The sequence below is a fragment of the Sorex araneus genome, chromosome 10 (genome assembly GCF_027595985.1).
Source record: "Sorex araneus isolate mSorAra2 chromosome 10, mSorAra2.pri, whole genome shotgun sequence".
In the NCBI taxonomy this organism is placed as follows: Eukaryota; Metazoa; Chordata; class Mammalia; order Eulipotyphla; family Soricidae; genus Sorex; species Sorex araneus.
The window spans coordinates 12,231,365-12,375,543 of NC_073311.1; the positions used below are offsets into that span (position 1 = coordinate 12,231,365).

A 144,179-nucleotide genomic window follows, 5' to 3' on the forward strand; every position below is an offset into this window, starting at 1 on the left:
GCTAGGTGTGCTAACCCCAAGAAGTAAATTTAATAACCATTCTATGCCGAGGCTCAGGCTTGCTCTGGGGTTTTGGTGGAAGTGTGAGCAGAGAGCAGCGCCTCGGGCCCTGACTTGCCCTCCAGTTGCTCTCCAGTCCCTGCCCCCCTCCCACAGCACTTCCCTACTCCCAATCTGTCATTGACCATAGTTGGGATTTCTTTCTAGCTTAGTCTTGGTTCTGTGGCTGACAGACCCCAAAGGTAGCCCCCAGTGGTTTCCTACCTCCTAGAGTCCCCCCATCTATGATCCTTTCCCTGTGAATACAGGCAGAAAGTGAGAAGCAGGACTTGATCCTAACCAATAGGATGTGAGGTTCTGTTGAATAGAACTTGGTTTTCAAAGACTACCTCCCTCTCTTTTTTTTCAAATTATATTGAATCACCATGAGATAGAGTTACAAAGCTGATCATGGTTGGGTTTCAGTCATACAGTGTTCCAACACCACCCTCCACCAGTGTGCATTCCCCAGCGCCAATGTCCCCTCCCCCAGCCTCCCTCAATGGCAGACCCCCCACCTCTCTCTCTCTTTATCTCTGTTTCTCTCTCTCTTTTTCTCTCTCACCCCATCTCCTCCTTCCTCCCCCTTCCCCTTTTGGAGCATTATGGTGCCATAATAGCTACTGAGAGGTTATTTTATGCGTTCCTTTATCTCTAGCACACATTTCTTTTTTTTTAATAATTATTTTTTTAAATTTTTAATTAGTGAATCATCGTGAGGGTACAGTTACAGATTTATACATTTTTGTGCTCATGTTTCCCCCATACAAAGTTCGAGAACCCATCCCTTCACCAGTGCCCATTCTCCACCACCAGTAAACCCAACATCCCTCCCACCCTCTCCAGTCCCATCTCCCCCCACCCCACACTGCCACTATGGCAGGGTATTCCCTTTTGTTCTCTCTCTCTGATTAGGTGTTGTGGTTTGCAATAAAGGTGTTGAGTGGTCATTGTGTTCAGTCTCTAGTCTACATTCGGCACGCGTCACCCTTCCCCCGCATGACCTCCGACCACATTTTACTTGGTGTTCCCTTCTCTGAGTTGTCCAGAATGAGAGACCAGCTTCCAAGCCATGGAGTCAACCTCCTGGTACTTATTTCTACTATTCTTGGGTGTTAGACTCCTATACTAATATTCTATACCCATAGATGAGTGCAATCTTTCTATGTCTCTCTCTCTCTTTCTGACTCATTTCACTTAGCATGATACTTTCCATGCTGATCCACTTATATGCAAAGTTCATGACCTCATTTTTTCTAACAGCTGCATAGTATTCCATTGTATAGATGTACCAAAGTTTCTTCAACCAGTCATCTGTTCTAGGGCACTCGGGTTTTGTCCAGATTCTGGCTATTGTAAACAGTGCTGCGATGAACATATAAGTAGCACACATTTCTTATCCAGAGCGATTATTTCCAACTATCTTTGTCGTGGTGGTCCCTTCTCTCTTCCAACCACCCTCTCCCCCAGCATTTGTGGCAGGCTTCCAACTGCGGACCAATCCTTCTGGCCCTTGTTTCTACTGTCCTTGTGTGTTGGTCTCATATCACGTATTTCTTTTTTAATCCCATAAATGAATCCGATCAAGGAATCCCTTTTAATCTGGAAATGCTCCCTATTTGCTCAATCATTCATGTTTTTGTGGTGCCAGGAGTGGAACCCGGAGCCTCCCTCATGTGAGGCACATGCTGTACCATAGAGTCACACCCCCAGCCCCCAGTGTTCCAACTTGTCAAATCCTAACATCAAGCCTCCTGGCAAAGGAGAAGCATATCAGGGTCCAGCTGTAGTGTCACTTCGGGACAGGGCTGTCTGGACAGAGACATACTGCATTCTACCCCGTGACTCCTCTTTTCAACATCTCTTATACACTGAGCTTCCAAAGAGCCAGGAGTTGCTCCCAGTCTCCTCCCGAGAAGCTGCTTCAGTCAGTGGCACAAGGAAGTAACACTCGTGCTTTCTCTTAAACTCAGGCCTGCTGTGTGCAAGGTCCCATATTATATACTGTCTCTCGAACCCAAGAAAAGTAAATTCTTGAGAATATTCTTCCATAATAATTAATGGGCCAGAGAGACAGTACAGCAGGTGGGGCATTTGTCTTGAATGTGGCCAGTCAGCATTTGATTCCTGGCAACCCAGATGGTTCTCTGAGCACTGCACGATGTGATTCTTGAGTGCAGAGCCAGGATTGAGTCCCGTGCACTGCCAGGTGTAGCCCCCAAACAAACAACCCCAAACAACAACAAAAAAGGACTTTTATTATACTATGATTACTACAACAGAAAACTATGGAAAGAAGGAAAAAAGAATTAAAGGGCTGGAGCGATAGTACAGTGGGTAGGGCATTTGCCTCGCACGTGGCCAATCTGGGTTCGATCCCCAGCAACCCATATGGTCCCCTGAGCACCTCCAGGAGTAATTTCTGAGTGCAGAGCCAGGAGTAATTCCTGTGCATTGCCAGGTGTGACCCAAAAAGAAGGGGAAAAAAAAAAGATTAATCTAAATGCTACTCTAATGTTCACAAGTTATGAGTGATTTTGACATGGGTAGTTTCCTAATTTTTCTGAACCAGGTATTTGGGTTTACCTTTCAACAGTATGCTTCCCTGTCCCTGCTGGGGAACTTCTGTATATCTTGGCTCAGAAGGGAACAGGGGACCAGAAAAGAGAGAAGAAGCAAATCTCCTTTGCCCTTTGTGATTAAGTCACCTATGGCTCTGAAAAATCGCCACACTAATAAAGTAGGAAAGTGAACAAAAAAATGGTATTTCCCAGGGCCAGGCTAAAGATTACATGGGAACGGTGCGGGGAGATTTCTTTTTGGCTTTTGAGTTACAAGGGCCTGAGGTGCGTGAGGGGGGCATTCTGGGACTATCCCCAGGTCCCCGCTCAGGAGTTCCTCTGGCGGGGCTGGAGCAGCCGTGCGATGCTAGGGGTTTGGCCTCCAGCCTGCAGAGCACCAGGTGGCCCATTAGCCCATCCCTCCACACCTGGGGTGAGATTTCCCCCCAAGTTTGGTTCATAATAAGTGTTCGCTGCTCTGACCACTGATGCAAGCAAGCGCCTGCGGTACCCTTAGTGTCCTGATTGCTAGTGTCAAAAGGAGCAGCAGAGGGCGCTCGCGGCCCTGTGTGGCCACCTTTCCCAGTCGCCTGGATTCCAACACTCCGGGTCCCTGGAGGAGAGATGTGAGGGGCCGTGCAGAAGGCGCTGCCTGGCTGGCTGCTCTGTCACACTCTCGCCTTGGGCCGAGTAAGAAACCAGCTTTAGAGTTAAAAGCCACTGACCTTTTTCTGCAGCAGCCAGGGACATTGACCGTGTGGCTTCCAGGGAAGCGCAGGTGAGTGGAACCTTTCCTCTGCAGGGCAAGGCCCTGTGGAGTGGGCAGAGCGGGGGAAGGCGCCAGAAGGTGAATCCCTGCAGCTGGGGTGGGGCTGAGCAGCAACCACTGTTCTCTGTCCTACTGGCGTGGTGGAGCCCCGAGTGAGAGGGCTTCCGAGGGAAGGACCACTCGGTTCCCTAGATTGTGACTCTGATGTCCCTCCCAGCCTGGCTTCTCCTCCAGGTGACAGGCTTGCTGCACACCCAGTTGCCTATTTGATGGGTCTGCATGCATAGAGCTGAAAAATGGTTTCCTTCTCACTATTAGAGTGTGTTCTGCTCTACGCAAGAGTAAAGCAGGAAACAACGCTTGAACCTACGCTTGCAAGAAATATGTGTCATTTGCCTATTGAACAAATACTCTGAGCAAAGCCAGACCATGGGCAGTCTCTTGGGGAACACTGTGATCAGATACAAGGAGCAGGATCTGTCATCACGGGCTCTGGGATAGAAGCTGATTATCTGTACGAGGAAGCACATCAAGCTGCTCGGTGAGAAGGTACAAACCAGGGCCGGGCAGAGAATGTATCAGGCAAAGTGTTTGTCTTGCACGAGGCTGGTCTGGGTTCAATCCCAGGCACATCCTAGCCCCTTGAACTCCCTCTCCCGGTGGAGTCTGGAAGTCTGACCTGGGATTTTCAGATCAGCACCTGGAGACAAGCTGGGTTGTTCGAGATGCCCCGGCCCCCATTATTGTTCTAGAGGTCTCTCCCAGTCATGCTCAGGAGTGGGGTGGGTGTCCAGGAGATGCCAGACATCACACTCCAGGCCTGGCACACGCGAGGTATGTGCTCAACACTCGAGCCGCATCCCCAGCCCCTTCCTTCCTCCTCCTCATTCCTCCTTCCCTTCCCTTGTGTTGTTGCGGTGATGGGGTCACACCCACACTTTGGGGTTTTTTTGTTTTTTTTTTTTGCTTTTTGGGTCACACCTGGCGATGCACAGGGGTTACTCCTAGCTCTGTACTCAGGAATTACTCCTGGCGGTGCTCAGGGGACCATATGGGATGCTGGGATTCGAACCTGGGTCGGCGGCGTGCAAGGCAAACGCCTTACCCGCTGTGCTATTGCTCCAGCCCCACACCCACACTTTGTTGAGGTGCGCAGAGATGTGGGTCTGGTCTCATGCCTCTTTAGCTGTGCTGCTTGTTGGCAGGTTATGGTTCTCTGGCACCCGGTTGTGACGTCCCAAGATCACCCAGTCTGCTGTGGCCCCCGGGGCCTCCTGCAGGGCAGCCGGGCAGCCAGCACACATGTGAGCAGCCCTGGAGACTGGTCTCAGGGCGTCACGCCTGCAAGCTGGGGCCTTTAGTTACTGACCCAGCCCCTGGGACTGAATAGTCCGCTCTTGCCTCTCATAGGCTTTTGCTCTGCAAGCAGCCTTGCTATAATGTCATTTTACCAAGTTGGTAAAAATCACGAAATTCAAGAAATCCTATACTTCGATCTCTGACGCAGCAGAGGAGCCCTTTTCTGTCTCTGAGGAGGGATGAAACATGAACTCTTCTAGAATCTTCTGCTTTAAAGCCAGGCCTATTTCATTAACTGCTAAGGATAATTGACCATTATTTTGCTGTAATTACATCAAGATCATGTTAGTTGCTTTCCATCCACTTTTCCATTTAACTTTGTTCTGCTATTGTGTGTGTGGGGGGGCAGGCTACACTCTGTGGTACCCAGGACTCTTCCTGGTGAGTTGGTTTTTTTTCTTTTTTGGGGGGGGTCATACCCGGTGATGCACAGGGGTCACTCCTGGCTCTGCACTCAGGAATTACCCACTGTGGTGCTCAGGAGACCACATGGGATGCTGGGAATCGAACCCAGATTGGCCGCATTCAAGGCAAACGCCCTACCTGGTGTGCTATCACTCTAGCCCCTCTTCCTGGTGAGTTTTATGGTCACTCCTGGCAGTGCTGGGTTTGGGGGTGGGAGGACCAGGAGGTGGCAAAGATTGAACAGGGGCCTTTGCTGTTGTGTTCAGCAAAGCTTGGTACCATCTCCCTGGTCTCACTTTCAAAGCCATTCAAAGGGGCAGGTGCCCTTTGAATGAATGAAGTAATGCCCTCTGTGCAGAATCTTGTGTTGATTCTTACTCATCAGACGATTTATAATGATTAGGGTCGTAAACGTGACGTGCTTACACATGACGGGGAATGTGCTCTGGGTCTTTTTTATGAACTCACTTATTGAGAAATAGGCATTACAAAGACTCCCATTTTACCTGGGAGAATAGCAAGCCTCAGATAGGTAAGCAGCTTCTCAAAAGTTGAGGTGCCTTCAGGATTCAAAGCTGGTCCAAGAGTTCTCTCACTATTTATATTCAGGGGTGTTTCTCCCTCCCATACCCTGTCTTTTTGTGGTGGTGAGGGTGCGCCTGGTGGGGCGTGCCCAGTACTCATGAGGTACTCCCCTTCGTGCTCAGAGCCAGTGCATGGTGGGGATGGGGCCAGGCCTCCCGCATACAGAGAGCTTGAGCTCCGGCTCGTAGAGTGTCCCTTGCCCCAGGGGTGGGCTGGGGTTCTTGATAGAGACTGATTATTAGATTTGGGAAGTCTAATGATTTTAAGCTTGGTTTCAGGAGTGGACTGTCATTTTATTTTGTTTTTTTGGGGGAGGGACACCCTCAAAAGTGCTCAGGGCTTACACTTGGCTCTGTGCCCTCCTGGCTGTACTATCTCTCCAGCCCCAGGAGTGGACTGTAAAGTGAAACAACTCGCTCTGCCTTCTGGCCGCGGTATCCTGGGATGGCAGTAGACCGTGGATTGGCTGACAGAGCATTCACTGTAGACTGAAGCACATGTGAACTCAGCAAGACATGGCATGTGCCTGACACTCAGCAGACTCTGGATGCTGCCTCAGCTCCCTGTGATCCTGTGTGCCTTTAATTTTTTTCCTTCCTTTTCCTTTTAGCTCACACCAGGCAGTGCTTAGAGCTTACTCCTGAAACTGAGTTCAGGGACACTCCTGGTCATCTTGGGGGACCACAGGGGGTGCTGGGGATTGAATCTGGGTCAGTCGAGTGTAAGGCAAGCGCCCTACCCACTGTCCTATCACTCTGTCCCCGCCACTATCTACTTTTTACTTTCCAAGGGATGGGATTGCAGGTACCGGGTGTTTGCAAGGTCTAGATGTTCCCAATTCTGGGTCTAAGGAATTGGTTGTCTTCTTTTTTTCTTTCTCATTTTTTGGGGGGTTATGACATATGGCAGCACTTGGGGACCCATATGGTGCTGGGGAAGGAACCGGGAGCTCCTGCAGGCAAAGCTTATGCTCTGGCCCCAGGAACTGTGTCTACTGTCTGGATTGTTCTTCATGCTTGTGGGGCAGTCACTTGGGATGTGTGTGTGTGTGTGTGTGTGTGTGTGTGTTGGGGGGGGACACACAAATCCCACTCACGGTGGCAGTGACGCCATGGTTCCTGATGCTGAGACCAGTGGCCGTGGAGGGAGACAGTCCTTTCTCACCTGACAGCCCTCGGGCCTCCGCCCCCAGGCTGTCTCTGCACCCGACCGTGTCTGGAGGAAGCGGACTCTGGACTTGGGTAAACACGGGCCAGTGGCAGCCAGGGTGCAAACCCACTGGACACAGAGGTCTGCATTTTGGCGAACAAATGTAACTTTTAAAATCCCCTGTCTGCCCCCTCGCTGATACCGCTGCTGCTGTGCCGGCGGGAGTGTCAGTCCCCTGGCTGGGGTGTTTGTTCTGCGTCATTGTTTTGCAGCTGTGGGGTCACATAGCACCTTGTGGTGTTTGCACCATCGCCCTCGGTGCTCACTGAGGCTTTCGCTCCTTTAGTTGTGGGGCTCACACATGTATCATCCCCACCCCACCCCACCTCCTTATTTTTCACAGCGCTCACACATACACATGGCTCTATGTGGTGCTTGCGGTGCTGGGAATTGAAGACGGATGAGCTGCCAGGATGGTGATTGGAGCATGTGGGACCCGAGGAGTTGAACTCATGACCATACGCTTACAGGCGGGTGCTCTAAGCCCTGCGCTCTTCCTCTGCACCCTACAGGAGTAGACTTGCCTCTGATAATTAATGTTTCTCCTGTTTCTTCTCCCTGCCCCAAAATCGCTCTTCAAGATTTTGTTTCCTAAGCAGCAAGCATGTTTGATCTTCCACTTTGATCTTGCTCCCTCCACCCTCCACCCCCCCAGGGCTCACTGCCTCTGTGTTAGGCAGTTTCTTCCTCCTCCACTTACTGACTGGTCCCTGGCTTGGGGCAGTGAAGCTGGCTTGTACAATTGACAGGTCTTCTACCCCGCCCCCATCCCAGGAGAGCTGACTCTCATTCAGCGCCTCCTGGGATTGGCTCTGGAAGGAGCTCAGAGTGACGGAGGGGGCTGAGGCTGCCGGCTAGAAATAGCAGGAGTGCTCTGGACCGACCCTGCCTGGCAGAAGCACAGGGCCGCCAGGGGCAGGGGTGGCTGCGCAAATCCTAGGTGAGGGGTTCTGGTTTCTGAGGCAACAACAATACAGCCATGACTTGCTGTGCCCTAGCTGTCTGTGAGCTGACGGCCCTGCCAGGCCTGTGCCAACAGGACCTGGTCAGGTAAGGTTGGTTAGTGCTGGGAGTGCCAGTGTCTCAGATGCCATGTCCTCAAGCCAGGGACAATACTGAAACTGTATAGTTCGCCGGAGGGTCAGGAAAAGGTCCTTCCTTCCTCCCTCCCTCCTTCCCTCCCTCCTTCCCTCCCTCCCTCCCTCCGCCCCTCCCTCCCTCCCTCCCTCCCTCCCTCCCTCCCTCCCTCCCTCCCTCCCTCCCTCCCTTCCTCCCTCTCTCCCTTCCTTCCTTCCTTCCTTCCTTCCTTCCTTCCTTCCTTCCTTCCTTCCTTCCTTCCTTCCTTCCTTCCTTCCTTCCTTCCTTCCTTCCTTCCTTCCTTCCTTCCTTCCTTTCTCCCTCCTTTTTTTTTCTTTCCTTTCTTCCTTTCTGCCATACCAGTTGGTACTTGGGGCCTACTCCTTGCTCAGTACTCCTTGTTCTGAGGTTGCTCCCAGAAGTTCTTGGGGTACCATGCAGTGGTGCCAGGGGTCAATGCCAAGGCCTCCCACATGCAAAGCATGTGCTTAGCCCTCTGAGCCATCTTTCTGGCCCTTAAATCTTCCTTATTCTTGGCACCATTTGGAAACTCTTAGCAGTTCTGGTCTTCACGGAGCAGGTGATGCTTTAGGAACAGAACTGGAACTCGGCCTAGATGCAGCTCCATGGTAGAGCCTTGCAGATGTGAGGCCACAAGCTCCATCATTAGTGTTACCCTGCACCCTGTGAGCTCAGAACTGCAGACATCTCAGCAACTGGGGGAATGGGGCGGGAAAAAGTACTACAACTAAAGGTACTGCCCAGGGTCAAGTAGGCAACTACACAGTGAAAGTGACCTAGTATAGGAGTAGAGAGTGCGGAGATGGGTCGGTTAGTCCAACTGAGGCAGCAGAGCCATTAGAAAAATTAGATTTAGGGGCCAGAGAGTATAGCAGGTAAGGTGCTTGCCTTACATACTTCTGATCTGGGTTCTATCCCTGGACCCCCATATGGACCCCCAAGTTAACCAGGGAGTGATCTCTGAGTGCAGAGCCAGGTGTAAGCTCTGAGCACAGCCAGCTGTGCCCCCCCAAAAAACAAGCAAACAAAAAAAAAGAATATAGAATAGAAGAAAGAAAGAAAATTAACTATCTTACACCACATTTTATGGGGTTTAAAGTAGAAGGCAACAAATCTTAGAGGGAAATATATTTGTACACACACACACACATATATATATAAGCACACAAGGCTCAACCTTTAACAACATTATAGTAATTTTTTATAGAAGGCTTAATAGCTCCGGGGTGAAATACAGCAATTTTCACACACACACACACACACACACACACACACACACACACACACACGCCATGTCCACACAAGAAAATTAGCTACCTGTTTCCCTGTGTAGGCCAAGCTCCTAAATATTTAACTTTGTCTCAGAATTTATTTGTAAGCAATATCCAGACCCAAAGTCCTCGTCAACATCATTATTATTATTATTTTTATTTTTCGCTTTTTAGGTCATACCCAGCGATGCCTAGGTGTTACTCTTGGCTCTGCACTCAGGAATTACTCCTGGTGGTGCTCGGGGGACCATATGGGATGTTGGGAATCAAACCAAGGTCGGCTGCATGCAAGGCAAATGCCTTACCCGCTGTACTATCACTCCAGCCCCTCAACATTATTCTTATTGTTTAAAAAAAAGTGTGTGAGGACAAGCTTGAATCAGTAAAGCACTTTTGTGTGTTTCTGCTGTTGCCCTTTCTCTAGGGAAACCGGTACCTTCTGAGGCCGTAAACTCTGGTGTCCTGGACAGATCATGGTGGGTGACCTTGGGCTGTGGGTTGCTCTAAATTAGCACATGCTGAGAAAAGTGGGTCAAGAGAAACATACCAGGTGAAGTGTCTTGGTGAGCTACACACAATGTGCTGATGAAGTACGAGCCAGATCGTTTGAAAAATTCTAGCTGGGCCTTTCTTTAAACTAGCATCACTCTTGGTTCATTCCAATCGATGGAACGGTTTCCACTTCCCACCTCTTCCTCATTCTGAGACTTTGTTTCCTGAGACCAGGGGAATGATTTCCTATTGTTTGATTTTTCTTTTTTCTGGGTGGGGGATGTGTAATGTCTCCCACTGGTGCAGGGGACCACCAGGACACTATACCCAGCAGAACTTGGGTGGGCGTGCGTTGCTGGGGATAGAATCTGGAAACTCATGAATGCCAGGGCTTTGCTCCAGCCTGTTGATCCAGATCCCTCGAAGCAAGACTGAGTAGGATCCCAGCGTTCTGAAAGATACTACTCACAAGCACAGGAAAGCAATTGGAGGCCCGGCACACTTGCTTTTGGTACCTGCACCCACTTTCACTGACGAAGAACCATCTTATGTTGCACCTAGGACTTCACGTTGTAAAGGAAGGAACAAGGTGACTAGGTATAACTCCAGGAAAGGTCTCTATACAAATGACAGGCTTCAGGGTTAGGCTAGCCTCCAAGGATTTATTTGCCCCGTGGTTGTTGTGTGGGTCTGAGTTTGAATCCAGGCTTTGCAATGATCAACACCGTGACTTGAATGCACGATTTCATTTTCCCAGTCCTCAAATTTCTTTTTGTTTGCTTTTGGGCCATACCAGGCGGTGCTCACAGACTCTGTGACTCTGTGCTCAGAGATCACCTCTGACAGGCTTGGGGAACCATACGGGATGCGGGGGATTGAACTCGGGTCAGCTACGGGCAAAGCAAATGCCTTCCCCTCTGTACTATTGCTCACACTCCAATCCTTGGTTTTCTTATCTATAAAACTGGAATGGGACTCATGAGGAGAATTGGATTCTCTCCTGCCTGCTTCTGTCTGTGGAAGAATCCTGAACTATCCCTGTTTTTCTTTAGCAAGAGATCCCTCTATGGGAGTGTTTGTCAGCCTGCTCCCCAAGATCGCCAACTTTTAGTGGGCTTTTGTGCAGAGGTATAAAGTTCATACACTCCAGGCCTGGAAGGTAGGGATGGGGTGAGGACAAGTTGTCAGTTGGAGGGGAACTGGAGGGGCACATTTTGGAGAAAGTTTGTATTTGGTGGAGGAAGAGGCAGGGTTTTATGAGGTTAGGGTTCAGTGTTCTCTTTTCCATTCTTACTCTCCTGTCTTTCACTTCTCTCACGGGCTATTTTGTTTCAGACCAGAGAATTGGCTTTGCAAGAGATATATGGGACTTGGGGGGGGGCTGGGAGCAACAGTACAGCAGGTGTGACATTCGCCTTGCACGCAGCTGGCCTGGGTTGAACCCCCAACATTCCATATAGTCCCAAGCACTGCCAGGAGTAATTCCTGAGTGCAGAGCCAAGAGTAAGCCCTGAGCAATATCGATCAAAAACCAATGGTTTAGTGGGAGATTTTTTGTTTTGGAAAAAAATTTTTTGTCTCACTTTGTGGTAAAAATAAAACTTGATCCCAACCTAACATTGTAAAGATAATAGGAAAAAAAAGAGAATATTTTGACATAGGTGTTAGAGATAATTTTTTGGGGGGGACCTCCCAAATGGTGCTTAAAGCGCCAGGTGTTTAGCTAATGAGACAGTGGTTCGATGCTCAGCCCCATGATCTGATGCTTTGGGATTACCCAGAGCACCCACACAGCAGTGCTCAGGCTATATCTGGTGATGCTGAGGGGACCATGTGGTTGGGGAGTGAATCCCATATCAGACACATCCTGGGCAAGCACCCTCCCCTTTCTGCTTTTGAGGCCACACCCAGCTGTGCTCAGCGGTCATTCCTGGCAGGAGTTGGGGACCATATGTGGGATTGAGCCTGGGTTGACCTTGTACAAGGTGATCTACAGCCCCACAGGCGTGCACTTTTCCTCTAGTACAATCTTCTGGACTCGGGAAGGAATTTCTTATCCAAAACTTCAGACATATAGACAAAAAGTTCATTAACTTGATTACAGCAAAATTAATGATTTCTATTTAAGACACCCATTATGGACACTTTAAATAGGCAAAGAATTGGAAAAGACCGTTATATGTGCCAAACAGGAAACTACTGTCATTCGAAAACCTGGAAAGAATTCCTAGAATATAAAGTATTTTTATTTGTAGATAAAAATGGCAAAAAAAGGTAATTTTAAAGAAAAATTTCAAAATAACAAAGACAGTATATGAAGAGATCCTTAATGCCATTAGTATAGTCAATAAATAACATACAGTTATCAGTAATACTTAGTTGGTAGATCAATTAAAAAAAGCAATTAGTGGGGGGCGGGGGGGTGGGCGGAGGTTTACTGTGGTTCTTGGTGGTGGAATATATGCACTGGTGAAGGGATGGGTGTTCGAGCATTATGTAACTGAGACTTAAGCCTGAAAGCTTTGTAACTTTCAACATGGTGATTCAATAAAAAAATAAATTAATTAAAAAAAAGCAATTAGTGTCTTATAGTTGTTAGATTGGAAAGATTTAAAATTTAGGAGATGCCAAGGAGGTGCGGGAAGGAAGGAAGGAGATGGAGCCGCTCTGTGGGGGGTGCCCGTTGGTGCTGTTATGCTGGGGTGCCCTCTGCCAGTATGCAGCCGGTTTTCACATGTGAAAGGAGGCCCTGTGACTCGGCAACTTTGCTTGAGCGTATACACCATGAGGAAACTCTCCAACGAAGTATTGTATGGGACCACACAGCAACTTGTTTGGGGGTACTCACTCTGAAGGAGGTGAAGGCAAGGGCTGAGGGGTAACTAAGCTGGATAACTCTGGGCAGTCTGCAGCAGTTAGACGCCATGGATTTGATCTACAAGGGAACTTGGGAGCATCTAAAAAACACTGTACTAGAAAAGAAATAGATGAGACCTATAATTTAAAAAGCATTTAGCCAAGTTAAGACCCTTGGACACACACACACACACACACACACCACATTCTGTAAGAATGCAATGCAGCATCTGAGTGATAGTACAGTGGGTAGGGCACTTGCATGAGGATGACCAGGTTTGATACCCAGAATCCCATATGGTCCCCTGAGCATCACCAGAAGTAACCCCTGAGCATTACTGTGTGTGTTCCAAAACATAAAATGGAAAAAAAAAAGAAAAAAAGGAAAAAGAATGTGATGCAAACAAAGGTCATTACATTAAACAAAATTTTGGGAGGGAATGAGAGTTAGGGATGAAAGGAGACACACACATACACACACACACACACACACATCCATACAAACCAGCAGTCATAAGGCCCACTGACTGGTTGTGGGGCACCACTCTGTAAGGGAGAGTGTCAGGGGTTGCTGAGTGATTCATGAGTGACTATGAGTAAAGTATAGCTGGTGACCTCATCCACCACTTAGCCAATTCCCTGATGTTATTCTCCAGGGGTGCTCAGGATCCACGAGGCAGGGGAAACATGAGTTCGTCTGGCCCATAGAGGGAGGTGGCCTGATTCTACCTGCTTGCAAATTATCTTCTGTTAATCATTTCTATATTAAATCAAACACTGAATTACCTCTAGGAGGTATAATTTATTTGTTTGATCCTAAGTAGGACTTATATAAAGGCTGATGCTGGATCAGGTATCTCTCCAGAGTCTGTAGCAGTTTATTGGCACAACTTTTTTATGTCATAATTAATATGTAACTGTCACCTGCCACGTTAGCTATATTCTCAGGAAATTTGTCATACTGGCAATGGCCTTTACTCTGACTGGTTAGCGCTATCCAAGTACTTGACTCTAAAGCTGAGTTCATGGTCAAGTTTTCTGATCATCAGATCCTTTGGCGTCAAGGGAGACATGGTGATAAATTCACAACTTGTACATAGAAGAGACATTTAGCCAATTACTGTCTTTGTCCTCTTCTAGTTCTATTTATCTCGAGCTATATTAACCTTCTTGGCTTTTTTTCCCTATGGGTCTAAGCTAGGTTTCTGGACAGGCATTTTGAGTCCATTAGTTATGTGGGGGCCTATTCAGGGCATTGTTGGGGTTTTAGCAGCTAAATGCCACTAGAAGATAGTGACAACAGTGAGATCACCAAAAATGTCTCCTGGGTGCAAATTTGCTTTGGGTTGAAAGCTGCTTTTGTAATAATCCATTTGTAACAGTAAGCAATCAGCATTTCTGTGCTACACCTGTTTTAGAAATGTCCCTTTTGTTTTGTTTTATTAGTGAATCACTGTGAGGTACTGTTACATACTTATCAAACGTTCGTGTTTGCATTTCAGTAATACAATGATTGGTTACCCATCCTTCCACCAGTGCCCATTCTCCACCACCAATGATCTCAGTACCCCTCCCAGCTTCCCACCCTCTCCCCTCCCCACCCTGCCTCTGTGGCAGGGCATTCCCTTTTGTTCTCTCTCTCCTTTTGGGTATTGTGGTTTGCAATAGAGATATTGAGTGGCATTGTGTTCGGTCTATAATCTATTTTGGCAGCTCCCAACCTGAGCGGGTCCTCCTAGCACCCTTTACTTGGTGTTCCCTTCTCTGTCTTAGCTGCCTAGAAATGTGCCCCCCCCTTTTTAAAACAGGTTACAAAATATAGCATTCCTTTTGCTGCTTATGGTAGACTCCCAACCCAGTCATTGGAGTTTTCTAGGATTTGCAGTAAGAGAGCATTCCTGTTTTTCTTCAGTTGTGTCTTTTGATTTAGTGACCATTTAGAAAAGACTGTCCTAAAGCCAATTAGAAGCCAAAGTAAGTGGTCCCATTGGAGGTCATTTTATTTTTGTTTGTTTGTTTTGTTTTCGGGCTTGGCAACCTGTGCTTAGGATGTCTGGGGACCGTCCTGCTGATTCTCAGCCAATCAGGCTGATAGTTCAATGCAAGGACCTGAGCATATGGCTGTACTCAGGCTCTGCAGTCCTGGGGACCACCTGCGTCATGCTGATGGCCCTTGGGGACCTCCAAGGACATCATTAGAGACTGATAAGATGAAATTAGGAAAATCCTTGGTTATTACCATCCACACATCACATTGGTAAATGCTTGTTATTGAGCCAGAGAAACAATATAGTAGGAAGTATATCTGCCTTGCATGTAGCTCACCTTGTTTTGATCCCCAACATATGATACAGTCCCCCAAGCACTGCCAGAGTGGACCCTAAATGTAGAACCAGGGACTATGCTCTGATTATTAACAGGTGTGACCCCAAAACCAGAGAGAGAGAGAGAGAGAGAGAGAGAGAGAGAGAGAGAGAGAGAAGAAAATACTTGTCAGTCATGTAGATACTGATTGTAATAAGGGCAGAAAAATTTGATTCTCACAGGCCTTTTGTTACATTTTGCTATATTTTTACAGTTGTAGTTATTATTCCTAACTGGCATAAGACCAGGTGGAGGGAAATTTGATGCCTTCAGAGGGCCTCTACCTTCAAACCAAGGGGGGGTGTTAAATCTAGATTTATAGCCAAGAGAATGAAAGCATCTCACTGTCTAGTTCCACATTTGGATTGAGGGGAGTGATACAATCGTTGGGTAAGGGCAGCAATTCACTGCTCTGGGGATAAGGCCTGAGACATTGTGGGATGTGAAGAAATGATGAAAAATGCTAGCAATAAAAATGTGGGGGCATCAGGAGGTACAGGAAACAGGGTAAAAGGGGGAAACCAGAGAAGAAATGGGGGTATTAGGATGTAGGAGTATAGGCGGAGGCTGGCAAGGAAGTGACTAATGTGCAAAGGGGGCATCCTTAGGCTGGAGAGACAGTATAGTACACGTGCCTTGTCCATTTTTTTTTCTTTTTGGGTCACACTCAGCGATGCACAGGGGTTACTCCTGGCTCTTCACTCAGGAATTACCCCTGGCGGTGCTCAGGGGACCATATGGGATGCTGGGAATCGAACCTGGGTCGGCTGCATGCAAGGCAAACGCCCTACCCGCTGTGCTATTGCTCCAGCCCCAACCTTGTCCATTTTTAATCCCTGGCATCCCAGATCATATGGGATCCCATATCATAGGGGTCCCCAAGTATCACCAGGCTAGGAGCAATTCCTGATCCACCCCTCCCCCACAAAACCCCCAAAAAACAAAAAAAAAAAAAAGAAAGAAAAGGAAAAGGGGCATCCCAGGCTCCTGTCTTTTCATGTAAACTCCCTCTACTAATGTAGCCTGAGACAGCACAGGTAGATTCATTTCATGGACAAAAACATGAGATCCATTAAAGCTTCTTTAACCAAATAACTCTTTCTTTTAAATTCCCTCCCTGCTGATGGAACCACATGTAATTTTTCTTTCCAGTGCCTCTAGGGTCCAGTGAGGCAGGAAGAAAAAGAAAAATCCGAAGGACAAATCTCACATTCTGGTTTCATTATCTTGTTTTGTTTCTGCTTCACTTGGGGACCCTCCCCAGGGGTTCTCCCTGGCTGTGGCCATTCTGTGCTTGTCCCTCTGCCCCACACAACTGAACACAGTGTACCTGTGGGAGGAGAGTACTAGAGCATCACCAGACTTGGAACTGCCCAGAAAAAGATCACTGGAGACTGCTTTTCACGGCCCTTGTTGCACCTAGGGACTGGAGCTATAGCACAGCAGGTAGGGCTTTTGCCTTGCATGAGGCCAACTGGGGTTCGATTTCTCTGCTGCTCTTGGAGAGCCCGGCAAGCTACCGAGAGTATCCCGCCCACACAGCAGAGCCTGGCAAGCTACCCGTGGTGTATTCGATATGCCAAAAACAGTAACAAAAATTCTCGCAATGGAGATGTTACTGGTGCCCGCTGGAGCAAATCGATGAACAACAGGATGACAGTGCTGCAGTGCTACAGAACCTCAGAGGGAATTCCCACACTGGTTCGGAACCCTCCTTCCCTCACCCCACCCCAGCTCAGCAAGAGCTTAGAGAGTAGATTCTCTGGAGGAAAGAAGCCAGCGAGGGGGGAAAACCCCAACATGGAAAAGGAGGATATATATTTGAAAGGTGATGGTGGTACACAGATGACGAGCTAAAGGCGAAAGCCTTTCCCAGAAAGTGTGAGATGGAGAGTTTAAGCCCCTGCTGCTTCCTTCCCTACATGCCGAGCAGAATCCAGCAGACCCTCCAACTGTGACTCCCCAGTGAGGGGAAAACAAAAGCAGATGGTAAATGGCACATTTCTTTATTCCATTTAAAATCAGTTTTCAAGAGCTTAGCTGAACTGAGCTGAAAGTGGACACCTGGCGCGCTAGAGGTGATGAGCGGAAAAGTTGAGGGGGGGTAAAGAAGCAGGGAGAGAGCAGCCTTCTTTACTCTGCAGGTGAGGTGGGCAGTCATCCCTACATTCTTGGATGACAGAGACGTTCATGGGCTTTGTCTTTACTGACCTGTGGACGCTGGAATCAGGGTGGTTATCACTGGAAGGCAGGGAGAGGACAGAGGCCACCAGGCACTGCCCCTGCGCTTGCTGCTCTGTGCTTTCGTCCAGGTGGAGCAGAGCAGAGCCTGGTCTGACCAACAAGACTTGGCTGCTGTGCCACGTGACCATTCATCAGCATGTAGAAGTTTCTAGAGCTCAAAGGATAATCTTCCAGGTAATCAGTGACATCCAGCGACACCTGAAAAGAAATAATTTTGCTTTTGTAATTTTGTTCTGGATCAGGCCAAAGGACATTTTCCAATGAATGGAAAATTTCTTCACCTTTCTGGGAAGCTAGTTGCTTAAACTTCATAGCTGAATCCAATCATGTCATTATTCAGTTTTCTGAGCAAAGAGGAACTGGAAGACTGCTTCCAGATTTTGATGAAATACAGGGGAAATGAAATAATTCTTTAGATATAGATATGTAAGGGATGAGTGGAGGCATCATGCATGAACATTTTCTAGTCCTGCACAAAATACTATCCTATTTGTGTTTAACTCATCACCACATGTATAATACACAAAAATGTATTTTGTTTCAAAAGCAGCTAAGAAGAAAATGACAGGAATTTGATTAACAAAACCAAGGAGACTAGTGGAACTTATGTTGCAAACCCTGGAAAGTGGCACTAAGGGACCAGTGACCGAGAAGGTTCAAGTTCCTGTTGTGGCAGCATTATATCGGGGTGTGATTCCATAGTCTGAAAGAATGCGCGCAGAGTCTCGGGGCTTTCTCAGGAACCACCACTATTGTCCAGCACAGAGAATCACTAGTGTAAGAACTTCTCCTGAAGGTATTTCCTTCCAGTCCTTGGAGGAAAGCCAATTTCATTGAAAAAACATGTCATTACTGTCACACAGTTGGTCTGGTTGGATACCATTTTTTAAAAAATGTTAATTGTACATAATCTTGCCCATCAGGAGGAACCGAGGGGGAGAAAAGTCCTGAAATTTCTCTTCTGTCAATAGACAAATGAGGGGACCATTTTAGCCCTTCCTTTTGCATGCATGCATTCAAGAAAGGGAGATGACTGCTAGGGAATGGAGCACATGCTTGGCATGCGGGAGGCGAGGGTTCCATCACCTGGTTCAGGTGCTTTGCGTGGCCCCTGGAAGTCCCGAGTACTGTCAGGTAGGGCCCCCAAACAGAAAGCAAACAAAAATGTGACAAGCGGACTGAAGCAAGAACCAAAGAGCCTCCCAGATGGGAAAGACCCAGGCATTGCTCCGTTGGGGCCTCCCTTGGAACTCTGGGAAAACTGTTGGCCAGTCGGCTGACCCTTTGGACACACAGCACAGGAGGAGGAAGAACACTTGTTTTGAGTTCAGGTTCTCAAGTCAGATAACTTGGGTTTGAATCTGAGCTCTGTTACTATCTGGGTATATGCATTTGTTCAATTGACTTTCCCAAAAACTGTTTTCTTCATCTTTCAAAATCTTTCAAATGTAGACAATAACATACAAATGCACAGGCTTTCTGTGAGGATGGGTGAGATCCGCATGAACGGTACATGATGGAATACTGCGAGCCCTCAAAAGAAGGTGGTTACTATTTTATTTCCTAAGCCATAATGTCTTTTCTATTACCTCTTCTTTACTGATGATGTCCTATGTCTTGTCTTCAAGGTCACTGATTCAATTTTTGGCTTTTTCCATCTGCGCTGAAACCTGCTGTTGTATTCTTTACTCCTTCATTTCTGTTTGAAAGGATTCTTTAATCTTTCCCACCAATCTTTTTTCCATTTTATTGAATCGCTCTTCTAAAAATCTCCTCAGTTCAGTGAACTTGAGAGGACTGTGTCTCTGAAGTCATCCTCTGGCAGTGTGGAAGGTTCTGATGTACTTGAGGACTTACCTGAATTTCTGTCCCCATTTGTTGAGCAGCTGAATTCCTTCCATTTCGTTCATTAATCCTGGCACTTTGTGGGTGCTAAGGGAGGAGGTGTGGGTTCCAGGCAGTCTGAGCGGTGATCTAGCACTCCTGTTCTCTGCTGGTTTCTGGCAGTCACAACTGCCTTGTAAGGATTTCTCACAGGACTGTAGGGGTCAGAGCTAGGTCCCAGCTCTAACCAAGTGTTCCAGGAGTCAGGGGGTAGAGGTGGGGTGAGATGGAGGATTGGAAGCACAATGAAATTTAGGCAGATACAGGGGAAGACTGGGGGATTGGGAGGGCAGGAGCAAGAAGACAGTTTACCTGTGGTGGGAAGCAGAGCAAAGCATCTCTTAAGTCATATGGAGTTAGGCTTCAACACATGACAGAAATAGTGAGAGCATGACTTCCAAACACACTTGGGAGTTCCCAACAAAGAGTCGCTTCCAAGAGCTTCTTGGAGGGGACTGGTGAATGCCCCACCCCTATCATCATCCTTCCTGGGCCCCCTTAAATCTCCCAGTAACAACACCCTACCTCATCCAAAACAACCTGGCAGCATCCCGTAACCGGTCTCTTGTCATTCTTTGGTTTCATAGCATCTGGTTATGCAAGTTGCATGTTCTCTTAGCTTCCATTTCATTTGGTGTTAAGACCCATGATGACCAGGATGCGAAGGCATGGTAGTTACCATTCCAGAGAGAAGTTGGAAATTGTCAAGTTGAAATTGATGGCTCTGGTCCGTTTCACCAAGGTCTCAGATTTTGAAAACCAAGTAAGCAATGAAGGTGACAAGAGGAAATAGAACTTGAAAGGTGGGACGAATCAGAGTCACTGGAGAAAAACCAAAGTAGGACAACAGGGAGGATTAAGGATGGGAGAATAAAGGGAGAAGAGCAAAAATGAAGTCCTGAAAGGGAAAAAAAGAAATTGAAAAAGAGATGAAGTCTATTGCTGCTGCTGAAGCTACAGGACTAGGAATTCATAATAGTGATCGAAAGCAGGAGCAAGATGGTAGACAGTCTCAAACAGCTATAATTAGGAAGTGGCTCATGAGGCATTCTATAATCCAGCTTCCTATCTCTATGGTTGAAGAAAAGAAAAAAAAACCCAAACAGGAAAGAAGTAGGGAATCCTTTGTCTCCCCATAGGTAAAACAAAGGAATTAAACTATTATCTATAAGGCCTTTTCCACCCTTTCCAAAATTAACTATCTATGAATATCTATTTTTTTTTATAAGATTCCTTATTTGGGTAAGATAGGTCCATGTGGTTAATATAATTCCACGTCAGCCACTTTGGGATGGGTGACGTGAGTGTGTTTAGTTTTCTTAGTTCAGAAAGTCAGGATCATAATGCCCTTCGGAGTTTAAGTAGCTTATATAGCGTGATCATTGGGGGAAAATAGCGACCAGCCCTCTGGGATGTTCTGGAACCGATGCTGGACTTTGGGGGAAGGAAGACCCTAGGCTAGGACAAGGTCCTAGCACTTCTGGGTTGTCCCTTAGGAGACCCCTCCGAGTGCTCGTTGTAGGACTCTATGATGTCTGTTTCCTTGGTGTCTAGGTCTTCCTCTAGGTACAGAACATCGTGGAGGACAGGAGAGTCATTCACAAAGTTGGTCCCAGCGATCTCTGAGGAAGTGTCCGGCTCGAGTAAAAGCGTGGGCTCGGAGCTCACCGGGTCTGGACCCAGCCCTGCCAGGGACGTCTGGCTAGACTCCAGGAAGCCGGGAAGGCTCCACCTCTTGGGGAACATGTCATTCTCATCCAGGTACTCATCTGTGCCAAAGCCGAGGATGTTTCTCTCCGCTTGGCCGGCGGCAGGGTGCGAACCGAGGCCCTGAGGAGGCGGCTCCTCTGCAGGCCGCGGGCTGAGTTCCATCAGGTCCTGCTGCGGCCCGGTCCTGCTGGGCTGGACCCCCGTAAACACCAGACTTTGCAGGGAGGCGCTGGAGTCACACAGGTGCTCCTCCGCGGCGGTGATGAGCACCTCGGGCACCCGGGGCATCTTCGTGGGGGAGGCCCGCAGGCTGGGCTGCGGGCTCAGGCTCTGGAGCGTGCTGGCCCGGCTGGTCTCCCGGATCAGGGAGAGCTCCCCCAGGCTGGAGTGCAGCTTGGGGCTCCCCTCCCGGGCGCGGCTCTGCTTCCTGGAGGCCTGGGGCCGGTAGGGGCTCCTCGAGGGCACGTCCAGCAGGTCCCGGGTTGGGCTGAGGTCCGCGGAGGGGAAGAAGACGGAGCTGTCGCTGGTCTGCCGCCCGTAGGGCCTCCGCTTGGGGCTGGAGGGGTTTTCACTGGTGCTCAGGAACCGCTTGACCTTCCGGATCACCGAGCGGTGAGGGCCGTGCTTCTCGATCCCCCACAGCCAGTCCTCGGCGGGCGCGTAGTTCGCGGACAGCCTGAAACGCACAAGGACACAGGGCTAAGCGCAGGCAGCGGCGGCTCCCGGCCCGACTCTGGGGCAGGGGCGAGGGTCGGTGACGGGAACCGGACGGGGAGTGGCGAGGGGACTTTAAAATACATGCGCAGAACTTCTCAAAATTTTGTTGGCCCAGTTTACTTGCAAAGTACCTTGTAAAACTTTCTCTTGGGGCCCAGGCTATAGCACAGCGGGTAGGGCATTTGCCTTGCACGTGGCTGACCGGAGACCGTTTCCCCGCATCCCATCTGGTCCCCTGAGCACTGCCAGGAGTGATTCCTGAGTGCAGAGTCAGGAGGAAGGCCTGAGCATCGCCCTGAGCATCACTGGATGTGAACTCCAAACAAAAACCAAACCCAAACAAAAAAACCCAACTTTTTTCTTGCTTGTATTTTGTTTGCATTAAAACAAATTCAATTCGCTCCCAAAGACTGTGATCCTGAGGTCTCCTAACCCATTTGGCACCAGAGCGGCTTCTTGCAGCCATGTATTTTGACTGTGAACTGAGCTAAAATATTAGAAACCCAAAACCGCGCGGCCGCGATCAGAGTCTTCACTCTCAGCAATGAAGAGAAATTATTAGATGATGCCTATTCAGCAGGCCTGATTGTTGGGGATATTTTCCAAACAATAATAGTGAGTTCTGTATGGAAATATGGAATGTACTTGAAGTATATAGAGAATAAAGGGAATATCATTAGCTACTTAGGTGGGGGGGAGTGGGAGGGGGGTGTATTGGGGTTCTTGGTGGTGGAACATGTGCACTGGTGAAGGGATGGGGGTTTAATCAGTATTTGACTGTGACTTAAACCTGAAATCTTTGTAATTTTTTTTCACGGTGATTCAATAAAATATTTTTTATAAAAATAAAAAAATAAAAATAAAAAAACCAAATTTAATAAATACTGTGGTAGAACACTACAGATGTTTCAGGAGTGTGGCATTAAAAACCAACCCATGGATAAACTACATTAAGTTTCCCACTGGGGTAAAACAGGTTAAGATGCTGCTTAGCACACACATGGCAGTGGCCACTGTAGCCCTGCTTTGAACCCCAGTGCTGCATGTGCTCCCCTGAGCACAGCAAGGAACAGCTTCTGAGAACCACTGGACTCACCCTCCACCCCAAAATAAAAGGTATCACTAAAAGTCCCATTCCTGTCCATCATAATAACACAATTGACCTCTTAGAGTTGAGATGCCAAAAGAGATTTGTTTCCATAGAATATAGCTATTATCACTAGACAGGATAACCAAGAATTAGTAAAATCAGATGCCCAAAAATCAGCAAAAGTTCATTAGCTTAAATAGTGATATCATCATAGAGTAACATTTCACTGTCTACCATATTTCACAGCATAACTGTCTCACCTTATTTTTACAGTGATGCTGGCATGATCAAACAAAACCTTCATGTAATGGTTGCACCTCACTTTTCTGCAGTGAAATTTCACATGGAATCTGTGATAATTGTGTGGTGAAGTGTGGTACTCATGAAAGAGAACGAGAGTGAAAAGGGAACTAACACACTTTCTGTTCCTAAGAAAATAATTTTCACTTTGATGATTGGACTTTGGGGTACTGGACTTGGACATTATGACCGAGTGTGTGTGTGTGTGTGTGTGTGTGTGTGTAAATAAATGTGTGTATACACACACTTTTTATCTTTCTCCTTTATTACAGATAAGGTAAAGCTATGATTTCTAGCTCTAATTGATGCCTACCCCTTAACAATGGCTCAGAGCTATACTAAGATAAAGCACATAACAGTTAACTTTTTGATGTATCAACTCCAGGTGTTCCTTCATTTAATTTTAACATTTATGATTGTGATTAAGATTGGTATTGTTATTTTTATTCTACAAATGAAGAAAGTAAGCCCTGAGGGAGTTTCGTTAAGGCTCTTAGGGCAAGTAAGGCCCATGCCCAGAAGCCTAACTCAAAAACCATTTTTCTTAATCCCTGTGTGGAAACTGCTGTGATGAGCTGGAGTGGGAGGGCGAGAAAAGACAGTTGAGGAAATTTGAAAACACTTAGGATGAAGACTCTGCCTCTCTTCACTCAGGGCTCAGGGCGGAGAAGGATGGGCTTGTCCAAAGAGGACATTTGTTATGTGGCATGTCCTTGGACTGGTTCCCACTCTCCTCATGATGGACTCGGATAGATTTGCAATTGTTAAGAATTTTATCTCAGGGGCTGGAGTGATAGCACAGTGGATAGGGCATTTGCCTTGCACGTGACCGACTCGGGGTTCGATTCCCAGCATCCCATATGGTCCCCTGAGCACCACCAGGGGTAATTCCTGAGTGCAGAGCCAGGGGTGAGCCCTATGCATCGCTGGGTGTGACCCAGGAAGCAAAAAAAAAAAAAAAAAAGAATTTTCTCTCGAGGGATTGGAGCAATAGTACAGAGGGCAGAGCGATAGTACTGTGTTGCCTTGCATGCAGCAGACCTGGGTTCAATAACCAGAATCCCCTATGGTCCCCCAAGCAATGTCAGGAGTAATTCCTGAGTGCAGAGCTGGGAGTTACCTCTGAGCGTTGTTCGATATGACCCCAAAAAACAAAGAAAAAAAAAGAATTTTCTCTTGAGTTTTTAACAATTAAGACATAAAGCAGATGATTTTGTCATTTTAAATCTCCTTCAAGACTAAAATGAAAAGGATGACTGAGATAAAGACAGGAAGCAACAAGAAGCAGAGATATAGGAGCAAGAGTCAAAAAGACCTGAGTCTATGGGTTATATAAAGGAGTGGTAAAGCCATATATCCAAACTATGGACTCAAAAACACTGAAAACAAAAGATTCAAACTTCAACAGCCAAACCCACCCCCCCCACCCCCAAATGTGCTGAAGCTAGAGTGATAGTACCGGGGAGGGTACTTGCCTTGCAAATGGCTGACCTGGGTTTGATCCCTGGCATCCCATATGGTCCTGAGGCTACCAGTAGTGATGTGTGAGTGCAGAGCCAGGAGTAAGTCCTGAGCACCTATCATGTGACCCCAAAACCAAAAACCAAATAAAAAATGTGCTTGTTAAGATGGCAGCTGGGCTTGGAGTAGTGGGTGGGTGGAAATCTGGAACCCTGGTGAAGAGAAGATTGTGGTGGAGGTATTAGTACTGGAGCATAGTATATCTGAAACCCAAATATGAATAATAGTGTTTTATTTTTTAAGTTTTTATTTATTTTTATTATTAAAAAATTTATTTATTTTCCCCAATTTCTCCCTTAGACTTTTTTTTTCCCTTTTTGGGTCACACCTGGAGATGCACAGGGGTTACTCCTGGCTCTGCACTCAGGAATTACCCCTGGCGGTGCTCAGGGGGACCCATATGGGGATGCTGGGAATTGAATCTGGATCAGCTGTGTGCAAGGCAAATGCCCTACATGCTGTGCTATTGCTCCAGCCGTTCTCCCTTAGACTTTTTATAAACACTGTGGTTTACAAAGTTGTTCATAATGATTTGTTATAGGCATTCAATGTGCGACACCAATCCCAGCAGAATAATGGTGTTTTAATAACTTATTTTTATTTTATTTATTTATTTATTTATTTTTTATTAGTTTATTTTTAATTTAGAGAGTCATCGTGAGGGTACAGTTACAGATCCATACATTTTTGTGCTCATGCTTCCCCCATACAAAGTTCAATAACCCATCCCTTCACCAGTGCCCATTCTCCACCACCCGTAAACCCAACATCCCTCCCCCCCTCCCCAGACCCGTCTCCCCCCACCCCACCCTGCCACTATGGCAGAGAATTCCCTTTTGTTTTCTCTCTCTGATTAGGTGTTGTGGTTTGCAATAGAGGTGTTGAGTGGCCATTGTGTTCAGTCTCTAGTCTGTATTCCACCCGCCTCACCCTTCCCACACATGACCTCCAACCACATTTTACTTGGTGGTCCCTTCCCTGAGTTACCCAGAATGAGAGACCAGCCTCCAAGCCATGGAAACATTCTCCTGGTACTTATTTCCACTATTCTTGGGCGAATAACTTATTTTTAAATGAAAGAAAAGGAGACAGAGAGACGGGCTAATGGGTGGCCAGGCATACTCCTGACTCAAGTGTTGTGACCGACTCCCATCTCTGGTTTAATCTCAGCAATATTCTGAGAGAAGCCACTTTGAGCCTTGCCCTTGCGCCATCAAGCCTCCTCCCGCTGGCTCGGGGAGCAACAGCGACCAGGCCTCCCTGGTATGTGTATGGACACTGCTGCTGACAAGATGTTTGATCCATGCCAGCTCCCTTTCATGGGACAGAAAGGAGAGTGGTTGACATCACAATAAGGGTGTGGTGGGAAAGGATAAAGGGAGCACCCGAAGAAAATAGCATTCTTCTGTGCTTATGAATAAAAGATAGGAGATTGAGTGATTAATTTCCTAAATGTCCCGGGCTGGCATCTGATTACAACCTCGTGCTGTTATTCTGACGCTGGGCAGTGCCCTGGCTACCAGATAGCTCGCCGTCTCACCCGCCGCGCTCGTGGTGGGGCTCAGGTTCGGTTACAGTGACTTGAGAAATGCAGACTCATGCTTCAGTGGCCTCGGTGACCCGGGTCCTTGTGTTTCACCAGGCTAGATCTCCAGTGAGAGCTCAGGTGTCCAGAGAGCTAGGGAGCACAGCAGAGGAGGACCAGGACCAGCTGTCACTGGCACCACAGCCCACATGACATGTGCCCTGGGACTCACAGAAGCTGGCAATTTATCCGGCTCTGACTTACAGTTAGAACCATCATTTTCTTTTATATGGACTTTGCTTTTCATAACTACTTCTAACACACATTCTTGTAAGGACAAACTCTTTGAGACAAAAAGGTTTATATATTTTCTATCACTACTAAAATTTGTGAATTCGAAGAAGGGGAAATACCCTTCTAACTGTGACTTGATGTGGTTTTGTACATTACTTTCTCCTTCCTTCCTTCCTTCCTTCCTTCCTTCCTTCCTTCCTTCCTTCCTTCCTTCCTTCCTTCCTTCCTTCCTTCCTTTCCTTCCTTCCTTCCTTCTTCCTTCCTTCCTTCCTTCCTTCCTTCCTTCCTTCCTTCCTTCCTTCCTTCCTTCCTTCCTTCCTCCTTCCTTCCTTCCTTCTTTCCTTCTTTCTTTCTTTCTTTCTTTCTTTCTTTCTTTCTTTCTTTCTTTCTTTCTTTCTTTCTTTCTTTCTTTCTTTCTTTCTTCTTTCTTTCCTTCCTTCCTTCCTTCCTTCCTTCCTTCCTTCCTTCCTTCCTTCCTTCCTTCCTTCTTTTTTTCTTTCTTTCTTTCTTTCCTTTCTTTCTTTCTTTCTCTCTTTCTTTCTTTCTTTCTTTCTTTCTCTCTTTCTTCCTTCCTTCCTTTCTTTTTTCCTCCCTTCCTTCCTTCCTTCCTTCCTTCCTTCCTTCCTTCCTTCCTTCCTTCCTTCCTTCCTTCCTTCCTTCCTTCCTTCCTTCCTTCCTTCCTTCCTTCCTTCCTTCCTTTCTTTCTTTCTTCTTTCTTTCTTTCTTTCTTTCTTTCTTTCTTTCTTTCTTTCTGTTCTTTCTCTTCTTTCTTTCTTCTTCTTTCTTTCTTTCTTTCTTTCTTTTCTTTTTTTTCGCACATGTGGCAATGCTCAGGGCAATGCTCAGTAGCTCAGTGCTACTGGCTCTGCACTCAGGAATTACTCCTGGCAGTGCTGGGGGACCTTATGGAATGCCAGGGATTGAACCGGGCCAGCCGCATGCAAGGTAAACGTCCTACCCACTGTACTGTCACTCCAGTCCCTGGTTCTGTACATTAAACAGCGGCAATGGATGGAGGTCCTAGGTCACCACTGGAGAAAAACAGCCATTGTTAAGTGTAAACTGCAAAATGACCAGTGCTCTTGTGGATGTTCTGCCTGTTCACTTCTAACTGATGTTGGTGGGGGCTGCCTAGCTTTTGGCCCATACCTGGTGGTACTCAGGGCTTACTCCTGGCTCTCTGCTCTGGATCACTTCTGATAGAGCTCAGGGGACCATATATGGTGCTGGTGATCAAACCCAGACAGCTGCATACAAACCAAGTGTACTATCACTCCAGGCATCTAAGCTGAACTTTGACCCTGAGTAGAAATCAGACAGGCAGGGAAAGGACAAAGGATTCCAGAAGGATTCCTGATGGAAGAAGGGATATGAGCAAACCCGGCAGCTGGAAACAATAGGGTATTGGGGAGGAGTGGGAAGGGTTGAGTCTGTGACAAACACACTGCAAGTGATGGGCACGCAGCTGGGAGGCAGCCGGGGACTGTGTTGCTGCCTTTTCTTTACCAGGCAGAGAATCAAGGATTCTCCCAGGGGCCTCAGGCGGCTCCCGACTGCTTCTGTGACTGGAAAGCAGAGCTCGAGTAATGGTGTCACTTGGAAGTAGTGTCCTGGAAAAGCTATATTTAGAAAGAAAGTCATAGACAGGAAAAGTGACATGGAGAGCAGGATGATGAGGGGCACCACCCAGGACACATAGACAGGACACAGGATCTGGGAATTTCAGAAAGGGCTGGAGAGCATGGGGAGCTGAGAGGGGAGTTGGGAGGTTTTGAGAATCTCCTGCTGAAACGGAGAGGAAAAGCCTGCAGGGCTCAACTCATGAAGTCACAGTGAACTCACTGTCAGGATGAACCTGAGACCTTCCCTGTTTATACGACGGGGGTGGCGCTGCCAGCACACAAGTGACCATCTCCTGTCTCGGTAGCCATGGCTCCAGACAGGACAGCAGAAACTGTGGTTCGAGAACAAAATGGCTTGAAACTTAGAGCATATGAACTAGAAGATTTCAAACGATGATTTCCCAATTAACTTTGTAGGCAGTTTAGACTTTCTGCTCCTTTTTTTTAAGTTCCTAAAATAATAGTAGAGAGTACAATTCTCTCTCTTTCTCTCTCTCTCTCTTTCTTCCCTTTCCCCCCTCTCTCTTTTAGTGAAGCAAGATAGTTTTTATTGAGTGAAACTTTCTTAGAAAGACGTGAGAGGAAGGCTCCAGGGTGGTAGCATAGCGGAAGGCTCCAGGGTGGTAGCATAGCGGGTAGGGTGCTTGCCTTGTATGCAGCCGACCAAGGTGAATCCCTGACACCTCATATTGTACTTAAGGCCCACCAGGAGCAATCCCAGAGTGAAGAGTCAGGAGTAAGCCCTGAGCACTGCCAGGTGTGGCCCCCAAACAAAAACCAAAACAAAACAAAATGTTGTGAGAGGAGAGAAAGAAGAGAAATATGTGTCCAAGAAAGAACATGGGCTTCTCAGAGTGGAAATAAGCAAACAATGAGCAAAGAAGCACAGAAACAAGCACGATAGATATGTGTCAGGAAGTAACACAGGCTTGAAGAATAAGTCAAGGTGAGTACGGTTCTGAGGCACACCTATAATGGCTCTTAACATACTGTACAAGCTAGGCCGGCGGAAACATTATAAGGCAGAATGCAAGCTCTTTGAGAATGACAGCTGAAAAAGTGAGGGCTTACTTTCTGGAATTCACTTGGCGAGGCACAGGCAGGCCATTAGTGATAGGAGGACATTCATAGAAAGTGCCATCCAGCCATTAGTCTCCAGAGGATGGAATTGGAGACTTGCCTCTGTGGCGAGGAAAATGATTTTATTCGGGAGCTTGCGGAGTCAGGATCGCCAGTGCCCAGGCAGACGCTCCCCAGCAGGGACCGTGGGAGGCCCACTTAGCCTCTGGAACTCAGCTCCGTCCCTGGGACGCTAGTGGCTGCAGCGTCGACCCCACCAGCCTCCCATTCTGTGAGGGAGCCCAAAGGGAAGAATCCGTGGACACGCTGTGAAGAGGGGAAGGCATGGAGAAGGACTGGCAAGTTCCCAGACGTGATTTCCAACCCAGGTTTTACTCCTTGTCATGCTGGAGGGAATACTGGCACTGCTTTCAGGTCACTTTTTTTCTCCTTTATACTGTCCTTGAAAAGAATTTACTATACTAGGGAGCTGCACCTTACTGTTTTTTTTTTTTCTTTTTGGATCACACCTGGCAATGCATAGGGGTTACTCCTGGCTCTGCACTTGGGAATTACTCCTGGTGGTGCTCAGGGGACCATATGGGATGCTGGAATTCAAGCCTGGGTCGGCCGTGTGCAAAGCAAATGCCCTACCTGCTGTGCTGTCACTCCAGCCCATGCACCTGACTGTTGACACACTGCAAGGGCTTACTGCTATGGTCATTGAAAGCCAAGACAGGGAACTGAGGCAATGAAGGGAAAGGAGAGTCTGATTGTCTTGACCATGTGCTCAATACTTTCTTTGGGGCCATTGATCAGCACTGCCCAAACCTGCGGCATAGATTGATGGCCCAACGTACACTATCAATGCAGAAGTAGAGACAACATAATCATGAGAGGGTATGTCATATATTGGGCTATTTTTTTGTCTTGTTTTTGGGTCACACCTGGTCACACCTGGTGATGCACAGGAGTTACTCCTAGATCTGCACTCAGGAATTACTCCTGGCGATGCTCAGGGAACCATATGGGATGCTGGGATTCGAACCCAGTTCGACTACGTGCAAGGCAAACGCCCTACCCGCTGTGCTATTGCTCCAGCCTTATTGGGCTATTTTTGAAAGGGTTGAGGGATAGATGGGGAAGAGAATGTAGGCTCTATTAAGTTAGTCAGGCTAGATTTCTATTGCATCTAGAAGGGAGAGCATTCATTACATTCAGAGTGATGTCTAGATTGGCAGATATTCTTTTCATCTTAATTCTAATTATTTATAGGGGAGGGGGCTTGGGCCATTCTTAGGGGTACTCAGGAACTATTCCTGGCTCGGAGTTAGGGAGTGATCATCAGTGGTGCTTGGAGGATTAGATGCTGTGCTGGGAATTTGAACCGGGGTTGACGAGATGCAAGACAAGTGCTTTAGACTCTGTGCTACCTCCCTGGCTCCTTTAAAGTTTTAATCTAGGAGTTAAAAACTGAACCGCCTCAATTTCAAAATATTGTCTGAATACCTGCAAACCAGCAGCCTCACCATCCCCTTTGCCAGTGACAGATACCTAGGGCAAGGGTCAGTTCACGAAAGCCTGTGGATGCGGAGGCTGTTCAGGCTACAGACGGGCGCTTTTACCTGAGGCTCACGCCCCACGCCCGGGTCCATCTTCAGACCTTAGATGTAGGGGGCAGTGGGTTCCCCACCAAAGCAAGCTCTTGGCAAAGCAAGCTGCCATCTGGTAAACCAAGAGCTTCAAAAGACTGCAGGGTACAACCGCAGGGGACGGGCTGCTTTCTGGGTGCTGCTGCTAAGTGGCATTTTGACATTTTCAATTCAGTCATTTGGCAGGGACTGAAATAAGGAGCTTAGAAGGATGATATTTAATAGGGTGAGCTCTAATTCTCATATCAGCATTTAAAAAAAATTTCAAGCTGCTGGTCTATTGAAAGTCAGGAGCCCTCGAGGGAGCTGCTGGATTCCCTGAAATTCCCTAAACTCCCAGGGCCAGGATGCATGTAGAAGACAGGATTCAAGCCAATAGAGGAAGATATTGTTATTTATAACCCGTCTGCTCAGCACAATCATCGTGAAAGCTGCAGCCAAGGATTTTTAAGATGGATCAGGAATGCCTCACATTTTGCTGGGAGGCTGACAGCCTCGCAAAATGAGGAAAAGTCTGGTCTGGAAGGTTCTATCCACCAGCCCTCTTCTCTACTGTCTTTCAAATGGATCCTCTTGGAGCAAGTGGAGAAACAGCAAAGACATTAGCTCAGAAACCTGGGCCTTCTGGAGACCCAGCCACGGCTGAAACCAATCATGAGCAACGCGGTAATTGTTTACCTCATGGTAAACTAAAATGTGAACTTACTTTTTTATTTAACTTAAAAGCATGTTGTGTGAAAAAGAAAAAGCACCTTCTGAGCCTGCTGATCCTTTCAGTGCTTTTCATTGCTTCTCTGGTTGTTTGGACTTCCAGATCATGGCAAATCTGGTTAAGAAGAGCCGTGTCTAGGCAGGGCTGTGGTTCAGTGGTAGGACACATGTTTTGCATGTATGAGGCTTTGGGATAAATCCCCAGCAACACATGCTTACATACACACACCCACACCTACGCACAGACACACGAGGTATATCTAACCTATGTTCCTCTCTGGTTACGTTAACCTGGCCCCTTCTGGCTGACAAAAAGCATTTGTGGCAAAAAGTGGTAGTTTAGAGACTGCTTTAAAGTCTTCTGTAAAACTGTCATATCTTATAAGAGTTTCATTAGAAAAGAAAATTAGGCCACATACACCTCTCAGATGGTTCAGAAAGTCAAAATTTAGTGCCATTGGTACCCATGCCACATAATGGAGGCTCCTTGAATTTTTTTCCCTCTTGGCTTTTGGACCACACCCAGCGGTACTCACGAGGTTAGTGCTGGTTCTGTGCTCAGAAATTACCCCTGGGGTTGCTCAGGAGGCCTTATAGGATGCTAGGGATCAAACCCAGGTTGGCGTGTATGAGGCAATTGCCTTATGCTCTGTACTATCTCTCAAGTCCCAGGATCCTAAATTCTAAAAACATAAATTTAATATATGTGCATTTCCTTGGGAGTTTTATTCTCTCCTTCCTTTCTGGTATATTAAGTGAAAAAGTCAATATTCCAAAAATATATTTTCACTGAAGTTAATGGTTCAGATTTTGTTTGTTTATGACACAGATATGCAAAGGAATGTATCATGCAATGTATTTTCTTGTAGAGTTGCGAATGTAGTCTTGTGAATAGTTAGCTAAGTAGGGATTGCCAAATAAAACATTAAACTAGAAGTATATTTAACCACATTTTAATAGTATTTTCTCATTAAAATACATATTTTGATACATTTAAGCTAACGTCACTAAGAATACTTCTTATCTTCTATACAACCCTTAGTATGCTGTGTATATTAAATACATATTAGACTGGGAACGTGGTTCAGCCATAAATCACACCTTGCATGTGTGACCCCCAACATTGCAAAAAGTATATGTCTATAGTGTAATTGTTAAAATAAGTAACTGCATTATTGCTATATATTCTTAGATGTTTGGGGATAAAGACAGATAAATAAAAGTCTTTTTTTTTTTGGCTTTTTTTGGTCAGGGGTTATTCCTGGCTCTGCACTCAGGAATCACTCTGGTGGTGCTCAGGGGACCATATAGGATGCCAGGGCCCGAACCTGGGTCGGCCGTGTGCAAGGCAAATGCCCTGCACACTGTACTATTGCTCTGGCACTAAGAGTCATTTTTTTAAAGTTTATGCTCAGGACTTAATCTGGCTCTGTGCTCAGGAATTACTCCTAACAGGGCTTGGGGTTCCATATATAGTGCCTGGGATCAAAATCTGGTCAGCTGCATGCAAGACAGCATTTTCTATCGCTCCGGCCACCAGAAGTTTTTTTTTGGGGGGGGGAAGGCGGGGTTAGGGCCACACCTGGTGGTGCTCAGGGCTCACTCCTGGCTCTGTGCTCAGGAATCAATCTTGATGGTGCTTGCGGGACTCTATTGAGGGGGTTTCCCAGTTGGCAGTGCTCCCGGGGTACTCCCAGCACAGTGCTCAGAGTTCACTGCTCAGGGGGTGCTGTGCTAAGGCTCCTACATGCAACGCACATGCTGTAACCCACTGAACTATTTATCTGGTTCACAAATCAATCTTAAATTCCTCAACTCTAACTGGTTTCTTTGGATAGTTGTTCATATCATAACCCCTATTAATGAAGTAGGCTCTTAATTCATTTCTTAGGTCCCACCCTTAAAATAACTATAAATATAAGAAAGATTTTTCTTTTAATTTTTTTTGGGGGATGTTGTTTGGGCCACACCCAGCGGTACTCAGGTACTATTCCTGACTCTGTGCTCACGAGTGACCCTGATAGTACCTGGGGGGTCTATGTGTGGTGTCAGGGATCGAATCAGGATTGGCCACAAAGAAGGCAAATGCTTCAATCCCTGTACTGCCTCTTTGCTGTGAGGGAGTTTGACACGGTTTCGAATCATGATCTAAAATTCAAGCAAACAGGAGTGTAGACTGCAGCTTCAGGTTCCTGGACTTAGAACATGTTATAGCGTGCAAGGCAGCTAGAGAGAACAGACACGTGTGATCCCTCTTGACATGCTGGAATGATCCACTTCCTAAGTAGTTAGAGCCTCTTTTCCTCAGAAATCTTTTTTGAGGGGGCAGTGTCAGGGAGTCAATGTAGGGCCTCGTGCCTGTCAGACAGACTCTCTACTCCTGAATCCTCTTCTCTAGAAATTTTCTTTTCTGTCTTTGGTTTTAGGGCCACATGCAGCAGTGCTCAGGGATCACTCCTGGCAGGGCTTGGGGAACCATATGGGGTGCCAGATTTGAACTCGGGTTAGCAGCATGCAAGGCAAGCACCCTACCTGCTGTACAACAGCTCCTGCCCTTTCTCTAGAGTTTGAAATCCTTATTCTATCAGCAGTGGACTCTGTTAAAGTATTTCCAACGCTTTCAAGGGAGTGTTGCTTTCTTTCCTATGGGCTGGCTGCTTTGATCTCTAAGACAGGGTCAAAGGGAAATATGAGGCTTTAGGTTTGTAGTTTCCTGTGGGTTACTTAAGTCTCTGTGGGTTCCTCAGAGACTTAAAATTTATATTAATAAATAATCCCAAAGTATTACAGAACTGCAAGGATTTTGGAGTGATTCTTGACTGCACCCTGTGAGAACGGGCATTCTCTCTCAAGCTGGCTAAGGTACACTAGACCTGAGTCTCATATATATATATATTTTTAAAAAACTCCTTTTGGCACTGCTGACTCAAGGTTAAGCACTCTAAGTTTATTTTGCTCAAGGTAGATTTGTTACCATTGCCCAAAGAAGACCCCCCTTTTTTTCATTTTAGGGCTGGGGAGTGTTTTCTTGTCTTGCATCTTATGGGCAATTCTTCTTTGGACTGCGAATGGACGTTTTCTTTATCTTGGTTAACAGAGTCTCCATGGCTAAGCTAATGAAAAGATGCCTTCATTAACACAGCAGACCAGAAAATATTCCACATTCAAAAAATAAATTGCACAGATTCAATCAAAATCATCTCTTGATTTCATGAGTGATAAGGGGAAAGAGTTCAAATAGGAAGATTTTTTCCCTCCCCCTCATTGCTTGGTTAATTCATAGGATGTTTTTTGAGGTGAGGATTGGCCACACAATAATTAACACTATTACATTAGAAATATTTTTCTTTTGAATGCTCAGTTCAGATTTTCTTTTCTTCCTTTTTCTTTCCAATTTTTTTAAAGGCCATACCCAGTGGTGCTCAGAGATTATCCCTGGCTCTGTACTTAGGGATCACACTCTTGTTAGGCTCGGGAGATAATATGGGGTGCCAGGAATCAAATTCCAGGTCATCTGCATGCAAGGCAAATGCCCTGCCCACTATACTATCACTCCAGCCCCCAATAGTCATTTCAGATTTTCAATGGCCATTTTCTCCTTCGTAGAAGTCATTCTAAGTCCATTTTTAATATGCTTCTATACCAGGTTTGGGAACTGGAATGTCAGCACTTGTTTTGTGTTAGAAATGATTAAACACAGTTTCAACATTTGGGGGAGGGGGATTGCATCATACTCAGCAGCGCTCAGGATTTACTCTTGGCTCTGTGTTCAGGATCACTATTGGCAGAACCCCGGGGGCCACATGCAGTGCCAGAGACAGAACCAGTCGGTCATGTGCAAGGAAAGTGCCTTAACTACTGTACCCAGATAGTTTTAAAACCATGTTTTGACCTCATCTTGGGCAGAAAACAAAGGACCTATTAGACCATCCTTTGAATTAAGATGTGGCCATAGTTGAATGTGATGAGAATGTAGGTTCCTAACTTCCTTGGCCCTTACCACACTCAGTCTCTCCTTCCCTTTGGCTCAGGAACTGAGAAGCAGCCCCAGCCCTTGCCTTCTACCTTCTCCAGGACTGTCACAGTGCTCTGTGCCTCCCTTCTCCTCCAGGGCCTCTTTGACTCAGACAATGTTGACTCCCAGTGGTGCCCTGAGAACCATGAACTGACAGGAATCCTATATGCGAAGCATGTGATACAGCCCTTCAAACGATCTCTCTGGCCACTTGGCCTGTTCTTCCCCCCACCGCCCCCCCTCCAAATACCCAGCAATGCTCAAGGGTAACTCCTGGTTCTGCATTTAAGAATTACTCCAGGGGGTGCTTGGGGGACCCTAAAGGGTGCTGGGGATTAAACCTAGCCTGGCTATCTGCAAGGTAAGTGCCCTACCTGCTATACTATCTCTCTTGCCTCTGGTCTGTCTTTTTTCCCTTTTTTTTGCAGAACCAGAAAAAAATTTTTCTTTTGTTACATCTTGCTTCACCTTCTGTGAGATATGATTGTCTTCTAAAAAGATATTCAAGGTTATAATAAATAAAGTTAAGCTAATTTTACATTATTGTAAAATTATTTTACATTTTACATTATTGCTAGAACAAGGAGCAGTAAGAGGATGATATCCACAGAGTAGTTTAGGTAGTAGTAAAGGTGGGCTGTGTCTGTGGTGTTCAGGTTTCTCGAAGCTTAAAATGGAAAGGGGGCAATCACCCATTATAAATTTCACAGTCTAGAATTTAAATGATGCAAGAGCTTCCCTGAAGAAGCAAAGCTTTCTCTTTGCCCATTGCTGTCAGATATACATTTTTTCTTGTGGGTCCTTTAATTAAAGGGATGCCGAATCATAGAGTGTTCTGCACTACAGTAAATACCGCTGGGAGCTTTAATGGATCTGTTCGGACAGCACTAGGGCTTAGCAACAAAGAATAAGTCAGGAGTGCTGGTTAAAGTGGTCTAAGCAAGGGAGTATGGGGAGGGCAGCAACTCTTTCCTTTTAAACATACTCAAAGTTCTCTCATAAAATGTCAAAAATGATTTAAAAAAAAAAAGACTCTTCCTCTGCACTCCAAGTCTCCTCCTTCTGCTTTAGGGTCATTTTCCACCCCTGACACCAGAGTGTTCAAGTACTTAATGAATAGGTAATGGTACTTAATGAATAGGATTTGTTTTTTGTTTGTTTTGGTTTTGGGGCCACACCCAGTGATGCTCAGGATTGACCCATGGTGTCTGGGTACCAGATGTGGCGCTGAGGATCAAGTCAGGTCAGCTGCATGCAGGGTGATGGCTTTACCTCCTGTTCTATCTCTCTGGTCTAATTGTGTTCTACATGTTATTTCTTTGTAGGCATGGAGATGGTACTGTTGCTGTTTCTGATCACATGGATCTAGAGGTTCTGATGAAATGGGATTGGCCATGACTGGGTAATTGAAACTGGGGTCATGGATGCTGGGGGATTATTGGAGTGTGTTTTATGACACATATGGACCATTGCTACAATAAAATTATTATCATTATTTATTACCTGTTGTGGAGACTACATCCCAGTGTACTTAGGATAAAATCATCTTTAAAAATAGCTTTTGCTGCAGTGCTTTCCTTACCTCCCAATCACTCTTTCACTCATTGCACTTTAGCTTCTGCTCTAATACTTTCATTTTACTCTATAATGGCCTCAATAGGCAAAAAAAAAATCATTTGTTTTTCAGACTTTGAGCTAAAATTGGCACCCTTGACTTCTAGGCCCTGAGTTCTAGCCCTGTCTGTGTCTCATCATTTCTCCTGTGACTCTATTCATGGCTCCTTTTCCTGACTGTTGAAAGAGTCAGGAGTGCTTTCCTGAAGTGAGAGTATTCTGCCTACTCCCCTGATACTCATTTCTGGTGTATCCACCTTCTTGGATGGTTCTAAGGACACCCACACATAGTAAGGGAAGGCAAACCCTTGTATGAAGTCAGACCTTACAGGCTGTTTCTTCAACCCGCGGGTTGCTGGCCGATGCTGCAAATTAAACACTAGCAAAAGGGAGCTTATCATCCTTCCTGTAGAGCAGCCCTTGCCCTCTTCCTGTCATCTTTGGTTTATTTCTATTACCATGTCACCCTTCAGTCCTTTCTTGAACCTGCCTTCTGCCATCCCGACTATCTGCATTGCCACACTCCTTCAGGTCTTCTCCCATCAAAACTATTTTAGCCCTTTTACTGGTCTCTGTGAGTCTTGTCTTATCCTCAGAAATCATCTTTCATCAGTTGCTAGGATAACCTATTTAAACCATAAATGTGATCATGTCCTTTAATCGCTTTGGAAGTAAAATGGAAGCCCTTCACGCAGTCTGTAAAGTTATAATCGCCATTTACCTCCTTCTTCAGATTCAGGTGTTGGCTTTTCAGGAGTTGACATTTGCAACAAGTAAGTTTGTATGTAAACTTATTACTTTGATAGAAACACAATATAGAAAAGTATTTAGCCAGGGGTTGGTGAGGTGGGGGCAGTGGGGATAAGAAGAGGTTGGTAGGGGCTGGAGTGATAGCACCTCGGGTAGGGCATTTGCCTTGCACACGGCTGACTTGGGTTCGATTCCCAGCATCCCATATGGTCTCCTGAGCACCGCAGGGATGATTTCTGACTGCATGAGCCAGGAGTAACACCTGTGCATCACCAGGTGTGACACATAAATCCAAAAAAAAAAAAGAAGAGGTTGGTAAAAAAAAATTGTGTAAACTTTTAATTTAGAATAAATAAGCCTGAGGAGCTGATGTAAATCAACTACCAATAGTTGATAAGATTATACTGTATAATTAAATCCTCTATGAGTATAGAACTTAAATGTTCTCTTTCTCTCTAACATACACACATACACACAAATATACAAACACGCACACAACCTAGAAGATGGCTCATTGGGTTAAAGCCCTTGTCCAGCAAGTACAAGGCTGTGAGTTCAAACTCAGTTGTTGCCTACACTTCTTGAGACAATCTTAACTCCTAGCAAGAAAAGATCCAGAGATACTTGGTAGTTTAGGACACATTCAGGGCAAAACGAGGCTGTGACTTAAGCCCCAGTGCTGTGCATGCTTGAGAGAATCAGACTGACACATGGTGTGGGGTAGCATCAAGAGAGGGAAAAATACACACATACAAATTTATGTCAACACTGTACATATATGTACATATAGATATACCTAAAACTGTACATATATGTGTATATAAATGCAACTACATGTACATACGTTTGAGGTGATGGGTATATTAATAAACTAGATGCGCAAAATCCCTTCACAATTTTCATAAGTACCTACCCACTTAAATATATACTTTCAATATCTTACAAGTTTATAGTCAACTCTTTACCAAGCTGAAATTTAAAAACTCATTACTCTACATTGTATATTATTATTCTTTCTGTCTTTGCAAATATTGTCTTGAAATAGAGCTTCTGATGAATTTCCCTAGTTCTTTTTTTTTTTTTTTGCTTTTTGGGTCACACCTGGTGATGCACAGGGGTTACTCCTGGCTCTGCACTCAGGAATTATCCCCTGGCTGTGCTTAGGGAACCATATGGGATGCTGGGAATTGAACCCGGGTCGACTGCGTGCAAGGCAAACACCCTACCTGCTGTGCTATTTCGCTAGCCCCTGAATTTCCCTAGTTCTATATGTCCAAATTCATTTTTTTTTTTTGCTTTTTGGGTCACACCCGGCTATGCACAGGGGTTACTCCTGGCTTTGCACTCAGGAATTACTCCTGGCGGTGCTCAGGGGACCATATGGGATGCTGGGAATCGAACCCGGGTCAGCTGCGTGCAAGGCAAACGCCCTACCCGCTATGCTATGGTTCCAGCCCCTCCAAATTCATTCTTACAGATCCTTCTTAGATACCCGACTTCAATCGCTATCTCTGATTCACCAGGCTGGGAAAAATGTATCTTTACTGTGTTACCCTAAGACTCTGAACATTTCTATGTCACTACTTTCTCTACATTGTTGAATGCCTTGTGTCCTTATTCTTTCTGAGAGATTCAGGTATTATGTTTGGGTTTTGCCTGTTTCTAACATCTGGCAAAGGGCTTACCCTAGACCAGACCTAACATTTTTTACTTAAATAAATGAATAAATGCATTCCCCATGGGAAAACTACACAGAATGGATAACATTATAAATTTATACTTGAGATTAAAAAGTAGAAAAACCATGTTTAATTTAACAATGCATATTTTATAAATGCATAGAAACCAGAGCACTCTTTCTAAGAGATTCTTGAATATAGAAAACAAAGTACATTGTCTTCAAGGAGTTTCCTTTTGATATGGGAAGGAGTAGAGGTGCTGAATGTGAAAAGGAATCTGAAGAAGAGTAATTTCTCAGGTTGCTTGGGAATTATAGGCTTGCTCAGTTATTGAAGGACATTGCTTTGATTTGAGAATTTCTGGGTAATGGGAATGGTGATCACACCTGTAATGCAGGTATGAGAAGATAAGGGGAAATTTGGTTTCTAAATTAAATAATCTGGGAAAATACACCCTAACTAGAAAAAGAAATGAAACCTACTGATGCAGGAGAAGACTGGCCATCTTATCAAGTAGCAAACACTTTTTTGAAATGTTTGCATTTATGCTTTGTTGGCACCTGTTGTCACCTAATGCCAGGAGCCACAAACTCAGTCATCAACAATAAAATCTCCACTGTGACAATACTTCTTTCCTCTACCCTTCCTTTTCCTTGGGCCTCAGGCACATGGCTCATTGAGCTTGTATTTATTGAGTAAACAATTTAGTGCTCCAGGAATTATCCTTTATGAAGTTAGGGGACATTCATTTTCTTTTCCATTACAATAAGCTGTTCACTTTTCTTTAAAGCAGCTTGATTTTGATTGAGCCATCATCTATTCCATATGATTGATTTGGGCTTGCCTAAATATGGGTCACATCTCTTGGCCCAAAGATGGACATGGAACATCTCCTTAGCACGTGTTATAATTCACTGAAATTCTACTTACTTTGGGTCTAGAAGGACTTCTTAAGCCTTACAGGCTCCTTTGGAGGAGAAGAGGCAGATTAGAAGCCTTTTTTCTTTTCTCACTATGTATGAGGACTGGAGCTATAGCACAGCAGACAGGGCATTTGCCTTGTATGTGGCCAACCTGGGTTCTATTCCTCCGTCCCTCTTGGAGAGCCCAGCAAGCTACTGAGAGTATCCTGCACGCACGGCAGAGCATGGCAAGCAACCCGTGGCATATTTGATATGCTAAAAACAGTAACAATTCTCACAATGGAGATGTTACTGGTGCCCGCTCAAGCAAATCGATGAACAACGGGATGACAGTGCAATAGTGCTATTTATGAGGCTTAATTTACAAATCATAATTTATGATGTCTAGGAAGTAAATTTGGAGTAACAGAATAGAGTGAAAAGTAAATATTTTGAGGGTAGTGTTTTGAACAGGCCCCAAATGGAGTCTCTTATACTAAGCCCACATCACCAAAAACTTAATTTTACAGCTTTGCTCTCCCAGAAATGGAAGCCTCAAAATCAATCGGTAATAAATCACCGCATCAAGGCTAGTTAACACTAGCTAGGTAACCCGAGAGACTCCTGCTATTCTGCTATAGAGAGGAACCTCAAAATAGTCCAGCCCACCGGAGGTACAGCTTCCTGTTCCTGCTCTCATCTGCCTATCAAAGTCTGATTTTGCACAGCTCCTCAGGGCTACTTCCCATCTGCTGGTGGGATGTAGCCCAGTTCATGAGTTGCTAAACAAAGCTAGTGAGACCTTTCAGCTTTACTCAGTTGATTTTGTTTACTCACTGAGGGGAGAGGGAGAGGGCTGACAAGGCTGGAGGAGGGGAAGGGAGGATTGTAGGTAAAATCGACAGCACAGATTCCCTCACAGATCTGCCTGGAGTGGCCCAAGGGACTCCGAGTCATTGCTTTGCCAACAATTGTAACAAAAAATCCTGCCGTTTCCCCTTCTCTAAAATTTGTTGGAGAGATTCCTTTTATTTTTCTAAACTTATTTATATTCTCTTTATATTACTGGGAACCATCACATCTGCCTCCAGCAAATATACTTAAACTTTTCCCTCATTTACACATTTCTCCAAATTAAAATATTTGATTAAAATTGTTTAATACAATTTTTAAGAAGTGTGCATGATTTACTTTAGTCCATTTTTTTTTTTGTTTTTGTTTTTTGTTTTTAGTCTGAGTAACCCCGGAGATGCTCAGGGGTTACTCCTGGCTCTTCACTCAGGAATCACTGCTGGTGGTGCACGGGGGACGATATGGGATGCAGGGGATTGAACTCCGGTCCCCTACCCACGGTATTATTGTTCTGGACCTTCAGTCCTTTTATTTAAAGCTTATTGTGCTAAGGATCAGCTTGTTAGAATCACTCAAAAGAGGATACTCTGTAAACTTAGATTGAATTATAGTCTTAGAGAAAACTTCATAAACTTGTCTCTTTTGTTTGTTTGTTTTTGGTACACTCCTGGCTGCTTCGGGCTGATTCCTGACTCAGCACTCAGGGATTAGTACTGACTGTGCTCAGGTGGCAATGTGGGATGCAGAGGATCAAAGTCTGCTTGGCCTACCCTCTACTCTCACTCCGGCCTTCAGTAAAACTTGTCATATTCCCTAAGATTTACTTGTCTTCAAGGTGTGTTAACATAGTGCCTCCATGTTCAATGGTATATGTTCAATGAATACTTAAAAGAAATTTAATAAGATTTAAAAAATAAATGGCTAAACTGCTTTTCAGGTTAGGAGAAAAGAAGGATGGGGTCCCAATAATTGAAAGTTTTCTACGGCATAAAAGCAAAGTACAATGCAAATTACCATCAAACACACATACTCATTCTATTTAAACTAGAAATTAAAATCTTTTTGCACTCTTTCACTCTGTTAGGCATATTAATTGGATGTGAAAATTTGGAAAGGCTGTTAGAAGATACTAATAACAGTTATCATGAAAGTGATGTCAAGAGTAGGATGTATAAAAATCAGGAGGATAAAAAGACCTTTTTTCCATTTTCTAAATATTGATGATGAAAAACACTCACTCACCCCATCTGGATGGTTGACCCCAGAAAGGAGGGTATGCAGTAGTCAGCAGCTGCCAGTGTGTATGGTGGCCGCGCAGCAGAATCGTCCCAGTAAATGTCCTTCTTCATCTTGGGTAAGCTCATGTGCATTTCATCCACAGCTAAAAGAGAGACCTGAAATCATCAAGACACGGTTAGAATTATTATCTGTGACTTGCAGATAGCATAAGCTGCAGTGAGTGGGTGGGATTGGGAGAAGATCAGAATTATCCGAATAAATGAATACATAAACATCTCCAGTGCATATTTGCACCAACCAGGGTTGTCCTAGAGAGTTCCACTTTTTCAAGATCTGAGTGAGGTGGTCAAGCCTCCTACACCTGTTTCCTCAAGCCTCCTGCCCCAACGCAGAGCTGCCTTCCTCCTCTTTGCTCAGTTATTATGGATTCTCTGACAACAACCCAGAATCCCAGCCCAGAGAGGGGGAAGATTCTTCATATCCTGTCCTGTTGACCCTCTAGACACATTTATGCTTGATACAACTTCTTACATGACCTGAATTTATGTTTGTTTGGACAAGCATAACAACAAGCATTTACTGGGATATTGCGGTCTCTTTTGATTTTGACAAATTGGTGCATGAATAACTTATTAATCCTTTGGGGATTCAATTTATACAAAGAGTAAGTGGCTAGACATTATGCTTCCTCTAACAGACCCCCAGTGATTTACGGTGAGATGTGTGAGCCTGTTTAAAATTTGAGTGTTGGTTTGAAGCAAATAGATGGTGGGAGACTTTTGCAAGTGTGTGTTTCTCAGGGAAAAGGCAGATGTTCTTAACTGATTCATATCCGCACACAAGCACTGGCCTGAGATTTGAGGAATGATAGTGGAAACCCACTGACCTAAGGAGGAGTCTTCTTGGCCTAATGGAAATTCTTACTGGTGCTTCATGGAGACTCTCTCTGAGGAGGGAGAGATGCTCAATGAGCTAAGCACGATGCTTAGCATACAGGAGGCTCAGGTTTGACTCCCAGGACTCCATGGAGTCCTCTGAGAACATATAGGAGCAATTTCTTTTCTTTTCTTTTCTTTTTTTTTTTGCTTTTTGGGTCACACTCAGCAGTGCACAGGGGTTACCCCTGGCTCTGCACTCAGGAATTACTCCTGGTGGTGCTGGGGGACCATATGGGATGCTGGGAATCGAACCCGGGTTGGCCGCGTGCAAGGCACATGCCCTACCCGCTGTGCTATCGCTCTAGCCCCTATAGGAGCAATTTCTTAGCACAGAGCCAGGAGTAGCCCCTGAGCACCACTGGACATGGTCTCAAAACAAAACAAAACAAAAATAAAATAAAATCTGGTTCTGGAGTAATACTTCAGAATAAGGGTTCTGGGACTCCTATGGTGTAATTGAGGCAAATTGAAGGTGGGTTGGTGTGACCACTCTCCCAGCATCCAATTGCTGGGCATTTGACTCTCAGGACCTAAGTCATGGATCTTCAAACTTAGATTGTGTCTGGCTGCTTTTTTTTTGTCACCATAAAACTTTCCGGAGGTAACAGAATACTTAAATAACCAATTAAAATGACACTCCAGGGGTCAAAGCAACTGTGCAGTAGATAAGGCGCTTGCTTTACATGAAGCTGACCCAAGTTTGATCCCCAGAACCCTATATGGTTTCTCAAACCTTACCAAGAGCAACCCCTGAGTGCAAAGCCAGGTGTAAGTCCTGAGTACTGCCAGGTATGACCCATCTCCAAAATAAACCCCCCAGAATGCAACTCTGTTCTATAACGGAAGAGACTGGGTAGAGTTGATGAAGGGTCTTACACAGAAAACTGGTTTGCAATTCTATTTGAAAAGGACTAATTTCACTGAATCTGAGATCCCAAAACTATAGGTTCCCAAAGAAATGGCGACAACATACAGCACAGGCCAACCTTTCCCTTGAGGGGAAAGCTCTGAAATTCAGGATCCTGCATTCAGAATTTGCTCCCCTTGAAACATCCCAAGTGATTTCTCATTAATTTTATAAAGGAAAGAAATACTTCTCTAACCTGTAGATTTCTGTCGATGCACCAGTTAGTTTCAAAGTCATCATCGTCTTCTCCAAAAGGGTTGATCAGCTGTTCTGCTACCTGCAGTCAAGAACACAGAATCAATGTGGCATGATGCTCCTGAAGACAGAGACTGGAGGCGGCAGAGTCCTTTTCACTCATTGCTTGCTTCTTGTCCTTTCTTGCAATCAGTATATTATAGAATTGTCAATATCACTTAACATCAAAGATAATAACTAAGAACCGGAACCAACAATGTAGCTCCCCGTCAACTCCTAATTAGATCCCTAGAGTGACAGGACAAGCAAAATAGAGAATAAGACATTTGGGTTCGCCTGCTTTCTTCTGTCACTTTTAGACTAGGAAGCCTGGGGGAGAGTAGGTTGTCCCAAGGATGCACATGTTTATCCACAAAATGAGAATTGTCCGGAAGGATGAGCCTGCATGGGTATACTCTCCAAAGGGTTCTGTTCATTCAGTGGAGCGATTTGGCCCCACCCAGAGAAGCTCTGCACTGTTTAGGAGTCAAATGACTGATTGACCAGTACAAGGTCAAACTGGTGACTCTTGAAGGAGCATGAACTATGTGCAAGGCTGTCAAGGGGCATCTCCTGTGCTCCCAAGGAACTGGCAAAGGTCCAGATGATGAGACACAACAGTCACAGTGAGGGAAGGTTACACAGCAAAGACAGACTTTAAATAATAATTAAAGAATATGGTATAATTATTGGATAAATTCCAAGTGAGTAAGAAAGGAAGTAAGTCATAAAGCTGGAATTTGAGTCTTAGTTTTACCCTAAAGAGTGCTCTATTATTTAGTAAGTTAGTTTTCCTGGAAAAATCTTAGGTAGCTATTTTCACATATCTTATAATCTTTGGTCAATATGAAATGTTCTTACGATATTGCTGAATTGAATAGCTTCGTCAACGAGAAATATATATGCCAACTCACCTATTATTTTCCTTATTGAATAATTGACTTTTATTCTCTTCCCCAGCTTTCTCTCTTCTTTTCTTCTTCTCTTTCTCTCTTCCCTGCCTGCTTACTTCCCCCACCCCCCCCACAACCCATCTTGTGTTTATACTGGGACTATATGAGAAAAACTTACAAGTGGACAAAAGTAAAGACCATTGACTTATTGAGTTTCTAGATTCTGAGACCACTGGGCAAAATTTTATATTTTTATTTTTTAGGAGTAAGTCTAACCTTTGAGAACCGTTGATCTCAATCAAACCACGGTTGAACATAATGACCACCTGGGAGAGCTTATCAGGATGATGTCTTGGTTCTTTTCTAGAAATTCAGATTTAATGGGAGTGATTTGAACCCAGGTATCAGTATTGAATAAAACTTCCAGAAGACTGTACTGAGTGGCCAGGGCTGAGAAGTACTGATTTAGTGGCGCATATCTCTCCATTGTAAGGTACAGTCCTCTACAGGGCTTGATCACTGACCACCATCTGTATGGAATAATCCGTGTCAAACTCCTTTCAGATTGTGAGTTTACTGCAACTTCCAATGTGCTAACTACCCTTTCTTGCATGGGTTTTTTCTTTGAGTAAATGGGCTACTAATGAATCCAGAAAATATTTTTAGTATCATTTTGTTATGTTTTAACTTTCACTTTGATGGGTCAACATCTTGTACATAGTCTACATTGAATTACCAAGTTGCTATTGATATTTTGAATTGATTAGTTCACAAAAATATCCTTTATTCTCTTGAAGACTCTATTTTCTGAGAATAAATGAGTAATATACTATTCTAGAGGTTTAGATGGTTTCCCTGAAGCTTGAAAAGTTTTACAAATACCATACCAGAATAGTCAAGTTAGAATTGATATTTGGAAATTGAGACACTCCCCTTGATTGGGAAACCTACTCACTTAGCATCTTAGGTTTGGCTCCCTCTTAATGGATCATAGATTTTCTTTCTCCTCCCTCCTCTCTCCCTCCCCCTCCCTCCCTCCTTATTCTTCCTCCCTCCCTCCCTCCCTCCCTTCCTTCCTTCCTTCCTTCCTTCCTTCCTTCCTTCCTTCCTTCCTTCCTTCCTTCCTTCCTTCCTTCCTTCCTTCCTTTCCTTTCCTTTCTTTCTATCTTTCTCTTTTTCTCTCCTTTCTTTTTCTTTTTCATTTTTGTAACACATCTAGCGATGCTAGGGTTTACCCTTGGCTCTGCACTCAGGAATTACTCCTGGCAGTGCTTGGGGATCCATATGGGATGCTAGGGATCGAACCCAGGTCGGTTGCATGCAAGGCAAGTGTCCTACCCCTGTACTATAGCTCTCAACCCTGGACCCTAGATTTTCTTTCTAGATTTTGCCTTTGAAAATATTTTACAAAGGAAAAAGATGTTAATATTTTAGAAAGCATGGTAGAAAGAATGCAAACTATTCCTCACAGGGTGGTCAATCACCAAACAATAAAAATATAGAGTGAAAAAAGAATAAAAACACACAAAAATAAAAATAAAGAACTAAAAACCCAACTCAGGGAAAGGGCAGCAAAATAACAGAATGTGTATTGGGCTAATTGCGTTTTTTTTTTTCCTGCTTATAAGAGCAGAGTATACCTTTTTCTCCAAGGGAAAATGAGAGCTATTAGTCTCTCTTGCTGTTTCTCTCTTAAATGAGTAAAAATAATTAAGAGTTACTGTCATCTGGTTAAAAAATGTTTTTGCCATTTGAAAAGGACATGCCTTCTCTCTCTGGAGTGCAATCTGAAATGCCAGCCTACTTGTTTTTAAGTAAAGGCATCTGCGGGAAGCACACAGCCGAAACAGGGATGCCTTGATGACGCATATGTCAACATGTGGCTGTTGGGAAGGTAAAGCCTGCCACCATTACATTTTCTGAAAGCCACTTTCAAGCTGCCAGTAGATTTGTCTTCCTTTCCTTTTTAATTATATACCTGTCTGAGACATAGAGGGAAAGGGAAGAAGAGAGAGAAGTGAGAGAGGGAGAGAGGAGAGAGAGAGGAGAGAGAGAGGAGAGAGAGAGGAAAGAGAGGGAGAGAGGAAGAGAGAAGGAGAGAGAGGGAGAGGGAGAGAGAGGGAGAGGGAGAGAGAAGAGAAAAAAATCCCTGATACTTTCATCTACATACCGGGAGGGATGTGAAGAGGGGGACCTCGTGTGTGAGAGAACAAGGAAAAGTCTACACCAATGACTGGATAAGCTTGCTCTCGCCACAATGACATGTTTTAAATTTCCTGGTCAATTAAATGTTGTCATTAACCTTGGTGTTTCTGGGTTTTATTCTGATCAATTCTCTTTTGTTGCCTATTTGGAAGCCAACTCAGCAGTGCTCAGGGTTTACTCCTGGCTCTGTGCTCAGGGATATATATCTTCTGGAGGTGCTTGTGAGACCTTACGTGGTCTGGGGATCAAACCCGAGTTGGTTGTGTGCAAAGTGCTTATGTACCATCTCTTTGAGCCCCCAGTCTATTCTATTCTGAGACTCAGTTCTGGTTTTGAAAATGAGATGCATTTAGTGTGGGATTTTAGGGAATTGGAACTATTGAGACTATTGATATAAGATAATCATAATATTTGAGTCTGATATATAATGCTTCTTATTTATTGTCCTTTACTTAGCAGCTTTTTGTAGTATAAAATATCAATGTGAAATACAGTTGTTACTTTAATTTAATTATCTCATCAAAATCCTAACGAGCACACAGTGACTTAAAAGCAAAAACTAGGAGAGCGTTCTTGTCATCTTTTTGCATAAACAAGCTGCTTCAGACTGTGGTACTCACTGACTCCCTGGCACTTTTATCTCATGAAAACTAATAACATCTCTGAGCTATTACATGTGAAATCTACCTGGGAGTCATTCCCAAGTGCTTTATTAAAGATTCAGTTAAGGGCCAGTGTGCGGAGTTCAAGACAAGCTTGAGATGACAGAGTGGCTTTCAGTCAGTCACCTTGAGCCATCCAGCATAGAAGACGAACTGGAGGAGAGTAAAAACTGGAATGTAGAGATCTAAGTCATGCCCAGCATAGCCCTTGGTGGGATCCAAAAACTGCCGCCCAATCAGGCAGGCAACAAAGAAGGTATAGACAGCCAGAGTGACAACCTAGAAAAGAGAAAAATTCAAGTGAGAACATAGCACTGGCTGCTGACAACAAACTAGAGGACGCCAGAAGTTGAAATATAAATCACATGCAAAGTATTTGATACCTGAGTGTAAACCAGTGGGATTCCAACCCAGTCATAACCGAATAAGAGGCTGCACCAAGAGCGAAAGCGGTTCATTTCCTGAGCCAGAAACAGATAAGACACAATTCACTAAAATGACGGGTACAGGAATAATATTTACTGAATCTCAGAATGTGGCCACTTCTTTTGTGAATGTGTTTGTAGAGGTGAGACCAGCTTTGTAAGGTTAGTGATGGGTTCTGAAAGGCATTTCCAAATGAAAATTCTGAAAACAACAAGCAATGGACATCATTCAACAAAATGCAGCAAGGGTAGTACAGTAGATCTATGTTTAACATTAAAATAAACTTGAATTTTATAATAATTTCTCCCGTTCTATTGAACCTATTATTTACTTACTTTTTGGGTAGGAGTGATTTGGAGCCACACTTAGCCTATGCTCGGGGCTTATTCTTGGCTCAGGGATCAGTCCTGACAGTTCTTGGGGTAACATTGATGGTGCCAGAGACCAAGCCCAGCTGTATGCAAGGCTAATGCCTTATCTGCTGTACTATCTTAAGGACCCTGAATCTGAATTACAACGTCTGATGTAAAGGCAGTGATTAATACTCATTTAATTAAATTAAATAATTAATTTATTGGTTCGGAGCCCATACCTGGTAATGTTCAGGTATTACTCCTGACTCTGCACTCAGAGACTACTTCTGGCAGTAGTAGTCTGGGGAATGATAGGGGGTGCTGGGGATTGAACACGGATTAGCCGTGTGCAACACAAAGTGCTCTACCCATTGTACTATCTCTCCAGCCCAATGATTCATATTTTAAATGATAAATTTGTAGTCATTTTTGTAAATTTGGAGGGTAGATTATTTTTATTTATTTTTTGAAAACACACCATTTCTGAATTTTCATAAAATAATGAATTCATCTGAGATTGTCTCCCTAGACAAGGGACTTTAGGAAGCTTATTTTAACAGAAAAATCAATCTTTGGAACAGGAAAGGGACTGAGATTCATTGGTTCCCCCCACCCCCATTGAACATATGTTATTAACTAAGACTGTAAAAAAGTAAAAAAGTTTATGCTAATTTGGGATCTGTTTTTAAATTATTGGTTCCTAGTCTAATCCAGGTAAGAGACTGTGGTAGCCAAAATCTGTTTGGTCTTACATAAATTTGGTTTTCAGATAAACTCAGGATTATTTCATTTAATGAAAATCCAGTTTTGCTTCCTGGAGTACCTGAAAAGCTGGTTTATGCTCAGGATAGTCCAAATTTGGGAAATTGATTGGGGAAATTCACTTCTATTCCACAGTTTCACCTAGGAGTCTGGTGCCAAGAATGCAGCAAGTCTACTCGTGAGTTTCAGATTCTTTGGGCTTGTGGCAGATGCTGCTCATCGTTCAAAGGGTGCTTCCTGTCCGAACCTAACACAGAGCCTACCTAGCCTGTTAAAAACAGAGCTTCCAAACAAGCAATAGCTCTGAGCTCAACTCTGTAAGCCAGCTCTGTCCTGCATGCTGGTGGTTCTGAGGCTGGTGCAGTTGTCCAGTGCTTTTGGAACAAGAAATGAGTAGTGGATTCATCCGGGTCTGACCTTCCGTTCAGGTCTCTCTTGGTCTCTCCTGAGTACGTTTGATTGATGGCTACAATGTACTCACCGTCATTAAGGACTGCAGGTCAACACTGTCTCGGATTCTACCTTCCTTCCGGGCTTTTGCTGCGAGATTTCCGAACCAGATAAATGGAACCCAGTATTTCAAATGAGGGGATTTGAGATGGTCAAACAATTTCCTTTCATCAGCAGTCATAAAACCTTCACACAAAACAGAACATGGCGAGATTATACAGACTTGGTGTAGCACTAACACATTGCTATAAATATCTGTGTCTCTGTGAACATAATGGGGAAATAGTACTAGTTCCACCTCAAATGGTTTGTATTTGTCTTAAAAATAAGAAAAATGGGTGGGGCGAGGTGCTGCAGTGAGAGTACAGCAGATGGGGTGCTTGCCTTCTACACAGCTGGCCTGGGGTTGATCCCCAGCACCCCAAATGGTCCCCCAAGCCTCTGAGTGCAGAGCTAGGAGTTAGCTCTGAGCAGTGCCAGGTGTGGGTCCCTCAAGCCAGAAAACAACAACACAAAGGAATGTGGTACCAGAGAGATATTAGAAGGGTGAAGGTGCTTTCTTTTAGTGCAGATGAGCCTGTTGATCCTGGGCACCACATGGTCCCCTGAGCACCACTGCCTCCCTCCCCTGCCCCCCTTGAGCCACCCCACTGGTGGCCCTGGCAGCAATGCCTCCCCAGACTCTTGCATTGAACCACCTGCCTGTCTGACTGAGCATCACTGGGAGGGGACTCTGGGTCTCTTGAGCACTGCTTGGGACATCCCGGGAGAAGAAGGAAGAAATGTGGGGGATCAGCATTGGGCTCAAAGTTGAGGAGCACATGCTCAGCATGACTGAATCCCTGAGTCAGGTTCTGGCACTGTGCGGCTTTCATCTGGGTTCTGCACAGAGCACATGCCCAGCTCTGCTGGTTCCCGGGCACTGTCGGCTCTGAGCATCCTACTACCATGTCCACACCACCCGGCCTGGGGGCAGCCCCAGCCCCCAGCACCACTGATGCTGAGTGTGGGCCCCACAAATTCCTGACACGTTAAATGAGCACTATTGTACATTGCACTGTCTAAATTAAAAAAAAAAAGTATTGAGTAATTCAAATGATACAAAAATCTAAAATTGAAGATTTTCAGACTGGCTTAGTTTTTAGAAGTACAAATGCTGGTTTGCTTAATTCACATCTATTAATGACTTTTATTATTCATTTATTTACTGAAAATAAAATTTGGTTATTAGAGCAGAAGCATTCTTAATTTTGGCTACATACTAGTTAATTATATACTATTTCATTTAATTAGTCATCTTTTTTTTTTTTTTGGTTTTTGGGTCACACCCAGCGATGCACAGGGGTTACTCCTGACTCTGCGCTCAGGAATCACCCCTGGAGGTGCTCAGGGGACCATATGGGATGCTGGGAATCGAACCCAGGTCGGCCGAGTGCAAGGCAAATGCCCTACCCGCTGTGCTATCAAATTAGTCATCTTTTGAATAGGCATTTAAATTAAACATCTTTGTTATTAAAAATAATGCTGCAATGACTAACCTTGAACGTACCCCTTTTTATTTTTTATTTTATTTTATTTTATTTTTTTTTGGTTTTTGGGTCACACCCGGCAATGCACAGGGGTTACTCCTGGCTCTTCACTCAGGAATTACCCCTGGCGGTGCTCAGGGGACCATATGGGATGCTGGGAATCGAACCCAGGTCGGCCGAGTGCAAGGCAAACGCCCTACCCGCTGTGCTATCGCTCCAACCCACCCCCTTTTTATTTTAAATGAACCTTTTTTTTTTTTGGTTTTGGGGCCACGCCTGATGGTGGTCAGAATTTATTTCTGTCTCTTCACTCACAGATTACTACTGGCAGTGCTCAAGGGACCATATAAGGTGCCAGGAATCCAACCCAGGTCAGCCATGTGCAAAGCAAGCACGCTATCCCCTGTACGATCTCTTCAGCCTCATACTTCTTCTTTTTCCTTAATTTTTGGCAGTACTCAGGGCTTCCTCATGACCCAGTGCTCAGGGATCACTCAGGGCTCAGGGACCATATGGGGTGTCGGGGATTGAGCTCAAGTTGGCCAGGCACATGGCAAAAACCCTACCCACTGGACTATACTTTTAGCCCTTAAATGAATATTTAAAAATTATGATTTAGGGGGCTGAAGCGATAGCACAGCAGGTAGGGCGTTTGCGTTGCACGAAGTCAACCCAGGTTCGATTCCCAGCATCTCATATGGTCCCCTGAGCGCCAGCAGGAGTTAATTCCTGAGTGTATGAGCCAGGAGTAACCCCTGTGCATCATCAGGTGTGACCCAAAAAAGCCAAAAAAAAATTATGAATTATGATTTAGTCTAAATAGTGTTTTCTTACTAAAGCTTATTTCTTGATTAAAAACTTATTTTTTAAATGGAAATATAATGGGCATAAAATATTAGTTTAGTTTTACATGTACACCATAATAGCTCAACATTTATATACATTGCAAAATTATCACCACCGTAAGTCAACTCACCGTCTTAGTAACTTTCAAGTTTTAACACCATATTATTATTATCAACCCTATGCTGTCTGTGTATTACATGGCGTTGAGTCCTTTATTTCGTGACTAGAAGTGAAACTGATTTTTGTCCGGTATTTTTTAGTTATTCTTGTTTCAGAAACGCGAATTTGCAGACGGCATTCAGCTAATACGTTTCAGATGAAAATCTACTTCTTGCCTTAATGTAGCTCATTTTCTAGCTTTAACCAGTAATCAATTTACAGTAATTGCTTTATTATTCATTCTGGTTATCCTGTTTAATCTTCCTTTTCACCCTTCAGACCGAGCTCTGAGTGGGGTAGCTCTATTGGGAACACTGTCAAAGAGGTGAGATCAATGCCTGCTTTCAAAGTCAAAGTGCTTTGGAGTTCCTTAGGTCTTTGAAAGAACCCATGCCCGCATTTCTGAGAATAAGCACCATGAATCATGCACAATATTTGAGTCACCTGTAATGGTTCTTAAACCAAGAGGGAGCTGGGCTGGGCCTCACCCTTGTGATCAGGGCTCAGTAGCGCAGGGGGCCTCAACACAGATCTGTGCTTTAGCCTCTGGTGGTACTTTCATTATTATTTTTAATTCAAAATGTTTTTTGTGGGGGAGGGTGTTCACACCAAGACGTGGTGCTGAAGGGCTACTTCTGACTGAGTGATCAGAGGACAACCTAGTGTGATGCTAGAGATCCAGCCAGTGTCTCTCAGGTGCAGACCATTCATACTACTAGTTCTTGCAGCTATCTCTCCAGCTCCTAGGTGGTACTTTTTGGAAGTAACAGTGCTGAGGCTGGAGAGACAGTAGAGGGGGTAGGGCATTTGCCTTGCATTGACTGACCCAGTTTTGGCACCTCATCTGGTCCCCTGAGCCTGCCAGGCGTGATCCCTGAGCACAGAGCAGGAGTAAGCCTTGAGCACTATCAGATGTGGCCCCAAAACCAAACCAAACAACAAAAAGGAGAAAATATCCGTGTCTGGGTGTTATCATCAGAGATTCTGATTCAATTGGCGATGTCCAGGCATCAGCGTTCATTTTTTTCTGAGAAACTTGGTGGAGTTTGGTCCAGACAGTTGCACATTTATTTGTCAAGTGCTACATAGCAATGCTTTATTATTCACTGCCCATAGAAGGATGATTTTGTTTACTTTTCATTTGAATTCAATATTTGAATAAACATAAGAACAACTACACCACCATTAACCAACAGGAGACTAGATTCAGACTCTGAGAATTCTCTTATTTCTTCGTGCATCTCAAAGTTGTTGTGTGACCCAGATAATCTACGCCCAGGACACTCCCAACTCATAAAGACTTAAAGGGCAGTAGTCAAACCTTATTACAAGAAGTTAACAGACATATTTGACCTGTCTTGAGTACATGCTTAAAGACTTGCTACAGCAATTCATTCTTGTGCTACAACAATTCACCCTTTAATTGGCAGCTGGTTCACAGACATTTCATATTCATTGTTTAATAGTTATGTTCTTGGTATTTGTCAGGCAATTTTCAAAAGTGACTCTGCTTATATAATGGCTGCAAAATCTCTGTCACTTGACCAAAGAATAACTTTATCTTTGGTTATTTTCCCATACAATTCATTCAGTTTCCCAGCCAGTCCTTTTCTTGGATTCAGAGCAGAATGCACATAAGCAGAGTTTGGATCCAGTTAGTGCAAATACTGAAGTGAGAGTAAGGCCTTCCTGCCTGACCCCCAGTGGTACAGGTACAGCTAAGAAAGCTGTTGGTTTTGCACTTTCGTCCCCAATGGACTGAATGCACTGTAAAAGATGAAGGGTGACAAGCCAAGCGTTAATGTACTCTCCAAGTGGGTGTGGGCAGAACAATTATGATTTTATTCCCTCAGAGTCATATATCTTATGCAAAAGAAATAAAGTTATTGGGTGAATCAAAGTTTTTTTGGAAATAAAGATATTGGTTGAATTAAGGAAGACCTCTTGCTTATTGGTCCAATCAATTCAGTGTTTGCTATAGAGTAGAATGTTGGGTCAGAGAGATAGTACAATGGGTAAGGTGCTCGCTGGTACTTCATATGGTCCCTGAGCATCCCTGAGCAGAGTCAGGTGTGGCTCCCAAATCAAAAATTATATATGTAAAATGGTCCCCCCACTGCCCTGTCCCCTTCACAAGCCTGCCTCGGTGCTGTGTTGCCTCCAGCCCTAGCCACACCCTTGGCATTGCTATTTTATCTCACTATTGCATGTGCCCACAGTTTCTGTTGTGCTCTCTCCTCCTTCTGGCTGCTCCGCTCTGCCCAGCTATTTTCATACTGCTAATCCCCCAGAACCTCCTTAATATTCCTAGCTAGAGAAAGAGAAAAAAGAGAAAAAGAAATCCCTGCAGAAGGTTTCCATGTTTGCAGTGATGAATGTTTGTAGTAGGACATGATTCTTTAAGGTAAAATTTTATTGTCCTCAAGCTGAAGAACTTATTGTGTATAATTATAAACATAATTCCAGTCACCATAGATGTGTGTCTACTGTCAAGTCGGCCTGTTTTTTCCTAGGTTAAACTGAGGCAGATGTCTTTTGCCTCTAAAGCAGAGTGTTCAAATGAGGCTCTAGAAGCAGAAGAACTAAAAGGTCTTTCTGCCTCTTGAAACGTGAAGGCAGGATGGGCTTGCTGCCAGTTCTTTCTGGGGGGGAAAAATGTTGTGCATTCATCCTCTGAGCCTTCCCAGAGAGATGACTTCCTGGGGAAGGGGGAAGAAGGCAATGTACTCGGCTCATTTACATCTCCATTTTCCCATTGAGTGGAACAAGGCTAACCATTCAACGCCAGCTGTTCCGTAAGTTCAATGGGGGAAAGTAAGATCCAGAGAGAGAGAGAGAGAGAGAGAGAGAGAGAGAGAGAGAGAGAGAGAGAGAGAGAGAATCACATTGTGACAATATTGTGTAGGGCAGAGACCAGAGGTTTGTTGTTTATTTAAACCACTAAAATGATTTGAGACCACAATAGTAAGTTCCAAGTCATAGTTTGAAAAGCTTAAAACAGGGTATCACTGTATTACTGTCATCCCATTGCTCATCAATTTGCTCAAGCGGGCGCCAGTAACATCTCCATTGTAAGATTTGTTACTGTTTTTGGCATACCAGGCTCTGCTGTGCGGGCGGGATACTCTCGGTAGCTCAGGCTCTCCGATAGGGACATAGGAATCGAACCCAGGTCAGCCACGTAGTTTCTGGGGGTAGCCAGGGTTAAACAGGCCATTAAGGGAACAGTGAATCAGTGACTCAGTGCCTTTAAGTCCTCACTGCTGGTGAGGACCAGAGTTTCATTTACCCTGGGGGGCTAGATAGAAGCCCATATGCAGATATAGTTGAAGAATTAATAGAAGCACCACAGTGCAGTGAATCCTAACCTTTTCTTTATCTGGGAATATTCTGGGGGGAATTTTTCAAATTCTACTGCCCAGGTTTCACCTCACACCTATTGAATCCTAATATCTGGGATGGAGACATTAATATTTTTAAAAGCTCCCAATCGCAACAAACTTTCAAAACAACTACTCTTCAGTTTAGAATCACACAGCAAACTGGCAGTGCTCAAGGGACTATATGGGATGCCAAAGATAGAACTCCGGTCAGCTACTAAGGCAAGCACCCCACCTGCTGTGCTATCTCTCTGGCTCTTAGGTGCTAATTCGGAAGGCTGCTGTAAATCTGCAATTTAAATAAGAACCCTTCCAACTTCAGTGAAAGTGGCCTACAATTAGACTCTGAGGAGCATTTGCCTGTTGAGTTCAATAGCCTTGTTTGGACTCCTAAAACAGACCAGTGAGGCACCATCCAGGAGGTCGGCACTGCCGGGTGCATTACTCCGTCCCCCGCAAGTGCACATAGGTGAGTCAGGTTTCACTCCCAGGATGACATTCTGTCTGTTCCGGGCTCGTCATGTGAGACTATAGGGGGAACTGACTCAGCCTGTAGAAGTTCAGCCAACACAGGACAATCTGGCACTGCCAGGAATACCGCTGTTTTCTTGCCCACCTCTCCTAGAACAGAGCAGTTAGAGAGTTCCAGGTTTATCAGAGACCAAGGCGCCCCTGAGCCCTGGAATGTGTCAGTGAACAGCAGAGCACAGGGCAGGTTCGTAGTTCACAAGAGCCGTTTTTATGCTCCATAGTGAGAGAAGACCACAGGCTCAACGCTCTAAGCATGGGGCTCGCCTCCTAGTGCAGCTCAAGTTAGAGCTTTGATGTCCACCACCTCTTGACAGCAGGAGCTTGCTATGTGAGCTGTAAGTGTCGCTGAAATCCCAGTGAGGATCTGCCTGTGAACATCCCAGAATTTTACAGGGAGACTTTAAACTAAAGGGGGTCTTTCCTCATGTCTTCTTATTGATTGTTTTACAATGTTTTTTGTTTGCTGTTATGTTTTTACTTATTATTTATTTATTTGGTCCTTTGGGGGGTCCTGCGGGAAGCCATCTGGGTCAGGAATTCAAAGGGCCTGCTCAGGTGCCCCAGGGCTCCTCCAGCAGTGCTCAGTGCACATGTGGACCACAGACGTGATGCTTTAGGGTACCCCAGGGCTATACCACAAGGCTTGGGAGAACACGATACGTCAGTGTTCAAACTCGAGTTGGTTTGAGAGCTGGGCATGCACCCTAATTCCTGTACTGTCTTCTGGCCCTGTTGCTGCTTTTTAAAGAGTCCATGCCAGCGTTGCTGGATGGTCATGCAGTGCTGGGGGGATCAAAGTCGGGGCTTCTTACATCCTAGGCACATGCTCTACCACTCAAGCTACCCCCCCCCATCCCAAATTTTACTATTTTCCAATTACTCTTAGGAGCTACCAATGCACAGCAGGAAACTATTTTCGAAAAACAGATACAGTCTAGAGGTGTAAAGTTTCAGTGCAAATCTCTTTGCGTTGTTCTCTGACAATGAGCTATGGGTGAAAACATTTGTGGTTATTTTTACTGATCTTTGAGGATGAAGACTGTATGTTCTATCCTAAATCTTTTTTTTGGGGAGTGGGGGTGGGGGGTGGGAAGGAGGAACACCTGAAAATGCTCAGGAGTTATTCCTGGCTCTGCACTCAGGGATCACTCCCTGTAGTGTTCAGGGGACCCTGTGGGATGCTGGGGACCAAGCCCAGGTCAGCTTCATGCAAGACAGACGCCCTATGCACTGTACCATCGGTCTAGCCCCTTATCCTAAATCTTTTTTAAGCGCTAAAATGCCTGGCAGCTTAGTTTAGCAATAGTTTTAGTAATGCTTCTTTTCCTTAAAATAAAAAACATTTTTCCCCTTTATTTTGTTTTGGGGCTACAACCAGTAGTGCTCAGGGGTTATTCCTGGCTCTGCACTCAGAAATCACTCCTGACTGTGCTTGGCGGACCATATGGGATGCTGAGGATCAAACCTGGGCTGACTGTGTGTAAGGCAAGGACCTTACCCACTGTACTATTACTCTTTACTTTAATTTTTGTCTTCTGGTGTTTGGGTCACACATGTTGCTCAGGGCTACTCCTGCTGCATCACTCCTGGCGGTGCTCAGGGACCGAGCAGTGGGGAACTGATGTGAATCTGAGAGTCTCACATAAAAGCATGTTTTCCAGTCTTTTATCCATTTCTCTGGATCCTAGAATGTTCCTTTTAGAGGAGTGACTATGATTTTATTTTCCCTTTCTTCCTCTCAAACCCAAGTCTCAGACCTATAAATCTTGGGTTATTTTGTTCTTTATTGTTCTCGGTCATACCTAGAGGTGCTCAGGGCTTAAGTCCTAGCTTTGCCTCAGGGATCACCCCAGGAGGTGTTTGGGATGAAACCAGGGTCAGCCATCTGCAAGACAAACACCTTAAAACCTGAAATATCTTTACAGCCCATCTTGAGGGTTTTAGTCAAATGTAATCCTCTCAGTGTGTCTTTCCCTGATCACTGTGGTTTGAACTGTAAGATTCCCCAGGACTTTATTAATTCATTTCTCTGTTTTATCAAAAGTATGTAATACTTAATAAGCATGCTTATTTAATCTGTCCCCCCCCGTACTCTAATGGTACTTCATAAATTGGAAAGATGTTATTTCTTTTTCTTTTCTTGCTTTGGGCCACCCCCAGCAGTGCTCAGAGCTTACTCCTGGCTCTGTGCTCAGGCAGTGCTGGAGAGACCCTATGGGGTACCAGGATTCAAACCCAGGATGACTCTGTGCAAGGCCAACGCCTTATCTACTCTATCTCTCTGGCCCTGAGAGGAATGTTTGTAATTTCTCTAAAATTACCCTGGTTGTTAATTTTGTTTGTTTATTTTTGGGTCACACCTGGCAGCACTAGGGCCTGCTCTCGGCCCTGTGCTTGGGGGTCCCTCCAGGTGGTGTTCAGAAGATCCAGCAGGTTACGAAGCGTACGCTCAGAACCTGGGACTCTCTCTCCCTCTGGCCCCTGGTGACTGATCACTGTGAAACACTAGATAAACTGTTTTGATTTGGTCTCATACCCTGACGTAAGCACCCAATTAAGGACATCACTGGGATTGGCAAAGATCTGGAATTGTGCACCTGATTGGATTTGGACGCAATTACTTCTTCCAGGGCAGCTGATTGAAATGACTGGAATTTTCCAGGGCAGGTTTGTAGCCAATAGACAAAACAACAGGGGCTGGAGCGATAGCGCAGCGGGTAGGGCATTTGCCTTGCACGTCGCCGACCTGGGTTCGATTCCTAGCATCCCTATGGTCCCCCAAGCACCGCCGGGGTGATTCCTGAGTGCAAAGCCAGGAGTAACCCCTAAACATCTCTGGGTGTGACCCAAAAGAGAAAAAAAAACCAACCAGATTCCTCTGTCATAACTCCCTTGGTAAATGATGAGTAACCCTCTAATTCTGGCAATTTTCAGCATAATAGACATGATTTCAAATTTAATTGCTATGGTTTTATTTCATGTGAGAAAAAATTATTGTTTGAGAAATTTGACTTGTAACATCAAGCCTTTGTATTTTTTCTGTAACATTCACTGTGGTTGCCATTTAATTTTTCAGAATGAAGTGATGTAGCTGTCCAATTTTGACTGTAGTGTGAGGGCTGGGCCACACCTGGGCATGTTCAGGGCTTATCCTGGCTCTGTTCTAGGGATCACTCCTGGTGGTGCTTGGGGGGGATCATATACAAAACCAGGATTGGAACGTGGGTTGGTTGCATGCTAGGCAAGTGCTTTGTCCACGGTGTTACCTCTCTGGCCCTTCACTGCCCAGTTTAAGAGTAAGACAAGTTCAGGGATGAGCAGGGGAGACTCATTCATGCAGTATAGCTGGATGTTCAGAAGGAAATGCTGCTTTCCATTTTCTGCACCCCCAACCCACATTTTCTCCTGGTCCACCTGGAATCTTTGTGGCACAAACCTTCCCTGAAGCCAACCAAAGAGCTTGGAGGGAAACCCCGTGGCTCTCTCAAATATGTTATTTCCCAGTGTGATCCCCTGTTGCAAAGTCTCCAGGAGTTTGGCAAGTATACTCACTGTAGACCCCTACCTAGACTTAGGGAGTGGAATCGCTTGGGCTGCAGTTTGAGGCAATTGGTATTTAGCCACATCTAATGTGCCCTCAAGTTCAAGAACCTCTCTTTACCTGACAGGGGTGTAGGGAAGATCACCTGATGAGTGTTTATTTTGGAGGCCACAACTGGTGATACTCCTGCTTCTGCACTCAGGGGTCATTCCTAAGTGGGGCTCAGAGGACCACCTGTGATGCTGGGGCTCAATCCTGGGTTGACCATAAGCAAAGCAAGTGCCCTCCCTGCTGCTCTCTCTCTCTCTCTCTCTCTCTCTCTCTCTCTCTCTCTCTCTCTCTCTCTCTCTCTCTCTCTCTGGTCTCCGATGAGGGTTTTTGCACTTTCAATCTTACCTTCTGCCTTGGCTTTCACCCCTTGGGTTTTGCTGACCAGCCTTTCTGCCCACAGGCATGGTGAGTACCCTGGATCTGGACTAAGGAAAGCTTACAAAGCTTCTCTCCAGCTCAGGACTTCCTGGTTTTCCCAGAAATGTTGGCAGAAAAGGACACTGGGGAGGGGGTGGGGGCATGTGTGCAGCTGGAAAAACATGGACCCAGGAGTCAGAGGCGGTGCCTGCCCTGGAAAACCCAGCCACTGAAGATCTTTCTCCGCAGAGGCCAGGAGCTGCCACCTAACATGCACATCTTACCTTCCTGGGATAGGGGTGGGGGTGGGTGAAGGCTATTCCACTGCCTCCTTTTCAGCCTTTCCAGAAAACACTTTAGAAAGAAAAGACATGGGCTAAGGGTGTGCTTTGCCTGCAGGAGGCCCAGGTTCAACCTCTGGCATCATATGGTTCCCCCAGCCCAGCCGGAAGCAATGCCTCAGCACAGAGCTGGGAGTAACATATAAGCATCACCGGATGGGCCCCTGGAGAAAAAAATAATTCAACCAATTTCTTATCAGAGTTTTAAAGATAGGTAATGTGAGTTACAGACATTAATAGAAACATTACTAGGTTCCAGGGAGATGGTTCTAAGGGCTGGGGCATGTGCTTTGGATGTGAGAAGTCTGGGTTCAACTCCCAGGACTGCATGGTCTCTCATGCATCTCCAGGAGCACTTCCAAACGATGCACAGGGAGTAAACCCCAGGCACCTCTGCCACCAGGTGTGGTCCCACAAACTGAACAGCACTCGCAGTTGTCTTTATGTGATCACCACTTATAGCCCCGGGGAGCACCTGGAAAAGCGTTAACCTCGTATGTCTTGCAAAATACTTAAGAAAATCAAGTCAAAATGATGCTTACTATGTCGTTAGATCCTGTTTAAATCCCCTAGACTGTATCTTTTAACCAGGATAATTCCAGGATGTCTAGCATGACCAAAACCCCTAATTCACTCTCTTATTATTAGCAGTAATAAATTTTCTGCTTGTTGGCAAAGCCCCTTTCCACCACGAGAGGTTTGTAAAGGAATTTTTAAAAATCAGACCCCTTACCCTCAACTCTGCCACAGCTCAGTACTTCTCAAACTTTAGTATATGACAAACCAATCTAGGAGCACATTAAATTCTTGTTTCCTGGGATTTGTTTCCAAAGATTCTGATGGAATAGTTGTGGGTAGATTCCAGGATGTGATTCTAAATAAACAGTCCAAAAATTGTGAAGATGTGGAGGGTCAGCAGATCTGTGGATCACAGTTTGAATCTTCTCACTCACATGCCTGTCCCTTGGACAGTTGGGGTAAAAGAGGTGATGAAGATAGGGGCATTTCAATATTCCAAATCTTGGAAGGGGAAAAAGACTGGATGTAAGTATATGACAGCTATTTGCAGAAGCTTGACAAAGCATGGCTTGGCATTTAAGAAAAATACACTCCAAAGATGTGAAATTGCACCATTCCCCTTGTCTGATTTACTTTCCTCAGACCTTAGCATAAATGATTTCTCTTTGAGCTTATTTCTGACCAGACAGAGACCCAAAGGTTTCTCTATTCCCAGAAATCTTGGCTCCCTTTCAGTGCACCTTTACTATGAAGGCAATGCTAGAAGGATGAGATTTACTTTTATAGTTGGGCCTGACATCCAATTCATATGAGAATGCATGTACTTTGTTCCAAGAATGAATCAAACTAGAGAATTACCACCTTTACTCATCCAAGGAAATGCTAACTCACACTCATCAATTTGAAACAGGTTAAATCTTTCTCATTTGTTTTTAGGCCTTTCTTCAGAGGTAGGAGTTGTTACTACAATTAATTCTATAGACACAAGGGTAATAAAATTAAGTAGCATTTTACACCGAAACACTCTGGAGCCGTATTCAATATTTAAATTTGGAGGAGAGTGCTTGTTAAATTTTACTGCATTGCATCATAATATACCTCTGCTAGGCTCTTTATATCTTTCACATGAATCCTTCTAACTCATTGTACCCTATTGCTGTCCTACATCTTACTCTGCACCCCAACAATATCCTCTATGCTCCTCTTATTTCTACCTTGAGTTTCACAATTTGCTATTCATAGCAGATCAACAAAACCCAGTTTGTCTTATCAAATGAATCTTCTGAAGTGACCAAAGTGCTATGTTCTGCTATACTAGAAGGTAAGTCATTATAACTTGCACCAGTATAATAGTTATGGCTCTAAATGCTTAGCAAATAATAACTTATTTAATACTCAAAATAGGTCTATGATTCATATCAAATATGATATATTAACTCATTTTATGGATGAGGAATGGCAGCACAAAAAATAATTCATAGAAGGAAAGTAGTTAGTAGTGAAGTAAAGATTTTAACTCTTACTATACGTTATTAGTTCCTGTGAACATTGTCCATAAAAGAATGCAAAATTAGGGGCCAACACAATAGTACAAAGGGTAGGGCATTTGCCTTGTGACTAGCCAAACCAGGATCAATCCCCAGTACCAAATATGGTCCTTTGAGTAATGGAAGTGATCCCTGAGTGCAGATCTAGAAGTAAGCCCTGACCCCTCGTCCCGTTCACCTAAGAATGCAAAACCAAACCAAAGTAAAGCCCCCCCAAAAAACCCTCTAAAAATCTTATTATTTGACCAGAGGGATAGACAGGGTTTAAGACACTTGCCTTGCATGCACTGACCCGGTACAATCTTTGTTACTGCATCTGGTCTCTTGAGCCCCACCAGGTGTGATCTCTAAGCACAAAGCCAGGAGTAAACCCTGAGGCTCAAAATTAGTCTTTTAAAAACACATTTCACAGACATTTCAGAAAAGCAGATGGAATGTAGTGACCTAATTTGAGGTTGTATTCAGCATAAAAGTAGAGTCATTTCATGGGTCTTTTCCCACCTGCACACTCTTTGATACAGGCTAACAGACTAGCAAGTCTATTATTAAGAACCAATATTTATTTAAACCCATACCAATAAAAATCTCATTTAAACCTCACTCCATTAAGGACTAGTTTGACAGTTTCTTTGCTAAATATTAGCATACCCAAGATAACCACCCTACAAACATGATTTGTTCTCAGCTGACTATTCTGGGAGCACAAGAATATCTGAATCTAATTTAAGAAATAGGGAATACCAGATCTACCAGAAGGCACCGTTTACTGCCAGTTCTCGAAGTGCCTAGAAGAAAACTACATTCCTGCTTCCTACCAGAATTAACTTATGTTTCGGGGAAAGTATGAACTGAGGTGTTCCTCACCTGTATTGTAGTTTGGGTCTCCCTCTAACTCACTGGAAATCAAGAACAGGCCATTGCATCTCTGAATATATTTCTGAGGTCCAAACCAAAATAAATACCAGTTATTTATTTTATTTTATATTTTTACTTTTTGGGTCACACCTGGCGGTGCACAGGGTTACTCCTGGCTTTGCACTCAGGAATTACTCCTGGTGGTGCTCAGGGGACCATATGGGATGCTGGGAATCGAGCCCGGGTCGGTCGCCTGCAAGGCAAATGCCCTACCCGCTGTGTTATCGCTCCAGCCCCATAAATACTAGTTATGAAAGTGAATAAACTGCATAGTGCTGGAAAATACGTGGTCATGTTACAAGTAGTTTTAACAGGTATAATTATTATATAGAATAGGGCATAATATATGCTATATATGATATATTACTATATTATATAGCATATGGTATAACATAATCTTAGAAGGTATAATAGTATACTACTATGCTTTGATGTTATTATATCATATAGTTATATCATATATACATATATATCATGTGACTATATGAAACTTAGTTTGAGGTAGACTGTCAGCAGCTTTCACTCTTTCTCGAGGTCTGGGGGGAGATTCACATTTTTTGTGCTCAGAGGTTATTCCTGGTTCTGCACTCAGGAACCCCGTGGTGCTCAGGGGACCATATGTGGTGCCGGGATCGAACCTCAGTCATCCAAGTGCAAGGCAAGCGCCTCTTCCTGCACAGTCTCCAGCCCCAGCAGCTGTCACGCTTTTGCACCCCCCTACGTAAACTTGGTGAGACAAATCCATGTCTTATTCATTTTTGTCTCTGAAAAATATTTCTGGTACACACTACTGAATCAACAACTGTTTCTCAAAGAAATGAAGAAAGGGAAATTGCACAGGAGAACTCTGAATTTTGGAGATGCCGATCTAAGCTGGGATGAAAGGGCCCCGAAAGGAAAAGCCGTTCACAATACCTGCTTCAACCACGTGGTCGATGGTTGGGAATCTTTTGTACACAGCGGTGCTCACCGAGCGGAAGATGAGCAGGGACGTGAGATTGACATAGCGCATCAGCGTCCTTCGGAGCAGGCGCCCGTGCTCGTCGCTGCCGTGAACACTGCTGGAGATGAGGAACATCAGCCTGTCTGGCCAGGGCAGGTTCACGAACTGGTTCCACCACCGGTTCACTACCAGAGTGACATAAAACCCTGCAGAACAACAGACAACGATGAAGCAAGTTCTTGAAGCAGACGTGTTGTTGGCACTGATGCTTTAGCTGCATTTTAGCCTTTGTGGGGGATGGGGGGGTGTAAAAATAGGTTGTTATACCCATACCTTAACGATTTTTGCCCTCCAGAAAAAAAGGAATTTGTGCCTGGCAATGCTGTAGCACCCAGTAAGTGGGTATTAGAATTCAAAAATTGACGGCAAAAATGGAGAGTTAGTGAAGAGAAAGCATGACTGTCCAACAGCAGAGTAATGCCTCAAACTTGTTCAGTGTTAATTTAGCAAAAGCAGCCCTGAAGGCAAATCTTCTGGATGATTCTGGTTCTAGTGCAAGCAGTGGCTTTTCTGGCATGCCTCTCAGCTTGGAAACACTCCCATGCAGAGTCACTGGTGTCACCCTAACGGAGACAGCTATATGGCTGCATTCTGCGTGTCACCTATACTTACCAAGCACAAAGGTTACTGGGATTTGTTCAGCATATCTGTCACAGTAAATTGATAATTTTTCAAAGTAACGTTTTTGGGCTCCTGTAAGTAACAATCTGGAGCAAAAATAAAATGCACAGCCCTTTATGATATTATACTTCTGCACCTACTTTGCAAGTGACATTCAGTGCAAACATTTAACCATAAATAATCTTAAATTTTTTTTAAGGAGCAATAAATTTTTCTTTCCTACCTAAATTGATGAGTCAAAAAAGCTTAAAAATAGCTGAATGTTTTAACTACTAAGATTCTTTGTATATAGATATTACCAGTAAATAGCGGGGTTATTAACCATTTAAAGTTTAAATACTTATATTATTAAGCTTTCATGTGATGAATGCATTCAAGTTGGAGCAAGGTACCTCATAAAAGATTCACTTTTTTCCAATGATTTATCAGGCATACTTTAAAAAGTGTCTTGATTAAATTGATGAACATTATGAATTATTAAATAATAACCCTGAATTTGACATCTCTGATCTTACTTTCTCCTGCATGTACTAATTAGCCCATCCTCATCTAAAAATGCTCTATTGCAGGAGATCTTACAGCTATTTAAGTTTTGCAGTCATTTAAAATGTGGAATAACGAATTAATCAATTAGAAGTGAAAACTTTTTTTTTTTTTTTTTTTGCTTTTTGGGTCACACCTGGCGATGCACAGGGGTTACTCCTGGCTCTGCACTCAGGAATTACCCCTGGCCGTGCTCAGGGAACCATATGGGATGCTGGGATTTGAACCCGGGTCGGCCGCGTGCAAGGCAAACGCCCTACCCGCTGTGCTATCTCTCCAGCCCCTAGAAGTGAAAACTTTTTATTATTAAATTTGGCGGGTTAATATTTATGTGCCACGAGTAACAAATTGTGTATGATCAAGCTGCCTCAAACCCAGTCTTCAGCATTTTTAAACATACATTTATCACTGGCATGTGTGTGATAGAGGATCTAGTGTGAAGTAAGGCCTGTAGGCATGGTGATAGTAATCCGAATCCAGAGGAGAAGCAACTCTTATAAACTTTCACAAATGAATGTACGTGGCTGTTCCAGGGAGGAGGAGAGTGCTGTTGTAACATGTGTCAAAGGTCCGTTTGGGTCAGCAGAATTTCCCAAGAGGAAGCAGAAGGCTCGTGAGGTCACAGACATCAGAGAAGGAGCTGCCAGGAGTGTTGGAAGTTGCCAAGGAAGATGTGTGGGTGCCTGGTGGGCTTGGAGTTCCTGCCTCAGCTTTGGAGGAGGTGCCAGAATTTCCCAGCTCAGGGAAAGCTGGTAGAAGAGGCAGCAGCAAGTGGCGTGCCAACGACTAGTGACGTCAGAATGTTTTTTGATACTCAAATAGCAATGGTCAGACAGGCTGGATTACTTAACTTTTTCAAGTGGATGTTGATTTGATTTTTCAACCAACAGAGAGTAAAATGTAACTTTTTGGGAGAATCTATAGAACTGTTAATATCAACACATTTGTAGAGAATATAGCTACATCTCCCCCAAAAGACTTCCTGTGCAACTTTCCAAGAGAATTTTATATGGAATGCGTGAGCCAGGGACCAGATGAAGCCAGGTTTGGATCCAGGCATACCACAATACATATTTGAACTTTGAGAACATTTTCAAATCTCTCAAAGTTTTCTCATTCTAAATGACGAGATACATAGTACCTATGTATCAGGGATGTTATGAAGATGAAAGAATGGAAAATATGTGAGGACAGGAGACATACTCAAGGAGCTGAGTGTATGCTTTGCATGCAGGAAGCCTTTGATCCCCAACATGACCTTCTGAGTACTGCTGGGAGTGATTCCTAAGCACAGAGACGAGAGTAGCCCCTGAGCACTGCCAGCTATGGCCTCGAAACAACAACAACAAAATAAGTGTAACAATGTGGTGTCATAATCAATTATAAAGTAGTTGTTATGAATAGTTGGTCAAAAGAAAAGAATATTTAGCTATCAGAAGTTTTATCGGTAGAAAGTATGACAGTGAATATTTTGTCAAATCCATCCTCAAATAGGAAGAGGTAGAATCCAGTTCATGAATTCTGGCCCTGTCTTATGTTTTTCTGTAAAATATTTAAGTATTAATTGTTTAAATAAGATTCACAAAATCGTGTAACAAATTGTTTCTTTACACAAGCTTGTAATAAGTAGGATCATAACTAGAATGAATATGTTTGGCTTTATTGGCAAATTCAGCCTAAAGTTCTTATATAACTGGTCAAATATCTATTTTTACAAACTTGAAAAGTTGAGTTTAATAGTGAAGAATGACTTGAACTAATAATTATTGTTACACATGTAAGTAAGAACACTTTGGTTTTTAGAAAAAAAAATACATGCATACTATTTTGTGGGGTGTAAATCAGATACTGAAATAGTAGTTACAGTCCTATGGAGCATTTTTGGCTATGTTGCAACTGTTCTGAGAGCTATTCTATTCTAAGTGGCAGTAGCAGCAATAAATTCCCATTAGTAAAAATAAACTACCGAGACAATTATCCTGAAAGGTCAAGTGTCTTCCACCATTTCGTATTCTGAAGAATTAAGTGACAAACAAATTGTCAAAATGATTAATAATTTTTCCCTTTAGAGATATTTTTTCAAATATTTTTGTAGATCCACATACGCCTTTGTCTGAAATAGTAACTTCAATATATAGCAAAATAGCTATTCCTATTTTACTTCTGATAAATATCAGCCAGCCAAATTAATATCTCTCCTCTTCAAATATCCCTCCTGTTGCTGCAAGGAAGAAACAGGTGAGAGAAATGGTATACAAATTTGTTCATCTGCATGAGAAGAAAAACAACAGATAAATGTACATAGAAAAGGTGGAAATACAGCCTCAAAAACCTTTAGCTTTCCTATTTTAAACTTTCATTTCCCCCTCAAGAAGAAATGCATGCCATAGGTTTTCATTTAAATAACCTCATAAATCTTCCCTTTTACAATACTAATAAAAAGATATTAAGGCTATACTTTCAGTCATAAAAGTATTGTTTGAACATGATGTTGTTCAAATTTTCTGTCAACCTGACAGGCATAGATTATAATGTAATAAAGAATAAACATCTTCTTTTGTGAACATTAAATTCCCCAAACTCAGAAGCTATAAAGAATATAACCTAATTTTCAGGCTTTTTCTTTAGCTGAATATTCGGTCTGGTTGATGAGCACTGTCCAGGATGGGCCTCATCATTCCAGGTGCAAGGAAGGAAGCTTGCCTGGTACACGCCATTCACAGGCATGTGAACTACATGAAGAGTTGCTCCAAATGGCCAACTCACCAATTTAAACTCTGACTAACACAGTAGAGAGAGGCACAAATAATTTGTGAACTTTGTCATCTGAAATTATTGCATAGTTAGGATCTAAGTATAATTTTTCCATTTTATACTATGGCCACATTCTTGGAGCCCAATACGTTATAGTGACTAATTAATGTGGGGCTGAGATGAGTCTCACCTGAACATAATAGTTAGAGTCTGTTTGGCAGCCTACACATGGTTAGGTGTGGATTAAAACACCCTACCCTGAGGAGAAGACAATAGGAAGGAGCATGCAAACGAGGTTATGTAATGCAAAGGTCAGCGGCAACCACAGGGCTGATTTTTGAGACTGTATTCTTACATGATATTTGAGGGCCATTTAAAGAGACATGCAAAGGAAAGTACCTGTACACCAAACTTATTGCTGTGTAAAGAAGAGCAAAAACAATAAATTCCCTGTACAGTAGTTTGTAGATGCTCCCTCTCCACTTGAGGAGTAACCTATGAAATCCAAAAAAAGTCGCATTTGCTACTTTACTGGAGTAAGTGACAGTCATCTTGGATAGTTTTTTTTTCTAGAAGGGCAAGAAGACAAAACACAAGAAAAAAAGCAATGTTTAAAACAGAGCATAAATCTGCATCTCAAAGGAAACCCAAGCCAGCAATAGGTCAACCTCTTGCCTTTTGCCTTTCACAGTTTGCACAATTTGGAATTTGGAGATAATGAATATCTCAGCGCTAAATGTTTTAGCAGAAAAGAGCAAGATAGGAATTTCTGGTAAGAGAACTATTAGAGCTTGCCTTAATTTCTAGATGTTGTTTTTATATGAGACAGCCAGTTTCCAATAAGTATTTGAATAGACAGGTGAACATGTAAGATGACATAATGTCACATATATTTTTGGAGGGGCTAGGGTTTGGGGGCCATATCCGGCTGTGCTTGAGGCTTACTCCTGACTCTGTGCTCAGGAGTCATTCTTGGAGGTGCTCAGGGAACCATACGTGGTTCTGGGCATTGATCTGGGTTCTGCTGCATGCAAGGCAAGAACCTTAACCCTTGCACTATCTCTCTGGTCCTTATACATTTTCTTAAGCCATGGGAAAATCCACGGGGTGTTGATACGCTATATTAATTGATATTTTCAAACCAGAGGCCAAATGTATTGTTTGGATCTTTATATGTTATGAAAAAATTTGCCCTTATATTTCCTAAAACAAAAACTGTCTCCTGAAAAATCAAAAGATGTTGTGGGAAAGAAGCAAATCCCTATGGGAATTTAATTGATGAGTTTCTTTAATTGGACACAGTTGTCTCTTTAGAAGAGCTCTGAATATTGAGTGAACACCCTGTGACTGAAAAACAAAATAAATCTTTGAGCCACAATTATATGAAGAAAAGCATACTCTCCCAATGTAAAATCCGATAAATTGCTAATAAATGACTCAGTGTCCGTGTGGAATTGATCAAAACAAGGACATTGCTGAGGATTGTGTTTATTTGGATCTGCGTGGGACAAGAATTGTGTCCCCAAACCAATTTTTAGTAAATTCTTTGGAATTTCATTCATTTCCACCAAGATCTTAACCATTTGTTAAGTTGTAAGAAAATAACCTAAAGCTAACTTTGCTTGAAAATTCTGCTCTAAAACTCTCCACCATGCACATATGATTTCTTTGAAAATTTCTGGTTATCACAAAAGGATCTAGACTGAAATCATGAAACTTTTGGGAAGACTTACATTAGAAATAAGAAATTCATATGAGAGCATATTCTTATATAAAATCAACTATGGAATACATTTTACTATAAACAAGAACATTTTCTGTCTTTTTGCAGAGGTAGGAAAACAATACTTCCCTGATTTGCTTAGTATTTCTAAGGAAATCAAATCCTAGAGCTATATTCACAGATTTTTTAAAAAAATCATCATAAATATGTCTCCAAATATTTACTGAATTTATTAAAGAAGCTATAGACTCCTGGCATAAGTAAGTGCATAAGTAAGTGAGAGGGTGGGACTCAAACCACAAAAACAGTTTTATTTTCCCGTCTTTACCTTGTCTATTTGTTCAGTGTGACAGGAGCCAAAGCTTGGAAAAGATCATCAGAGGTTAAATCAAATTTATAATTGGTTCTTATGAACATGGTAGTTTTTAATAACCATCCTTAATAGTACCCCCTTCTGTGTTAGCTCTATCGGAAAAACCAAGCTCGCAGGTTAGAGTTGAGGTCAGAGTTAGAATGCATTCGTATACTCTTGGTGCACTAACCTATTTATTTGGTTTGGCGTCTCCAACAGGAAAGAAAGATCTTCCAATGTCAGGCTCCCCCTGAAGAGGCGCCTCAGGCCGGTGCTGTACTCCCAGTCTCACTCTCTGCTCATGTACTGTCAGTTATTTCTGTTCTCTGGCCACGGAGAGGACCCAGAGTGCGACCAGTCTCAGAGTGAAATGTTTTTCCACTTGTGGAGGCCTGTTTATGCCAATTTGCCCACTGATGACAGTTATAGCCGGGAACAAACAGAGGCAACAGCTGCTGATGTTGCTTTTTTCTCATCTATAATTATAACTCCACCTGCCGCCCAAAGTAGCCCTTTGAATGAGAAGCTGGAGGTGACGTGAAGGAGGAGGTTGGGCCATTTTCATTTTGACTCGACCCTGGGATCAAGGAAGAAAGATCCATTTTCTCCCTCTAATGAATTCTGAAGAGGTTCTTGCCAGCTCGAACAGGGAATTAGGACAGTCTTGTGCTTAAAATGAAGAATAAATTTTGGGGAAGCCATAAACTGGAGTGAAAAGAGTATAAATAGGATGTTCACTTGCTGAGAAGTTTTGTCATTGTTCTCCCATTAAACAGCAACAAAATGTATGTTTCAGAGTGGTGTGTGTGTGTGTGTGTGTGTGTGTGTGTGTGTGTGTGTGTGTGAATGTGCGTGTGTGCACTCACTAGCATAGAGAATTATTACATGCAATGGCTAATGTAGTAGAAAATGATAACAGACTGAATCATTCCATCTGTTTTTCTCCACAGTCAGCTAGGAAAAAACTTAAATTATTCACAATGTATTCTCTTGGGGTTATTATGCCTATGTATTTTCTCTCTAGAAAGAGTACATTAGCTGTCTTTAAGAAAATAAATAATTTCAGGACTGATTCCTGGAAACTTTCCGACTTTCTAAAGTAATGTATGTACAAATATTGCAGCTTCAGTTCCAACAATATGACTTAAGAAAATGTGTGTTTTGTGGAGAAAGATAAATTTTTAAAAAATTTGACAGTTTTTTGATCAAACTAAGTACCTTTTAGCAAAGAAAGATAGAGACGGAGGTTTTCTTCCTTGTCTTATCTTCATGAGATTTATCCTCAGATCTTCACCATTATACTTCTGTCAGTATATCTGGGGGATTTGTGGACATTTAAAAGGCATCTGTACAATGTACATATTATATTTGAGCTGCCATGGGAAACAGCTGGGTGGAACTGAAAATTGCATTTATAAAGGCTTGCGAGAGTGAGCAAAGTGATAGAGCTTGAGTAAATTTCATTAAACCCAAGCGGTAATGAAATAGAAAAAGGTGTTTAAAAAGTGAAGGAGTCTCCTATTGTATATAGGCTTCTAGGACTAGCGACTTAGAACCCAAGATTGCTTCCAGTGTGGGGCGCTGTGATTCCTGCTGCTGAAGTCATTTTAAAATGGGTAACCATGCTCAGCTCTCTCAGGCTGCTTTAAAGAAAGGTAACATTCTACATGAAAATGAGTCAGTAAATATTAAAAGGTAAAACAAACTCCCAGTGTTGGGCTCTGACCGGTGTGAATTTTAGTAACAGGTACGGGAAAGAGCCAGTACGAGATTAACCGGTTAGCCACTGTCATTGATTTCAAAATAGTTCACAAAGCTCAAATTGCAAAGTTACCAGTTATATGACTTTTATAAAAAAACTTTAGTTTTTTTTAATAGTTTATTTTTAATTAGTGAGTCAACGTGAGGGTACAGTTACAGATTTATACATTTTTGTGCTCATGTTTCCCCCATACAAAGTTCGAGAACCCATCCCTTCACCAGTGCCCATTCTCCACCACCAGTAAACCCAACATCCCTCCCACCCTCCCCAGTCCTGTCTCCTCCCACCCCACACTGCCACTATGGCAGGGTATTCCCTTTTGTTCTCTCTCTCTGATTAGGTGTTGTGGTTTGCAATAAAGGTGTTGAGTGGTCATTGTGTTCAGTCTCTAGTCTATATTTGGCCCGCATCACCCTTCCCCCACATGACCTCCGACCACATTTTACTTGGTGTTCCCTTCTCTGAGTTGCCCAGAATGAGAGACCAGCCTCCAAGCCATGGAGACAGCCTCCTGGTACTTATTTTTACTATTCTTGGGTGTTAGTCTTATAGTCTATTAAAACTTTAAAGTTTTTTTAAAAATTTAAAATAGGTTCCCTTTTCATATTTTTAACAGCAACATGTACTTATTAAAAACTTAAAAGTAAAACAATAAATTAAATTAGCAAATCAGTAATATTCTATCATGACATTACTAAAGGGTGAAGTTAAGTACTTAGTAATCTTTCAAGACTTTTGCGGCAAGTATTTACTAATATAATTTATGGCAAGTTATAGATATTTAGACAATTTCAGGGCTCTGTGCAGTTAACTCGAATACTTATATATTCTTTTGACAGTCAGCAGTGAGTTAGTTATGTGAGCCAGACCGCTCTATTCTGCAGTGGTCCAGATAAACACACGCAATGCCTTTGACTCCAGTAAATCTCCAGTGACAGGACAATTCATTAAAAAAGACTAACTGAGCACTTTCAAGTGATGGGGACATTCATCGCTAAAAGTTATACTAAAACACTCTTCGTTCCTTAAGGGTTTCCTCTGTCATCTTCTAGAAGAGAACCAGACATTTTAAAAGCCCCAAATTCATTTTTAACTGATGTACTTTCTCCACAAATGTAAGAAATTTTGCAAAATTTTTCTAAAGAGTGCCTGGTTGAACATAATCATGGGTATACTAGCTTTGCAATAAATCGGATTCTGACTCTTAAGACTTTAAGACTTCATTGAATGGGGAATGAGGAATTAGAATATTTTTGAAAAGGAAAGGGACTTATGAAAAAATACTTGGCAGAAAGGTGAGTTTGTGAGAAGAGAGTATGATGGCCTTGAGTGAGAAGGGATTATAGGGAGGGATTCAGTATGAAGGTTATTCTTGTATTGGTATGAATTGGAGTGGTGGTGGGTGAGTGGGAATAAAAAGCAGAGGAAGGATGGTAAGTGGAAGTCCATAGGGAAACTCCTTTTTTTTCTTCTTCTTTTCTTTTTGGGTCACAACCCAGAGTTGCTCAGGGCTTACTCCTGGCTCTGCACTCAGGAATTACTCCTGGAGGTGCTCGGGGGGACCATATGGGATGCTGGGAATTGAACCCGGATTGGCCACGTGCAAGGCAAATGCCCTACCTGCTGTGCTACTACTCCAGCCCCACAGGGAACTCTTAAGAAATTTTATTTTTTATTAGGGAAAACTCTTAATAGAGGAAGGAGATGAGGAAGGATATGGACAAAGGGTGAGATGAAGGAGGAGGAGAGAGAATTCCAATATTTGTCTTTTGTTGTTGTCATTTGAGCCACATATTTATGAAGAACAAATACTATAGAAAATGCTTCTCAAATTGTTTAGGTGACACTTTCTTAGTGGGTACCATTAATTTTGCTTGTAATTACATGTGAAAAATTTATCCTGTAATTTCTGTGATCCAGCAAATAGGAACACATTATAAGCAAAAAAATGAATGCAAATATGGCAGATGTGACTCAGTGGCAGAGAACTTGCTGTTTATGTGCTGGATTGGATTCCCAGCCCTTCGAGCACCACTGGGAGTGACCCCCAGACACCAGGCTGGGAGTATCCGGCAAGCACAGCCAGCTGTGGCCCCCAAACAGCAATAGGAACAACAGTATCCCCAACAAATGGATACAAAGAACAATCAATAGTGGCAGCTCCTGTGTCCATAATTTATAAACTATCAAATGGATTTTCATTCATTTTTTTCCACCCATAGCAATACCTTGATTTTAGTGCTTATTGTGAGAAATACTCAAAGTGATTTTTTTTTTTTTTTTGCTTTTTGGGTCACACCCAGCGATGCTCTGGGGTTACTCCTGACTCTGCACTCAGGAATTACTCCTGGCAGTACCTGGGGGACCATATTGGGTGCCGGGGATTGAACCCCAGTCCACAGTGTGCAAGGCAAAGGCCCTACCCGCTGTGCTATGGCTCCGGCCCTTCAAAGTGATATTTTTATTACATGTAGTAACATTTTTTTTTTGGCCCAGTGAAACTTTGCACTTCTTGAGGACTCATGCTTCTGGCTTCATTGTATTTTTTAATATTTAATTATCTTGCCACCGCACCTGGCTATCTTCCCCGGGGCTCCTCAAAGGGGGTGGGCTCCAGCTTCCTTCCCCGCCCCTAGCAGAGCTCCCTCGGCGAAAGGCCTCCGGAGCCTAGCCACAGCCATACTCAAGGCCCCTCTACACACGTTCGGATGAGCCTCATGCATGAAGGAATCAGCAGAGGAACCCAGGTGTGTGGGACCCAGGGCTGAGACCTCCAAGCCAGCTTGGATCGGGATTGGGTCTCTTCTGCCCAGATTTCCCATTTTCCAGTAGCTAGGTGGTCACACCCAGGGACTGCCCCTGGCGCTGTGTAATCCCACCAATGGCCAACATCCAGAGACTTAAAACCAAGCTCCTGGAAGTGACATAGCCTAGATCTCCCTCTGGGAGAACCTGGCAAGCTACTGAGAGTTTCCTGCCAACATGGGAGAGCCTCGCAAACTCCCCATGGTGTATTCATATGCCAAAACCAGTAACAATGCTGGGTCTCATTCCCCTGACCCTGAAAAAGCCTCCAATGCGACATCGTTGGGAAGGGCGAGTAGAGAGAGGCTTCTAAAATCTCAGGACTAGGACGAATGGAGACATTACTAAGACCGCTTGAGAAATTTGACAATCAAGGGATGATGATGATGATGATTATCTTTTTTAGCCACTGCCAATTACAAAATTATTCATGATTGGGTTTCCAGCACACAGTCTTATATCCAACCCTTCACCAGTGTCCACTTCCCTCTGCCCACTTTCCTCATTTACCTCCCATGCACCAGCCTGCCTCTATGACAGGCATTTTTAAAAAGCAGAGTTTGGATTCGTGGTATGCAGTATTGTTACTGATAGGATTTCATGCATTGCATTTTGTTACCTTTTAGCCCCCTCCCCAAGCTGGGAAGTCAATACTCTCTTCCTCATTGACCACTTCCCTTCACTATTTATTTTATTTGGCTGCACCCAACTGTGCCCAGGGATCACTCCTGGCAGGGTTCAAGAACACATGAGGTACCAGGGATTGAACCACATGCAAGGCAAGCTCCCTACCTGCTGCACTATCTCTCTGGCTCCCCTCAACCCTGGCTGCTTTCTTCCTTCCTTCCTTCCTTCCTTCCTTCCTTCCTTCCTTCCTTCCTTCCTTCCTTCCTTCCTTCCTTCCTTCCTTCCTTCCTTCCTTCCTTCCTTCCTTCCTTCCTTCCTTCCTTCCTTCCTTCCTTCCTTCCTTTCTTTCTTTCTTTCTTTCTTTCTTTCTTTCTTTCTTTCTTTCTTTCTTTCTTTCTTTCTTTCTTTCTTTCTTTCTTTCTTTCTTTCTTTCTTTCTTCGCCCTCCCTATGCTACAAAGGATGACATGACTGTAATGAGTCTCTGGTTGGGATAAGCCTAGCATTCCTCCAGAAGCATGAAGATTTCTGGTATACAATGCTGAAGACAGAATTCTGCCAACAGTCAAACCACAGCATGTGGGGAACCTCTTCAATTCCTCCCCCCCTTTTTTTTATAGGGGACAAATAGCAAACTCCTAGGATTAGAATGATTATCAAGGAGTTTTATTACACTAGAAGCTTCAAATTGAAAAGAGATGGGATATTTGAGGAGTCATCACTATTTTCCTTCATCGAGTACTTGCCAACTCAGCAGAACAGAATGCATTAGTTCACAATATGAAGGTTATCTTTTTCAAATGGAAAGTATAGAAACTTTGTTCTATTTTAGGGATGAAAGCATAGAGTCTAGAGAATTCTCACTACGAGGCCTAAAGTATATCCTGCACTTTATGATCAATGATATTTCTTAAACTGATAGATCCGCTTAGCTCAGGTACTTTCCAGATTGCTGGGCGGGGAGGGGGGGGGGCGGGGGGAAGATGTGAAACATATAGCCAATTAGAAATCAGTTTAAGATCACAGAGTCATTCAAGCCCAACTAAATTGCTTCTTCCAAACAGCTATAAAATTGTTACTTTATCAGCATAATGGAGAAGGTAGCCATTCTGGAAATCATGTTACTCCATGGGCAAAGGGAAGATACATGCGAATAGAACAAAGTCTATGCATAAGTTTTTGCATAATTCAGAGATTCAGAGACAGTCGAGTAATATTCCACTATATTTATGTACCATAGTTTCTTCATCCAGTCATCTAGTTTTGAATACTTGGGTCTTTACAAAGTTTAGTTACTGTGAATAGTGTTGCAATAAGCATAGGAATAGTAAATGTCCTTTGTCAGTAGAGCTCATGGGCCCTTGGAGGTAGATACCAAGAAGTGGAATTGCAGGGTCATACGGGAGCTCAATTCCTAGGTTTGTTTGTTTTTAGAAGCATCTATATTGTTTTCCAAATAGATGGACCAGTCAACATTCCCACCAGCAGTGAATGAGTGTCCCTTTAGGCACCCCCAAAGTACCAGCACTTATTATTTTTGTTGATAATATCTCATTGTTTGATTTGCATTTTCTCTGAATTCTGAGTGATGCTGAGTATTTTTTTGTACATCTGTATGTCTTCTTTGAGGAAGTTTCTATTCATTCTTCCTGCAGCCCCATTTTTTTTAAAAAAAATTCATTAGTGAATCACTGTGAGGTACAGTTACAGACTTACAAACTTTTGTGCTTGCATTTCAGTTATACAATGATCCCTCCACCAGTGCCCATTTTCCACCTCCAATGGTCCCAGCATCCCTCCTACCACCCGTACCCCTTCCCCTCCACCCATCCCCATTTTTTTTTCTTTTTTTCTTTTTGGGTCACACCCAGCGGTGCACAGGGGTTAGTCCTGGCTCATGCACTTAGGAATTACTCCTGGCCATCCTCAGGGGACCATATGGGATGCTGGGAATCAAACCCGGGTCGGCCTCGTGCAAGGCAAACACCCTACCCACTGTGCTATTGCTCCAGCCCCCCAGCCCCATTTTTGATGTGTTTTTTTTTTGCCTTGTAAAGTGCTAGTAGAGCTTTGCATATATTGGATATTAGCCTTTTGTCAGATGAGTAGTGGGCCAAACTCTTTTTATTCAATTGTTTATCTCATCTTAATCACATATCTTTCTTTTTTATTCTTTTTGGGTCACACCCAGCAATGCACAGAGGTTACTCCTAGCTCTGCCCTCAGGAATTACCCCTGGCGGTACTCAGGGAATCATATGGGATACTGGGAATTGAACCCAGGTTGACCGAGTGCAAGGCAAATGCTCTACTGGCTGTGCTATTGATCCAGCCCCACATAACTGTCTTTTAATGAATTTAAAAGACTCTGTATGCTTTTTATGAATATACAGGTGTCACCAAACTCCAGAAAACTAAAGGCATGCATCAGTTAGGTGTTGGATATCATTGGGTTGTCCTTGGTCCTCCCATAAGGAGCTAGGTTTATTGAGTAACTTTCACAACAGCACCCCTGAGGCACATCCAATTCTATCAGGCACTAATAATCCTATATAGCTTTTCTCCTTTCTTTATGTCATTTGCATGGTTTATTTAGCAATGTCCTTTTTGTGTAGACATAGGAAAATAGTTGATGTTTTGCTTTTGTAATGAAAATTAATTGACTCCAAATAATGTTTACTCCTGGGAACCCACCATATTTTCCTGACTTAAGCCTCAGTTGCCCTTACTTCCTAACACCCCCAAAAGGAGGGTCCTGACAGAGGGACCAGATGGACACAGGGCAAGCTGTAAGCTACTCTGGCATCAAAAGGGGACAAGCTAGGAACCATAAGTGTAATAAGTTAAGAGCATGGTCATGGAACAAACTCTGTCATGACCCAAAAAAGAAGTAACTGAATAAGGACCCTGCTGGGGCTAGGAAAGAGTAACCTGGCCTGAGGACTGTGGTCTGGGGTATATAGCGTGATGTCCCCAGGAAGAGTCAACATTTAAGCTTAACATATCTCTTACTTTGTTCATACAAAATGACTAGAAATATTATAAAAAGTAAATTCATTACGATTGTTTAAATGGATGAGATTCTGTCCTTGAGTTAATCTCCTAGAACTTCCCCTGAAGGAATGGCTTTACCTCTGTTTGTTGTGTGACAATGTTCAACCCCCACCTATGTGTGCCCCCACCCTTCATTATTTCTATATAACTGTGCTGTAAGGGACTAGAATATGAGGACTAGTTGTGGACTAGGAGTACTATGGGGATGGAACTAGGGTGATGGAACTATGATGACTGGGACTATGACCAAAACTGCGACTAGGACTGTGCTGTAAAGGGAGAGATCGGATTACGCTGTGGAGGAGAGAGAAATAAACTGACTACCAACCAGCCTGGGGCCCAGGCCCTGTTTCTCCCTTCCCCTAGTCCTTCTTCCATCTGTCACCATGGGCGGGCCAGAGGAATTGTTCTTGGCCACCAAATCCTCGAGTCCCTCTCATGCCCACGATTTTTCTTTGAAACTCACAGTTAGGGACACTGAGTCCCCTCACCTTGCATTCTTTCCATGCTGTGGAATGCTACTTCTACATTTGGTGTGGCCATTCGCCTTCTGAGTTTCTGTGTCCTTTGCTACCAAGTCAGGAACTAAGTGTAAGGGTGCGGATGACATCTTCCAGGTAAATGTTATCTCTTGCTGCCTTACATTGTCTTTGAAACCTGACCTCCAGCAAGTTCAGAATAGGACGCAAGTGCACAGAAGGAGCACTGCTCTCATTGATAATGGACAGAGAGAGAAAGAAGGGATTCCTTTGACTTCCTGCTGCTGATATTTTAGCATCACTTGGGTCTGGTGACAAAAATGATAAGTTACAACTCCTTAAGATAACAGTATAATAAAAAGGTAAACACAGTAAATGCTCTTTGATGATGGTCTAGGTGGTGGAGATATCATTCAGGTGGCCCATAAGTTGCCTTAGGTTTTTTTTTTTTTTTTTTAAGTAGAAGCGGTGGGTGTGGGAGACTTGTTTCAGGCCATATCCGGCTGTGCCCAGGGGCTAATGCTGGTTCTGTGACCAGGAGTGACTTCTGGTAGTTTGTGAGAAACCATGAGGTACCAGGGATCAAACCAGAGTTAGCTGCGTGCAAAGGAACCCTCACCCCTCTGCTATCTCTCCAGCCCCAGTAAGCTCTTGACCTCTAATGCCTCTGAAAGATTCCTCTCGTCCCTTTTTCCTGCCACTGCTGTTGTTGGAATGAACATGGTTTCTTACCTCCTTGGCTTTGGGGTTCATTGGCGGTTGCACATTTGCGTTTGCGCATATGCTCACTGGGGGTCACACTTTTAATTATGAAGATTCTGATTTCAGTATGAATGATTCTACTGAGTGAGCGGATATGATTCTTGGTGTGAAGGTGAACATTTGCAAGTCCTTTGGTGAAATGTTAACGACTGCCACCCAGGAAATCATTGATGTAGATGGGAGATGTGGTTCTATCAATCTCTTGTGACAATTGCTTCTCAGAGCACATTCTGATATCTTAATATTTCTGTGACATAAAAAATTGAAATAACTGAGAATAACTTTACTCTCCACTACTTTGTACACACACTCATAGTTTGGGAATGACTCGTGTTTTTCCTCATCCTGTTACACTGGTTTATAATTAGATCAAGTAAGTGCAAAACTGAATTACATGACAGTGCACTTAGCATCTACTAGGCCTCAGGGTATCCTAGGAAACCCGCCTAAAGTCCCGCCTTTAGGAGAGTGAGCTTTGTTTCTGCGCTAACAGGGCTAGTTTCCCATATCAAAGCATTATCTTAGCATAAGAAGATGAAAGAAAGAGGTAAGATTCGGACAAGCTTCCTTCATGGTGTTTTTCCCTTTCTCTGTGAACTGCGCCTACTCCCCTCTTTTGTTGGGCCACACCTGGCAGTGCTCAGGGACCACTCCTGGTGGGACTCAGATGCAAGGCAAGTACCTTACCCACTATACTATCTCTCCAGCCCTCCTGAAAGCCTTTTTAGAAAAAAAATAAAGTAGATAATTTTGTATCTATCATGAATCTGTTTAAGAGAACCAGGATTATTCCTTGGTAGCTTCATTAAATTCAATAAAATTACTCATGAACTTTTATTTTATTTATTTATTTATTTTTTAATTGAGTTACCGTGAGAACAGTTACAGGGCTTTTAGGATCGAGTCTCAGTCATACTATGTTCAAACACCCATCCCTTCACCAGTGCACATGTTCCACCACCAAAACCCCAGTATACCCCCCTCCCACTCCTCCTCTGCCTGCATGGCAGATGATTAGCACTTTACTCTTTCCTTACTTTGATTATATTCAATTTTTGACAAGAAACTCACTATCATTATTTGGTGTTTTCCCCCCAACAGTCAGACCTGTTGGAATGACATCATTAGATTGTATGTTTTCTATTGTTGGTAACAAAGAGCATATGATGTTGCACGGTCATGAAGCGGCCGCCCGGATTTGGAATTCTGGTATTAAGTCCAGAGGTAGTTCTGCCAGCAGCCGCTGCATTCTGAGATTGGTTTCTGTGGCGCTGGTATCATGGCTGTTCAGGAGCAAAGGAGCTGTCCATGGGCGACTGCTCGGGGTCTCATTTGGGCAGGAGGCAGAACCGGTTCTGCCTCCCCCATCGCAAGATTCCCCATGCATCGCGTCCCATCACTGCAAACTCCTACCTCTCTGTCCAGCTGATTATGAACAGTGGTGGTCGCCATGCTGTCGCAGTGGGGAAAAGGCCGAGGGACAGAAACCTTTCCCCTCCTGGGGCTGCACGGGGCTATAGCTTAGTTCAGAGTCCAGGAGTATATCTGCCAGAAGCTGCTGCATTCTGAGATTGGTTTCTGTGCCTCTGGGATAATGGATGCTCAGGAGTGGCGGAGCCATTCCAGAGCATACATTTTGTATATCAGGAAAGATCACGTGGTTTGGAGATGTCCCAGTCCCGCATACCTGAGCCGTGTTAGTAGAAGCTCAGTGTCGCCGGGGCTCCATCTGGAGAAGTCGTGCTGGCTGTACCTTCCCCATCTGGCACCCTCGTATTGTTGGCCCAGTCTGGGGTCTGGAGCGTTCTCCGGCCTGCGGTGCTGCTGGAATGGCCCGGATTCTTCACTTCTGATTATGGCAAGATGGCGCCGAGGGCGGGTTGAGGGCGTGACTTCCGGCGGCCGGGGTGAACTTTTATTTTGATTTGGCAGTCTGTTTTCCAAGAATTCACCCTGAAGTATACTTCTCAAGAATATATAATACACACATACCTAGTCATTAATTGAAGCATTATCTGCAGTTAAAGCCTATTGAGAAGGCCCTGAAACTTTATTTATTTTTATCTGCATTTTCTTGTTTTTTTTTTTTTTTTTTTTTTTTGCTTTTTGGGTCACACACAGCGATGCTCAGGGGTTACTCCTGGCTTTGCACTCAGGAATTGCTCCTGGCAGTGCTTGGGGGACCATATGGGATGCCAGGGATTGAACCCGGGTTGGTCGCGTGCAAGGCAAACGCCCTACCCGCTGTGCTATCACTCTGGCCCCTGCATTTTCTTGTTTTTAATTTTATTTTGTTTTTATAAAGTAGTTCACAGTATTTGATTACATTTAACATTCAAACACCAATCCCACCACCTCTACACCTTCCCACTACCATATTTCAGATGTTTCCATTCCGAACCCCAACTCCTGCCCCAAAGCAGAACCAAAAATAATTTATTTTGTATTGTATGTTATGAACAAACTGCTGAGAATACTCCAACAAACTTTCCTTAGGGGAGAGTATGTGAAGATTATTCTATTTTGCCCAGAGGCCATTAAGCCCTTCTTTTAGAGATTACTAAGATATTGTTAAAGGTTGAGTCTTGTGTGCTTATCTATATGTATGTATGTATATATATATCTGTAAAAATATATTTCCCCCTAATATTGGTTGCCTTCTACTTTTAAACCTCATCAAATGTAGTGTGCTACTCTTGGAGTATGAGTGGTGTGAGGTACGAGAGGTCCAGGAATAGGCTCATTCATGGGTGAGGCTCCGCCTGAGCGTGTAGAGAGTGGCCGTGAGCATGGCAGTGGTTGAGTTCTGGAGGTTTTCAGCTGCTGGCGCTGGGTCCCTTGGGGCGGGGAGGGGCCTCACTCGCCCCGCTCTGTGGTGCACTAGGCCTTGAAACTTAGCTATAGGCAAGTAGCCCAATAAACTGCGATCATGACGGTGGATTATGCTAAGTTTGAGGCTCCTCTAGTCAAATCCTGCGATTCTGGGCCAGTGGTGGGGCTCCAGGTACTGGCTGCCTGGAGGTGGTACTGTGGACTCATGGGTTCCTCCCTTCCGTTACCATCTATAGAATGGATCTTCCTGGACATCTCTGGGTCCGGGAGTCACAGCAGTCAGAGGGGGAGATGAGCCAGGAGAGGCAGGGTGGGTGCTTTCCGTCGGAGCCATGCTCAACCTACCTTCTTCATTTCAGCTGCACTTGCGCTCTCTGGCAGGCTGGGGGCTTCTCTGTCCTCTCCGGGCTCCCCAAGGCTCTCGGGGGCTCAGGGCAGCAGCAGACTTAGCTCACAGCAGTGGTGGTGGTTCTTCCACCCGTCCTGGGTTGTTGAGGCTCATCTGAGTGGCAGTGTGGCAGTGTGGCAGCGTGGCACCCCCTAGCTAACTGTGCCCCTGCTAACTGCACCTCCACAAACCTGCGCCTTCAGGGTTTCCTCTTCCAGCCTTATTCTCCCTGGGGACCTCTTTTCGAGGGGACAGGACAAAGCCAACGCTGTGCCAAGGCCTTCTTGCAAACTGCTAGGCAGACGTGTACCCAAACAAGTATCCAGGGTTCTGCTCTCTTCCCTGGGTGTCATTCACAAGGCCCCATCCCCAAGGTCCCATTGTGTTCATTGTTAAACCAAGGAACATCTATTTTTCTATGTCCCGCAAAACAAATGCAAAGAATCACATGGACTCAAGGACTCACTCCTGTCCTAGGCACCCAAAATGTGCAATCAGGATTTAGTTCCTCAGGCTGAAGCCTAACTGTGCTTAACGTCAGAGAAAACTCCCACGACTTCGACTAACATTCTTACCAGGTAGATGCAGAAAAGAATAAGAAAGATATTTATGAATTGTATGGGTTGATTTCCAACATGAAATAGATAAAAAAAAAGTGTAAAAGCATACCACCAACAACAAAAGTACATAAAAAAATCCTCAAAGATTATATAATAAACCCACGGAAAGCTGCTTAGCATCATTAGGTATAAGAAAGATGCAAATCAAAACTGCTGTGATATCACTTCACATTCATGGGGTGGCTATAATTTAGAAAGGAAATAATTATTTTTTAAAAATGTATTTATTTATTTTAATTGAATCACTGTGAGATAGACCCTTACAAAGATGTTCATGGTTAGATTTCTGTCACAATAGAAGGGAAATAGTACTTGAACATAGCATGTGTTGCTGAGGGTCTGGAGAAACTAGAACACTTATACGTAGGTAAACTAGAACCCTTGTACATTGCTGGGAGAAGCATAAAGTGGTGCAGATGTGGGAATGGTGGGGAGGAACCACTTTAAAAAGTGAGCAATGGTACAGTGTGTCGGTGCTTGCCTAGCCTGTAGTTAGTTTGGGTTTGACCCCTTGCACCACATATGGTCCCCCGTGCACCCCCAGGAGTGATCTTTAAGCACAGAGACAGGAGTAAGCCCTGAGCACTGCCGCGTTTGCCCATCCCCAACTCTCCTTCACCTCAAAAAAAAAATGGAAGTGAGAGAGATGGCATTCCATCCAGATAGAGTCAGATTCCCTTTCCAATTTCATCCCTCCCTCCCTCCCTCCCTCCCTCCCTTCCTTCCTTCCTTCCTTCCTTCCTTCCTTCCTTCCTTCCTTCCTTCCTTCCTTCCTTCCTTCCTTCCTTCCTTCCTTCCTTCCTTCCTTCTTTCCTTCCCTCCCTCCCTCCTTCCTTCCTTCCTTCCTTCCTTCCTTCCTTCCTTCCTTCCTTCCTTCCTTCCTTCCTTCCTTCCTTCCTTCCTTCCTGTTTTGGGCCTTACTGATGGCCCTGGCTCTGCACTCAGGGATAACTCCTGACTGGTGCTTGGGAGACTGCACAGTGCTGGGGCTAGAACCTGGTTGGATGCAAGCAAAGCAAGTGCATTACTCTCTGCACCATTGCTCTGGCCCTATCATCTCTGTATTTTCAACATCATCATCCAGAAAATAAAATATAGGCCCTGAAAAAGGACCGGCCTGGAGGAGCAGTGCCTGCACAAGGAAAAAGAAAGGGGAGCGAAGAAAGACTGACCATCAGTGAGATGACTCTGAGTGCCCCTGGGGTGCTAGGGCTTGGGAGAAGGGAGCCTAGATCCACAACTCCATGTGCCACAGGAGAGACTCCCCTCCAGAGTCAGGGGAAACTGGGGAGCTCAACACCAGGACCCCATTCCTGCTGGGGAAGCAGACAGACCTGGCAGCTGCAGACACAACACAGCAAGTAGTTGAGAAGCCAGGACCAAGTGGGAAGACACCCTACTCCTGTCCTGGTGTGTGTGTGTGTGTGTGTGTGTGTGTGTGTGTGTGTGTGTGTGTGTATGGTGGTGGCAGTGGTGCCTAAGGCAATCAAACCCGTCTGGGGTTCGTCCTTGCCCAAGGCAGGGAATGACAACTTAGCCCGTGACCCAAGAAGCAGGCACCTGGAATTCCAGCCTGGGGGCTTGGGGCATACCCAATGTGGAGGTTGTTGCCTGAAAAAGGGTTAAAAATAAGTTAAAACAATGTTAACTAAAATCAGAAAAACAATAAATTAACAAAATTCGGTTTCCAGAAGGAGTAAAAAGAGAAAGGGTAAAAACCCAACGTGAAGAAATAATAGCGTGGGAGCTTCAGAAAATCAGGGAAAGAACTAAATATCCAATTAAAAGAACATGCTAAAGGAGAGAAATGAGATATTAAAGGCTATACATATTGGTTCTATTCATATTAAATATCCAGAATGGTTCCTCCATAGAGGTTGAGTACAGATTAGTCAATGGCAGGGCTTTTGGTGAGGAAGAAGTGGGAGTGACTCCCTGTTGAATATGGAGAATGTTCTCAGACTGATGAAAAGATTGTGCAGCAAAGAAAGGTGAGTATCGTACAAAATACAAGTGATATACTGAATACTATTGCATTGCACCCTCAGAATAGTTAATTTTATGTCCTCCATGATGAAACAAAGTACCTAAAATATGTACTTTTTCACTAAGGAATAAAGGGAACATATGCATGAATTCTTTTCTACAAAAGAAATACAAGAATGATCATAAGACTTGTGACTCAGAGGGAGGAGAAGAATGGGTGGGAAAAATGAGGAGGAAGTAAAGGAGTTATAAGGGAGGTGACATTTGTATGCTCTAAAAAGATGATTTTGGATGATTATGGCTCATAGAATCATGGAAATATTTCATATACCCCCAAATAAAAAAAATTGACCAGAATGAAAGGAGAGGCCAAATTTGGAAGCAGTACCAGAAGCCGATATAACTATTATAAACTGATATCATAAGTATGATAAAAAGTTGGGAAGAACCAAGTAACTGGAAAACAGTATTTTTAAAAATTAATTTTCCTTTCTTTTTTAAAATTTTATTTAGTCACTGTGATTTGCAAAGCTGTCAATAATAGAGCTTGAGGTATATGATGTTCCAAAACTAGTTCCATCATCAGTGTCTATTTCCCTCCACCAATGTCTCCAGGTTCATTCCTCAGCCTCAGCAGCCTCACCCCATCTCCTTAACAGACACACTTTTGTTTTTGTTTTCTTGGGCCACATCTAATGGTGCTCAGGGCTTACTCTTGGCTCTGTTCTCAGGGGTCACTCCTGGCAGTGCTGGGGGATCATATGGGGCACCAGGGATCAAACCCAGGTTGGCCACTCCGGTTGGCCATGTACAAAGCAAGTGCCTTATCCGCTGTACTGTCTCTCTGGTCCAATATTTAAAAATTTAATTATTGTAGTAAGCTGGAGTGATAGCACAGTGGGTAGGGCGTTTGCCTTGCACGAGGCTGACCCGGGTTCATTTCCTCTGCCCCTCTTGGAGAGCTCGGCAAGCTACTGAGAGTATCTCACCCGCAGGGCAGAGCCTGGCAAGCTACCGTGGCATATTCAATATGTTAAAAACAGTAACAAGTCTCACAGTGGAGATGTTACTGGTGCCCACTCGAGCAAATCGATGAGCAACGGGACTACAGTGATACAGTGGTACAGAATTATCGTAGTGTGGGTTTCACGTGTACAGTCGTGTTGGCTTTGTGGTTCAGTTGTGTACAGATACCTCACTTCTGCAGTTGTGGCTGCATTGTATGCCACTGTGTCTGTATACCACACCTTCATTATTCATTGATCTGTCATCGGACACCTGGGTTGATCCTATATCCTTGCTATTGTCCTAATTGCTGTAGTAAAAAAAGCTATGACTATGCATTTTTGAATTAATGTTTTTGTATTTTGTGGATAAATACCAAGAAGTGGAATTGCTGGATCATATGGAAACTATTCTTTTTTTGAGGTATCTCCATACTCTCTATAAAACAACTTTGACTGAGTAATGTAGACCAAAGATAGAAAAAGCTATATACAAATATTTGCAGGTTGTTTTACTTTACTTTTGGATAAGCAATTCTAAAATGACTTTATTTGAAAATAAGCAAAGAATTTCTTGTTTGGTTTTAGTTTTGGGGTCATATTCAGAGGTGCTTAGACATGGATCTGTGCTCCGGGATCACTCCTAGAAGGCTCAGGGGACCATAAGGGGTGCTGAGGATGAAATCTGGATCGACCACATGCAAGGTAAATGCCCTGTCTGCTGTAATCTTTCTCCAGCCTAGGAGAGGATTTCTTGGAGAAATTATTTATTTCATACAAAATATATGATTAGGGGGCCGGAGCGATAGCACAGCGGGTAGGGCGTTTGCCTTGCACGCGGCCGACCCGGGTTCGATCCCCGGCATCCCATATGGTCCCCCAAGCATTGCCAGGAGTAATTCCTGAGTGCAAAGCCAGGAGTAACCCCTAAGCATTGCTGGGTGTGACCCAAAAAGCAAAAAAAAAAAAAAAAAAACAAAATATATGATTAAAGTATAAGATGGCACTGGAATATTTTTGGAGCTAGAAAGTAAAGATAAAACATAATAGGGTGAGTGAAAATTATTTAGAAACAAATTTGAAGGAAGTCCTAGTGAAATTTGGGGCAAATTGAGCTAAACATTCAATAATGATAGCAATGGGTTATAATCCATAAAATAAAATAAATATCTCAGAAATTGTAAGGATATAAGTAAATGAGAAGAAACAGCTCTTCAATTTAGGAGTGATAGAAAGAGAAAGCCCCGGAAGGCAAAGAGAAGAATCATAAATGAACTGCAAGTTTTGTAAACATGAGGATGTGTGATGTTGGAATTACGCTCATGAGACAGAGAAACCATTATTAATAGTATTGTAAACAAAAAAAAAACACTTAAAAACAATGGAAATAATCAGCTTAAAGCTTTGGGAAAATTCTGGAGATGGAATATATACATTAATTTATCCTTATCCAGAAAAAATAATGTTAAGAAAGAAGATATTTACTTAGTCTCAAAGTATCACCTCACAAGACAGTTTTTCCCTTTCTCTTTCCCTTCTTGTTGTTGCTCTGATGTCTGGGGTCACACACTTGACTGGGGTGTGTTAGATCTTTGGGATTTCCCTCAGTAATATGGGGCTGTGCTCAAGTCCCACTCATGTCCTCACAGGTGCAAGGAAAGCACTTTACTTTGGGAGTAACATCCCAGGCCTCTCACAGAAAGTTTTTATCTTAAAGGGAAACATGGTAACTTTATAGAGATGGAGTCTGATCAGCACTGAATCCATGATGAAAATTCACCAGTGAGAACGGTACAAATGCACTTCCATGATATCCTTTCTGAAAATGTCCAACCTCAGTCTAAACATGAGACAACATTAGAAAAGTATAGGTTGAGGGAGAAATTTTCAAAGTGGACCTCAAGGGACTAAGGAAAGGTATCCATCACAAAGATGAGCTAGTTTTGTTTTCAATGAGAAAAATAAGCACTAGAGATGGAAAAGGTTTATGCTGGAAGACCCAGTCTTGGCTGGCCACTGCACTGGGCTTGTATTTTCATGTCTATGAATAAATGAAATGGACTAAACAAATGGTCTTAAAACTGGGTACTCACACCTCTGACTCTGTGTAAGAGTTTCCAGGAGATATTTGGGTGTAGATAGTTTCAAGTGAATCAATTTTTCAGATGATCATTTTTCTTTTTATATATATGTATACATGCCAGATCCATTAATAATGTCATTTTGATGTTTTATTATGGTGTTTATTTGATGTTTCATTTTGAACCTTTCTTTATGATATGGATGAGAAAAAAATAAGCTCGTGAAAGGATGTTATTTGAGGGCTTGCTTGCATTACACATTATTTTACTTAGAGTTTCAGTTTCTAAGAACTTATCAATAATGGTAAGGTCTTACTGTATTTCCTCCTTATAATTTGCCATTTCATAATTGTCCTTACTCTTGACTAAAGCAAAGCATTCCTCTCACCCATCTCACAGATGACTGCAGTGCAGCAATCAGGAAGGGAAAAGTTTGGGGTACCGAACAGAGAGACAGTTTGAAAATACATACTTTTGAGGTGTCCAGGACAGCAAACCAAAGAGCTTCACTGAAAGGTTGGAAGGGGCAGAATTAGAAGCAAGTGTCTTTCTAAGAAAAGTCTGACAAAAATAAGGTTGAAAGTGGGTCTTTGTCCACTTGCAAGGAAAGAGTCTAATCTGATTTAGATGATGAGAAGCTTGAGCTCTTCCAGGAACCAGTCATGCCACATACCAGAATGACTGGTCCAAGAATGTGTGATAATGTGCTTATCTCTACCTCCTCCACATGGTTTTATTCTTGTATGGAGCTATTATGTCCACAACCTTCACTGTGACCTAGATGGAGTCAGGAGCTTCCAAGACCTGTTGTCACTTCCTCCGAACACCCTTGAACTCATTATCTATATATATAATGAAAATTGCTTTACGGGATCTGCCTTATGATCTGTCTTTGTTATCTGTCTGGGAGCATCAGAGCTTTCTTTGACATCAACTTTAAGGTTAAAAGTGTTCAAGTTTGTAACAGTAGCCAATGGTGGTTCTACATTTTTTTTAAAAAAAACACTTCTTTAAATAGGTCAATTTCTGAAATGGAAACAGTGTTTTGTTAAAATGACCACATATTCACTGTAAACATTCAAGTAACTCAGAATTAGTGAAAAAGGAAACCTCCCAAATTCCACTAGTCAACAATAATGAGTCAGATTTGATGACTATCTTTCCAGATATAGTCCATGTCCAGATACATGTGCATATTATTTATTATTATTTATAAGTGAGATGATAGCATGCATGATGTGTCTGCTTTTTATGCTCAATATGATGTGTGCTTTGTATCATTTGTGTTTTATCTATGTGCTCTACACTCCCTTACTGAAGAATTTCCAGGTTTTTTTCTTTTGAACAATGCTACTGTGAGGATCTTTGTACATGTTTCCATTGAAATTTTGCAAGAATGTCCTTGTTTAAAAGGTTTCTTTTTCTTTTTTTTTTTTTTGATTATAGGCAGACCTAGAGAGAATTATGGATCACCTATCTGGCAAAAGGGAGATATTCATATGCATCGTTCTGATTTTTATATGGTCCCCCCGGGAGCCAGGTAGAGGAATACCATTTGGGTGCTGAGTACTGAGTGGAGGGGTGTGTAGGAGAGATGAATTGGTTCTATTCATCAGTGTGGGAAGGGGCCGGCCAGCACTTGCCAGAACTGTAAGCACCTGAGTCTCCAATAAGCACTTTCCCACAGTTGTGTTACTTTGTCTAATTAGCTGTATACCTGTTATTTGATCATGATTCTGACAACAGTGGCCTCGAGTTGGAACTGCAAAATCTATCTAGTTGATACCAAAGTCACACCTGCTCATGGATTCTTTCCGGCCAACCCACTCTGGTGCCTGGCATCGCCACCGTTCGAGTTATAATTAAACGTTATCAAAAGAACTCAAATTCCCATCTGGAGAGAATGGTATGAAAGGATGGAGAAACAGCCTGGGAAAGGAACTGGAAAGATCTTCTTGCCAAGTCTGTCTGTCCTTGCTGAGTGTCCCTGGGCAGGGACCTTGACCGAGAGGTCCTCTCTTTTCACTGGCAAAAGAGGGAAATTAAACCTGCCCTGTTTATCTCTCGGGCTAGACATATGAACGAAATGGCTATTAAACGTGAAATGCTGATACTCTAAGAGTGCTCTGCAAGTATCATAGATGATTAGAATTCTGAAGTCAGTAAAGTAAGGCGACATTATCTTGAGCAAATAGAACCACCTTGGAATATAATGAGCAAATCATGGGGGAAAAGGACTTTGACGAGTGGTCACAGGAAGGGTAGAGGGAGGGCTAACATGGGCTGGCTCATTATCAGAACCATCTGGAGAGCTTTTCAAGGAAAAAAAATAGATTAGTGGGTTTCATCCCCAGAGCCTGCAATGCCACTGTTAGCACAGACAGGCTTGGATGTGGGGGCGAGGGAGTGCCTATCACTATGCAGAGGGGATTCAGAGATGCCAAGGGAGAGGTTAGGAAGAGCATCTCAGGAAGATATGATAGAAAGCTATTGCTTTGACAAATTTCTTTCTTTTTTTTTTTTTCTGAGCTAGCCTTGGTAGGAAACCAAGAGCTAAAGTTAATTTTTGAAAATCTTTCCTCCTTCTCATGACTCCTTATTCCAGGACATATGCTCCCCATGAGTGGGTGTGGGCCTTATGAGAAAGTATTAGGCTTTTCTTCCGTGCTAACTAACACTGTCAGGCCTTTGGCTTGGGAGCCCAGGATGGGACTAAGTCCTTGAATTATATGTGATGCCTCACATATGTTTAGGTGGACTCAGGAAAACAAGGAGTCCTTAGTTTTGGTAAAAACAGCAGGACCTTGGGTGAAATCTTGGAAATGAGACCTTTTTTAAAAAATTTTTAAAAAAAATTTATGCCCTCCGCCCAGATGAGATCCAAAGCAGCCGCGTACAATACGGCCCCTCTGCTCCTTAAAGACTATGATCTGGGAGGTCCCCTAACCCCTTTTGGCACCCAGAGACTTATAGAGATGCATCTAGACTGTAAACTGAGCTAAAACAACAGAAATCCAAAACCGCTTGGCCGCGAAGCAGTTGCGCGAGCTCCTATAATCTTCATTCTCAGCAATGGAAAACAGACTATCAAATGATGCCTTTTCAGCAGGTTTGATTGTTGGGGGAAAATTCCAAATAATAATAGTCAGTTCTCTGTTGAAGTATTGAATATATCCAAAGTATAGAGAGAATAAAGTGAAGATCATTGGCCACTCAGGTGTGGGGTGGGGTGGGGGGGTTGGAAGGGGTATATTGGGGTTTTTGGTGGGGGAACAGGTACACTGGTGAAGGGATGGGGGTTTGATCATTATATGACTGAGACTTAAACCTGAAAGCTTTGTAACTTTTGTCACGGTGATTCAATTAAAAAAAAGAAAAAAATTAAAATTTTTTTTATTAATGAGTCACCATGAGGGTGCAGTTACAGAGTTTCATGCCTGTGTTACAGTTATACAATACTCGAGTACCCATCCCTCCACCAGTGCCCATTCTCCTCCACCATTGGCCCAAGGTTCTCCCATGCTGTCTCCCCCACCCCCGCCCCTGTGACAGGGAATTCCTTATTGTTCTCTCTCTCCTTTTCGGTGTTATGGTTTGTGATGGAGGTACTGGGTGGCTATCGTGTTCAATCTATAGTCTGCTTTCAACCCGCCTCTTCCATCCCGAGTGGATCCTCCACTACACTTTAGTTGGTGTTCGGTGTTTCCTTCTCTATCTGAGCTGCCCTCTCCCCCAGCATGTGAGGTCAGCTTCCAAGCTGCGGAGCAGGTCTCCTGATACTTATTGCTACTATTCTTGGGTGTTAGTCTCCCATTCTGTTGTTTTATATTCCTCAAATGAGTGTAATTTTTCTATGTCTGTCTCTTTCTTTCTGACTCATTTCACTTAGCATGATACTTTCCATGTTGATCCACTTATATGAAACTTTGGTACATCTGCACAATGGAATACTATGCAGCTGTCAGAAAGGATGAAGTCATGGAAATGAGACCCTTAGCTACGGGTGTTCCTGCCTAGATCTTGGAAGTGATGAATTTGTTTCATTCCCCTTAAGACTGTGGCAGGTAGGGGTTCTAGGAAGTGAGCAAGCTCATGGAGCTCAGTGTCCAAAGCGGGGGGGTGCTGTCACTATGTCCTGGTGGCAGAGATGAGCCCAGAGCCTCAGGGAGTCAGAGGAGTTGACAGTGCTCCTGAAGAGAGGCTGTGACTAGGGGGATCCAGAAACAGCCCATGAGAACACGAGCCCTAAGACAGTGTCCTGTGACTACTACAGAGCGAAGGGACATAGTGAGACAAATTAAAGGTGGAGCTCTAAGAAAGAATCTGAACTCTCCTCGGCTGGTCTCCTCCTCTGACTGCTTTAATCCCGGACCCAGACTCCAGGAGGAACCAGGTGCTCCACCAGTGGCAGGAAGAGGGCAGACCCTATGGCTCCCGCGGTTCCCACATGCTCCTTATACAATTGGCAAGGGGAATGGGATTGGCATAGTCAACTGGGATTGGACCCAGAATATACCTGCAGCAGGTCCCCAACCTGGAGTCCCGTCCCCTTTTCTTCACGCTGAGACACATAAAACATGAATCCCAGTAGCAGGATAATGTGAACTGCATGAATGAGTGTTATTTGTTGCGTCAACTCTTCCCCAAGTCTGTGTGTTACTTAGAGTTGACCAGGTTTCATCATTCTGGTTTTGAAGCTAGGAAAAGGGGAGGGTTGCTGAGGTTTGGGGTGAGGACCTCACTTGGGGTCCTGCCACCTCCACCATCTACTTCCATGTTTGGTTATGAGACAAGTTCTACTGTTGCAATATCTTCTTCTTCTTCTTAATAAGCACTAGGATTAGGGGTTACTCCTGGCCCATGTACTCAGGAATTACTCCTGGAGGTGCTCGGGAAACTATATGGGATGCTGGGAATTGAACCCGGGTCGGCTGTGTGCAAGGCAAAAGTCCTACCCGCTCTTCTATCACTCCAGCTCCTGGTCTCTAGTTTTCCTTTGTGTGATGTCCTTGTCTAGTTTTGGTATCTCAGTAATGATGGCTTATTACAATATATTTGTATGTATTTCTTCTTTGATCTATTTTTTTAAAATCACCATGAGGTACAGTTACAAACTTTCATGTTTGAGTTACAATCATACAATGATCAAACACCCATCCTTTCACCAGTGCACATTCCCCACCACCAATCTCCCCGGTATACCCCCCATTCCCACCCTCCCCCTGCACATGTTATGAAAATGTGCATCATTCTTAACTTCCCTCTTGATAACTACTGCATTTGCTGCATCCTATAGGTTACAATAGTTTAAGTATTTATTTTTATTTGTTTCCAAGTTTTAAAAATTTCTGTTTTAATTTCTTGTTGACCCAGTGATTGCTGAGATGCACATTCTTAGTTTTTCATATAGTGATGCTTTTTAAATTTTATCGCCTAATTCAAATTATATAGTATGTAATGAGAAAACAAAATCTAGGAGTCAGAAAGATAGTCACCTTCACGTAGCTGACCTTGGTTTGATCCTGGGCACCACATATGGTTCCCTAAGCACTTCCAAGCACATCAGGAGTTATCCATGAGCACAGAGCCAGGATAAAGTCCTGAGCATGCTGGGTATGGGTCCGAAAAACAACAAAATACCTACTATTTTTCTATTATTATAGATATCACTCTTTCTATTATAATTTGCTTAATATATTTTGGAGTTCATTTGGTGCATATTTATTAGGAAGCATAAGCTTTCTTATATCATAATTTTATTCATTATATAATATTTGTTCCTATCTTTTGCTATATTTTTAGTTGGAAGTATGTTTTATGATCTAATATGGCTTTTTTTATTAAATCACGATGTGGAAAGTTACAAAGCTTTCAGGCTTAAGTCTCAGTTATACAAATTAGATATACATATTAGATCGAAAAATCTAATATGGTTTTACCACCATTTAAGACACTGTTTGCCTATCAGGATGATTTTTGAGTCTGTATTTATTTTAAATGTTAATATCTGTTTCTTTTAGCCAGAAAGATGTTGGATTTTATTTTTTGATCCATTCTGTCACTTTATAATTTTAACTGGTGATTTCATATGATTAGCATTTCAGGTCATTATTTAATATATTTTTTGATATTTAAATTATCAGTAATGCTCTCGATTTATTATTGTTCTTTGTTTTTCACACATTTTCTTCTCTGTGATTTGATATAATCCTCTTGTATAATTTGTGCCATTTGAGTTCCTTCTTTAGTGTTTTATATATTTTTCATAGATTTTTTGTTTTAAAGTCGTACTGAAATATATATAAAGTTCCTTTCTTGTGGCTTACTAGGAGAACTGACCTTGAGTATTTACTGGATCAAAATTTTACCTAACTTCTCTCTGCTTCTACATTATATAATTTTGGTATCATACTAGTTCTAAGTGAAATATCTTTTTGTTTTATTAGAGACCTGTTGGACTGGAGCGATAGCACAGCGGGTAAGGGGTTTGCCTTGCATGAGGCCGACCCAGGTTCAATTCCTCCATCCCTCTCAGCAGAGCCTGGTAAGCTACCCATGGCATTTTTGATATGCAAAAAAAAAGTAACAAGAAGTCTCACAATGGAGATGAATGGAGCTAGAAAATGTCACATTAAGGGACATATGTTATAGGGAGTAGACATATACTGAATGATACATAAAGAAAAAACAAGGAAATATAAATTATCTAATGATAACAAGACCTTGGACTCTGACTACAGAAATGAGTTTGCTGAATTAAAGGGGAGAGAGTTGGTAGGAAAAGTAAGAAATAGACTATAAGTGACATAAGTGATGTCTTGGCATTTTGGTGTTTGTAGAATTGTAGTAGTTTTGTATACCAAAAGAATAAATGTATATTAACACTATTGTAACATATTATCCCTATACAATAAAGTAATAATTGTTTTTAAGAAAGAAAAATTTTTGGCAGGGGTATGAATCTTAGTGATGCTCAGGGTTTACTGCAGGCTCTGCACTCAGAAATTACTTCTGGTGATGCTTAATGGACCACATGGATGCCAGGGATCAAACCCAGGTTGGCAAGGGAAGCACCCTACCCACTGTACTCTAGTTCCTTAAAAATCCTAAAACAACAACAACAAACAAAGAACTTGAAATAGCATAGCATTCCCTTTGTACTGTATAGTTTCCATCTAGAGATCAAATCAGACATTTGCAGATAACTTATGGAGGTTTTCTTACATGCAATTTGTTTTTCCCAATACAGTTTTCAGTCGTCTATTCTTATATTTAGTTTTTAATTATATATTTAGTTTCATTAATTAAGCACTTTATGTGGACTAGAGTGATAGTACAGCCGTAGGGCATTTGCCTTGCATGCAGCCGACCCAAATTCGATTCCTCCACCCCTCTTGGAGAGCCCGGCAAGCTACCGAGAGAATCCCGCCCACATGGCAGAGCCTGGCAAGCTTCCTGTGGTGTATTCAATATGCCAAAAACAGTAACAACAAGTCTTACAATGGAGACGTTACTGGTGTCCACTTGAGCAAATCGATGAACAACAGGATGACAGTGACAGTGACACTGGCAACCCTTTATGTGTTGGGAGTGTCCTTGTTTGGGTTTATTTTGCTTGGGATTCTTTCATATTCTTTTATTTGAATGTTTCTCTTCTCGAATTAGGGAAATTTGCTTATAAATGGATAGACATGGAGAGTATCATGCTAAGTGAAATGAGTCAGAGAGAAAGGGATGGCTGTTCAGGTTATTCCCAATTTCCCATATTACAGTCACTATCCTTAGGCTACCTTCATGTAGGAGTCTTTCTAAAAACAAATTGAATAGTGAAAGATAATTTGGAAAGAAAGACATTTAAAATAAGTCACCACATGTGTGGAGCTTTTCTGATGTGATAGTGTAACTCATCAGTTATGACACGTTGCCTCTTGCCCAGAGCCTGGCAGTTCTGCGTCTGTGCCTGGATTGGGATCTGCTCATATTTCACACGCACGCCTGTGACTTGCGAACCCCAGGAGTGACCTGACCCTGAGCAACGACTTTTCATTTCTGCCAATGCCTCAAGCCTTTTCACTGGAGCCATTTTGCGAGAAACAGCGAGTCTTGGTTCAAAAAGCAATCCAAATCTGAGCTGTCTGACTTTGCCCGCCTGGGTTTTCTGAGACTAGCATCTAGCCGGAAGTGAGGCCATTGTGCTGCCACAGGAGAGGACACTGTTGGCTGACAAAGGGCTTGAAGTGTCATTCACAGGAGCTACAGTACTGCATGGAGAACCTCCTGTCTTCTACATCCACTCCCCTCCCCTGCCGCACCACCCCAGGCGTGCTTTGGCGGACGGCTCTTTTGCCTTATGCTTTCCTTTGCTATTCTTTGTCACCTGGACAGCTGTGAGATGTCACCTGAGGGGAGCTTCAGGGACTCCACCTGCTCTTGCTCTTTTGTGGGCATCAGGCCCCTCGTCTCCAGGGCTCTGCTGTGACCCTGAAGTTCATCCTGGTACTTTCCCGTGTTCCCCTGGGTTCACCATGGCATTTTGGAAATCTGTCGTTTTCCCTAATTTGACTAAACATATTTTGAAAGTTAACTAAATCCTTCAGACAATGAGTTTTTTTTGTTGTTTGTTTGTTTTTTGCTTTTTGGGTTACACCTGGCTCTGCACTCAGGAATTACCCCTTGGCGGTGCTCAGGGGACCATATGGGATGCTGGGAATCAAACCCAGGTTGGCCGTGTGCAAGGCAAATGCCCTACTCGCTGTGCTATTTCTCCAGCCCAGTGAGGTTTTTCTGTATTGTAGAACACAACAATGTTCTTTATCTTTTGATTTCATTCTCAGAGAAACTTAATAATAGAAACCTGCTATAAAATAAAAATCGAATTTTGAGTGATTTAAAATATTGGTTAGACCAAAAGGGAAGACTAATAATTATAATAATAGCAATTGTTATTTAGTATATACTGCCTAAATTCCTTTAAAAATTATTAGAATAGTTTAGGTCATGCATTCACAATAGTGTTAGCATTTATGACTTCGATGTACATAGTTACCATACCTCACCAGCATCAAAGTGTCCAAGATCTTTCAGCAGTGAAAGAATTTATTATTAATAAATAATTATTAATTTAGGGGCCGGAGCGATAGCACAGCGGGTAGGGCGTTTGCCTTGCACACGGCCAACCGGGGTTCGATCCCCGGCATCCCATATGGTCCCCCAAGCTCTGCCAGGAGCAATTCCTGAGTGCAAAGCCAGGAGTAACCCCTGAGCATCACTGGGTGTGACCCAAAAAGCAAAAATAAATAAATAAATAAATAAATAAATATTAATTTAATTGGCTATTATTTTATAATAGTATATTATGCTCAGCATGTACATTCTCTATATATAATAATACATATTATCAACATAATCAGAGTGGGGTGGGTTGAGTTTCCCTCCCTGCCCCAAGCAGAGCCACGGCAGCTGAAAACCTCTGGAACCCAGCTACAGCCATGCTCAAGGCCACTTTCCACACATTTGGACGAGCCTTATGCTTGAAGGAACCGGCAGAGGAACCCAGGTGTGCAGGACCTGAGGCTGAGATCTCCAAGCCTGCTCAGATCGGGACTGGGCCTCCTCTTCCCAGATCCCCCATTTTCATTAGCTTGGCAGTCACACCCACCAACTGTCCCCAGGGTCCCATGTAATCCTATCAATGGCCAAGATCCAGAGACTATAAAACAATGCTCCCAGAAATGCAGGGCCACATTCCAGGCCATGCGACCTCTTATAGTCTAGTTCTCCTTCTCAGAGAACCAGGCAAGCTACCGAGAGCATCCTGCACTGGCAGGCTCTTTGTGGCATATTCGATATGCCAAATACAGTAACAATGATGGGTCTCATACCCCTGACCCTGAAAGAGCCTCCAATACGGCACTGCTGGGAAGAACGAGTAAAGAGAGGCTGCTAAAATTTCAGGGCTAGGACAAATGGAGACATTACGGGCACCTGCTTGAGCAAATTGTTGATCAACAGGATGACAGTGATACAGTGATACAGTGATACAGTGATTATCAACATGCTTATTATTATTAATGCAATCTAATCTGTAAAAAAGGCTGACTAGGAATGGTGAATGAACTAAGGAGTGCTTCTAGAATCTTAAGACAGGCTGGAGAGAGTAGAGTGGGTAGGGTGCTTGTGTTGCATGCACCAACCCAGGTTCAATTCCTGGCATCCCATATGGTCTTCCTGAGCCTTCCAGAATGACCCCTGAGTGTCGAGCTAGGAGTTAGCCATGAGCACTGCTGGGTGTGACCCCCCAAACAAATAAAAACCAAATAGAATCTTAAGAAAAATCTGATCACTGAATTTAGCACTAGGTAAATGTATTATGTTTTAGCTTTATATGATGGATGTTATTTAACAGATTTAATTACTTGCTTACTTTTGTTATTGTGTTGTGGGGATCCCACGTGATAGTACCAGGGATTGTACTCTAGAATTCAACCCTGTAAGAAAAACTCTCTACTTCAGGGCCACATCTCTGAGTATACAACCTTATATTTTTAGTGCAAACATCATATATAAACTTATTGATTACTATATTAAATCTGAAAAATTAGTCAATAATTCCAAGTCAAGAAGTTACAATATCTATAACTTGCTATGATAGTGGGCTATAGATTGTTATTTGGGGTGGTTAAAGTTTCATAAAATTATAAACTATACTGTTTAGATTCAATGAATCACTCTCTAAAATGTACTAGGAAAGGCCTAGTACATCCCTATTCTTGGAATCTGCATCTGTGGTCTTTTGTCTCTTTCAAACACTTTATCTATGGTACAATGGTCACCAGAGGTCTTTTGCCACAGTTTCACCAGTTACCTTCCTCAGCCCTAAAAGTAGTCTTTGAGTCACTTTCTTGAGAAAGGCCGATAGGAAAGGTGGTACCAAGGTTTTTTTTCAAGCCAAGTCTCCCCGCCTCATTGCTGTAGCCTCTGTACATGACAGAGTTTTCTAGTTATAATAGTCTCTGCGTTCACTGTGTGTATGAAGATTTGTTTTATATTGCTCCGGGGTCCTGCAAGGGGCTCTTCTGTGCAGAAATCTAGGGCAGGCTTGATGTTTATCCTTGATAAGTGACCTCATTATTAGAAAACAGGTATTGGGGCTGGAGCAATAGCACAGCGGGTAGGGTGTTTGCCTTGCACACAGCCCACCCGGGTTCAATTCCCAGCATCCCATATGGTTCCCTGAGCACTGCCAGGGGTAATTCCTGAGTGCAGAGCCAGGAGTAACCCCTGTGCATCACCAGGTGTGACCCAAAAAGCTAAAAAAAAAAAAAAAGAAGAAAACAAGTATTTCCTTTTTTATTCAATTGCTAAGATGGGTAAAATGTATATATTTTATCTTTTGTTGGTTTATACATGGTACATTTCTATCATTTAAAAACTACATTTAACTAATGTTGTCCAATTAATGCTTTTAAATGTTTGTTTGTGGTTGAGGTTTATTGGCATGCTGGTGGTGGTTTTGGTGTGGTGATATTTTACACCTAAAAATATCTGTAGACATTTACGCTTTTTGTTTCCTTGTTTTTGGTCTACATATGGTGGTGCTTAAGGGGTATTTCTGGTTTGGTGCTCAGGGTTATTCACCAGAGCTTGGGGAACCAAATGTGGAGCTGGGGGTCAGTCTTGGGCCTCCTGCATGAAAATTTGGGCTCCAGCCCATAGAGCTCTCTCTTTGACTACCACATTTACACACTTATAATCCACTGTTACCCTAATAAATTAAAAATATTAAGTAAATAAGCATTTATTTTGTTTCATTTCATCGATTTGGGTATTTTCCTTGGGGCTTCCAGTGATAAGTTTAGAAAGGTATCTATGCCCACTTTCTTTATCTTTATTTTGTTCTTAACATTTTGTACATTTTTCCTCTTTATTTAAAATTTTTTATTATTCTTAAGGTAAAATGATATATAGTAGTAATCAATGCTTGTGCCTTTGGTGTACAAAGTTACTGCATTTCCATACCACAAAAAGACTCAAACTCTCCATCACTGCCCCAAGTTACTTCTGGTCTGCCCCTCCCCTCATTCTGGTAAACCTCAGTTCTGTTGTCAGAGTCCAAGGGTTTGTTTACATTGTACTCTGTCCATTCCTTGCTTTATATATATATATATATATATATATATATATATAACATATGAATGAGATTATCTATCAGTTGTTTTACTCCTTTTGATTTGTTTTTGTTCTCAAATTCCATCCAAGTGTAGCAAAGGGCAAGATTTCATCTTGGTTAGCAAATAATGATGTAATGAACATTGGTGTGCATATATCTTTTCAAATTAAAAATTTTGTGTTTTGGAATCGATATCAAAGGTGTAGAATTGCTGGCTTATATGGTAGTTTTATTTTTAACTTTTTTAGATGTCTTCATTCTGTTTTCAATAAAAGATGAACCAGATGGTGGTCCCACCAACAGTGAATGAGGGTTTCTTTTTCTCAATGTCTTTGTTAGCTTTGGTATGTGTCATTCTCACTTGTGTGAGATGATATTTATTCATTTTAATTTCCTTGATAATCAGTGATAAACATTAACCTACATATATTGGTCATCTACATGTCTTCTTTGAGGAAGTCTTTCCAGCTCTTCTCTGTACTTATTATTTGCGCTTTCCCCCGGAGATCTCTCTGGCCCGCGGAGAGACAACAGTGGAAAGCGCTCCTAATTGGGTGGGTTCTGTGAGCGGTTCCGACCTGAAATAAAACTAGTGAGGATAATAAATAGGGGGCCCAAGACGACACATGCCGATCAAGGGCAACTTTATTAACTGCCACGCTGGCTTTATACTTTTCTTAGCAGGGGGTTGGTACATGAGTTGTCAATCTTCAGGGAAGTGTCTTCTCAGACCAAATAAGGAAAGGTTCGGGGTGTATTAGGTGGGCTTACAACATTCTTCAAGAGTAGATTGAGAAATAGTGGGGAGGGGAAGGCAAGGGTCTATCTGGCAGGAGCATCTGGCAGGAGGAATGCACAAGGTAGAGGAAGGTATTCTACTTAATGGGGGGCCTAATGGCGTCTCTTAGTTAACTGCCCTGGGCTACTTTTACCTCTTGAGTTTGGCTATTTCCTTTGTCACAAGGGCACCTTTGCCTCAGGTCAAGCAAAGCTGGTAATGGAATTTTCCGGTTTGTCCAGGGTAAAGGTTTTGGGGTCCTCTTTTGTTCAGGGTCCTGAGCAGTCCCCAACATCTCCCCCCTTTTTCTATAATAATAATGAGCGAGTGGGTGGAGTGCCTGTCTTAGGTTACTTGGTGGGCTCCCAGTTCTGGACATGGCAGTGACCAAAAAAGGTTAGAAAAAATGTGTGCACGACTCTAGGTGGTGCCATGTTCGCACCCAGATACTGGCACCAAGCTATCCCCGTCTTAGGCATTTCCACAGCCGGGAACAGAGTGATCGGGGGCGGTATGCCAGGTACTCAGGTGCTCGAACTCCGCAAAGCTCAGGGGCTGAAGTGTGGGCTTTTCCAAGTTATCCAGCCCTTCGGGGTCGTGTTGGGAGAGCTGCTGATAGTGGACCTGTACTGAACATTTGGTTGCCTCATCAACCTGGTTTTTAATTAAATTTGTGAGTCGGCGGAATGCCCATGGGCCAAAGGAAACTAGCAGTAAGAACCCAATGAAGGGTCGAAGGAGGCTAGGCAACAGCGTCGAGAGCCAGGGTGAGGTGGAGAACCAATTTTTATACCAAGATTCCTCCTGGTCTCTCAATCTTTTCCTTTCCTCTAAGTTTTCTTCCACTCGTCTAATGCTATCCTTAACTAGCCCAAGCTTATCTTTAAAGAAACAGCATTCCTCCTAAAGAGCGGCACACACTCCCCCCTCTCTCAAAAAAGGCCAGGTCAGGGCCGTGTCTGTTAAGGTGGACGACCTCAGCCAGAGAGCCGACAGTGTCAGTTAGGTAGTTAAGGCCCTGTTTAAGTTCGCGGACATCAGCCTCCACAGCAAGGGACAGTTGGCGGAGGGTTTTCTGAGAGGAGACAAGGGAGTAGATGCCCGTATCGGCGCCTGTAGCACCCAGACTGAGGAGGAGGGCAATGGTGATGGCAGTAACAGGCTCACGGCGGTGGCGCAGGAGAGAGGAAGAAGAGGAGAAGAGCAGGGCATCGGCAGGGCGAACCGTGAGGCGTGGCAAAAGCAGAACCAAAATGCAGTAATCGCTATGTGCCAGAAAGGCAGATGTAACAATGTGAGGAGTCAGGCCAGAGGAACAGGCGAAGTAGGTATCAGCGGGGGCCACGACGTAGGAAGGATAGAAGGTGGCATTAACGCGGAGGGAGGAATTGGATATAACAAGAGTCTGGTTGCAAATGGGTACTAAATCATACGGGGGGAGCATATTGGGCCCCAATAGGCAAAGTCCGAATCCCACCACATGTCCCAAAGTCAATCGGTGCGTGGGCCCCACTTCCCAGCGGAGTTCGTAGGCATCAGAGACGTTCAATGGAGAGCCGAGGACAGCAACGCCTTCGTAGAATGGCGGTTGAGAGGAGTAGCAGATCCAGCATTGGTCATAGGCGGGGTCGGTGATGGCGGCAGCAGAGGCGTTGACCATATCCAGGATGAGCTGAGAAGAGGGTGCTGGACCCGCAGGCAGAGTAGGACGGAAGAAGGATGTGGGTGGCGGGGACCCGGAGGGTGCCGGTGGGTAGGGACGGGGGGCAGGGGGGCGATGATGGTGAAGGGCATTATTGGGGTCCATGGAAGTAGGGTGTGAGGAGGCGGCAGTTTTAAGAAGGTGAAGGGAGAAGGTGAAGCCTTTATTGTAGCCGAGGCGATATAGGCGAAGACCCCAGGACAAGGTATTGGACCAGGGATGCCATTTGCCAGCAGAAGTGAATTGGATGGTGAGGAAATTACACGCACGGTTGCAATCGATAGAGGTCGTGCCGGGGTGCTCGTCGGACCGTGATAAAGTCCCAGGGGGAGGAAGGTTTCCTATAGGTGTCGCCCGTGGTCTCACAGCCCCAGGTGGCACACAAAAAAATCAGGGCGATCGCCACAAGTGCGGGCAAGAGAGGTGTAGCCTATGGCGGCCGCCAGGGCAAACGTAGATGGGGTCGGAGAGAAGTTTCTGGCGGTGGCGGCGGGCGGAGCAGCCAGAAATGACGCTATGGCCAGGAATGGCTTTGGGTGCGTGGCCGCCAGCGTAATCAGGGAGAGACCAGAAACTGCTGGGCATTGGGAGGGCGCAGAGGTCAACCCAGAGCTCGGGCCAGGGTGTAGTGGGAGACAATGTGGAAGTGGAATTGACAACATCGCCCGCTTCATTAAGGACTTGCCAAGTAAAATTAAAAATCTGGGGGGAAACAGGGGAGGTACCCAAAAAAAGGAGGGGGGCTAAAAATCAGAAGGAGATGGGGAAAGGGGAGATAAGGGGGCAGGGGAGGTGGAAGCATGAGCCCCGTCATGGTGGACAGGAGAATCGGGCGTCACGGCGTCCTGGACAGGGTCAGCGAGGTCGCGAACCGCAGCAGTCGGGTCGGCAGGACCTTGTGGGTTGTGGAGTCTGGGTCAGTACCAGGAGGATGAAGTTTACTCCAGATGAAGCCATAGCAGGACCAGGAGTACATTAGTAGGTGTCATCTGTTAAAATATAAGCATAGACTTCTCCTACAAGGAGGTTTCCCACTATTTCTTTTGTGTGTTCTAATGCAAATATAAGAATCAATTGTTTCCCAAGCCCTTTCTCATTCACAAAGTTGCAAGAACCAGATACTTGGAAGAGTCAAAAAACTGGATCAGCAAGTCTTATCTGCTGGGCAAAAGTGTGATTAGAATTCACTGTTGAGGAGGGTCTGCATTTTCCAGTCTGACTGGGGCAGAGCTGGGAATGCTGGGGGGAGGGGGGTGTAGATCCAGGAAAGTCTTTAAAAACCCTCGAACTGACATCTGAGATTAACTCCTTATAACCCTGAGCTAAGTAGCTTAATTTTTTTTTTATCTCAAATCAAATAAAACACTGGTAGGACAAGTTTTGCAACCAATTTTAGAACTCCAAAAAGCTCATGTTTTAACTAAATCATTACTCTCCGAACCTGTTTTTATTATAATTATTTCAGCTCACATTCTAATGCAGATGTATATGTACATTGACACAACAGCATAAGACCTTTAAACCATCAATTTTCATGAAACATGAGTAAATCTTCTTTGGCTTAAGTTCAACAGTTTTTGTACCTTAGTTCAAATCATGAGCTTTCTAACTTTATCAATTCCACAATACAAGCATGCTGTCAAACACAGAAAGAGCCCTTCGGGTATTTATATATATATATATATATATTTTTTTTTTTTTAACCAAACTTCGATAATAGCATAGAAAAAAAAATTTTTGACTATCAAATGTCTACGGAAACACAAGTAACTTTGTTTATTTTGAGGGTTTCTGTACCTTTGTTGTTTGAAAAACAGCTAAATTCCTCATTAAAATTAGCAGAGGCTTATAAGATAAACCTTGCACTCTGAAGTTCCAATTCACTTTTAGATTTCTGGCTCTAGTTCTGTAGCTGTTTCTAGATAGTACAGATACTGGAATTCAAAAGAATTTCAATTGGTAATAACTATTAATGTTCTTCCAATAAAAAATTTAGACTAAAAATTTCAATTTCGTTGTAGGCGCCATATTCTAATTAGAAATCTTTGTTTAAACCTGGTCTAACAGGTTCCAAAATCACATAGATCCTTTAAATTGCTGAACTGCATATCACCCTGATCTCTTGAGATGATCCTGTTTTCCCCAGGCCTAATTTTTACCACTGATTCCCACTCTGGCTCCAGCACTCAACTGTTCCACATAGAGAGACAGACAGACAGACAAACAGACAGACAATAGGTTCACTAAAAACACCACACGTACATGTGCACACATCTGCAGTTGATCTATCGATCTGACCCTTCAGAAATGGCAGGGAAAAAACTGATAGACTGAGAAAGGAAGGAACAAGTCCCCAGGGCAAAGTTAAGCCCTGTCGGCCGATTGGGAACATTGCTCCCCGTTTCTCTGCCTGACCAGCCAGTTTCCTGCTTATTAAAATTGGGTCAAGAAAGCGCTTTTGTTGATATAAGCTGGCAAAACAATCCATGACAAAGTTGTTGAAACCTAAGTCGTCAGATGTTACAATTTTAAGGTCAAGACTACTTCTGAGGTGGATAGACCACCTTAGTGACACACTTTTTCATTCCTGATATTAATAAACACTCAATCACATGATCTTGCATTTTCCTGACTTCTCTGCTGGTAATAATAAGCATAACTAAGAGAAATATAATGAGACAAATATACACACACACTAAAGGCACACGCACAAATCACACTCCTGCACTCGTTCGGACCGGTCCTCTTTCATTCGGGTGCGCACCCCACGCACCACATTCACACAGAAATTCTTAAACCTGCCCTACGGGCGTCCACATTACCTTTGGTCTTGTCCCCCTGACAATGGGGTTGCTCCAATGTACATCGGGCTCTTTCTAATTAGAAACTAGCAAACTAGAGGCAAAGCAGGGGTGATCATCAGGATGCAAGGGAATTGAGAAAAAGCAGTCTTTTAAATCGAGTACTGTCTTACACATTTCTGAAGGAATGGCTGCTGGGGACGGCAGTCCAGGTTGAAGTACCCCAAAAAATGATCATGGTATTATTTACTGCTCATAGATCCCGTAGCAGTCACCAACTGCCAATTTTTTTTTTTTTTGGTGTGTTCCAGGGAGAGGGGGTGGCAATATAAAAGCTATCTGTATAAAGATTAAAGGGTTGAGGGGTTGAGGCAAATAATTTGGACACGGCAGCAAGTTCAAAACCAAGGAAAAGCTGGGGAGGGTGCATCTGTATTATCCTAGGAAATGCGGAAACCCCTGTGTTGCAGCGTCTGAGTCAGACGCTGCGCAGCCGAGTGAAGCAGGTCAGCGGCTGCACCGGCCAAGAGGATGTCGTCCATGTAATGAACAAAGTAAAAGGAGGGATAAAAGAGCGCAAAAAGGGTAAATTATGGAAGTGGCAAAGGGTAGGGCTATTGGCCATGCCTTGGGGCAGGACTTTCCAATGGAAGCGAGGGCTGGGGCCCAGCACAGTTTGTGACAGGGAGAGAAAAGGCAAACCGTTTGCAATCCTCTGGGTGGAGGGGAATGGAGAAAAGGCAATTCTTAAGAATAAGGACAATCTTAGAGCTACCGTGGGGAATAGCCGATGGGCAAGGGAGGCCAGGCTGGGTGGCGTCTATGGGGATCATAGTTTTATTTATTTCCCGGAGGTCATGGAGGAGCCTCCAGTTACCGGATTTCTTTTTTATCACAAAAATGGGGGTGGGGTGCCGGGCTGTTCCTGTACTAACAACTTGGCAGCCTGTAATTTTTCAATGGGAAGGGGCCCTTGGTGTCAATTAGTAAAAAGCCCATTTGTGAGAGAATATCCCTGCCCCAGATATTGACAGGGAGCCCAGGCAGAACATAAGGGCATACAGTCCCAGATTTGCCCTCCTCGGTGCGCCAATCAAGTGCGGACAAACTTAACATAGGGTTTTGGGATTGGCCTGTACCCTGAAGGTGAGTCATCGAGGGGGTGAGGGGCCACTCTTTTGGCCAGTCTTTTTTGGCAATGATCGTTACATCTGCACCAGTGTCAATCAGACCCGAAAGCTCCTTCCCATTGATTTCTAAAGTCATCATGCCCTTGTCCGGGGGCAGGGATTTGGGTCTCGGAGGGGAGGGATCAGAAGCAACAGTAGGAAGGTCCGAGAGGGATTGGGCGTGAGAGGCGGCGCGGGAACAGTCCCTGGAGACCACCTCTAAGCGCTCTTGGGCCGTGCTAATAATCTGGGCCGAACGGGGGTTGTAGTGGACACTAGTGATAATGGATTTGAGGAGCAACCAGTATTGGAGCATAAATCTTTTGTCAGCCTCCGACCCTTTAGAAGCAAAAAAAGAAGTGAGCTCGAGCCTACCCGCTCCCAAGAAACACAATTGATAGTGGGACAAGTAACAACAAACCAGGAACAAATCTTGTGAACAAAAAGGAGGAACTTTAAAATAACCCTATTCCTAACCTCGAGATGTCTATCACGCAATTCTTCTGAATGCCTTTAATAAATCCAGCCTCCTGGCTAACACGGGACCCCATCTTTAAGAGGGGTGGATGGGACGGCGGTGGAAAGGTACCTTATTAGACTAACCCAGCTCTGTGTCGCCCTAGAGGGAGTACCTGACGTCTTACGAGTGGCTCCGGACTCGTCGCTCTGCCGTCCGATCGGTGACCTTTCTCACGAATCCACGCTGGGCGCCAGTTGCGCTTTCCCCCGGAGATCTCTCTGGCCCGCGGAGAGACAACAGTGGAAAGCTCTCCTAATTGGGTGGGTTCTGTGAGCGGTTCCGACCTGAAATAAAACTAGTGAGGATAATAAATAGGGGGCCCAAGACGACACATGCCGATCAAGGGCAACTTTATTAACTGCCACGCTGGCTTTATACTTTTCTTAGCAGGGGGTTGGTACATAAGTTGTCAATCATCAGGGAAGTGTCTTCTCAGACCAAATAAGGAAAGGTTCGGGGTGTATTAGGTGGGCTTACAACATTCTTCAAGAGTAGATTGAGAAATAGTGGGGAGGGGAAGGCAAGGGTCTATCTGGCAGGAGCATCTGGCAGGAGGAATGCACAAGGTAGAGGAAGGTATTCTACTTAATGGGGGGCCTAATGGCGTCTCTTGGTTAACTGCCCTGGGCTACTTTTACCTCTTGAGTTTGGCTATTTCCTTTGTCACAAGGGCACCTTTGCCTCAGGTCAAGCAAAGCTGGTAATGGAATTTTCCGGTTTGTCCAGGGTAAAGGTTTTGGGGTCCTCTTTTGTTCAGGGTCCTGAGCAGTCCCCAACAATTATTTACGGTTTTTTGTTTGTTTTTAGGTCTAGTGAGTGCTTCACATTTCTTGAAGATTAATCCTTGGTCAGATGGGTGGTCTGCATAATCTTTTGCCATCAGTATGGTATATTTTATTCTTAGCCATCTCTTTTTTTTTAATGGTGCAGAGACTTTTTAGTTTATTTCGCTTTTGGTCATACCTGGTGGTGGGGACCATGTGGTATTAAGGATTGAATCCAGGTCTGTTTCATGCTAAGTGTGCACTCCAGTTGTCTGTGATACCACCCTTCTACCCTTGCCCCCCAAAACTTTTTGGTTTGATATTGTCCCTTTATTTATTTATTTTTTTGCTCTTGTTCTCTTTGCTAATGGTGTCTATTCATTGATAACACTTTTGAAATCAAAATCATGGAGAGTTTTTCTTAATATATTTTATGGAGTTGGGCCTACTATTGAGGTCCTTAAATCACTTTGAATTTACTTTTGTGTAAGGTGTGAGATAGGAGTTTAGTTTAAGTTTTTTACATGTGACTAACCACTTTTCCCATTACTGTTTGTTGAAGAGGCTTTCTTCGTTCCACTTGACACATTCATTCTTTTTTTTTAAATTTTTTTAATTTTATTGAATCACCGTGAGATAGTTACAAGCTTTCATGTTTGGGTTACAATCTCACAATGATCAAACACCCATCCCTCCACCAGTGCACATTCCCCACCACCCATATCCCCGGTATACCCCTCCTTTCCCACCCTCCCCCTGCCTCTATGGCAGACAATATTCCCCAAACTCTCTCTACTTTTGGGCATTATGGCTTGCAACACAGACACTGAGAGGTCATCAGACACATTCATTCTTTCTTCAAAGATAAACAGCTGGACACTGGCTTTAGTTTATGTACTTTCTCAATATATAGTTATCTTTCTTTAGTTTTTTTCTCATTTTCCTTTTATTTATTTATTTTTTAGTGAAGTTAGATGGTTCCTATAGAATGATACTTGCTTAGAAAGATGTGAAAAGAGAGAAAGAGGGGAAATAGGTGTTTAAGAGAGAACACAGGCTTCTCCAGAGTAGAAATAGACAAGCAAAAAAACCCAGAGATGCTCCAGCAATTCATGTGTTCAAGGACAACATGAGCTTGAAGAACAAGTCCTGATTTTCCTTTTCTCTTCATTTCTGTATTTTTCTTTATTTCTGAATTCCCCTATATCATGCTTTACAATCTCTTGTTCCCTTACTGTCACTTGTATCACACTTGTCACTTGTCATCCCATTATTCATTGATTTGCTCGAGTGGGTGCCAGTACTGTCTCCGGTCGTCCCTGTCGCGTGCTAGTGTAGCCCAATGGCATCTGCTCACTCCAGAAACATGAAGTGCCTCAAACCATTCATTCAGGGTCTTGATGAAGAAGTCTGACCATCTCGTAGGTCAGCGGCCATGCGGTCTTTTGACCACTGTGGAATCCAGTTGGTAACAGCTCTAGTCTAACCTTCGTCTCTGAATCTCATGTGTTCGGCCCATCTGATTTTTGATGTCTTGGTAAACAAGACAGTGTCCCTGATTCTTGACCATTGACATAGGACGGAACTCTGGACTCCTTCTTTCACTTGAGTGAAACGTGATACTCCAAGCATCACTCTTTCGATTCCTCTTTGGGAGACCCAAATACCTTCTCATCCTGTTTTCGTAAGGCCTAGGTCTCTGAGGCATATGTTACTGCATGAAGAATAGTGGAGTCAAAAAGATGTTCCCAGAGCTGGAGGTTCTTCATCCTCTTAACCACTCCTTTGATGCTCCTGAAGGTGTTCCACGCTGCTCTCTTCCTCCTGCTCAGTTCAGACGCCAGATCATTTGTCATGTTGTGTTCTCAACCCACGTACACATAGCTGCTGCTTTCAGAGATGTTTGTTCCTTTGAGATCAAATGGAACATCAGGAACTAGTCCATTTCTCATGAATATTGTCTTCATGAGATTCAGCTGCAGTCCGACCTTTCCACACTCATGGTCGAAGTCGTCCAGCATTCATGCCACTTGGCTGATATTTGGTGTTATTAGAACAATGTCATCAGTGATGCGGAGGTGGTGTAGTTGCCAACAATCTATCTCACTCCCATTCCTTCCCATTCCAGTCGTTGGATGATGTTCTCCAGGGTGTCACTAAAGAGTTTCAGTGAAATGGTGTCGCCCTGACAAACCCCTCTCTTTACATCGATGAACACTTTGTAGAAGTCCCTTACTATAGTATATAGTATCACTGTCACTGTCATCCCGTTGCTCATTGATTTGCTCGAGCGTGCACCAGTAACGTCTCCATCTCAGACTTGTTGTTACTGTTTTTGGCATATCAAATACACCACGGGTAGTTTGCCAAGCTCTGCCGTGCAGGCGAGATACTCTCAGTAGCTTGCTGGGCTCTCAGAGAGGGGTGGGGGAATAGACCCCGGGTAGGCCGTGTGCAAGGCAAATGCCCTACCGCTGTGCTCTTGCTCCAGCCCAGTATATATTATAGTATATAAATTTATATTTATATATATTTATAGTCCCTTACTATATTTATTTTCACATAAATACTTATGTGAAAGTTTTCTTCACATTTATTTTTTTAAAAAGATAAGTATTTAAATAGTAGTTAAAGTATTATAAAAAATAAGTAATTAAAATTTCCACACAAATGGGGCTGGAGCAATAGCACAGCGGGTAGGGCGTTTGCCTTGCACGCGGCCGACCCGGGTTCGAATCCCAGCATCCCATATGGTCCCCCGAGCACCGCCAGGAGTAATTCCTGAGTGCATGAGCCAGGAGTAACCCCTGTGCATCGCCGGGTGTGACCCCAAAAAAAAAAATTCCACACAAATACTTATTTTTTAAAAAAAATCTGTCTGTAATAATAAAATTTTACTGGTTAACGTGGTCCTTATATATTAATTTTGTTCCTTTTCTGTAAAATTTTGCTGTAGTTTTTATGGGTGTTGAGCTACTTCCCTTCTTTCTCATCATGGAATGATGTGATTTTCCAGGTCAAGTATTTGTAAGAGTTGCCAGTATAGAGGGAGTAAGGGCGGGGAGAGCTGGTTTTCACTACATACAGACTCCTTTCTCTGCTAGAACATGTATAGATGATTTCCTGCAAATATGGCTATGTGTAATTCCTTTTTGCAGGGGAAAATGGGCACTCCTAGCAGTGCTTGGGGGACCATGAAGTACGATAGACCATATCCAGGGCTCTGGCATACAAAGCATTGACTGTAGTCCTGACTGTAGCCCTTTGAGCCATCTTCCTGTCCAGTGACATAAGATTCTTAGGTCAGCATTATTTGCACCATCTTTCTAAATTGAACTGGGTGTTGGGGAATCTGGTAACTAGCATAGACTGCCTTGGTCTCCACACCCCTTTTCCCATACCTTCGGAAGTAATACTCTTGCTCAGAATAGCTGGGACTTCCTGCTGTTGAGATTTGTCTCTTGTATTTCTTTTCTGCACTTCCTCCCACATAATCTCAGTTCCTTTTGCCAACTCTTCCTTATGTCTTAGAATCTGGGCAGTAAACTTGTGTTGCTAGTTTGCAAAAGCAAAATAAAAGGGAGTTACTGGTCTTGGTGGGTGTTGGCTCTGTTGCTTTTTGTTCTTTAATAATTTCTGAAGATAGGAAGAGAAAATTGTAATAAATCTAGTCATGTTCAAGCAGAGTTATTTTTTTACTGCTTTGGAATATAAAGTATCTACCTTTCAAGGCTATCAGAAGCGAATTTGTGTGTGGTCAGATTTTTCTCCTGATGTGATTTTTTTTAGGATAATCTACAGTCTTTCAAAATTAGTCAACTGCTATTAAAAATGCAAAGATAGCCTACTCAAACTAGGGATGACTCATATTTCTTGGCTAAGTCCTACTTGGAGCCTCATAATTACAATATGTTGGAAAATTCTAGACCCCAAGAGACAGACTAATTAACAGCTTTTATTGTTCTTTTACTCCTAGTAAAAACCTATGCTAAGCAATATTCACAGATTTCCAGTTCTTTGCCTCAAGGTCAGATCCTACAATTATCTGTATCATCCGAGTTTTGAGCTGCCATTATTGGCATTGAATTGGGGACAGAAACCCATTCCTTGCAGCCAAAAAGTGTCTTGCTTATCTGGAAAGATTTCACATGAGGATGATGTCAGAGTATTTCTGGTTTTGAAATATATTTACCTAAAACAGACATTTTGGGATTAATTCTGTTTTTGTCAATAACATTAATCTTGGGTATGTTTCTAAACAATTTTTGAGACTTTTGGACTGAATTCAAGCAATGTATAGTTGCCTATATATGCCAAAATTTTATTATTAATAGCTGTTACCAGCCTGACTTTTAGCAGTTTTATGAAAGAGAATCATAAAAATTTAGAATGTTTTCTTTTCATAGAGTACATTTCAAATTCTAATTATACTGTGTCTCTTTTGATAGCATAGTTTCCTTTCAGGTTGATGAAATTAAATTTCTCCTGTACTAAATTGCCCAGTTAATACGCATGCTAGGTAACTCAAACCCATCTTGAGACATCTCTCCCCAAAGTAGCTTCAGAAACTTATAGTAGGATTCAGAGCCATCAAAATATGTCACTGCTGAAATTTGGACTTTATTTCTATCCAAATATACAACAAACCCTCAAAAACTGTAAGTCTATTACCCCTGGGGCAGTTACCATGAACTTCATTTACGTACTTGGTTTGAGTCTGAGATCTTCACTTCCTGAAACTAAGCTCTTTCTTTCCCCTGTGGATTTGAGGTCAGTATATTCAGATGTTTCATCAGACAAGTAAAGCACAGTCTCATGGGCTCCTGCATACCGAGTATGTTGGGCTTCTGAGAACCTTTTTATTCCCCAAAGTCCTTGATCTTAGAATATCCTTTTAACAAGTTCCCTGACCTGACCTCTGACTGCATTAACAGAAAGTCAAATGACAAGCATTGCTTTGTTTTTGTTCGAACTGGTGAAGGTCAAGGGCAAAAGGCATACAAAATGGTGACAACTTCTGTTCTTACCTCAGGAAAAAATTCTTTTACATCCTGATTAAATCCTGAACTTGCAAGTAAATGATGCAAGGGACATCTGAGAAAATTTAAGTATTTTGTATTGAATTTATAACATACTCCTGGAGCATCCCCCCCTTCATTGTAGATGTGCCACCTCAGCTTCCCTCTGGTTTATGAATGCTTCTCTGACTCCTTGAAACACTGGTGTCTGAGCTAACAGGGTCACCTACTGGACACAGCTGCTCTAGAGTAACCCATATATGCATGAACATTACTATGTGGGCTGTACATCAAAACTCTAAACTAAGAAAAATATTTTCTCATTTCATCTAAGTATACATATGCATAATCGTTTTCAGACTTCTTTTTTAAAAACTTGGAAGTTCAATATGTATAGGAAACAAGAGAGAAGTCAACTGAATTAAGGGAGCTTGAGAATAAAAGAGCTTATTCTCTTATGAGCTTATTCTACTTATGAGACGCAAAATCTTCAATACTGTTCAGTGTTTATTTTGATGCAGTCATTTTTTTTGATTACCCTGAGCATACAAAAAGACAGATTTGTATTCTTGTTTCTTTTTATATAAATTTATAAATAGATAACTAGATTTATAAATAGATACATTGTATATATGATTTATATTATGTTATTTAGGTCTTTTCTGTATTTTCTGATTTGGCTTTGTTCTGTGTGGAATAATCAAGTTATTTTTTTAATATCTCCTTGAATCTGCTAAAGATTTTGCTCTGTGACCTGCAATGATATTATTTGGTACATGGATATGCATAAGTCTGAGGGCTTAGTTTTGTATTCATGCTTCCTTGTGATGAAATGACTGGTTTTGTCTGATTTAACATGTTTTACTTGAATTAAATTTTGGGAGAAAATTTTCTATTGCTTGGACCAGGGAGAGAGCTTAGGGGTAGTGCCCATAACCTGGAGTATGAGAGCCCTGAGTTCAAGCCCCAGCACTGCGTGACCTCTGAGCACCCTTGAGTGTAGCCTTGATGGCTTCTGAGCACTGCCGGGGACCTGACCATGAGCCTTGAGCCGCCTGGGTGTGCTCCCTATTTCCAGGATATCCATTTGATTGCTAGGCCTTTGTCTATACTTTTTATTCTGGCTGTTTTTTTGGGGGTCACACCTGACAATGCACAGGGGCCACTCCTGGCTCTGTACTCAGGAATTACCACTGGCAGTGCTCAGGGGACCATATGGGATGCTGGGAATCGAACCCGGGTAGGCCGCGTGCAAGGCAAACGCCCTACCCGCTGTGCTATCACTCCAGCCCCCTATACTTTTTATTCTGAATAATTTTGTTTTTATCATGTTATGTATGTGGCACATAGTTGTGATTTGGTAACTTGTTCAAAAAATTTATTCAAAAATTATCTATAATTTTCTCAACTGGTAAGCTTAATCTTTTTACATTTATTAAAATGTAAGTTTTTAGGGGGCATGGTGCCACCAGCAGGTCAACCCATACCTGCAGGGCAAGTGCATCAGCAGCCTGATGGTGCCTTCAGACATCCAGGCCACCCCAAAATTGCTGCTGTGCCTTTGGCCAGACCCCAACAACTTGGGGCCAAGTTTACCAGGCAATTAAATGACAAAAAGTTAGGTATGTGGGAACCACACCCACAAACCACTTTTGGCTCAGTTATATAAGGTCACTTATTGGCCTTATTTCAAAGACCCATAAATCTCTAAAGAGATCAAAAGATGCAGTTAGGGCCTGTAGTGCAGAGGTAGTGCAAACTCCCCATGGTGTATTCATATGCCAAAACCAGTAACAATGATGGGTCTCATTCCCCTGACCCTGAAAGAGCCTCCAATGCGACATCGTTGGGAAGGACAAGTAAAGAGAGGCTTCTGAAATCTCAGGGCTAGGACGAATGGAGACGTTACTGAAACCGCTCGAGAAATTTGATGATCAACGGGATGATGATGATGATGATGATGATGATGATGATGATGACGATGATGATGATGATGATTGCAGAGGTAGGCAGGAACCTGTGACTGAGATCTCCAGACTTGCTTGGATCAGGACTGGGCCTCCTCCCCCCGGGTCCCCAGTTTTCTAGTCACACCCACAGACTGCCCCCAGCGCCATGCAATTTCATCAATGGCCAAGACTCAGACACTATAAACTAAAGCTCCCGGAAGAGAGCGCCGCAGAATCTCCTGACCACATGCCAGGCTGTCTTCACCGGGGCACCTCAGAGGGGTGCAGGCTGAGTCTCCCTCCCCACCCCAAGCAGAGCCCCAGCAGCCTTAACCCCCCAGAACCCAACCACTGCCATGTTCAAGGCCACTCTCCACGTGCTCGGACGACCTCTCCCAAGAGAGGATGAGCCTCACTCAAGACGGGATGAACCTCACTGGAGATTGGACCAGCTGGAAAACCCAAGTACGCGGGAACCCATGACTGAGGTCTCCAAACCCGATTGAATCAAGACTGGGCCTCCTCCCGGCAGCTCCCCAGTTTTCCAGTAGCTTGGCAGTCACACCCACAAACCACCTCTGGCACCATGTAATCTCATTAACGACTAAGACCAGAGATACAAACTAAAGCTCCCGGAAGAGAGCAACACTAAATTTCCTGGACATTATACTCTATCCATATCAAGCAATACAAAACGAAACAGCTAGCACTGCTTTTTCAGCAGGTTTGAGTGGTGGTGAGACTGGTGTCAAAAGATTGAATGTAACCAAAGTAGAGAGAGAGGGTATGGGGGAAATTATAGTCAGGGGAAGGATTGGAGTGGGTGGAGGTGGGGAATACTGGGGATTTGGGTGGTGGAAAATTCCTCCACTGGTGAAGGAATGAGTGTGTGATGATTGTATGACTGAAGCTCAAACATGAAAGCTTTGTAACTGTATCTTACGGTGAATCAAAAAAAGGGGTAGGGGGGCTGGAGCAGTAGCACAGCGGGTAGGGCGTTTGCCTTGCACGCGGCCGACCCGGGTTCGAGTCCCAGCATCCCATATGGTCCCCTGAGCACCGCTGGGAGTAATTCCTGAGTGTAAAGCCAGGAGTAACCCCTGTGCATCGCCGGGTGTGACCCAAAAAGCAAAAAAAAAAAGGGGTAGGTGGAAATAATGATAAAATAATAAAATAAAACTAGCATTCTTAATAAAAAAAGATAAAGTAATGTGGAGTTCATGCCCAATTCAATCAGCTTAATCAATGGCTGAATAAATAGCAGTACTCCTACATTATTAAAAAAAAAGTAAGTTTTAATTTTAGTCTACCTTTATTTTTGGGAGGGGGGGTCACACTCAGTGATGCACAGGGGTTACTTCTGGCTCATGCACACAGGAAATGCTCCTAGCGGTGCTCGGGGGACCATATGGGATGCTGAGAATCGAACCCAGGTCGGCCACATGCAAGGCAAACACCCTACCCGCTGTGCTATCACTCCAGCCCCTAGTCTACCTTTTTGTTGTTACTTTTTAGTTAACTTTACTCTTTTACTTTTTGTCAATATAGATCTTAGTATGCATGTTTATACTTAAAAATATGTATTTTCATTTCAGTAAATATTCATTTTATCACTGCCAGTTTTTCTTCCATCTTTTGGTTGACTGAAGTTCATTCTCAGATAAAGTCCTATAAAAAGGTTTATGAAAACTGTATTTCTTGCATGATCAAATGTATTGTCTGTTACTTCTGTGTTTGTGCAAATTTCTCTTATAAAATATTCTTATATATAAATTCTTTGGCTCACATTTTGATTTGTTTCCCCTTAGAGATGTCTTGATCATTTTTATCTAAGTACCCAAAATATTTTCATTAGTACTGAAGTCCCATAGCATGACCAGAATAAGTGTTTAAGTATTCTGTGCCATATTTTACCTTTGGCATATTATATTCTTACAATATAATTCTGTAGAATTCTGTCTTGTGTTTGTGAAAAATATCTCAAACATTTATATGAGCTTTGCTTACCTGTACTCATATCTATATTATTTTCTTGTTTTTTTCCTGATTATGCATATATTAGATCATTTTAGCCCCTCATTTATATAATTTTCTCCATTATATTATTGTATATTAACTCTTTTAAACAGTTCATTCACTTTCATTTGATTCTACTTCATTTTCTCAATGTAATTCTATTAATCTTTAAAAATATTTTCCTTTCATATTTCTAACAAATATTCTCCTTTGTGTTATCTTCAAGTTTGTCTTCATTTTTGAGAGTTTAATTTTTCTTCTGCTATTTTCAAATTTGAACTACTTTTGTAGTATTTCTCTTTTAAATTTTCAAGAGAAGAGTTAAGAAAGTTGAAATAACTATACTCATCAATTCATGCCACTTGTTATAATTTACACATAAAATGCCATATTTTACCCCTTCTTGGAAACCATTTATATGCATTAAATGTTTTTCTTTTTGTTGCAGCTTTGTATAACATGTGCTGTTATTATACATACACTTAAAATTATACATACTTGGTATTGGTTATGCACATAATCTTTTTTCACTTATAAGTGTATCTTATGTTTTTTAGGGGGGTGGAGTGGAGGTGGGGTCACACCAGTTGTGCTTAGGACTCACTCTTGGCTCTGTGCTCTGGGATCACTCCTGGCACAAGTGGATGACAATATGAAGTGCTGGGGATTGAACCAGGGCCGCTGTGTGCCCTTACCTTCTGTACTATCTCTCTGGCCTCTTAGTACTCTTTTTAAGGTTCATTCATGTTGCTTTGTGGCCCTACGATAGGTTGCTTTTATCAGTGGCGTAATATGCCAGAGTATATATCCATATTTATTCTATTCACTGTTCTAGTGACAGATACCAGCCTGCTTTTCACTTGCTGATAACTACTCTGCTCTCCTCTTAGTCTCTCAATACAAAACTCATTGTCTAGCATTGCTTTTTTGGCAAGTATGAGAGGTAGTGGATCTGATCTGAAAATATGGAAGGTAACAAAGTAGAGAAAGAGAGTATTGTGCAAATTGTCTGCCACATAGGCAGGGGTAGTTGTGTAAGGGTGGGGCAGGGGTGGATAATGGGGATTTTGGTGGGTGGAAAACGTGTATGGTGAAGGGATGGGTGTTTGATGATTGTATGATTGAAGCTCAAACATGAAAGCTTTGTACTCTACCTCATAGTGAATCAATTAAAAAAATCTAAATAAAAAAGCAACAGTTGTACTCCTAATTTTTAAAATTTATGATTATGTTTGATTAAACATTTATTTTGCTTAATGGAAGCATTTACAGAACAACCATTTTGATTTGCCATTTTTCCCTCTTATCTCCTTCATTAATTCTGGTTTGTTAATCGATTGCTTTATCACCTTTGGAGGAGGAAAGGTTTGCCAGGGTATTCTGCTTCTGCAAGAGGTTTGTGCTGAGGAGAAAACTTAGCTTAACAGAATTCTCTCTATGACATGAAATTGTGTGGATGATTAATTCTTTTAACTTCCTGATTTTTGGCTTGTTTTTTGGGGGCAACACCTGGTGGTGCTCAGAGGCTTCTCCCAGCTCTGTACTTTGGGGTTTCTCCTGAGTGGGCTCAGGGGACCATATGGTGTTGGGGATAGAATCTGGGCCTCCTGCATTCAAAGCATGAGCTCATCCCATTGCGCTTCTTCACCTGGATCCAGCTTCTATGTTTCCCCCCCTGCAAATTATCACTTTATAAAATGCATTTTCTTTCTTTTTTATTTTTTGAAATTAAAGAGTGTTGATTTACAAAGTTATTGATAGATGGGGCTGGAGTGGTAGTGCAGTGGGTAGGGCGTTCGCCTTGCATGCAGTTGACCTGGGTTCAATTTCTCTGCCCCTCTCGGAGAGCCCAGGAAGCTACTGAGAGTATCTCGCTCGCACGGCAGAGCCTGGCAAGCTAGCCGTGGCATATATTCGATAGGCCAAAAACAGTAACAACAAGTCTCACAGTGGAGATGTTACTGGTGCCTGCTGGAGCAAATCGATGAGCAATGGGATGACAGTAATACAGTGATACAGTGATTGATAGATGAGTTTTAGGTATACATATTGCAAACCCAATCCCAATTCACTTTTATAATTAAATCAGGTTGAGCAGAGGCATTTCAGTCAACCCAGAAACTAGATTCCTTTGTGTTAAATGATCATTTATTTTGACCCTTGGATAGTTACCTAATTGTGTGAAGTGTGCATTTTTTGTTGTTTTTTTTTTCTAAGACCTGCCATCATCTCTGCCTTATTTCAGCCTTTTGCCCTTCGCTTTCACTGTCACTGTCCTCCTGTTGTACATCTATTTGCTCAAGTGGGCACCAGTAACGTCTCCATTGTGAGACTTGTTGTTACTGTTTTTGGCATATTGAATAAGCCATGGGTAGCTTGCCAAGCTCTTTTGCGTGGGTGGGATACTCTCGGTAGCTTACCGGGCTCCCCGAGAGGGATGGAGGGATAAAACCTGGGTCAGCACGTGCAAAGCAAATGCACTATCCACTGACTGTGCTATCACTCCTGGTTTCAGATGTGTCCTGTTTTTAATGAAAACACACTTTAAATTTGGGTGTCATTATACTTGATAATGGGTAATTTCTCAGAGAGGAGGAAAAAGAAGTAGAGAATATTATATTTATTTCACCATTTTAATTTTCTATATTTTTATGAGTACTTTGGGGCAGGGGCGGGAGGCAGAGAAGGGGTTGTGTCACACCCGGAAGTTCTCATTGATCACCCTTGGCTCTTTGCTCAGGGGACTACACACTGTGGTATGAATTAGTGAACTTGTCATTCACATGCCTCGGCCGCTGTATTCTCTCCCCAGCCCTCCCTGGAATACTTTTAAAACAGTCATAGATGGGGTGCCCAGGAGAGCTTAGTGGCAAAAGTACCTGTCTTGCAAACATGAGACTGCAAGTTTTATTCTTGTTCCATGTATACTAAATGCACTTTTGGACCCCTGGCACCACAATGAAGTGTCCAATTTCTGGTCCACATCCCAGTATGTGCAAGCACAACTAAAGTATGCAAATTCCCATGAACATGACTAAAACTATGCAAACACTATGACCAGAGTGCAATTTCCAGTGAGCACATGTGTGAATACTCCAGAGATGCCAAGTGAACTCTACAACCAGGACGTGTGCAACTACCAGACTAGAAAGGGCCCGAACCCCAGCAATATGGGTACAAGCCCTGCAGCTAAGAAGTGAGCACCACAACCAAGCATGGGTGTGGTCCCTGGCCAGAGCAACAACAACAAAAGGAAGGGAAAGAGGAAAATAAAATGTTTATTAAAAATCTTTAAAACAGGGACTGGAGAGAGAGTACAACAACTATGGGGCTCCCCTTGCACATGGCCAACCTTGGTTCAATCCTCAGCACCACAGATGATCCCCTGAGCATCATCAGGACTGATCCCTGAGCACTGCCAAGTTTGGTTCCCCTCCAAAAATTGTTTTAAATGAGTGAAAAGTTTGATCCCTCAGAATAAAATCAGTGATACACACACACACACACACACACACACGTGTACACATATGCACAAACATAATCTTATCTCAACTAGGTTGTAGTTTAGAATTTTTCATCCTTGAGACACAGCAGTGAATCCTGGAAGAAAGCAGCTCAGCAGAGATCTCTCTGGACCCCATGCCCAGCCAGTTCCACTGGCACCTCAGATGGAGCGGGTGTGCCCTCTCCGCCCACTCCAGATGAAACCCCAGTGGCCACGAGCTTCCAGAAGCAAAATCCAGGTATGTGGGTTCTAGGACTAAGACTCCAGGCCATATGGCAGCAGCGGAGATGGGCAATCCCTCCCCTCCTCCCCGCCCACTCGGGGTCCTGGCTGTCATGCCCATGATCTGCCTCAGGCGCCATCTCAGCGCATCAACGGCCTTGATCCAGAGACGCCCAAGACGTCCAGACACGCTAATCTCAAAATGTCTTAGTTCCCTACAGAGATGCCTCTGGACCCCACCCATTTACAATTTTAGAATTTCAGAAGCACTAGGCTGCTTTTGCAGCTGCATGATCTCTCAAGATATTCAAAATAAGCAATAGAAAAATAAATGATCTAACATCTCCCCTTGGCAGGCAGGCTTGAATGGTGGTGGGAAAATTCGAGCAAACCATGATGCCCCAAAGTAGAGAGAGAGTATGGGGGAAATTGCCATAGAGGCAGGCAGAGGGCCGGGATGGGGGCGGGATACTAGGGACATTGGTGGTGGAAAATGTGCACTGGTGGAGGGATGGGTGTTCGATTACTGTTTGACTGAAACTCAAACATGAAAGCTTTGTAATTGTATCTAAAGGTGATTCAATTAAAAAAAAGAATGTTCATCCTTCTATTTTCCTTATATTCAAATTGATTATTAAAATTCAGTAGCATAAGAATTTCTTCCAGGAGCTGGAGTGATAGCACAGTGGGTAGGGCGTTTGCCTACCTGGGTTCGATTCCCTGCATCCCATATGGTCCCCTGAGCACTGCCAGGGGTAGTTCCTGAGTGCAGAGCCAGAAATGACCCCTGTGCATCTCCAGGTGTGAGCCAAAAAGAAAAAAAAAAGGAATTTCTTCCAGGGTCTGGAGAGACAGTTAGTGTAGGGGTTAAGGTGCTTGTGTTGCATGTAGCTGACCATGGTTTGATCCCTGGCACTGCATATAATCCTCCAGGAACCACTGGTAGTAATCTCTGAGCACAGAGCCAGGAGTGAGTCCTGAACACAGTCAGGTATGGCCCAGCGTCCTCATTACTGCCTCCTTCTTGAAAGATTTTCTTTCAGTATTGTGGAAGTGTCACTAAATAGGTCTAATGCACAGATTCACCAGTTTATGAGGGTTAAATAAGTACCACGGGTGATTTTGATGCTTTTGGCATACCAGTGGCACCTTGTGGGTGCTACCCAATACATGAACTGACTGATGGACAGTGGCATAGTCATTTGCCTGATAAATCTTGGTATATGTAATAGAATAAACTGTTTTTCTAATATATTTTTAATGACACTGGCTGAGATAGCAATGGGAAAAGTACTTAAGCAGCAATGTTTTCCTTAAAGAAAGGAGAACTCACTAACTCAAAAATAATGAATGACATTTATCACACTAGTGATATGTAATAAATATCAATATATGGCAATATCAAAATGAGCTCAATAGGCACAAGGCTCAAATCCCCAAAAAGTGATAGATGAAACACAAATTATAGTTTGTGGTTAGCTGGGAATATATTACCTAGGGACAATTTAGCCATATGGGAGGTTATTTTAGAAAATCATGAATGTATTTGATACAGCATAATGTAACAGATTTCTCTCTACCATTATTAGTGTCCTCTCTTGGATAACACTAGTTATCACTTTTTCCTGGCAAGTAACTTTTGATCCAGAGACTATACTTCCAGTCTCTCTTACTGCCATCTGTGTCTGTGTGACCAAGTTTTCATACAGTGCAGCATCCTACTTTATTATTTTTCATTACATGCATCAGTACTGAACACCTATTACATATCTATTTTGGCATTGACTGTCTCTTCCGTTAGATTCTGAGAGCCATCAAGGCAGGGGCATTATCTTATTCTCTGTCATACTCCTAGCAACCAATGAGCATTTGTCATGTAAGAGAGACATGCAGTAAATAAGGAAATGAATAAGCAAAGGAATTGTTGCAAAAATATGGAGATTACTAGATTATTACTAGACATGGGGCCCCAGTATTCCTATAATGAGGATGAACAATAGGCCTCCTAAAGGATAGTTTATTCTGATTTGTACTACCAACTGAGCTTGTGCGATCACTCTCTGTGTGTATAGTTAGATGCATATTTTCAAAGAGAAGAAACTGCCTGAGCGAATTCCACTCAAAGACTGGGAAACCCTTGTTGTGGACCCCTCCCTATTGTTGAACTGACCTTCTCCAGTACAGTCTAATAACCCAGGGATGTTTGCTCAATATCCAGCCAGCTCCAGTTATTAATGGCCAGTCAGCATGGCTGGTTTCACTGAATGTACAATGCATGAGTCTCAGCAATGTTGTGCAGAAAGGTGATCTATTCAAATAAGAACCTGCTGAATATTCTAGTACCCCCATGTCCCCCAAATGATCTCATCCTTATCACCTCAGAGGAAGTTGTCTAATTTGTATTATGTATGTCAAACCTATTAAAATTTTTTTTAGATGTCCTATTCAATTGTCAGAATGATACAATGAAAATAAAAACTACAGTGATCCAAAGATCTGGACTTAAGACCAGCACAGAATAGCTCTGTAACTTTTGGAATTTTGTAAAAATCACTTTATATTTCTGGGTCTCAGCTTTGTTTTGTTTTTTAAATTTTTATATATTTGGGGCTGGAGCGATAGCACAGTGGGTAGGGCGTTTGCCTTGCACGCGGCCTACCCAGGTTCGATTCCCAGCATCCCATATGGTCCCCTGAGCACTGCCAGTGGTAATTCCTGAGTGCAGAGCCAGGAGTAACCCCTGTGCATTGCCGGGTGTGACCCAAAAAGAAAAAAATATATATATTTATTTTTGGTTTTGGATCAATCTAATGATGCTTTGGGGTTATTCAGGAATTACTTCTGGTGATGCTCAAGTGACCATATGGAATACTAGGGATTAAACTTGGGTACTGTCTCATGCAAAGCAAAAATCCTACCCATTCTAGCCCTTTTAGGGTCTCAGTTTTCTCTTTTGTGAAAACAGGTGGCAACGTGAGAAGTCTCATCCAGTTTTAATATTTTATGGATCCATAATTATTTTCATAACTTTCACAGTAAATTTGTGAGTATTCCCAATTATATAATTCCTGTGAACAGAGGTTTGACATTTTTGAAACAGGTAAAATTTAATCAGAACTCAGTATCGTCAGTCTGTGCATGACTGAAAGGTAGATGATAAGCTGTAAGAGCTGGGAATTATCTTCCTCACAATATTTCCATATATCTAGTTGAAAATGTAACACAAACTTGCCTAAGCAAAGAGAAAATTAAGAAGTCACGTAACTAAAAAAACATTGGTGCTTCCAGCTTCCGTCGCAGCTAGACTTCTAATGATTCCATCAGGACTTACACTTGGTTTTCTTTGATCTTGGTTCTTCCCTCTCATGACTGCCATTAAGTGGCGAGATGGCTGCCAACATCTTAGGCTTACGTTAGATTTTTTTTCTGCATTCCTCATAGATTCATTTTCAAAATTTCAGGAATTGACTTTTTAAAATTGCTTGTGCTCAATTCATTTGCTTATCCTGAATGAATCACAAGGAGGATTCTGCTGGCTAAGTCTGTTAATTCTCTCCTGTAGTGAAGGGAATTCGGTCCATGCTGAGGTGGACTGAATGCAATGAAGGATACTCCTAAAGGATGCTGAACAAGTACAAAGAGAGTGCTTGCTTCAGCTGCACATTTATTAAGCAGGAACAGCAGAGAGCGTATTAGGATGGTCCTTGTGCATGGGTGATTGGAAGAACGGATGCTGTATTTCCTCCCCAAATGTGAAAGCAGGGTTTTGGTGACATCCAATTAAAGATAGTTGATTGTACTATTATTATTATTATTAATTTGGTATACCCAATTAAATATGGCATATGGAAAGTGAAGTCAAATCAGTTCTTCAGATCAGCCAAAAGTTAAGTGCTGGACATAGTGCCTGGATTGTGTTTGGGAGAGGTTTCTAGAGAAAGGAGAAATTGGCACATGGAACCCATGATAAATTTTGAAAAAAGAGGAAGGGATAGGAAAGAAAGATAGAGCAATTGAGTGAGTGGGATCCAGTCATTCTAGCCTGGAAATATCAGATATATTCTCTGATATATCTATTGTATTACATAAATTCATCTTTTTTGTTTGGCTTTTTGGATCACAAAAAGGGGTTACACAGGGGTTACACAGGGGTTACTCCTGGCTCTGCACCCAGAAATTACTCCTGGTGGTGCTCAGGGGACCATATGGGATGCTGGGAACTGAACCAGGGTTGGCTGTGTGTAAGGCAAATGTCCTACCCACTGTACTATCACTCCAGCCCCAAATTCATCTTTTAAACTATTTTCCTTTCCTATATTGCAATATAGACACTATCTCATAGAAGCTTACTTGCCTGGTCATTCACCATCCAAGGGCACTTGGCACTGCCATTACATTACCCTTTCTAAAGCATTGTTTTGGTCACTTTACTCCCTAGTTCAAAATCTTTTATTCTCTTTGGATGATTAAATTCCACATTCCTTAGACTGGCATTTATAATCTCCCATAATCCTCCTCTCACCTGTCTTTCCAAGTTTACCCACCTACCAACAATTGTCTTATATGCTGACTAATCTTCCTTACTCACCGTCACTGAACACAGATCATGTTTTCCTGACGATGCCTTTGTTCCATTTGGTATGTTCTACCTCATCATGTTTGTCTTATCCTATGTCTGCTCTCAGATGATAGCTGGCTGTCTCCATATCTACTTTGTTTCTTCTTCAGTATATATGAGAACCATGGGGCTTTTTTTTTTTGGCTGGACATGTAGCCATTCAATAGGGACATCGCATGATTAAGTTCTGACAAACGAGTTATAAATATCATAATGTATTCAACTTTTGCAAGTGTTCATAAAGGGGTAGTTCTTTGCTGCCTCTTCCTTCTTTCTCTGATATAACAAGATGGTTGGAAATTAAATGACCATTATGAACCCATAGGTAGAACCTATCTATTAGGGACAGTGATGCCACATCATAGATAGAAACTGTGTTCTTCTGTCAGAGATCTACCTAAACCAATCCTGAACTGCCTACACTTAAAGGAGAGCAACATTTTTGTTGTTGTTGTTGTTGTTTGTTTAAGGAACCTTTATTTTGGAAAGTTTTGAGGGTTCTTGGGCTACACTTACAATTCTTAAAAGATACTCCTGATTCTGAAGTGAGCTGAAGGGTCACTTCTGGAGGTGCGCAGGGCATCATATGTAGTATCAGGAATCAAACTAGGATGGTGGCAAGAAACGCAAATATTTTAGCCCCTGTATCTTATTGGCTCAAATTCTACATAGTCAGTTCCAGCTGTCAACTTATCTAAAAAACATTGAATTAATTAATTTTGCTTTTTTGGTCACACTCAGTAATTCTCAGGGGTTATTTCTGGCTCTGCACTCAGAAACTACTCCTGGTGGTGCCCAGGGGACCATATAGGATGGCAGGGATCAAACCTGGGTTGGCTGCATGCAAGGCAAATGACCTTCGCACTGTACTAGCACTCCAGCCCTGTACTTTATTTATTTTTATTTTTAATTTAATTTTATAAAGTTGTTCACAATATTTGATTACATTTAATATTCAAACATCAATCCCACCACCATCATACTTTCCCACCGCCATATTTTGAATGTTTCCATCCCGAGCCCCAAATCCTGCCCCCAAAGAGAACCAAAATAATTTTGTATTGCTTGTTATGAATAATCCACTAAAAATGATCTAAAAAGGGTTTCTTAGAGAAAAGTGTGTGAAGATTGTTGTATTTCACCCAGGAGCCAATAAGCCCTTCTATAAGAGATTAGTAACATGTTATTGAAGGTTGAGCCTGTGTGCTTCTATCTATATCTGTATAAATATATTTTCCCCTAAGATTGGTTGCCTTCTAACCTTTCTTTAAACCCCATCAATGCGGTGTGCTACTCTGCCATCAGTGGTGTGAGGTATGAGATGTCCAGGAATAGGTTCACTCATGGGTGAGGCCCATCCGAGCATGTGGAGAGTGGCTGTGAGGATGACAGCAGTTGAGTTCTGGAGGTTCTTGGCTGCCGGGGCTTGTGCCGTTGGGGCAGGGAGGGGCCTCACCCGCCTCCCTCTGGGTTGCCCCGAATGAAACAGCTGGCATGGGGTCTGGCGGCAAGGCTATGGCGTATTGTTCTGTGCTCTCTTTCGTGAGATTTATTGTTGAGTCTCCAGATCATGGCCATTGATGAGATTATATATTACCTGAGCAGCTTGTGGGCGTGACTGCCAAGCAGATTTTATTTACTTTTAGGGAGGGGTTTTGGGCTACATTCAGTACTCAGGGGCTACTCCTGGCTTTGTGCTCAGGAGTTAGTCTGACTGTAGCAGTGCTCAGGGGATCATATGTGGTGCTAAGGATTCAAACTAGGGTCAGCGGCCAGCAAGCTAGTGCCTTATCTCCCTACTGTCTCTCTAGCCCTTATTAATTTGAATTTTGAATTGTCACAGAATCAATCAATCCATGTGAATATGACTTAGAATAATTTTACAAGAATGGAATATAGCTTAGGATAATTTTCTAAATAATAGGTAGTCAATAAAAGGTATCACTGCAAACTCTAAGCAAAATGGGACAATTATTTAGGAATATGTACATTTTTGCACTGAGGTTCTGGAAGGACGAAGTGTCAGGAAGAGGCTGGCACCTGGCCCTGAGGCCCTAGGAAGAGCGAGAGTGTCCTCGCTTCTTTCTCTCTTACTGCAGGTAATGTACAGGCTAAACACAGAGAAGCCATGCATACATATTTGTTTCATTGATTGCAGTTTATGTGTGGAATAAGCTTAATTTGAAGCTTTGTGAAACTTAATTTGAAGTTTGTGGAATAAAGTTAATTTACTTTCCAAAGCATTTCGTCATATGAATATAGCTAGCAAGGGTGACTCCTTTGAGGGGTTTATATTTCCTAGAGTCTAAGCAAGAGGTTCCCAAACTTACTTGGGAGCCTTTGCTTCCTGGAAATCTTCCATCTTTAGGTGAACAAATAGAAAGCCCCCCCACCCCTTCGGTGTACACCAAAGGATACTACTACTGTATAGCCCCAGAGCCTCCTTGGGGACTATAGAATTTACTCTGGGAAACACCGATAAGCTCTCTTGTCAACTCCTTCTTTCAACCCTGAAATTTTTCTGTTGCATTTTACAAATCAGAAAAAAAGAGCTGGGGAATGCAGAGGAGTCTGCAACTGATAATAGATTAGCTCCGAAAGACATTTTAGAAAAACACTTTAGGTACAGCTATTTTTTTAAAATTAATTCCAAAAGGTAGTTGCAAAGTTGTTCATGATTGGGTTTCAGTCACACAATGTTCAACACCCAACCCTTCACCAGTACACATTTCTCACTCCAATGTCCCCAGTTTCTCTCCTGCCACCCTCTATCCAGCCTGCCTCTATGGCAGGCGCTTTTCTCTCTCTCTCTCTCTCTCTCTCTCTCTCTCTCTCTCTCAATATCTCCTCTTGCATTATGGTTTGCAATACAGGCATGGAAACATTATCATTTTACCTCTTTTAGCACTCAGTTCTTGTCCAGAGTGACTATTTCCAACTCTCATTGTCTCAGTAGTCTCTTCTCTGTCCTAACTAAACACCCCCTGACCCCCGCAACTTGTGACAAGCTGCCAACCATGGACCCTCAGTTGTACTGTCTTTGGGTATTAGTCTCATATTAAGTGTTTTATATTCCACAAATGAGTGAAATCACTCTATGTCTGCCCATTTCTCTCTGGCTCATTTTACTCAGCAAGGTACTCTCCATGTCTATCCATGTACATGGAAATTTCACAACTTCATTTTTCCTAGCATCTGTGTAGTATTCCATTGTGTCGATATTATTGTGTACCATAGTTATTTTATCCAGTTTTTTTTTAACAAGTCATCTGTTCTTGGGTGCTTGGGTTGTTTTCATATTCTGGCAATTGTGAATAGTACTGCAGTGAACAGAACTGCAGATAGCTTGTCTGTGTTGTCTTTTTGAGCTGCTAGGATATATTCCCAGGAGCAGTATTGTTGGGTCATATGGAAGCTCAATTTCTAGTTTTTTTGAGGAATGCTCATATTGTTTTCCAAAAAGGCTAAACCAGTTGGCATTCCCACCAGCTATGAATGAGAATTCCTTTCTCCCCACATCCATGCCAACATTGGTTGTTTTTGTTCTTTTGGTGTGTGCCAGGCTCTGTGGCATGAGATGGTATCTCATTGTTGTTTTGATTTACATCTCTCTGATAATTAGCGATATAGTGCATTTTTTCCCCATATGCCTTTTGGCAATTTGTTTATTCTTTGAAGAATTTCCTGTTCGAAAAACAACTGCTGTTGGCGTGGATGTGGGGAGAAAGGGACCCTCTTACACTGCTGGTGGGAATGTCGACTGGTTCAGCCCTTTTGGAAAGAGTATGGTCGCTTCTCAAAAAATTAGAAATTGAGCTCCCATTTGACCCAGCGATACCACTCCTGGGAATATATCCTGGAGAGGCAAAAAAGTATAGTCGAAATGATATCTGCACTTGAGTGTTCATTGCAGTACTGTTTACAATAGCCAGAATCTGGAAAAAACCCAAGTGCCCGAGAACAGGTGACTGGTTAAAGAAACTTTGGTACATCTACACAATGGAATACTATGCAGCTGTTAGAAAAGATGAAGTCATGACCTTTGCGTATAAGTGGATCAACATGGAAAGTATCATGCTAAGTGAAATGAGTCAGAAAGAGAGAGACAGACATAGAAAGATTGCACTCATCTGTGGAATATAAAATAACAGAATCGGAGACTAACACCCAAGAATAGTAGAGACAAGTACCAGGAGGTTGGTTCCAAGGCTTAGAAGCTGGCCTCACACACTGAAGCTCAGATAGAGAACGGAACACCAGGTAAAGTGTGGTGTCCAGGACCCACACAGGATAGGAGATGTGTGCTCAAAATAGACTATAGACCAAACACGATGCCACTCAGTGACTCTATTGCAAACCACAACACCCACAAGGAGAGAGAGAACAAAAGGGAATGCCCTGCCACAGAGGTGGGATGGGGTGGGGGGATAGGGTGGGAGGCTGGGAGGGATACTGGGAAAATTGGTGGAGGAGAATGGGCACTGGTGTAGAGATGTAAACAAAATGCAAACATGAAAGTTCATAAGTTTGTAACTGTACCTCACAGTGATTCACAAATAAAAATTAAAAAAAAAAAGAATTTCCTGTTCATTTCTTGTCCTCATTTTTTAAAAGGGGGTTAGATGTTGTTTTGTAAAGTTCTATCAGTGTCATATATCTTTGACACTAACTCCTTATCAGATGGGTGTTGGGTAAATAATTTTTCCTATTCTGTGGACTATCTTTGTATCCTGGCTATCGTTTCTTTGGAGGTTCAGGAGCTTCTTAGTTTAATGTAGGTTCATTTATTTATCTTTGCTTAACTTGCATGGTCAGTAATGTTTCATTATGAAGATGCCTTGAGCTTCAATGGAAATTTCTATGTTTTCCTCTATGTATCTTATAGATTCAAGTCTGATAATGAGGTCCTTAATCCATTTTTATTTGTCTTTTGTGCATGGCATTAGAAATAGGTCTGATTCAGGTTTTTTTTGTTGTTGTTTGTTTGTTTTCAGCTCTGCTTTAATACAGGAGTTGCAAAAGTTTTGCAATAAGTTTTGTTATTGTTGTTTTGGGCCATACCCAGTGGTGCTCAGGGGCTATTTCTAGCTAGTGCTCAAAGGTTGCTTCTGAGCTTCCACCAGACAAAAGAAGCTCAGATAGCCCTTGGCACTATCTCTCAAGCCTTGAAAAAGCAAATCTTTATGGGAATGTTAGCAATGAGTGCAAGTCTTCATGTAACTGTTTTGTAGACAAGGAGATGATAGATTGTTTTGGATACAGTTTTCCCTAAACCAGCATTTATTTATTTATAAGCAGCAGTGTCTCTAGAATGTCAGAGTACTGAACATAGAAGTTCAAAGTGCTTCCTAAAGAGTTTTAACCTAATTTTATTGTAAGATGTTATCTTGCATTATAAAGACTAGGGCCATAAATCTGGTGTTTCAAGATCCCCAGTTGTAATGATGAATAATTATTTACCTTTACACCTATGTTGTGAGACAGTTGATGTGAAGTCAGTTTGAAACTGGAAACTAGTATGTTAATACATTTTTTAACTTTGAAAACAAAAGGCAAACAGGCAGTTAAAATTATCTCAGTTAATAGCCTTTAAGTGATATTTTATTTTCAAATTTAAATTTTTATATATTTAAAACTATTTCCTTTGTTTTCTAGCCCTGCCTATATGCATGGGAAAGCCTTAAGAGAAAAACCAATTTATTTAGTTTTTGATGTTAATTGGTAATTTACTTAATATTTTAATGAAGGGGAAAGAAGGTAAACCTAAGATGAATACAATATCATGATACTTTTGGAATTTGTGCTGTCTGTCTCTTTATCAAGTGGATGAACAATCTAACTTTGAATCTTAATGTTTTAAACTTAACTTGCTTAATATATATTTGGGAGACTGAGATTCTGAGTGTTTAATATGCAAATACCAAGTGTAACACTTTAATGCATCTCAGTTTCTCTGCTGCAACAATTTACAATTAAGGGTAGGACCCATATCACTTGTCTTGTTCTCATACTGTGCTCATTGGGTAAGTACATGAATAAAAGCCTTTCTAATAGAACTGCATTCTAAAAAGACTTGTAGATGGTAAAGCATTTGTTACTTAGTACTTCTTGTAGATGCCTTATATCTTAGATTCTATCTAGGATGTACAATCTAAACGTTTAACACCAACACAGTGCACCTGCATGTATGCCTTTCACTCACATAGCATTTATTGAGTTAGTCTTCAAGTCTGTTCTCAAGAAGCTCACAGTAATTAAGAAATTGGACCACATTATAATTACTGGTTCAAAAGAGCTAGAGAGAGATAATATGGCTACTGGAGAAAGTTCAGGACACGTAGTCCATGTGAGGATAGGAGAGGGTTGGGTGGCAAGCAACAGGGAAGTGATCACAAGGAAATTGATGCTGGTGCTGAATAATGCAGGGCTATTCCATTGGGGTAGTTATCAAGAAATTAGCTAGTTAAGGAGAACATGAAGGGTCAGGATATAGTATGAAATTAGAGATTCATAAGACGGGATGTATGAGAGAGATGGTATGAGTGGAGAACATAAGTAGTATGATAAATGTTGAGTTCATTTGTTCTGTTTGGTTGTTACTGAAACACACATTTTCTGGTGTTTGAATCCTAGTAGTGAAAATTATAATGATTTTTTCTTCTGTGTCCTGCATTAAGCACACAGATGGAGCTTAGTGTTTGAAGAATGCATGACATTCATTCAAGTGACACTGTGTGAGAAAGAAGAGTTAGGAGTCCATTAAGAAGTGATATCATGGGGCTGGAGTGATAGCACAGTGGGTAGGGCATTTGCCTTCCACGAGGCCGACCAGGGTTCGATTCCCAGCATCCCATATGGTCCCCAGAGCACCCCCAGGAGTAATTCCTGAGTGCAGAGCCAGGAGTAACCTATGAGCATCGCCAGGTGTGACCCAAAAAGCAATACATAAATAAATAAAGATATCCCAGGAGACATCTGTTTTTTTTTTAATGATATCACAGCTAGTGGCAGCAAATATAAGAGATAAGTTTAGGAATTATTTTGGAAATTAGAATAAAAGATTTGATATATTGGAGGTGTGACAAGAAGTAATTAATGGCTTTCTAGTTTCTGTTTAAGTTTAGGTGAATAATTACTGTGATAATAATAACAGATATTATTTATGTGGCACCCTGTCGAGTGCTGCTTTACATGTATTACCAACAAATCTCCCCAACGAATCAGAGAGGTAGGTTCTCCATACTCCGTTTACAGAGGAGAAAAATCAACTTGCCCAAGTTTGTCACAGTAGGCTGCGAATTCAAACCTGGGAATTCTATTCATATTCCAACACGCATAACTTATTCTTTGCTGTCTGCCTCGAATAGTTGTGATCTATATACAGTCTATCGGTGTGAAACCACCCATTTATTACATAGAATATTATCTTTTTGAGTGAACAGACATACAGTGATCGACTCTTTCTGATGAGGTTTGGCGAGTTTGCAAGCGCTCATCATTTTCACTTTTCTTACCTGGAGGACCAAAAATGGGAATGGGGTGGAAGTTAGATTTAAAAAAAAAAAAAAGAGTTGGACCACAAGAGAAGAGGCAGGTACAGAAATAACATTCTCGAATGCTCTCGCAGTTGCCGGAATGTTGTCCTGTGGGTTCTAGCAGCCTATCATCCCATCCCCCACCATACACGCGCCCCCCCAGCCTTCTCCCCCCACACAACACACCCCACTCGCTGACACTGCGAGGTCTCCCCGGACCCGAGTCTCGGTCGGCGCCGACTAATCCGAAGTCACCACGGAAGGGCTCCTTTCCCCGCTCGGGCGAGTTCACCCGAGGTCGCCAGGGGAGCCCTTGGCAACGGGGTTGAGGATGCGGCTCCCGCCAGTTCCCAGGGAAACCCGCCCGCGGAGACACCTGGGGGCCACCCCCGCCCCCCGCCCCGCGCCCAGGCGCCCGCGACGATTCCACCGGGCGCCAGGGGGCGCGCGAGCGCGTTGGCCCCTCGCGCCCCTGCCGGCCCCGCCCCCGCCCCGCCTTCCCTCCGTGGGGCCGGGCCGCTCCCAGCTCCCGGCCCCGCTGCCGGCGCACGCGCAGTGCCGCGCTCCCTCCGCGGCTCCCCGCGCCCTGCGCCCGCCGCGGCGTCCCCCGCCGTCCCCCCGCCACCTCCGGCTGCCTCTGCGAGCGCCCCGCGAGCCCCGGCCGCGACCGAGGGCTCGGCAGGTGAGTGCGGCCGCGGGGGGGAGGGGCGGCCCCGGGGCGCCGAGCACCGCCCCCCTCCGCCGGCCGGGAGGGGCGGCCGCGGCAGGTGCAGGTGCGGCGCGGCGCGCGGGGCCCGGCGGGGCGGCCCCGGGGGGCGCGCTCCTTCCCTGGGCGTGCGGGGCCCGGCGGGGCGGCCCCGGGGGGCGCGCTCCTTCCCTGGGCGTGCGGGGCCCGGCGGGGCGGCCCCGGGGGGCGCGCTCCTTCCCTGGGCGTGCGGGGCGGCGGGGCGGCGGCGGCGGGTGCCTGAGCTCCGTGCCCGCCCCGCGGCCGCGTTACTCATTAACCGCGCGGCCCCGACGCCCGCGGCGGTGAGCCCGGAGCCCCGGGACTTGTCGGTGGGGCGCGGGCGGCCCGGGGCTGGGGGCGGGGGGTCCGGAGTCGCGCGGGGGTCGGGGCGGGGGTGCCCCAAAGAGAGTTCCCGCGACACGTCTGGAGTCGGCGGCCGCGGGGAGCGGGGTGCTGAGTGGCGACACCGGGCTCGGCACCTGGCCGCGGCGTGGAGGTCACCCCGGGAGGTTTCGGGGCAGCCCGCGGGGGATGGAGCCCGCGCGCTCTGCTCGCCGCGCCCCGGGCACCGCGCGGTCCAGCGGGGTCGGCGTGGCGGGGCGCGGAGGCGCAGCCGCGCGGCCCTCACTGCAACTCTCCTGCCCTTCCAGCCTGGACACCTGGTTGCGACCGTCCGAGGGGGAAACAACGACCTTCATGGACTCCGAAAGTGATGCTCTGAAGTGGAATCTGCAGCCCGCGAAGAGTTGCCAGTTATGGAATTAAAGACAATCTGTGATGGCTAAAGGGTAAGGGCTGGAAAATGCAGAGCGCCCAGGTCCTGCTGCCCCCCACCCCCCCTGCAGTGGCAGACAGAGCGTTTAGTGCCCTGCAAATGCAGCCCATTGCCCTGGCGACCTGTTCCCCCCCTCCCAACTCCTTCCTTTCGGTGGAGGGAAAACCGTGTAATCTTTTGCGGAGGAATGATTACATAATTGGAGAAGCCGATAAGAGGATTAAAACAAAACGCTGCTCTTGTAAATCTATTGAAAGACCCAGTTTCAAGTCATTATTTTGTTGTTCGTGAAAACTAAAAAAGTGAATGATAACTCAAGGAGAGAAGAGGCAGAATAGTTTTGGAGACCTTTCATAGTAAATATTTGATACTGTTAAATATTCCACCAGTTTCATGGGGCCTTGTTCTGTTGACATTTGTTATTTATTTACTAGTACTGTGCATTTTGATAGAACCTTTCATGCTTGGGTAACTATTGTATGCTAAATATGGTTATGTAATCTAATCAGAAAGCCCTTGAGGAATGTATAGAAGTAAATTTAGCAGTTCTACAATTTTACTACTGTGAGGAGAGCCTTTTCTTCCTTTGAAAGATAAGTAAATTATTATTTTGAGTGCATCTATTTGTGAACCAAGTGGATGCACTTACACTATCCACTTTAATGCCTCTAGACTGCTTGCCTATGAGGCTGAATGTCTTTCACCAGAGTTGGGCATTTGGTGTTCAGCTGCTTTGGGTTATTTCTAATTAGCAGGTTTCTAATTAGATCCAGTTGTGCCCTATGAATTAGTGTAATTATGTATATGCTGTCTTTAATATTTTATTTCCTCTCATTTTCCTAAATCTTCCCAGTACACACAGAGACAGGCTGCAGATAATTTTTTAAATGAGTATGTTCTTAGGAATCTAGGTCAACCCCTCTCTTTTTAATAAAGCAGAACAAAAACTTGCAGGTTCTAGTAGTTCAGCGTGTATTGTAGCTCATACACATTCCATGCACACACACACCCCCTTCCTGGAGCAGGGCTCAATCAATTAGTGAACTGGTGAAATGAAAAATGATTAAATCTGCATACATTTTGGTTCCTTACTGTATCACCTTGAGTCAATCATTTAACCTCTCTGAGTTTATTTTTCTCCACCTGTAAATGAGTGTAGTATTAGGTTGACCCGTATGAATTCACTTGTTTCTCATATGGGTTGACTTCATGACCTTTGATGAGAATTAATTAGCCGCTTCATGTGAGCTGTGGGGAAAGAAACACAGACTATCTGGACAGGATGCTTGTTGCTTGACTCTTGAGTCCTCGGGACATGACTGGGAGACGGGTGGTGACGGTGTTGGCATTTCACGGATCAGGTGGTTGAGCCTCAGAGAGATGAGATAACTTGCCTGTTGTTAATTAGCTGTGGGTGGTCATATGACTGGTCATTGGCGAAGCCTGGATTGAAAATTAGGAGTATCCAAAAGCAATTCTGAATGCACTTACTTGCTCCTTCCATTTCTGGTCTTGCCTCCTATACTGGACTTTTGTAACTATAAGGCATCACACAGATGGAAGATGTTATTGACATTTGTATTTCAGGTTAAAAAGAACCCGTGTTTTCTGGTGATGATGCTACAACTACTCTTGAATACATCATTTTCTAGTTTAAGCGTTTTATCAGCTTTTTTCCCCCCAGAATGCACTTGGAATTGGGTGATACTTTATCCCATTTTACAGTTGAAGGAATTGAGACTCTTGAGTGGTTATGTAACTTGCCCAAGGTCACAGCTAATTAAGTGACAGGAGTAGATTAGAGGTCAGGCAGTTTGTCTTTAATGTCTTAACCACTACACTCTACCACCTCATGTGTAGGTCATAATGTTGTAATGCTGAAAAATTGTTTTTAATTTAGTTTTTATGAGATATTTAATATTGGTTTACTATGTAATTCTTACTGTATCACCAGAAGTTTTTAAATCATATTCACTGAGCATCTACTCTGCAAGCCACAGTGGGGATTAATGGAAAGGGTTCATGAGGAGTGGGAAAGATCGACCCTATAATTTTTCCCCTTTTGTAAACTCCCCCAAATTTAGAAAGCACTTTCACATACCCATGTGCATATATTCACTATGTGTTGTTGTAACAATAATATCAAATAAGACAGGTAGAGTAGTTGGAGAATGAGAAGGAAGAATGAGTGGTGGGTAGAGAGAGATTTGTGTGTTGAAGAGGAAAGGTTCTGAGAATATTCCAGGGAATTCCACTTTTTCAAGCTAAAACTGCACTGTAGGGTTCAGCTTAAGATACAGTCCAATTAAGGGCAGTAAATTGGTTACTAAATTATTAAATACACTTGGTAATATATTCTTTGGAAATACACTTAGTAATAGGTACTTCTGAAAATTTCTTTGTAACTAGTTCTCCTGTACTGCTAGTCCTAGATTTAGCCTGGTAGTACTTTAAAAAATACTTTTTATGTTTTCACAACATTGAACACATGCCTTGATTTGATAGTGATTTATTAATTGCATTGCATCTGTTAATAGCTAATTGAATAGACATTCTCTTCTAACAGTCACATGCTTTGTGACTAGAGCTTAAGTAGCCCTTTTTGTTTGTCTTTTGGGCTGTGCTGGGCGTTGCTCAGGGAATACTCGAGGCTCTGAACTCAGGGGTCACTCCTGGCAGGCTCAGGAGTGCTTGGGATTGACCTTGGGTCAGCCACGTACAAGGCAAATGCCCTACTTGTACTATCACTTCGACCCAGTAGCCCATTTTTTAAGCTTTAATGTGAACCAGGAAGCCTGTAGTAATGTGCTATTTGATGATGGATGATCATGGGAAGAATGTTAGAATGAATTGAAACTGATCTAGCAGTAGAAAAGGAATGAAGTGTTCAGCGTGACAGTTGAGTGGTCAAGGAAGAGAAGAAGGCTAACAACAGATGGCATTAACTTGCTGTAGCTGGTTTCAGCTTCTGTTTGCAATGAAATGAATTAGTTTCATAAATTTAAATTACTTAGAGTGATCAAAAAAGTGAAACAGTAATCTTTGTTTTAGAATATCAGCAGCATATGATGAAATAGCTGTATTCATGAGGTAAGATTGCTTAGAGGAAAAAGAATGAAAATTATTCAGTTTCAGTTTCATGAGTAAGTTGTAGTTAACAGGGTTGTAAATCTAGGTATAGTGGAGATTGGCGAATTTCTACATGTAAGTAAATGAGTTGACAGTTTAGTATATAGAAACTACTATTTGGGAATATGAAAGTATGCTCGAAGTATAAGAAAGCATGTAGAGGATGACTAAGAACCAACAAGTGAGAGAATTGCAATTTGATGTACCCAGAGAAATTATATTGAGTATTGTTTCTTGTGAGCACCTGAGCACCTGGTTGATAGATAAGGTTGAAGTATAAAGGAACTAAAATTGAGTGAAAATCAATGTGCATTGTTTTTGGGGGGAGGAGAGTGAATTATTTTTGAACTTTGTACATCAGAAAGACTTTTTTCTCTCTTCCCTTTTATCTAAGTTGGAAAAGTTTTCCTCTAGCTTGTAAGACAGATGACTTAGTATTCTCTTCTTATTATTCCTATCATTTATTCATATATACATATAGCTCTTATTACACATTTTGTTGTGCTTTGCAATCTATAAGGCTTTTTTTTTTGTGTGTGTGTGTCACACTCAGCGATGCACAGGGGTTACCTCTGGCTCATGCACTCAGGAATTACACCTGGTGGTGCTCAGGGGACTATATGGGATGCTGGGAATCAAACCCAGGTCAGCTGCATGCAAGGCAAATGCCCTATCCACTGGACTATCATTCCAGCCCCTATAAGGCATTTTTATGTTGTAAGTAAGCCATGTGTTCTTTCCAATGTAAACAGAAAAGCTAATAATTACCATCATTATAGATGTTGAAATTGAGACTCAAATTAAGTAACTTGCTCAAGCTTACATCACTGATTAATGACAGGAGAATTATAAGGTATTCTAATGCAAGTTTTTGATAAAATGCTCAGGTTCCCCAAATTTCTAAAGCTTTCTCCCATCTTGATAATATTTTGTGGTATTTATGTTTTATATTTAGATTTTAAACAAAGGTAGTTCCAGAATTATTATTACTACTCCTCACTCCTTTGCTGTTCTATCCATCTATACAGGGCTCATTAATGTTTTTGTATCCAAAATATATACTTTTAGGGTATGTTGAATGTGTAGGAAGCATATATTTTTGCAAATACAAAGTGAAGATGTTATTTGTTATTTAAAAAGAAACGAAGATTTAATAGTTAACTTAGGATTTAATTCTTTCATTCCAGGGATTTGTACTTGAGTTAGTAGCCTAGTAAATTCTGAGCATTTTCTGAAAATACTTAGAAATTTATAATCACTAATATACCTCAGTATGTCATATGGCACATTTAGGTCATGTGGAATTAGTAAATGGAAATTAATTTGTGCCTATTTTATTTTGGGGGTTTTGGGGCACACAGAAGGGCTTACTCCTGGCTCTGTGCACAGGGATCAGGTGGTACCCAGGGAACCAAATCCAGGGCAGCTGCATGCCAAGCAAGTGCCCTACCTGCTTTACTATCCGGCCCCCGTGTGTTTCTTGGAGGGTTCGTCCAGTTAGGTACAGAGCTATCACACTTAAAACATTAACACTGATTTGTTAGTATCAAATATTTATATTCTTTTTTTGAACACACAATGCAATAAGATCAAGCTTCTGGTTGTTTACATGCTATTTTTTCCAAGTCCTATAAGGAACTGAATAAATATTTTGATAACCCCAGTGTAGAAGCAAAATAGAGGTGATAATATAATACCGAAGAAAATATTGTAGAAATAGAACATAAAGCAGTAGCAAATGCTCACAGTTCAATGGCTGTGCATAGAGAAACATTTTTTCTCGTACTGAAAGACAGGAGGAGTTCAGGGTTTTAACAGTATTCTGTTTAAGATCAACACTTTTTGGTCATCCACTGTGGTGCTTAGGGGCTCCTGTGCAGTGACCCGGGGATCTGATGTATTGCTGTGGCTTGAACCCAGACCTCCTGATACAAAGTGTGTGCTCTCTGACCCTACGTATATTGTTTCAGTTGTTTATTTTTTAAGGTAAACCTGCCTTTGAGATGTTCTGGTTTGATTACTCTTTTTTTTATATTAGTCAAATGAATACAAATTTCTATTTAAATTGCCACAGACAAAATATGCATCTGAAAATTTTAAATTGGAATTGTCATTATTTCAAGTGTGCCACAACTTCTCTGGTTATCAAAACACATGGACATCAGTCTCCTCATGCACCAAGAGTTTTTTGTTTTGCACAGTTTTTAAAAAAAAAAATTTTAGAGCATTACAAAGCCATTCATGATTGAATTTCAGTCATACAGTATTCCAACACTCGTCCCTCCACCTGTGTACATTTCCCAGCACCTATATCCGAAGGACTCCTCCCATCACCCCCAACCCCGCCCCTTGCCTGCCTCTTTGGCAGGCATTTTGTACAATTTTTTTTTTAGTTTATTTTTAATTAGAGAGTCATCGTGAGGGTACAGTTACAGATCCATACATCTTTGTGCTCATGTTTCCCCCATACAAAGTTCGATAACCCATCCCTTCACCAGTGCCCATTCTCCACCACCAGTAAACCCAATATCCCTCCCCCCCATTTTGTACAATTTTTAATGACAAATATTTGTCTTTAGTTATTGTTAATTCTTTTTGTTTTTGATGATTTTTAAATTTTTATTTTTTATTCAATCACCATGAGACATAGTTGCAAAGCTTTCATGATTGAGTTTCAGTCATACAATGATAGAACACCCATCCCTCCACCGGTGTATATTTTCCACCACCATGTCCCCAGCATCCTTCCTGCCACCCCTCCTGTCCCAACCCCTGCCTCTGTGCAGTTTCCTCCTTACTCTCTCTCTACTTTGGGGCACTATGGTTGATCCACTCGTTATCTGCATCCTACTCTTCCCCCAGTCATTTTGACCTTTTATTCAGGGTGGGGAAACCTTTTTATCTGTCAAGAACCAGTTGGATGTTTGTAAAATCATTTGTGGGCCATTTGGTACAGGCGGACAGGTAGGAACAGTCGAAGATGAGAAACATGTATCAGGGACAAACCATATTATTTCACTGGGCCTTATATGGTGCCTGGGCTTGATGGTCTCCACCCCTGTATTACATGATTCTTACAGTAGAATAAGCTTATGGCATCAGATACAAATGTTTGAATTCAAGTTGTGTTATTGATTCTTTGGCCATGTTGAAATTAATCTCTCTGAACCTCAACTTCTTTAACTGCTAAGTAAGACAGTTTTGAAGAGATGCTTTGAAAATTTCAAGAGAGGAATAAACTCAATCCACATATTCCATGAAGAAATGAAGCTTTTCAGGACCTGTTCCTTGCCTTCCTTCCCAGCCTGTCTCTCACTTCTAGGTTAGCTTTATTAATGCTGCCCTTATTGCCTGGCCATGCTACTTCCTTCTCTGCCAATCTGTTGTTTTCTTAATCAGCATCTAAAATGTAATATGTATACTTCTCCTTGAAACTCTTTTTCCTTCTTCCCTCTGCTCTGTAATCATTCAGTGACTCATACTAGGTTATGTGCCAGTTCTTTAATCCAGCCCTGTTTTCTTAAAACTTAGCACCGGGATTTTCCATGAAGAGTTAAAACTGGCTATCTTCATTTCATCCAACTAGAATGATTGGTTAGCAAAAATTAAGCCCAGTTATATTTATATAAAGTGTATTTGATAAATAAATCCCAAATTTTGAATGTATAGAAGGAATTAATGGACTCTGTAACATTTTAATGCATTATATAATGCTGGGGTAGCAGTTAATTTTTTTAATCACATACTTAGTTTTAGTGATGCTTTTTGTTTTCAAAACTTGCAAGATATTTTTGTAGCAACTTACTCATTTTTCTAGGCATTTATTTTATAACTTAATACTTGTGAAATTCTTCACAATAGTTAACTGACAGTAAAGTCAACTTTGTAACTCCATAATGTTGGCTGTGTTTGCTGTGGTAATAGGGCCTTCTAGAAAAGAGAAATAATGCAGAATGCATATTAGGGATCAAAAGTAAATAGTATTGATCAGTTTATTTTGTGTTGTTGGTCACACCCAGTGGTGCTTAGGGGATATGGAGGATCTATCCTGGAAGTTCTCGGGAGAAGATGAGGTGCTCGGCATAAACCCGAGGCCTTCTGCCGGCAAAATACCCTTGGCCTATAGAACTCTCTCTTTGGCTCCTGATCTGCTTTTCATTTTGATTACGAATCAGCTTCATTACTTTGAACCAAGTAATAAAAATAACGAAACTACTTCATTCAGGGTGGGGAACCTTTTTATCTGTCAAGAGTCATTTGGCTGTTTATTGATATTTACCCAGAAGAATTTAATGTGGTTAGTTTTTTTTTTTTCGTATGGTTAGCACTGCACTGTAGCACTGTTGTCCTGTTATTCATCGATTTGCTCGATCGGGCACCAGTAACGTCTCCATTGTGAGACTAGTTGTTACTGTTTTTGGCATATCAAATATGCCACGGGTAGCTTGCCAGGCTCTGCCGTGTGAGTGGGATACTCTCGGTAGCTTGCCGGGCTCTCCGAGAGAGATGGAGGAATCAAACCCAGGTTGGCCGAATGCAAGGCAAATGCCCTACCCACTGTGCTATCTCTCCAGTGATTTTGTTTTAGATTTTTGAAAATCACTCAGTTCATGCAGAGTACCATTAGTCAAATATAAAATAAACACTAAAACTTAATTTATTTTTATTTGAAGGGTGGCGAGAAACAGTGCTAGGAAGGCCCGGGAGCAGGGCTAGAGTGATAGCACAGAGGGTAGGGCGTTTGCCTTGCACGCAGCTGACTCGGGTTCAATTTCCAGCATCCCATATGGTCCCCTGAGCACCGCTGAGAGTAGTTCCTGAGTGCAAAGCCAGGAGTAGCTCCTGAGCATTGTTGAGTGTGGCCATCCTCCCCGCCCCTCCCAAAAAAAAGGTCTGGGAGCCTCACAAAGCAAGTCTTGGCCATCTGGGCGGTTGGTTCAGCAAAAGGCAGGAGGATGAGATGCTTTTGTAGTGCTGCAGGTACTCAGGCCACTCTGAGGGCCTCCAGGGCCACAGTTGGCAGTGCCAGGGTGGCCCTGTGGTGCCAAGAATGGAGCCCAGGTCAGGGGAGTGCTAGATGTGCGCTCTAACTGCTGTACAATTTAGCTTTACCCTATGTTTCAAATGTCCAAAGATTTTTCAGCCCAACATCTTTGTTCCATAAATGAATTGAACCCGTGTTTCTTTCTGGGAGAATGAAATGTTGGTAGGGGCCCTGCTAAGAGGAGCAGTTTTAAGTGTTTATAGGCATGGTCTTTTAATGCGCCTACAGTACAGCAGACACTGGGGACAGATTTCTGAGATGGGCTGTCGTTCGGCACAGGTGAGCCCGGTGACCCAGCAGCTGTGCGATTTGGACCTTCTGGATGCTTGTGTCTTATGTTCACAGACTGTTCCACGTCATGGCATATTTGTATTTCTCATAAGTGCTCTGTGCCACACCTAAGACACTCC

At 43.3% G+C, this 144,179-nt stretch overlaps 2 protein-coding genes across 4 annotated transcripts in view; one reads left to right on the forward strand and one right to left on the reverse strand.

Moving 5' to 3' along the window:
• Nucleotides 1-20,594: 20,594 nt before the first annotated feature.
• BEST3 (bestrophin 3) lies at nucleotides 20,595-69,406 on the reverse strand. The gene is made up of 9 exons (XM_004602805.2): nucleotides 69,255-69,406; nucleotides 65,550-65,644; nucleotides 64,850-65,083; nucleotides 50,250-50,404; nucleotides 48,611-48,688; nucleotides 48,354-48,506; nucleotides 44,430-44,510; nucleotides 42,392-42,543; nucleotides 20,595-21,522 (listed from the first exon to the last, which is right to left on the reverse strand). Exons 1-9 carry the CDS (start codon nucleotides 69,404-69,406, stop codon nucleotides 20,595-20,597), a joined length of 2,028 nt encoding a protein of 675 aa, XP_004602862.1.
• A 65,215-nt stretch (nucleotides 69,407-134,621) lies between these two features.
• Nucleotides 134,622-144,179, forward strand: part of RAB3IP (RAB3A interacting protein) — a 45,270-nt gene continuing 35,712 nt past the window's right edge. For 2 of the 3 annotated variants that reach the window (XM_055118366.1, XM_055118369.1), the window contains exons 1-2: nucleotides 134,622-134,776; nucleotides 135,472-135,609. In XM_055118366.1, coding sequence (XP_054974341.1) covers nucleotides 135,599-135,609 — 11 coding nt within the window. In that variant the 5' untranslated portion in view covers nucleotides 134,622-134,776; nucleotides 135,472-135,598. Of the gene's footprint in view, nucleotides 134,777-134,985; nucleotides 135,124-135,471; nucleotides 135,610-144,179 lie in introns of those variants that run through there. The other variant, XM_055118368.1, reaches the window with a different exon arrangement.

Coding starts and splice junctions, on each gene's coding strand:
- BEST3 (XM_004602805.2), bottom strand. CDS start 69,406: ATGACTGTCACTTACTCCAGTAAAGTAGCAAATGCGACTTTTTTTGGA. Junction 65,084..65,549: donor CCCAGTAACCTTTGTGCTTG/GTAAGTATAGGT, acceptor GTTGTTCTGCAG/GGTTTTATGTCACTCTGGTA. Junction 44,511..48,353: donor TCTATGCTGGATGGCTCAAG/GTGACTGACTGA, acceptor TCTTGACTGCAG/GTAGCAGAACAGCTGATCAA.